The following is a 144,179-nucleotide window of genomic DNA, read 5'->3' on the forward strand; positions in this document are numbered from 1 at the left end:
GCCTAATGCTGGGAACAGTTGACGGCAGAAGGAGACGGCAGGAGATGAGGTGGCTGGATGGAGTCACTGAAGCAGTCGGTGTGAGCTTAGGTGGACTCCGGGGGATGGTGGAGGACAGGAAGGCCTGGTGGAATGTTGTCCATGGGGTCGCAATGGGTCGGACACGACTTCGCGACTAACAACAACATAGGAACCGGAGGCAGAGAAACTGGGATAAGGTCCGTTCTTCTTTTCTTTTCTCCAGCCACACCTTCCTCTACACAGAAGAATGTTCTGTGTGTGCTGCTGTTTCATAAGATAGTTTTTAAATCTTGCAGATGCACCTCACTGTTACTGCTGCAACACCATATGAGTTGTGTAACATCTTTGCTACATTGGAGGCCTCTGTCAGCAGAATGGGGGGGGGGCATATTGCAAGTCTCCCCCCTCCTGTTACTCTCTTCCCCCCAAATCTCCCCCAGGGGCCAAGGAACGTGGCTTCTGTTATGACGTCACTGCCTGTGTATTGGTAGACAAGAGGCATGAATTCAACATAGGACCACTGATGGTGCTACTGTGTTTCCTTGAAAATAAGATGAGGTCTTATATTAATTTTTGCTCCAAAAGACGCATTAGGGCTTATTTTCAGTGGTGTCTTTTTTTTTTTTTCTTACAAAAGCCATAAGATTCTTGCCCTGAGAGTCCTCCACGATTCCTTTCTTATACTCAACAGAATAGCTCTTTCTTTTTGCACCCATCTTGCATTTTGCATCCATGCATTAAGTATACCTGTTACAACACACAACGTATCGATGTTATTTGTGCATTGTGTCTGTACTCTGATTGGTCATTTGGCAGTAAGTCTCACACTCATCTGTTCACATAGGCATTTACCTCTCGCCTAAAGGCTCCCGCTTCAGTATTTACAAATACTTAATTATATTGAATATTATCATTTATTTTAAGTATTAATGTCAATTATTTATATTTAATTATATATTAACATTCTTATTTTATAATTCAATATGTCTGTCGTGTGTTGCAATGGACGTACTACCATGTGTCCCTGTCCATCTGGCTGACGATCTTAATTGAGGCTTATTTTCTGGTTAGGTCTTAGTTTTGGGGAAACATGGTAGCTGGGCATACAGATGGGCATAGATAGATACTGATGGGCGTAGAATGGATGCATTCAGCATGGATCCTGTCTTTATTGTTCAGTTCTTACTTTTGCCAGTCACATGGCTCAGTTATCTATGTTGGCGCACAGCTGAGGGATCAATGGTCTAAAGCAAAATAAATATATTGTTGTGCTGTCATTTTTGCTTTTTGTTCCGCATCCTATTCCTCTTGGTTCTTAAGAGGCTAACGTATTTTTCTTTAAAGGTGGTATTCTTATAAACTACTCACTGTGTTACTTTTTAAAAAAAGTTTATTCTCTGATAGTAAAGAGGAGTAAAGAGGATCTATTTCAAATGAGGTGCCAAACAAGGTGCAATGGCTAATGAGGAAGTCTGAGGAGGGTCTTCTTAGTGGTGGCACCCAATTTATAGAATGTCTTCTTCAGACAGGCTCATTTGACATTTGGTCTTTTCAGTGGTGGCCAGGATGAATAAGTATTGATTAAAAAAGAAAAAAAGATGGGAAGGAAGGAAGGAAGCTTAGATTTTAAATAGATTTTTGTATCTTTTAAAGAAGTATAAATACCAAGTTTCTCAAACATTAATATTAAAACCAACAATTTGGAATAACAGCACATTAGCCCTAGAGTTAATTTCTAATTCAAGTTAATTATACTGCAATATACATCAAGTTATGAGGTTTTCTATACAAATGAAGAAGCATTTTCTTCATTTCTCAAAGGTGAGTGTTTATACTATACTTACCAAAAATTATCCATTTCATGTTCACCTGATGAAAATAAAACACTCTAGTCTTCCCAGTAACCAGCACACCCTACACTGACTTGCCAGTCCTGGGTATTTCTTTTGTGTGTGTGTTTGGTACTTAGTTTTTGTGAGGGTGGCTGAGGGACGGGCCATGGCAAAACAATACAAGAAAAGAGCGAGACTGGAAAGGAGAAGAGGGAAAAATGTCCATTGTGCAAGTTCCAGTACTCCCATGCTGAACCTCACAGACTCCATGCCTGTATACCTGGCATAGAGAACCTCAGGCCTGGGGGCACATCTGGTCTCTTGGGGTCCCAGTCTAGCTCTTCACTGTTCAGAGATCCAGGATCTTTCCCCCAGTCAGTGAGTATTTGGTTGCTTCTCAGCTTTCGTGCAGTTTTCCCCATGCAAAAGGGCTGAAATGTCTCCCTTGTTGTTGTTAGTCGCAAAGTCATGTCCGACCCATCGCGACCCCATGAACAACATTCTTCCAGGCCCTCCTGCCCTCCACCATCCCCTGGAGTCCACTCAAACTCACGCCAACTGCTCCAGTGACTCCATCCAGCCACCTCATCCTCTGCCGTCCCCTTCTTCTTTTGCCATCTATTGTTCCCAGCATTAGGCTCATCTCCAGGGAATCCTTCCTTCTCATTAGGTGGCCAAAGTATTTGAGTTTCATCTTCAGGATCTGGCCTTCTAAAGAGCAATCAGGGTTGATCTCCTCTAGGACTGACTGGTTTGATCGCCTTGCGGTCCAAGGGACTCACAGGAGTCTCCTCCAGCACCATAGTTCAAAGGCCACAATCCTTTTGCACTCAGCCTTCCTTATGGTCCAACTTTCACAGCCATACATTGCAACTGGGAAAACCATCGCCTTGACTATACGCACTTTTGTTGGCAGGGTGATGTCTCTGCTTTTTAGTATGCTATCTAGATTTGCCATAGCTTTCCTCTCCAGGAACAAGTGACTTTTAATTTCTTGGCTGCAGTCCCCGTCTGCGGTGATCTTGGAGCCCAGGAAAATACTGTCAGTAAGAGCTGAAAACTACAATAAATTGCCTTTTATTCACTTTTTGTCTCACCCATTTTGCCTTTGGCCCCATCTGTTTTGCCTTTGGCCTTGTCCACTACTGGAATGCAGTCCCTAAAAGATTCTCTGAAGCTGGATTTGGCCCTTGGGCTGAAAGAGGATCCCGAGCCTTGCCATATGGGAACATTTAAAAGACATCTGCTCCATAGAGACAAATGGAAAGTCTGCAAATTGTACAGTTCCACCAAGAGAGGCATAGATTGACTGTAAAAATGAATCAGTGTAAATGATCAGTTATTAATAGGAATGGCTTAATGGTCAGTTTAGCATCACTGCTTAGGAAATACAGAAACAAGTATCAATAGAAAAAATGAGTTAAATAGCATATTACGATGCAAATATTAATCACTGTAGTAACCATAATTTAAAAGTCATTCTACCCTGGAATGTTTGGTGATGGATTAAAAAAATCCCTGAACTTTTTAGTCTCAAAAATATAGTGACTTTTGGGGATTTGTCAGGATGTGAGAAATTGTTAGTGCAATTGTAAAGTTGGCTATCTTGATTCTATTCTTTGTTGCTGAGTTTCTGCTGCATTAGATATTATGATTTTATGTGATTTATTTTCTTTTTTGACCATTTTACCTTTACTGGAAGCTGCCTAGATAGTTTTTGGAATTGGATGACATATCCATGTTGAAAAGAATAAATATGTGTATATAAAGTTGAGAAAGTACCCACCATTAGAAAATTGGGGTCCTTTTCTTTAAATATCACTTGGTTCACACAAAATAATTCATTTTAAATGCAAACTCAGCTAACAGTGCAATTCTATGCATGTTTACTTGGAAGCAATCCCACTGAGTTCAAACTGACTTACTCCCGAGTAAGTATGCACTGGATTACAGTTGAAAACACTTAACCAGGTCTCTGTTATTATATCCTGTGACTACATTTAAATACATTGCTATGCGTATGTAAATTCCAGTAGGGAATTGCTCCCCTAATTCTTTTTAAAGGAGCCTGCACTTTTTTAAATTGAATTTGTTTGGAACCCACCCATTTGCATCATACTCTCAGGGCAGTCATTATAATAAAAGTACCATAAATAATACAATAGAAATATCATAATAAATAAACAGGATAAAATCACATATACATAGTCAAATAAACATAAAACATAAGTTGATTTATTAAAAGCTGTGCTAATTCATATAAATAATTTAAATGGCGCCATAGGTCGCCAGAGGAGAAAAGTCTTTATCAGGCACCTAAAGCTCAGCAAGCTAGGCACCTGACGAATCTCTGATGGTACAGTATTCCATAATTGGGGTGCCACCACAAAAAGGCCCTCCTCATCAACCTCCTTAGGGAGAGGAACTTGTAAGAGAGCCTTCATTGATATTCTCAGGCAACTGGCAGGAATGTATCAAGTAAGGTGCTCCCCCAGTTAATGTCCCAAGCATTTAGGGCATTACATGTCATAGTCAAGACCTTGAATCCACCCACACTTTAGAAAATAAAACCCCACCATTCTCTGGAGTTGCTTTCCCCTCTTTTCAGTGGTTCACATACTTTTTAAACTCAGGAGTTCTTGTTTCAACAAAGTTAGTTCTGCCGAGCTGCTGCTATAAAGTTCTGAAGGAAAAATCTGAAAATATTAAAAACAGCAACTAGGTGTGGAAGCCAAGGACTTCCAGTGAGGCCTTTCCAGCATCATTGCTCTGTCCTATTCACATTCTCACAGATTTTAACAGGTGGTTCAGATGTTATTGTCTTCAGCTTGTAAACATGCAAGACTTGGCATCAGTCTGAGAAAGGCCAGGAACTGTGGACAAACTCAGCTTGTCCCGGGGTGCCCTTCTTAAGCGCATTATATTGAAAGGCTACAAAGAAACACCTGCTATGAAAATGGAGGGATCAGTATTTCTTGGGGAGCCGGGAGCCAACCAAGGGACATTAGGAGAGCATTATATTGCCAGTATTTTTGCAGACTTGTTCTCTGTACTGTTTCTACTGGCCCAGAGACAAGCCATTATTTTGCAGCCACCACGGGATGGAACAGCAACAGCAAAAACCAGAGCCAGAGAATTGGCTGTGCATTGCAGTTTTCCTTCCCTCTGTGTGCGCCTCTTCTTTTTGTCGCAGCCCATGTCTCCAGAATAGGACTGTGCATCACTGCCTCCTTCTATCAACATTGTTGGTATTGACTACAGATATTTTTGTTTGGAAAACACACCTCAAAACTTGGCAGTCATGGATAGTCTAATCTTTGTACCAAAGATGATGGCAAAATGAATGCTTGTTACTGTTTCTGACTGTCTTATTGTAACTGTGGAAGTAACTTTCCACAAGAGAGGAAGACTGATTTTAGGTTGAAGCCTAATGAAAGTAAAATTAGCTCAGAGACAGATGATACATGCTTATTTATTTGTTTAAGACATTAAAAAATGTATGATAGAACCATTGGGTTGGATAAAGATATGCAGTCAGAGGAAACTCTGGCTGTGGTCCTGTTTGGAAAACGGTTGCACTAGAGTTAGCAGAAGACTTTGCACCACATGGACTAGCTGCAGGCCAACATCTTGAGATATTGCACAACATCTTGTGTTGATGCAGGGTTCCACAGCCTTCTGGGCTTCTGAGCAGATTGGGAATTTTGCGGGAGCATCATGAATCCTTTCACAAAAGGTTGCTATGGGGACTTGCTCATTCATAAAATGGATGCCACAGTGAGCATGGCTGGTCCCAAAACTTTCAATTCTGTGAAGGCAAACAGATGAGACTAAGAGAAAAGTAAGTGGCCCCAAGAAACTAAGTATGAGACAGCAGTGGGATTGGAGCTGCAAAATACAAAACCAATCTTTTGAGCAGAAATACAGATGGCATCAGAGGGCAGCTCTTTGCATTGCAGCCTGCTGCTCAGCTGCATCCCAGTTGGTTGGTTTTTTCCAAGTATATACCATCTTAAGAAAAACAAATCAGGAGGGGCTGGGAAGCTGGTGGGTGACAACCAGGGTGCCTGCAACCACTTTGATGCCCATGGGCACTAGGTTGGAGACCCCCAGGCTCACTGTAGCATGCATCAGATTTTAGTTCTCCTTTCTCATGCAAGGATCTTGTGCAAAAGTCAGCAAAATTCTGTTTTGCTCACAGAAGACATCTTTCTTGCCAGATGAGGACACAGCTTGGACAGTTGTGCATGTTTATTGAGGAAGACACTAGAGATCAAGCTTTTGGATTTATAAGAACAATTTGCTGTTTCTTAAATTGTGGAGGTTGCCAGACCTCTCCAGAGTACTTGAAGCTCCAGCAGTGTTTAATTGCTGATAATTAAATTTATTTGGGGGACAGGAATACTGTAAAGGTCATCAGCTAAATAGACTCCATTCTTTAATTGCTTGGGATAACTTCCTTACTAGTATTCTTATTAACTAGAAACTCTGTTCCAACTGCGTGTGTGAAGTTCAGAGCTGATACAGCTCCTTAAGATTATTTTTCTGAGTGTTGGATTTTCTACTTCCCTAGAAAGGCCACACACCCATACAAACAATAATTAATCCATGTGACAATTCCTTTGGATCCTCTACTATATCGTGTCAGGAATTAAAATTCCAAGTTTTCCCAGTGAGGTGATAGCAGCTTACTGTGATCAGGTTGTGTGTTTGACATGATTCCAAAGCAGCCTAGATTGCAATGCTGAGCACATAACATGGGGCATTGTGCATTGATCTGAAAACGGGTAATTTCAGGAAGAAAATAGCACAGGAACAACTATAATCGCCTGACTTCAGAGGAAGGGAACCCAGAGAATGCCACTTCCTGGCTTGTCACCACAAGTTAGAAAAATGCTTTGGGCAAAGGCTACATCCAGTTTTCTCACCTTTTAAAATGGTGCAGTAGTTTCAAGATATCAGGCTGTCCCATCCTGTACCCTAATATTCAAAATAATATTTTCCAACTCTCCAAATGTTAGCTTTAGGGTTTTTGTTTTTGCTGTAATGATGGGGAGACCAAATTGAGGCTAAGCCTTTATTAAAACCATCAAAGTCATCACCATTTTGTTAAAATAGACTCAGATGGAAAACCTTCTCAATGAGGCTTCTCATTAAAAAATATTTTTAACGTTCAGAGAGCATGTGACCAGCTCTAGGCCTTTTGGTAGTCACTTCTTAATCTCTTTCATTCTCTACCTGACCAGTTCCCTTGGAACTCAAAACTAACAACTCCCATGAAGTTGCAAAGTGCCCGTATCTCCTTATAGATCCAACCACGTGTCTGCAGGTATGGAACTCAAGCATGGAATTCTGGGAACACAACAGCCTCCCCATTGTGGTGTCACCCAGATGGGTTGGCATATCCCAACCAGCCAGAGTTGCAAGGAATTATATTAAAAGCAAACAGACCCTGGAACATTCTCAAAGCTGTGACACCCCAGTGTGAAAAATGCCCAAGCAAAATTGATGGATCAGGTGTCCAAACTCCAAAAGATCAAAACAACATAACGAAGAGCTGAGTGGCTCATTGCTCGGATCCAGGATGCACTCTTGAGTAATATACAGAGCAGCTGAGTAAAATATTCAAAAGAAAAGGCATCATTAAGGGTGCCTGGGCAGTGCTTGACCTGTCAGGACTGCCTCTGATGATGATTCAGGATTGGCTATTTTCCCACCACCGCTTTTGACTGAATGATTCAAAGGTACTCTGGTAAGTTGCTCAGCAGGGTGGCAGCTTAGCTATTGGGAAGACATTTTATGGTTGCTTTGATCATAAGGAAAAACCATCTTTTATTAAGAAGGATGTACCAAGGACACGTGGCAGGTTCAGAGCCTCAGCACCATTTCCAGCAGCTTTCAGATTGTGCTTTTCAGAACAAAATGGATTCTTGAGCCAAATTGCCTGGGAAATGCCAATGAAATCCATAGCACACATGTATCCAAGACCTTCTTTCCAGCATTAACCAAACAATAGGCAACACCCTACAGAAGAACAAGGTATGGAAAAGAGAGCAGCTGATGAGGGCAGACCTCTGTCTGAAACCTGGAAATTCATTGCCAGTCAAGGTGGACAATACTGAGCTAAGTACATAGATACTCGGAGCTCAGTGAAGGCTTCTTCTGTTTTTTGGGTTTTTTTTTTTTTCATTTCTAATTTCACCAACAGATCATAGGGGATAGTGAAGTTTAACATATGAAGATGGGTTTGAATTCGTTATCTGTAATGCTTCTGATCCAAAAATGAGGCCAGGCGAATGAAGACCCACTTAAAATATGACTTTATTCTTAGGTACTTCTTATATACAGGCCCTGGGAACTGTCCAAATCCTGTGACTTTAGGGCAAGACTTCAAATTATCAACACCTTCATACTAAGGGATGGTTACTACAGTATAAACACTATCATTATATCTTCCCCTTTAATTATTACATGATAACAAAAATAAAATAAAATGCAATTACTATAATTACCGTATAAACTGCATTATCCATGGAAAAGAAACAATCTATGCTTGCCTAATCTGGTAGGAGAACAGTATAACACAGGCTGGTTTGTTAAGAGTCTTGTTAAAACTGAGCAGGCCTCCCATTCTGCTTCTCAGCATCATTTCCTTTTCAGGAAGTCTCCAAAGAGGGGCAGCTGCTCTGGACAAATTGAAGATAAATTTCCCAAGATAATTCACCATCACCCCAAATTTCCAAACATCTTTCTTTGATTGTGGATATTTATAGCCATTGCTTTCTTCAAGTCTGGTTTTGCACTTCAAGTAGAAATAATGTCTCCCACAAACATAAGTTCTGTCAGACCAAAATTAAATTTCTCCACATTTGGCTTCTAATACCATTCAGGAATTTCCACAGTTATTGATCATGCTCTTCTTTAGTTGAACCCCAGATCATGATCTCATCCATGGAGATGTCCACTGCACTGATGGATTCATAGTGTAAATTAATGGTTGCATGACAGATTTCCAGAGCAGATGCAATACCAGATGGTCGAGGCAAAGATCTATAAGGTCCAAATGAAGTACGGAATGTACACAGTCATGAGCTTTTTCTTTGTTAACCAGTCACACAACTGTGAAAAATCATCTGATTTGCTGAAAGTAAAAAGGTGTACATTTGCAAACTGGGGCATTTTATCCTCTCTACTTTATTGATTTATTTTATGCTTTAAAAATATGTCTTACTTGCCTTTCAGGGTGGGAGCCCTCCCAAGGCAGTGTAACACAATAAACACTTAACAAAAACAGCGAACACAGTCGGTGATTCAAGGTGCTCTCTGTTGATGGCCTTGTTGTGGTGCCTGGGAACTTCTCAGCACATGCACAGCTGACCTTCAGACATTTCCACAAGTACACAAGTGCTCACCCATCCTGCTGGTTTACCTTTTTTATTATTACTTGCAAGGCCAGCACCCTATCTGGCTCAGTTTGTAGCTTATTTGGGAGAGTGAATGCATGAGTGAATTATGGGCCACACCACCTTATCCATTCACCTGGCAAACAACCGAAACCTACAGACAAACCCAGTATTCCTCTCTGAGTGACAAGTATACATGGCATGGTAAGGTCCTCATGCAAATTTTATTTTACCAGATTTATTTTTTCCCCAGGCCATTAGACTCAAGATGGGTGTGGTTTTTATTTTATTGGCATACTAAGGAACAGAAGCAGGTATGTAGCATTTTAGTAACCAACCCCAGCGGTATATCTCCCCAATACTAGGATATTTGTTCCATAATAACCAGTAACTTTTATATTCCTCAGTCCCAGTTTTGTGCTGATCAGCAGAGGAATGAAAGGATAAAAGTCCATTCCTTTTCACCCATTTTTATTTGCATCTACATCAGCCTAAAATTCAGGAGTGGCACTAGCTAGCAAAAAGATCCAGGGCTCAGGCACACAGGGCAAAACGAAAAGAAAGGGTGGGGGGCACAAATGTGAATATGATTATTCACACATGCTCTGGAGCAGCTTTCCCCAACCTGGTGGCCTTCAGAGGTATTTGGACTGCAACTCCCAGGATTCCCAACCAGCAGGGCCATTGACTGGGAATTCTGGGTGTTGCAGTCCAAATGCCTCTGAAGGCCACCAGGTTGGGGATGGCTGCTCTAGTCTCTCTCTCTCTCTCTCTCTCTCTCTCTCTCTCTCTCTCTCTCTCTCTCTCTCTGTGTGTGTGTGTGTGTGTGCATGCGCGTGCACGCGCGCGCACATGTCTTTAAAGGGCTGTGTGTCCTAAGAATGTATGGACGGGGGACAAAAGGTCATTTGATTTCAGAGAAACCTCTGGCAAAATAAGCCAAGTGGGGCAAGAGGAGGTGACACCCATGTGGGCAAAAACAAAACAAAACAAAACCATGAATGCTGGGAGACCAGATGCAACAGAGATCTAATCCTTTGTATGTGTCTCCTTTCCTTGACTGAGCATGGGGGAATAGGACCGATGCCAATGGATAACACTGGGGTGGGACAGATGGTCTCCCAGAGGCTTAGGGCTCCACATGAAAGATTTAGGGCTCTAGCCCTAGTGCCCCCCCCCCTGCTGCCCCCACTCTTAACACTGCCTCCGTTAAACTCCTGGTCTAAAGGACAGTGTGCACCTGAACTTTTTGTGCTCTGACTTGGCAACATTTTGCAAAACTGTTCTGCTTCCCTCGGTCAAAACAGGATTGCACATCCACTGCACTGTTGAGCAGAATTCCACATTTTTTCATAAATGTGTCTCTTTTGCATTCATTCTCTCACAGCTGCTTGGGAAGAAGTATTTTGACTTTTTAAAATGCCTTTTTCACAGTGTGTTCCTTCACATTCAGTGTCTGGGCAATGCCTTCAGTTGAATTCAGCTCTTTTGCCTGGGATTTTACAGTTTCTAAGACCTGGAAAACCTGAAGGACTTTGACAGGAACTGATCTCTCTCCTGCAATAGCCACTCTCTAAGGACATTACCTCTGATGCCAGAGATAATTCTATCCCTGATCAGATGTGCTCCAAGTCACCAAACCCACAATTCTTACTCAGTCATCTGAATTCTGTCACAGGCTAATGCACAGTTGGATCTGCCTTTTGGCTGCGTGTAAAATCCAAACCAAGCAAAACCTATTTCTTTCCCAAGTTTCATCCTTTTTTAGACATGCAGCATTCTTCAAATTTGTCAAGTATTACTTCCTGTTCCATATTTTTTCCTTCAGTTGTCCCAAAGTTATTATCAATGGCTGCAGCCCCCTTGCCCATCCTATAAGAAACAGTTGACCTTACAAGTTTTCTTTTCTGCTCCTGCCAGGCAGAGTTCAAACTTTTGTCTATGCATTTTGCAGTGATCAGCAACATTTCCTGAGAACTGCAGGCTTGATGGGGATTGAAAGATACCGATATTTACAAAGATCCCTTCTGTTTAATAAGCACTTTATACTCAGGTCTGTCACTTTCTTTGGGTATGTGTCCCAAAGCTGCTTCTCTTCTATTTGCAGCTGTACTGCCAAGAAATTGCAGCCACTTAATCCCGTCATTCTCCACTTCCGATGCCGTGTAATGATTCTGGGTCCAAAATATAGGCTATAGGAATGAGAAATAACTTTATTCCTCTTGGGAACTTTTGTACTGTAAGCTATGGACCTCCAGGACTGCCCAGGTTCTGTCACTTTAGGGTAAGTCTTCATATTACCAGCTCCATAATATTAAGGGAGCATCATCACATGTTACCATTATGCTACAGGTATAGCAACTCATGTTAGGCATATATTCTGTACCACATGTTGTAGTATAGCGTTCATGACAACTTCTGTCCAGCTGTGCCACCTTCGGATGCTTTCTAATATCCATCCTTCCTTGCTCCCTCTTATGTGAAGAGCTCCTACCCAGAACATTTGTCTGGTGCAATCGCTACCCTTGTCTCTCCTGCCCCTGCTCATCTTTTCTCACTGCCCCAATTTACTATTAGCTACTTGTGGCGTGGACTTGTCTCATTTCCATAATCGAGGAAAGGGCACAAACCTCAAGCCCCCACCTTCGATGTACAGAAGCCTTCAGACTCAGAGGCTATCATGCACATGTTTTGGTTTGCAACCCCTGCCAGACCCGGGCTGCATGGCTGATGGTTGGACCAAAGAGCTGAAGGGACCCTGGCTGGGAAAGGCTGAGATACTCCCTTGATCTGATTTAGTGGGGCTCATCTTACACTCTCATGTATAGCCTTTTGTGAGATAAGGTGCTCTTCTGAGAATCTTAGAGACTGAAAATAATGGCTCAGGTATGGATACCTGTTTGCCATTCTGTCCCATGAAAACAGGCACAAAGAGCTCATTTAGCTTCTACGCAATCTATCATATCCAAGTGTTCTCTTACGCCTTGATCTATAAGTCCCAATGATTCTCTGGCTGTCTTCCTGCACCTAATGTATTTAAAAATGACTGCTTTTTTAATGCCTTTAACTGGCTGCTATTCACAATCCCTTTTTTTAATTGCCTTCTGTTCTTACATTTAATGTGCCAGAATTTATATTCTCTTTAGGGTTCTTTTAGCTGGAACTGGAGATAGTTTTTAAGATGAGCAGAAAATGGTTTGTGAGGGGCTTCACTTTCCATGGTATATATACACTCATTTCTTTGGTCCCCCTGTTACATCTGATCAAACATATTTTTGAAACAATGCAAAAACCTTCCCAGCCTGTTTGCCAGAGGCAAAGTCAGAGGAGTATCCACTCCATGACAAGCGACCCCTTTGTAAAACTCCCTTCAACTCTACGGGAGAAATAAACACCTATCATCTGTCTGCAGCCGCAAGTTAAAGAGCTCAACATCTCTTAGTCCCATTCTCAGAATATTTAACAGAGACTCTCTCAAGAAGCCTCTCCTTCCACAGAACACCTCTCCCCACAAACTCTCCTCCTTTTCTGAAGCCCTTCTCCAGGTCTCTCAGCAACCAGATGTCATGCAGAGGGGCAGATGAGGGAGTCCCCCCTGACCTTGAGCGCCAGCTGGCAGGATGCATGAGATTGCCTGAGGGCAGCATGGTCCACATGTAAGACCAAAGTTGGAGAACTTGAGGGAGCTCCCAAGTCTCCCACCAGCTCCAGTGATGTCTCAAGCCTTTCATGAGTCTAAGCCCAGAGTGAGTGTGAAAGGGCAGTCTCCTGGCCTGAAGCCCACCACGTTGTAGTAGCTACTGTGAAGAGTGGCTTCTTGGGAGCCCCCAGCTCAAGAACTGCATTCTGTGGCCATTGCCGCTCTGGAGTCCTTTGGCTGAAAGTGTTCTGCTTCAGCTTGGTCCCAGTCTGTCCCTGCACCGAAATGCAGTGGAAAAGGTAATCCAGACCATTCTGCAGCTCTGGGGGCTCCAGGCAGCCATGGATGCCAGGACTGGCCCAAACGCAGAGCTCTAACCAAAGATGGTGATCCAAACTGGGAGGGCACCAAGTCACAATCTTCCTCACGGACTGTACCTCTATCTAAAGTATATTAATTGTTTCTCATTGTTAGCAATTCATGCACATTAGCATATGTCCGTGTTATGCAAACTCTCCCCCTTTTGTGATGCATAAGTGGCCACCCAAGAGCCCTGGGACATGGCAGCAGTGAGCTCTGCTGGGCACCTGCAGCTGCTGGGGATATTGAAAGCTGGTGCAGCTCGAGAGATTCCTGGCATAACCAGGCAGAAGCACCTCAAGGGGCCTTGCCTCCCTCTGCTGCATGCATAAAGCCTGGCTGATCCCCTCCCGGAAGCAGAAATGAAGTCAGGGGCTACTGTAATGTAATCCCCATAAAACCCACAACTCTGGTTGTCCACTCAGGCCATCCCAGTTCAGTAACACAAGAGAGAAGGTGGTTTTATCACAGAATGGGTAGTTCCTTTCCAGAACAGAAGGCCTCCCCAACATTACCTGTGTGACTTCAGCCTGGCCCAGTTGGCATGTCACAAGAGCCCACAACATAGGTTGCCGTGAATGAGGCCGTGGACTAAGCCTGGGTCCTTGTCATCTCTTACCTGACAAGCCAGAGAAAGTACCCCCAGCTTGTTGTAGGGTTGTGCTTCTTGGCTTGTTCTTCTGGCTTTCTGGGGGAGACAGAATGTGAGTTGTTCATTTGTCATATTCACACTTCATTTTTTTCTGTTCTGCTTTATTTTTTTGGGTAAACACTTCAAAAACCCTAGGTGTTTTTAATTAACAAGAAAAGCATGGTAACTGACGTGACCCTATCAAACTCTTTCATGCATGTTGCTCTCTTTGCCTTGATGTGTTTAATGAAAGTTCATTGTAAAAATAATACTGCACTTGTGTCTTCATAAAAATGCATCTCGTAATTTCATCAAAACTCATACAAAAATAGCTGTATCCTTGATATCTCACAGAAGGGGAAAAAAACGTGCTAAAGATTTATGCCTTTCCTTGAACGCACAGATTTATAATGGTGTGTAATGTGTATTCATTTCATCCATATTTAAAGCCACACTGAAGCAGAGTCTTTTATCCATTTCTATAATCCTATGTAACTTGATCATCAAATAGCTGAACCATTGTTTTAGCAAAATAATTATTTTTCCCCATTTAAAGAGCACATTAAGCTTGCAGCTGAAATTACTTATTCAGTCTGTTTTGCTTTAAAATGCATGCAGGTTTTTCACACATCTTTTGTACCCTCCTCACTTCCATCAGTTTTTTAGGATTTTCTTTTTCTTTTTTTTTTTACTTAACAATAATCCTGCAGCCACTCACAGCAAAATACCTTGAGGGAATGAAGAAAGGGGGTGGGTTGGGGAAAGAGAGAATCGGTTAAAGATTGCATTTGGAAGAATTGCTGCAAATAAATCTTTTACATCTTAGCAAAGTGAAATCAGAAATTGAAGCAGCAGTGACAGCAGTAGCATCTAGTCACTTAAGCTGAAGTGAAAAAAATGAATCAAGACCAGCTCAAAGGGCTCCATCAACAGACAGGAGAAATGAAACCCAGGCATCATTTCACAAACATGGTCCGATCGGCACTTAACACATGGTTATTATTTGACTTTGGAACATGGTACATCTTGGCTTCTTGTATCTTTAAAAATGAATAGCTGGCCTTTAATAGGAGTCAAGCGATTATCAGATATAGTAGAAACTATTTCACAGTGGCTCTTTAAATTCTAAAGTATTGTGTGGGTGCTTTAGGAAGCTTGGGCAAAAAGTCAAGGCTTGCTAAAGAACAGTGGTTTTGAAAGTAGCTTTCTCAAAACAGAGGGGAAATTAAAATTGATCATGGGTTCTCAGATGCATTTCCCTGTGATTTCAATGGACTTTTCCTTTTTAATGTGGTATAGTCACCACCAAAGGTGCCTCATCTTACTCCCATATCCCAGCAAGGGTTACCTTGTACATCTCCTGCCAATTACGTGAGCCATGCCAAAAGATGATATCACAGGGGATGCATCACAGTCAGATCCAAGAAGAGGAGGAGGAAAGGCAGAGGAAGAGAGAGAGGAGATAAGCAAGGGGAAGGAGAACCATCTGGGGAGAGGGCTCTCCTTGTGGAAGCCAGGACAGACATCTTATTGAAAGGAGTAGGAATGGTGGCAGTCAGAGACAGCAACTGGAGGCTACGCTGATAGGGGCAGCAGACACCAGAAGGGAGAAAGCTTTCCCACTCCTGAGAGTCAAGAGAATGGGGCAGGTTAGTGGAGCTCCCTTCCTTGAGACCTGCTAACCTTTCTGTTTCAGAAATGGGTGCTTGGGCTTGCTCTTTATTGCTTCAGCTTCTCATTTCACCTGTCAGCACAAGTTGCAGTGCAGATTGCCTTCTGCATTGAATCTCCATTGGTTGTTTTCTAGTTTCAGTGCTGTGAGGACAGAGGTGCAAGAATTGGTCAGGGTCAGTACCAAAGGCAAGGTCAGTAGGTAATGCAAACTCCAAATACAGGGCTTGCTAGGGAAAAGCAACATCATGGACATACAAGGTTGAGAGCTGGTGCACAGACAATGTTCCAGCCCTCCATGCTGAAAACTGGTGGCTTTTAATCCTGAGTCTTCAGATCCCCATCCCAGGCCATTAGAGCCTTCTAAGGAATGGCCTACTCATGCTCATGAGTACACCTTTACTCATGAGGAGTCCTTATTCCTTAGGTGGACACTTGCGTGTCTGGCAGTCAGCTGAATGTGAACCCTTAGGTTCTCCTGTGCTCCTTGAGACTAGGTGGCTCCTTGCTACCTGCCTCTGAGCCTAAGAACTTTTCTACATGAAACTGATCATCTACAATATCTACTTGCAATTTCATCACAAAAACAAGATCTGAGCAGTCGATGAAGAGCATTTCCTTTCCTGATGTTCTGGGGCATGCTCTCCAGGTGGCACTGTGGCATAGCAGAATAGCACAAATACACAAGAGGAAATCACACTTGCTTTCACTTCCATAAATGAATGTCACCTTTTCCCTCCTCCAAAAAACAAACAGAACAAAGCCATTTGTTCGATTGTTGTCTCATGTAGGGAATGACAAGAGCATGTTAAATGTCTCATGTAGAAAAGTCCCAAGATGAGGCTGGTGGTGTATTGACAGGAAAGACTGACAACCATTTCCCATCATACCCTGGGACCTCCTTCATCTGCCTCAGGGTCTCAACAGAGACTACTGCCCTGTGATATTAGGCTCAAGGTGGCTCTTCCAGATCACATCCAAAAAGGAGCACTCTGTAGGGATTGTGACCATCTTGTAAACTTATAAGCACAAATTGAAGAAAACCTTTGGCTTTTGCTTGCAGGCAGTTACGATGTTTGTGTATTTGTGTGGGGCAGCTTTTGACCACTGCCTAGGAATGTTCCCCTTAAAAAAAACAACCTTGATGGCCTATAACTTCTTGCAGCATGTGGGGAGGGGAGGGGATGAATCTAGCCACCATTTTAATTTCCCAGAATGACACAGCATCAAGGGAATTGTGAGAAATTAATATATTGGTTTAACTCAGCCAGCCACAGCTGCTGACTGCTACTACCCAGGGCCCCATGGGAGACCAAAGGCTGCTTTGCCTTTGGCTCCCTCAACTCGAGTTGTTTGGGTAGCCATCTGGTGTGTTTTTGTCACAAAATGTGATCAAAAATGTGAGGAGGGTGCTTTACTCCATATATTCCTGCCCCTTGACTAAGATCAACTGAGGTCTTCCTACCCTGTCCCTCTCCCTAAGGAGGTTAAGGGGGGAGGTTGCAAGAAGGAAGGCCTTTTCTGTGGTGGCACCCTAATTGTGGAACTCTCTACCACTGGAGAGTCTTCAGGGGCCTACCCTATTTTGCTTCAGGCACCTAACAAAAATGTTTCTTTCTCAGTGCACCTATGGCACCACTTAAATCATTTATATTAATTACACTTGTTTTGATATATTAATTTATGTTTTAGTTTATTTGATAATCATATTGTGATTTTATCTTGTTTAATTTTATGATATTTTAATCATTTTATTTATTTATTTATTTATTTATTTATTTATTTATTAAAACATTTCTATGCCGCCCCATTCGCTGAAGCCTCAGGGCAGCTCACAACATCATTTTGCTTACTTTTATTTATCAGAACTTTTATTGTAATGGCCACCCAGAGAGTGTGATGCTAACGGGCAGCTTTTAAACACATCCAAATAAATAAATAAAATTGCCATTTGACAACCAGTGCTTGTCAGGCCTTGCTTATTAAACTGTGTCATCTCACATGTCCCTTTCCTCTTTGAATCCCCAGAAAGTTGTTGTAGAGGATTTACATTTTCATTTATTGAAAGAGATGCATTTACTAGAATACAAGTGCATTTCATGAATTTATCTGTGATTGGTAAATGTGCAAAAGGAAAGCTGGCAAAATAGTCACTCGACAGCCTTTCTCATTATTAATGGAAAGTGTCGGGCAACAAACTGTACCTCACAGGAAGTAGGAAAATATGCTTTCCTTCTCCTTCCCATCATGCCTGCTTTTTGGCAGACATGCCTGTGTTTTTCTTTCTTCTATTAAAATGGAAAGGGTTAGGTACAGCTGTTGGGTGTTTGAAGGCATCTACATCTTCCTGCTGGGAAGAGGAACATCGGTTTCCTGTCAGCTTCTAAATTTCCCACAGCTTCTGTCACATCGCTTGAAAACAGCCCAGGTGACCAAGAGGCCTGGATTCCCCTCAGCCTGAGCAATATGTGTGAGCCACCATATGCTGCCAGGGGTAATGGCTGACACTGAACAGGTGTGCGCCGTCACTGTGGACCATCTGGAGGGCAGAGGTGTCACAAAACAAAGGTACACTTTTTAATTTACAAAACAACTTGTTTTCAGGAGCACCCTGGAGCCCTGTGATTGCGCGTTTGGTTGTTTTTTCCTGGTGCATTTTTCAAAGGCAGCCTGGTTTTTTAGTGGTGTGAACTGATTTGATTCTGCTACCACTTGGAAGGGTGGAAGAAGGAAGGAATGAATCAGTTCCATGCAACATTACTGAAACAGGACCTTGTCAGGGGAGAAAGGTTGAAATCAGACTCCTTGCCTTTTAGAATTTCCCCAAGCGAAGTAGTTACAGGAATATAGGAAGCTGATTTCTGCTGAATCAGAGGAGCCTGCTTACCATATAAATGCCTTGCCCGTAATTTTGTGACCCCACCAGACAATTGAAATCAGGTTAGTTTTTACTTGAGTAACTATCAAGTTGGTAAAAATATCCTCCTCACCCAAGGATGCCTCAGGATTTTATTTGTTTGCATTTTTAAGCAAACTCACCTGATTCACATGGTCTGGATCAGAGCACAGTTATCCTTTGGTATTTATGTTTTTTTCCCCATTACAGATCCTGTCCCAGGAAAGTGCCAAAAGGCATACAAAGAGGTGTATATTAGATAAAATGCACTTATAAAAGTGTGTTTTGGGATAAAATGTATAGGGAAAGAATGCATGTTTTGGCAGAAAACATTAAACTCATGCAAATATCTGTTGTAAATTTTAAAAAATCTGAAAAAAAGCAGTGGAATCAATTTATGAATGAACACATGCAGAGTTGAACACGGGCCAGAACCAGATTGATCCATCCTTTTGCAATGCCTCCAAGTATGGGCTATCCTGGAATACATTGGTTGGAATGGCCGGGAAAGCAGTTTTGCAGTTGTGAATCAGAGCAGTAGGCTATGCTCCAGTTTGCTTTTTTGTGCCCAAGAGGGTCGTGGCAATGTGTAAGTTGCTCAACAACTGCAAGTATTATTGTATTTTTAATATCTTGTTTTTGTATTTTTTATATCTTGTAAGCCATCCTGAGTGCTTGAAGCAATAGGACAGGGTATAAATGTAATAAATAAATAAATAAAATTAGCATTTTTGAGGAACTTGATCATCAAGATCCATGTCAATTTGATTTAAGGCACAGTTTGGGATAGAAACTGTTTAGGCCCCTGTGTAGGATATCACATCAGCAACTTGGTAGATATGATGTCCTACATATGGAGAGACAGTTAATTTTCCTGGAAGCCATGCCTCTTCTGCATCAAACAAGCTATCATTTTGGGCCAAATCTCAAGGTTAAGCAGGGGAGTTGGGGGAGTGCAAGGTGGAATGTCAAGAAAAGTCTCTAGAGGAAGACTGATGTCTACAGAAGCCAAATTTGTAGGCCTACTTGAAGTGATAAACACATTCTATAGCCTGACATATCAAAGGTATGAGTTAACACTTGCATTTTTCCTTTCAGGGGTTCCAACATAGGGTGGCCACTTAAACATAATCTAAAGTATGGTTACAGGAGGGAACAGATTTGTATAACATGTGTTTAAACTAACGTATATGTATAGATGCACATTCAGAAATAGCTACTGTAATTTAGATACATTTTGTCAGGGCTGGTATATGCATGGCAGGAGACAAGACAGAGGCTCCAGGGTCAAGGCAACAGAACCAAGGTAATACAATTTCCAAAGTCCAATAGGAAAGTTCAAAAGCAAGTCCAAGTCATAATCACAAAACAGACCAAGGTCAGGAACCAGAAGTATCAGGGTAAGATAAGGACACAGTCATGGACAACCTAAGGGTCAAGAACCAGGAAAACAAACAGGGCAGGGTGCAGGTACCTTGAAGCAGGATAACCAGGTAGGGTTCAAAAGCAGTGAAGGTGTGGCAAACAAGGCTTGATAGCTAGGTGGTGAGACAAGGCATGGCAAACCAAGGTGAGACAAGATAGCAAGGCACAATTTAGCAAGGCACAGCAGGATACAGTAAGGTAAGACACAGTATGATACAGCAAGGCAGGAACAAGATTCAGCAAAGGTCAGTCAAAATGCAGGCTCTGGAACATACTGCAGCTAGCAGGAAAACTTGCACTGCTGAGAAAATGCATGGCAAGGATCAAGCAAGCAAGATGCAGGAGCTGAACCAGACCTATCAGGAAAAGCTGCATTGCTAAGGTAATAAGGCAGCATGTGACAAGGCAGGACAGGAGCCATATCAGGCAAGGAACAGGAGCTGGACCAGACCGCAGCTTGCAGGAAGTCCTGCATTGCTGAGGTGATACATTGAGGCAGGATATATGTAGAATGGCAGGATCTAGCTCAGGACAGATTAAGGCATTACAGCAAACAGGAAGACCTCTGTTGCTGAGCAAGTGATGGAGGAAAGAGCTTGTTCCTCTACAGCCTTTCCCCCAAAGCTCCCAGCTGGTGCTCCCCAGGGAGCTGAGAGCTCCAGCAGGGTCTGGGACCAATCCTGCAAATATTGTGGTGGGTGGTCTGGTTTAATCCACCAGAAGGAGCCCCTGAGCAGCCTAAATCCTGACACATCTGAACACTAAAGAAGACTGCAACCAGGAGACCGCAATGTCTGTGCTGCTAGGTGTTGTCCTGGAGCTTAGTGTTGAGGGGCAACATCATGTCCCCAGAGTTCCCTCCCTTCTTATGGTTCTTTTCCCTTTATCCCTCCCTCCTTACAGTTCTTTATCTGTCTGTGCACAGAGGAGCCATTCAGATAAGAATGCTGTCCTGTGAAAAGTAGGCTATATTGCCATCTGAGTTCCACATGTGCCTGTAGATGGGAACTTATCTTTAAAGAGAGAAATAAATGAGACACACAAACAAATGGTAACATTGCTATGGCTTCTCATTGAACGAGTCACAGAAACAGTGGCCTCAAATCAGACATGTACAGACACCGGAGGACCAAGTATTGTCCCTAGTGCCGCCTTCTGCAGAGGTGGCACTTAGATCAAAGCATAATTTTACCCAGGTGGATTCAAATGGTCATTAAAATCAAAGTAGCATCGAATGTCCTACGGCAAGTAGTTAAGTTTGCAGTTAAGGATGACTTTTGCAAGAGTGGGTTCATGTGGCATATTGTAATTTGCATCATCCTTCACTACTTCTACTGTGGCTCCCAGCAGATCTGGATAAAGGGTGTTCTATGTCGCAAGATGCGACTGAGACATGCAGCAGCTGGAGAAGGCAGCACTTGGTGTTCTCCTCTTCTGAGATGGCAAACATGATTAGAACAAGTATTATTTTTAGCGAGAAAAGGGAGATTAGGTGGTATGAATGGCCTCAAATGAAAAAGCACATTTCATCAGTGACCTCCTGCTGTGCTTCATACATTTATTATTCTGGTTTTGAAATTTAAATGAACTCACAGCTTTCTTTTCAGAGGTGCCGAGAATCTAAATCTCCAACTGAAGTTGATATCAGCACTGGAGTTTCAACACAGCTGAAAAAAAAGACCTTCTTAAAGTTTCAGAGTAAAAATTGTGGAGAAAAACAAATCTGTACTTTATTCCAAAGTCATTGAATTTATCGAGTATCATCAACCATATATTTTTAAAAAACCCACCCAAGAGTCATCAAGAGCAAAAATGCATGGTTAAAAATGTAACTGCAGAGTTCCTTTGACCATCACTTGCTTGTTCTACCTCTGAATCCTTTGATTTAAGACCTTACTCTTCAACCCAGCCCAGTAATGAGAAAGAAAACTATTCAGTTTGTATTTTAATACAAAGTTTTAATACAAACTTTCTTTATTTGCTCCAATATGTAAATCAAAACTAAATCATCACCTGAAATTCATGTCTCTGTGGCCAACAAGATCTCCAGCTGAAATATTACAAAAACGTCTATATTAGGGGAGAGTGCACATGTTCGAAAGCAAATTATATTAGCAAAATTGTATATTGGGACAGAGTGCATACAAAAATGCATTCGAATTTACATGCAAAGTTTTTTAAAAATGATGCCAAAGCTTGGGTTGAATTGTATCTAAGAAGAGAAAAAATAAAAACTGAGAAAGCAAGTCTGACGGATTTGACCATCCCTAAAAATGAAACTAATTCTAAATGAATTTACATGCATGAATCCCCTCTTACCTCAGACTTTTTTCTTTCTCCCATACTTGTTGTTTTTGCTTCTTCCATCAAATTTTGAATTACAGGTTCTTTGTTCTGTCTGCATTCAATGCCATCAGTATTGATGGTGGAGGTTAAATAAATGCTCACTTGGGCTTTCATGGTAATGGTAGATGTTCTCAGTGTTTCTTTTTCTCCATGAAAATCTGGTGTAGAGGTTATGATGGTGGTGGACAACTTTGTGAAGCCGGAGAGCCATTTTTGCCACTGTTCCCCACACTTCTCAATTGTTGTTGTGGTTGTGTACCATCGAGTCATGGTGACCCTGTGTATGAAAACTCTCCAAAATTCCCTATCCATGACAGCCTTGTTCAGCTCTTGTAAATTCAAAGTGGTGGCTTCCTATGAACTGATCCATCTCATTCTTGGCGTTCTTCTTTTTCTTCTGCCTTCTACTTGCACCTGCATGATTGTCTTCTCCAGGGAGCTTTGCCTTCTCATGATGTGCTCAAAGTACGACATCCTTAGTTTTGTCCATTTTACTTCTAGGGAAAATTCTGGCTTTATTTGATCCACTTGTTTGTCTGTCAGTCCAAGCATTCACAAAGTTCTTGTCCAGCACCATGTTTTGAACACATCAGTTTTTTCCCGCCGGCTTTCTTCACTGTCCATCTTTCACACCCATGAATGGTGATCAGGAATACAACAGTGTGAATGATCTTGGCCTTGGTCTTATTCTTTATTCTCTTTTCTAGTTCCTTTATTGCTGCCCTTCCAAGTCTTAAGTCTTCTTCAAATTTCTTGACTATAGTCTCAATTCGAGTTGATGATTGAGTCAAGGTATGTAAATCTCTACTCATGTCAAAAATGGAAAAATTAGAAAGAACAGAAATGGATTGGCTATGGATTCCAAAAAGCTTCAACATTAATCTTTTTTGCAAGACAACTTTGCCCCCTTTGGAATGCTGTAGCAGTTTGAAATGGTACCTTTTTTGGAAAAAAAATCTTACACTGAATTTGTAAAAAAAATTTCCCTGGATTTGGAGAACAATTGTTCCACACTGGCAATGCTGGGATTGCATACAGTCCACAGGCTTAATTAATTTGATTAAGCAGATTAATTTGACCATACCCTATAATTAAAAAGCATTGGATGCATACTTCTGACACTGTAAAAAGCAAATTAATAAAAATTATTTGATTGATTGATTGATTTCTATCCCACCCAACAACTAAAGCTCTCTGGGCAGTTCATGGATATATGCTTCAGCTCTTAGAAATTAGGGAAATACCTTCCCACCAATTATGAAACATGAGAAACAAGCAAGCATGTGTAGTTATGCTTTCTTTCCTACTTCATTGAGAGTAGAATTGAGAGTCTCTCCCCAGCAGGTAACTGAAGAGGGTTACCTGTTGATAACTCTCTTGAAGGTAAGTCTTAATTATACAGTGGAGCCTACAGGTTTGCTTAAGTTGAAGGGGGGCATCTTCTGGGCAGCCAGATGTTGTTGTATTGAAGTTTCTATTTCCCCCCAGCATTGGCTAGGCTGACTAGGGCAGATAGGAGTTGCAGTCCAGAACATCTGGAGAGCCACAACTTGTCCGCCTCTGGCTTGAGTCAATAATACTGGAGTCCTTGAACAACATCTGCTCAGAGTGACAAATGTCTGCTACTGAGCAACTTTGTCCCAAGATAACCACAATAAATGAGAGAGGGAGAAGGAATCTGGAAAGGGTGAAAAATGGGCAACAATTACATACGGTAGGATAAATCCTAGGAAACTGGAGGACTAAATCGAGGCTTGATTGAAGGGCCACTGGTAGAAAAAAGTGTTATCTATAGGTAGAAGTAAATGCAACATGAATTGTCAGGCTGCCATCCCAAGCAGCAACGGCCCTGTTCTCAGCATTAGTAGAGGGATTATTATGTCAGGAATATTAATCAAAATCAAATGTTGGGAAAGGGTTGAAACCTGGTATATCATTACAGCTTCACCTCCTGAATAACAGACTAAAAGTCTGAAACAATCCTACTTGAGCAACAGTCTCCATTTTGAAAAAAAATGCAGCCATTTTATGACTATGAAAAATTACTGGAATATGGGTTCTGTGCCACTTTGGACTATGAGCTTATTGTCTGCAAGTAGTCCATTTAGGACCACTGCCAATTCGTGTGTTTGTTTGCTAGTTACAATTATACCAAAAATGTGCCACTATCACCCTTCCACAAGAAAGCTACCAGAACAGTGAAATGATCACAACATGGGATCCATACCAAGAGTTGCATGTGTACTACCAGGAGGAAAAACTGAAACAAAGGCAAGCCCAGGCAATGAAATACACAGATCAAGGTAGTGGTGGTTGTCTAATGTTCCCCGATCAATCTTTTTGATTTTCCTGAACTAAATGAGATAGGAATAAATATTGTAAGGTGTGGAACAGTCCTCAGTCCAATGAGGTGCCAGTTCTGCCATTTCTTCTGGCAATGGCTGCCTGTGAAAGTGAATTCAGCTACATGCTTCTACATCCAAAAGACCCGTGATGAGCAATAATAATATACAAAAGATTGGAACAAAAGGGTCATTTCCACAATGAAGGGGTCATTTCATTGATTTAAGGGGCAGAGATCCAGTGGAGGCTCCAACTAGAAGAAGGAGACACCTTTTTTCGTGATCCCCCCTACTCTTTTCAGTCCCAACACGAGTTCAGAGTCAGCTATTGTTCTCCCGGTCTTCTGACAAAGGTCACCTCTCCCCTCTTCCTTCTCAAGAGAGTCCTGTGAACGGAGTTGCCCTCATAGGAACTGCAGATGCAAGTAAAAGTACCAAACTGAACACAGAATAGTCACCTTCCTTTCAAAACCAGCCTTTTTTCAGCTTCACGCCAGCTCACAGAAATCAGCCCAAGTAAGGCAGTAATGTTGAGGACATAATTCTTTTAGCTGTCCTCCTACCTTCTCCCTGGAGCATGAATTGCCAACAATTGCAATGACAGGGACGTTGTTTAAATGACATAGCCAATGAGCTATTTGGGCAATTGGTCCAGCAATTCTTCTCCCAGGGAAACAGAATTTAATTGCTAAAAGGTGGAGTTTGGCATTATAGCACAGAACTTAATAAGCATGGTCTTCTGTGTTACTCCAATTTGAAATGAATTAATTGTTAGCATGTTATACATATTAATTACTGCAATGAAACTGCACTGAGTACATTTCTTCCTTGTTCTTTCTTCCCACTTCCTTCTCCTTTATAATAAGCATCACTTTGAATCCTTGATGCAATTCATAGGTGTGCCTTCATAGTCTCATTGAATGCTCTTTCCTGTTTTTCCTCATGGTTTACTGTTTTTGTAGGTTGCTTTCTATACTTTGGGAAATACATCTTCAGAAGTCGGCCTCTAACTCTATGGCATAATGGTCAAATTTATGTATAGAAATTACGCAAATGAAGCATGGCTTTTCAGTGTCCAAGTTGGGAATAATTGGGCTTAGTGTCCAATGTCAGTAGTGATGGAATTTGCAGCTCTGCACAGAAAAAAAAGGGGATGGAAGGCAACCTTATTAGGAATGTTCTCTGCCAGTTTTGTCAACCAGGCCACAAAAGTAGGCCCAAAACAAAAGCGATACAAAGTCATACAAGTTCATTTTGTGCTAAATTGCTCAGCATTTCAGAATCTACTTCCTTCCACATAGGTGTCTGAAAATACATTATTATTACATTACATTTATATCCTGTCTTTTTTTTCTCTTCAGAGGAAGCCAGATAGTGTACATACCCTTCTTCCTCTATATTTTATCCTTACAACCCTGTGAGGAGGTTAGGCCCAAAGTCAGTAACAGGCACGATGTCACCCAGTAGGTCTCATGGCTGAGTGGGGACTAGAACCCAAATCTTGTGAGTCCGAATCCAACCCTCTAACCATTATGACACACTGTCCTTGTATTATATGTATTAGTTTTGTGGGAAGAGGAAGAACAGGGCAGGGGTGGAAGAGGATAAGGGTAATCTTGATGAAAGATAATCTCAAGAACTAAACTAAACGCCTGGGTTAAGGGTAGTAAAGGCCAAAATACTACAGGTCTACTTCTGTATAGCCTGAAGTGCCTGATCCTGCCTGATCTTGGAAGCTACGCAGGGTCAAGCCTGGCTGAAATCTGGATGGGTGACTTAAATGTTATGAACTACGCAGAAAGCTTCAAATACAAACAGTATAGAGATATAATGTAATAATAATGATGATAATACTTAAAAATCATAATAATACTTTAAAAATGCAGCTGGTTTTTTTTTTTTTTTTACTCTTGAGTAGGTTCTGGAGATGAGCCAATCCCTATCTTGAAAATCCCCAATGCCCGGTCTCCATGACGGCCCCTGTGCCTATTCTAAAAACTCGAAAGGCCGAGCCTTTGTGATGGTTGCATCACAGGGATGGCTTTGGGGTGATGGTTTGCCAGTGCCTTTTCCTCAGGGCTGACATTCTGTGCTTGTGACATTGGCCCAGGCAGGCTGGTCAGAGATGAAACGCCATGGTGATGCAGTGGTGTAGCTGTGCCCTGCTGTGGTGCAGAGGGAGGCATGCCCACTTTGCTGGCAGGGAGGAGAAGGCAACCCACCCATTGCCCCATCCACGTTAAACCTGCTTGAGTTTCAGCTTTGCCTCAGCGGCTGGCCATGTGAATGACAGGGGAGGGAGGAGGGCTGATCCAGAAGTCACACATTCAGGAGGAAGGCCACGTGGGCACATGGGCTGAACGGCACACTAATGCCTGGAAAAAGTCACATCTGAGGCCATGTGTCTCTGAGGTCTGTGCTAAGATCAGAGTCTTCCTGAAACATTCATCCAGCCTGCCTGAACAGTTTGATATCTATCTCTACAAAGCAGTGGCTGAAGAGCCTGCCTTTGATGTTTTCATACTGTGTTTAGAATGTGTGGTCAAACAGGGTCTGCACCCCACGCCAACAGCATGGGAAATTCTGCAGTAAGGGCCTCCGCTGTGTTTTCTTCCAAAGTCGGAGTCCTTAAAGGAGCTGAGGAGGACCAAAGCATGGCCAGGAATCGGTCACAATTTTATGGAAAGGAGCATTGCTTCAATAGTCCTCTCCATATAGCAGCAGCAGCAGCTCACACCTAATGGTGCAACATTGGCTGGATTTATGGAGGGACCAAACAGTTGCGAATAACGTGACACAAGATGGACCGCTGGTGTAACTATATATATTCAACTACAAATGGTAGTAATGGTGACTAATGTGGATTAGAAGAGAGTTTTCTGAGGAATGGTCTAATTTTCCTGTCATATTGATTTGTACAGATGCATAGGATGGGATGAACCTGCCATGCACTGTCTCTGTTCTCCATATTGCAAGAACTGTATTTTATAAAATGACAAAGCAAAACAAACAAAACTACAACACAAAAAGAAAGGAGAGATTGCCTCTCTGCTCCCAGGCTTTTAAAGAGGAAATGTTCTACATTCTTCCACTTTGGATAACCTTTTATCATTTCAAGCTGGCTGGGCAATCTGGAAATCCTTATATCCTAATTCTTTTGAGATCCTCTATAATAGATATTTCCAGGCCTGGAAGAGGGATGAGATTAGCAAATGTGTCATGGGCTCTAGATTATTTCCACACACACACACACACACACCCTGCTTGCATCATGTATAAACTGATTAGGTGATCTCTGTACAGCCATATACCTGGGGAAAGGGTATCATTGCTTAGAACAGAAAATTGCACCAGTCATTTTTTCCTGTTCTTAAAGCCAAATATTAATAGCTTTTTCAGCACTTCGTATAAGAGTCAAGGCCAGAAATTTCCTGGGTTTCAGCCCCCATGTATCCATTACGCTGAATTACGTGTAACAACAACAACAACTCTAATAGTTTATAGTAGAATCGCAACTTCCAGATCTATCAGAGGACTCCTGGTATGCCCACTGAAATTTCCATGGGAATTGATCTGCTGCTTCTGGTGGTGTTTCCATTGGAGATAGTCCTCAACTCAGGGCATTCCAGGTTAGGGAGGCCCCTGTTCTTCTAACAGGTCCCTAGATAGGGTGCCTTATCTATGCCAGTCTGGAAATGGTATAGCTATCCCCTGCTTTGGTTTCAATGGGGGACTGGAACACAAATGAAGATCAGAGCTAACAACCTACCCCCCCCCCCCCCCCCCCATCCTTGCTGGTGAGAGCTGACAAAGCTTTGCAAGAGGCAGACAATTTGCCATTCCGCTCTCTCACTTAGGATTGCTCTGCCTGACTGTTCATGAAATGAACGTGACTGACATGAAATACTTCATGTATTTAATCTCAGCAATCCTTACAGCAACCTTTAAGGTAGGCCAGTGTTGCTTTAATGGATAATAATAGTTTGTATTTGCATAGTGCTTTTTCAGTGTTCTAGACTGCTTCCTATGCATGATCTCAAAACTAAGATCTGGTTCAAGATCGTGGTCTCAAAACCAGTGCATTATGTGAAGTGGAAATAGGTTTGCACAGAAAAACAAGATGTCAAATGCTTGGCTAAGGACTCCTAGATACTATTTAGGACAGGGGAGGAATTAAATGGGCAGCTCCCATTTTCATGGCGGCAACTCATTGAGAGTTACACCTTGTTCAATCCATCACGATCCTTCTGACCATCCTAAAAGGCAGGTTAGGTATTCAGAACCCTAAGGACCAACCTTCCCCAACTCAGAACCCTTCTCATGTTTAGGACCCCCAATGCAATGACCCCTGATCATTGTCCGTTCTGGTTCAGGCTGATGGGAAGTGTTGTCCAGGACTTCTGGAGGGTATCGGGGTGGGGCACGGTGCTGCAGAAGGACCGCACGAGACCGTTACTCCTCCACTGTCCATCGCCACCTTGGGTGAGACTGCAAAGCAAAACAAAAGCCTCCCACAAGAGTTCAGAGGCAGAAAGCTTTGATTGGAGTTTCAGGTGATCAAACCAATATGCTGAAGGTACAGGGGTCATTTACTGTTGCAAGTGCACAATCAGGATGGAACCAAGTAATGTTTGCTTGTCTTATGAAATGTTGAGCATTTGGCAAGACACACTGGGGATTTGTTCCGTTTTAGCAAACCTGGCAGAACCTTGCTGTGACCTAAATAAGAATACCTTGCTCTCTATATAAAGCCTACATCAGGATGTTTCCTGATTTATTCATGAAAGGTTTGCTTTACAAAGGCATCTGGAGCCTTTATAATCTCCAAACACATGATACATATAGCTTGCCTCCTCTGTTGGCATTTGCACAAATTGCTTTGAAATATGGTTATAATATATGAAAGCACGCTGCAGCTAATTTAAATACATGATGCCGGCATAAATTGGTTAAAAGCGTAAATGAGATGAGCATACACAGTTCCCCCACCCACCTCTGCTACCGCAGAGAGAAGGTTACTTTCTGGAGTGAATAATTGATGGAGGGGGTTTGCAAACTTAACCTGTTAAGTGGATAAAATCTACCTGTAATAAGTAGGGAAATATGCAAGGGTGATGTAAACTGGCATAGCTCTCTTGGGCCTAATGGGGCTTTCACCTTCACAACTCTTCGCTTTATAATATTTCATTAGCTCATTCAGGTGTGGAGCTCTACCACTGCTTTAATTTGATTGTATTGTCCTCCACTTATTGAGTTCTTTAACCCCTACCCTGGAAGAAAAGGAGTTTAAATTCCTCCTTAATGATTAATTCATACATCCTTCATATAATGTCCGTAATGATGCATTTTCTCTAATATTCTTGCCATTTCTTGCTGCAGTTTTTTTTTAACTGCAGAGCAGATGGGAACTAGTTGCTTGCAAGAGAAGCTTTGTTTTGGAGGTTTGGAAGAAATTGGTTTAATTTACAATAGAATGAAAAGTGACATTTGTAAAGATGGTAAGAGTGAAATGCCAGGATCCATTATACTGATAATTCTACAAATGCACCAGCATTCTCCATTGGTAAGTTAATGCTCAGAACCCATCAACATTAACCTGCTAAACCTATTGCAGCTTAATGGCAAATTTCCAGATTTCTACTCTGCCAAACATCTTCTTGTGATAAATGAGGAGGAGCAGAGAACATACTTCTCTGAAGTAAATTTCTTTCATTTTGGCTAACGGTACAACACAAAAGTTCTCTTTATATATGGTTCCCACCCAGCCATTTGGCACTCATGTCGGATGGGAGTCTCCACATGGTCCCCATCAGCATTATGATGCCAATAAAGGTGTCCCCAAGGTGGTGCCTGTGGGCATCCAATTTTGTTTTGATTCCCATTTTTAAAATGCATACATAATCTGTATGAAATCCCTACATCCATACAGCCAGCCAGTATGGTCCAGTGCTTAAAAGTGTGGAACTGGGGCTCAGACAATCTTACTTCGAGTCCCCACTCAACCATGCAGCCAACCAGGTGACTTTGGACCAGTCACGGACTCTCAGCCCAACCCACCTCATAGAGTTGTTGTTGTGAGGATAAGATTGAAAGCAGGAGGAGAATTATGTAATCTGCCTTGAGTTCGTTGAAAGGAAAAAAGGCAGGACATTACTATAATAAATGAATGAACAAATAAACCTACTAGCAAAGATACACAGGTTTCAATAAAAGCAGACAAAAAATCATCATACGGTGGCACCTCTCTGCTCACCCATTCATATACTGAAAGCATCACTATTGGTCCCCAATCTCTTACATCATGGGAGTGTTTTTCCTCCCAATGTTGTAATAACCATCTTTTAGCTGCAAGGAGAGCACAAGAATACATTTCCCTTTCCATTTGTTAATTTCCATGAAGCAGGGAAATGATTTAAAATAGTGTGCATTTATTTATTTATTAGTTTTTTTAATCCTGCCCCATTAACCATAATGTTTCCTGGGTGGGTTACAAAGTTAAAACCTATACAGTTAAAATAGCAGTTAAAATTACAATACAAACTAACAATGCAGCAGACAACCATGCCATTATAAATCTTATAATTTATCCAAGAATAATATTAAAGGCACAACAGCAAATTATAACCAATTATAAAGTGTTAAAACCACTAAAATCATTCTAACAATTAAAATATTGGGAAAATTAAAAGGGCTCCAGAAAGAATACAAAGATGAACCTCTCTGGGGAGCTGGTTCCAAAGTTGGGTCACTGCCAAAAAGGTCCTTCTCTTTGCAGCCACCCTCCTTATTTCCTGAGGAGGAGGCTCCTTAAGAAGGGCCTCTGACGATGTTCTAAGGGGCTGGGTAGGCACATGCAGGAATATTCAACTTTGGATATAGTTGAATATTCAAAATGAATATTAGAGGTTGTTCTTGCACAAAGTTTATCTGTGTAATAACCTCCTCTCAAAAAGAAGCAACTACTGGATATTGCCAATACATATGTCCCAAACAAGCACTGGTTGTACTGTGTGCCCAGCAATCAGCTGAATTAATCAACCCTTTATTGAGGAGATCTTGTGGTGTCCAGAAACAAACCTGTTTGCTAAACTGAACACAGCCTGAAATCTAAGGATGCAAGAGGCAGATGGCAACCAAAGTGGCAATTCAGTGATTAGGGGCTTTGTGAAGATGCCCACAGCAGTTTCTCAAAATTTTCCTTGTGCCGAGTGCCCAAAGAGTTTGGGGGGCTCTGGTGTAAGCACTGCCCTTGAGTTAAAGTAGGCAGGAAGTCAACTCTGGCAGCACAGCAGCCTGTGCCTGGAGGATTAGTGGTACAGACTGAAGGGGCAAGTTCAGAGTTTATGAATCAGGTGGAATATTTTGTAGCCCCATCTCTGCTGAATTGGTTGCTACAGTCCCACAACCTGGCCATCTGCTGTGGTGAAATAAAAAATACAGTGGTACCTTGGCTCACAAACTTAATCCGTTCCAGGACTCTGGTCGTGACCCAAATTGGTCATGAACCAAGTTAAATTTCCCCATAAGTTCAATGTAAATAAGGTTAATCCGTTCTGTATTTTTAAGTCACAAAATTGTGAAGCAAAGTAACAACAAAGATCACAGCCATCTCCCCCCCCCCCACACCCGAGCACAAGCGTGGTCATCTTCCCGCCCCCACCCCCAGCACAACTGAGATTGCGCCTGTCATCCCTGCAGGTGCCCGTCAACCTGGCACACGCCCATCATCCCGGTGCGCTGGGGGCTGGGGGAGGAGAGACGGGTGTGATTGCGGGCGCACCGGGGGAGGAATGCTGTGGTGGGGGAGGGAGAGATGGGTGCGATGTCTGCCTCTCCCCCCCCCCCAGCACAACACAGCCATCTCCCCACTCAGGGGTGGGGTAGGGAGATGGCTGCGATCATGCTGGTTGCAGGGGGTGGGGGGAGATGGCTGTGGTCACAGTTTCATTCGTGCAGGGAAGGCGTGCCTGATCAGAGGTGCGCTCCTGCAGGAAAGACAGGCTGAATCTTGGCCATCTCCCCCATGGCTCTGCTTTGCTACTCCTGTCTTTCCTGCAGGAGCGCGCCTGTGATCACGCACGCCTTCCCTGCACAAACAGAACTGCAATCGTGGCCATCTCCCCACTTGGTGGGGGGGGGGGAGATGGCTGCAATCTTGGTCATCACCCAAAGCGGTGTCCGCGACCCACGTCAAATTTTTTCAGAAATTTTTGTTCATGACCCAATTTGTTCATGAACCAAGGCATTCATGAGCCAAGGTACCACTGTAGTCTCTCTGGCAATAGCATCCTCAGTCTTGGTTGGTCATAACAGATCCATGTGCCTCAACTTGTGTACATGATTTAACATTTAGAGCTGCGGTCCTAAGGAAAATTCTACTGCTAATCACTCTTCCTGGGTTATAGATGTTGATAAATTATGTACTAGTTTTGGGCATTATAGCCTAAGAAGTCAAACTATGTTGCCAGACAAGACTGATTCATTTGTATTTCTCACAGTCATCCAAAGAAAGACAATGACATTTCTCTCTGGAAACTCAAATATCTATTCTTAAGGAGTCTGTATTTCTGTTTGTAAAGGCTTCCCTATGGTTAGATTCTATGATCCATGAAGGGTTGCATCTTGGAAATTAAATGTTCTTTCTCTTGTAAAAATGGCAGAATTCTTTATTTATTATTTATAAATTTTGTATACCACTGAATATTTTAAAAAAGTCCAAGCAGAATTCCTACAAATTACATGCAGCTATCTATCTATCTATCTATCTATCAAAGAAAGAAAGAAAGAAAGAAAGAAAGAGGAGGAAGAGGAGAAATAGACACATAAATATATTAGCAAAACAGCCACCAAAAATGCAATATAAAGTGCAAAGCAAACCAGAAAAAATAAACACACACATATGCACATTAACAGGCACTTACCAAAATGCATTATGAAGTGGAATATCCGTATTGCAGTGGTTTCTTCTTTTCTCATTTGTTTCCAGAAGAAGGGGAGCCAGACAATTAAGCTCCCAGGATTTCTATTTTCATAGCACTGAGAAGTAACTATGGTATAGCCATAATAACTTCCCAAGTTAGTCCAGTCTCTTGGGTGGGGGGAATGAGCCTTTCACATTTACTTGTTAACATAGTTTTGATTTCCAGAAATGAATTGCAACCCTTTTTAGAGTTCAGTGGACTATCTGGTTCCAAAAGGATAATTTCTGGATCCTTAGGTTTTGCAGCTTTTCATAACATAGCCCTTGCGTCTTCTGTTCATAGATGTCCACATAATATATGGTAATGGCTAACATTTTGAAGAATACACTGTATTGAAGCTGTACATTCTTGCCAGGATAGTATATTACTATTAATTTGGAATTCATGGAAATTCTTGCCTGAATCCTTACTTTCTTTCCATAAATGTAACAGAGTTCATGGAACAGGGTCTTCCAGCTTTACCCTTCTTTCTGCATTCATTTAAGGAAATTACAAAAAAAATGCATACATTGGTGACAGTGATATAAATAAATATGTTATATTAACGGAAAATGCATGAAAATATGAAAATGGAATATGTGTTAGGAGGAACACCCATGCAAATGTATACAAATTTCCATGTTAAATATTTTTAAAAAAATACATAGCAAAGTGAGGTGGATATAAGGTGGAATGAATTTCAGATTGGAAACATACATTATTTGCCTTCCATAATCTTTCTCCTGTTGTTTGCTGCTATTTTGAAATACTGAAACCTTTATAAAACCTTAAATATATAAATATTTATATAATTCTGGACATCTGGCCTTCTTGACAATTAGCCATGCTGGCAGGAGCTGGTGAAAACTGAGAGTCCAAAACATCTCGTGGGCACCATGTTGGGGAAGGCAGTTCTACTCAGAATTTTTTTTTTTGCCATAGGCATGAGAGGGCAACACGATGGGCAGATTTTAGATTATGATTCTAGGCTAGGCTTAAAGTCCTCTTTAGTCACAAACTGATCCAGTGTATTTCTTCTAGCAGCAGATCAGCTTTTCAGTCTTGCTCAGGAAACACGTGAACTATGCAAGAAAGACTTGTATGTTTGTTTTTCACACTGGCATTTTAAGGGCCAAACAAGATGTGACAGCAGTAAATCCAGGCATACAAGTTTAGACTTGCCCCATTCACATTGCCAATGTGGATGGCCTATTTTTGAAATAGCAGAACAGCAACAAGCAGGAGAGCAGCACAACTCTCCCAAGTGCTCCCCCCACCACACACACACACACATTTCGAGCCTGGGGAGGACACTGCCAGAAGGACAGATTGCAGAAACGAGAGCTGGGTGGCAGAGGCTTGGCAGTCTTCACTGCAGGCCTCTTTGCTGTTCTCAGAGACACCCCACCCTCTCTTTGGACGCTTAAACACACAGAGATCCCTGCCGTCACGTCTGGTTTGGCCTTAAATGGGCCCCGTTTCAGGGTGATTGAAAGCCCTCCTGATGAGCACACAGTGACCTAAGGATCCCATCGCAACGCTCCACAGTCGCAACCATTACAGCTTGGGAGGTGCGCCGTAATGTCTTCCTACATTCCATCCGCCTTTTATGGATGGCAGGGAGGTGACTCGCCTCTCCGCTTAGCATTCCAGTTAACGCTGATTGATGGCGATAGCGTGTTTTTTCTTGCCTTTCAAAGAACCTGGCTTTCCAGTCGTCGGGGAGCTGGCGCTGAACTCGCTCTTCTGCTCACGCCTGAGAACCTGGAGCCAGATGTGAAAGGGCAGGGGAATCATAGAGGAATCGAGGAGGCCGTGTCATGACAGTGCCTCGGAATTTCTAAGGGGGGTGGATTAGGGCCTCTCTTGATGCTCTCACACCACCAGTTACTCTTGGCAAAACCTGGCAGTCGCTCTGCAGTTGCTTCGTTTCCATCTGGGGACAGCTCCACTGGGAAAGGCTGGTGGGAAAGGAAAAAAGAGCCGGATGGAAAAAAGGTTCTCCCACACTTAACACCAGGTCTTCGGAGTCAAGGTCAACTGCCCCCTCGCAATCTCCAAAGGAAACCCAGATGAGCGGGCTGCAGCTTGCTGTTGTGCCTCAGAGCCCCATCATGCATGACACAGGAATAGGTGTGGATCTAGAAGAGGTTGTGTGAATGCAACCAACAGGTTTTCAGGCAACCCAGAGGGCTGCCGCTGATCTCAAGGTCACTTCATCGTGTGAGTGTTGTTTACTGCATGTGTATATGGGGGAAGCAACATTTCTGAAGCAGTGTTGCTGAAAGCACAGAAAACTGCAAGTATGAGTATCATGTGAACATATTAAATGGGGTCAGGTGTATGTATTCAGCCCTGCCTCCGCCCATCAATATGACTGGGGTTGAACAATCAGTATGAAGAATTCTTTCCAGAGCCACACATATCTCTTTCTGATAGGCAAGATTTTTTGTCTTTACATTTCTTCAGCATGCTTTCAGAACTTTTAAATGATATTCCTGCTGTTGGACCTAGTTGATCAACTAATTAATTATATTTTTATGCTGCTCTCTGAAGTTTATAAGCTGAAGCTCTCTGGGCAGTTCACAACAATTAAAACCCTAAAACAGAATATGAGATATACTGTAAAATGTAAACATTTAAAACTACTGTATGAAATAGAAGTAAAAACCAAAATAAAACCTAGATGCAAAGCAAATATTGAAGTAAGCAAGAATGCATAAATAGTAACTCTGTTAACATTGATATGGGTAAAGGTGACTATAAATAGTCATAACTTTTGATATTCTTGGACATCTTTTTGTTGCTTTTCAAATGAACATTTCCATAAGCTTTCGATAGAAGCCATTTTGGGAGAGGAAAATTCTTAAACTCCTCACATTTGAATTTTTCCCTTCTTCCCCACCTATCCCATGCATTTATAATCTTTTAAATTTATTGTTGAATATTTCCAACTACAGATGCTCTTATACTGGCATTATAGAGAGGAGAAAATGCATGTAAATTATGGCCAGCTAACACATTGCCATTCTGTATGAAGATGTATTGAGGATGCCAGAACTCAGAAGGAAAATTCTGTTTTGAAACAGAAGATCTCAGAACTATTGCCCTTGAGAAAGACATTACAGTATTCTGTCAAAACGTATCAGCCAGTTTCTTTCTTTCTTTCTTTCTTTTTGTGGCAATAAATACTTCTCATGGGGGAAGAGAAATGATCAACCCAAATAATGCCTTAGCATTAGGCTTTTCACCCAGTTCACTTTACCATAGAATCATATTACTTTAAACAGATTACTGAATTAATCTGTATCCGTTTCCGTATGTATAGTTCTGCAGAGATGCTCTTGTCTGCCCTTGTTTCAGCCTTTCCTAATACTGGGCTTCCAGGTATTGTTGTTAGACTCTAACTCCCACCCTCCCCAAACACAGGCCACCTGCTGTCTTACAAATGACACTCTGGTGGGAGGAGCAAAGGCTGGACAAGGCTGGATTATGTGATATGCACATCGATGCCACCAAGTTCTATTTGTTCTATTTCCTGCATATGCCTACCAATTTGTTAAGATCTGGTTTGGAGTGCAAGGGATGGCGGATAGAAGAAGGGCCTTCTTGGTGGTTGCACCCTATCTCTGGAACCAGGTCCCCAGAGAAGCTTGCCTGGTGCCTTCTTTAGAATCATTTTGGCACTAGGCAAAAACAGCTCTGTTTTCTAGATGTTTTAATAATTAATTAAATAGCTTTAAATAACAATAATTTTAAATGTCATTGATTGTTCAAATGAAATAACTCTTCTGATGAGTTAACCACTGACTGCACTGATTGAGGTTAAACTTTATCAAATACTAAGTGGAAGTTTTATTACAAAGCTTGTAATGGTTTTAAAATATATCTTATCAATATTTATTGTATAATTTTGTATAACAGTGTTGATGGCTGTATACTTCCCAGAGCATCCCGGCTGGGGCTATTGGATTTGGATGTATAAATAAATACAAATAAAATAAATCTCAGAAGAGGCATTAAGAACATCTTCAGGTACAATGCTGCAGCCCCTGCACACGATGCATCTAAGCCTCCGAACTCAGGAGCTTGTAGCCCTGCATTGGCTGGAGCAAGGCACAGTGGTGGCAATCTCAGCCATGCTTCGCCCTGTGCATTTCGTCTAGCCAGCCAGTTTTGGTCATCAGGAGCCCCCAAGACTGTGCCCCGAAGGGCATCAGAAGAGCCCTGCTGGTTCCACATTGGACCGAAGGCCTCTTGAGATCAGCCCTGTGTTTCTGCAGTGGCCAGATGCCTGCAAGAAGCACACAAGCAGTGCCTGAGAGCAACAGGGCCGTCTTGGTCAACCTCCGCCATCGCTGCTTCTGACACTGTAGGTGATCTATTCCCAGTTGACTAGGATGATGTTGCCAAAAAGGGGAAGCCACGCACCAGGAAAAGAGTACCAGATTTGCATTCTATCTGCACAGAGGTAGAAACGCACCTCTGTGTGTAATAAATAATCTAAATAGAAAAGCCATACCCTTCCACATAGTGGAGAAGATTTGCCCTGGTGAAGTGCACGCCTGTTCTAACTGCTGTCCTGGTGCAGACATGGACAACTTGGAGGCCTTTCCATGGGTTCATAATTTTGAATCTGACTTGGACTTGACACCTCTGCAAAAAGAGGACACCTCTGAATAAAGAACTATAGTCTCCAGTGCTCCAAAATAGCAGACTTTTCTTTGTAAGGTAGGATACCCAGTCACCTTACATGTGAGTAAGAGTCACTGAAAATCTTATTGTAACTTCTGGGTGGGAGAGACGAGTACAGATCTCCCAGATCTCTTCTAAGGTGGCAACCTGGCTCTACAGTAAACTCAAAGCCTTTTATACAAAATAATATAAAACTGTTAAACTCTGCTGTTGCTGCTACAAGCATCTCTGTTGATAAACCAATTAAATGTCACAATCCTACTTAAAAGGATGGATTTTTCCCACTTTTCTGACAGTATCTCTCTGTCATTGAAATTTCAGCCGCAAAACAGAAAGCATAATTTTAAAAAATCTTTAAAAAGGTAAATGTTGCTCAGGTTTGGATATGTGCAAAATTCCATTTCAAATACAGCCGTCTCCCCTGGATCGCTCACATACTGTTCTGATAACTCGAGTATCTCCTTCTTATCTCATATTTTCAGATGATGCATCGCACAAACAGCAGATAACGTTAAAAAATTGAACACACCTGTTTCTGGGTCATGTTCATATAAAATGCAGGAAGAGGTTCATGTCCGACATCTGCTTATTTGAATGAGTTGTACATTAGATGGCCGTGTGTCCTATTTTACAGAGGACATTCCTGCATTTGCAAAGCTGTCACAACATAGTCCTCTATTTAAAGTTCCAAGTGGGAGGGCAGGTCCAGTCCAAGTCCAGTTTAAAGACAAAGGACCATAGGCACGGAGAGCAGCAGAGGCTGGTGTTTACCACCCACATTTAACCGTGGACAAGTGCAAAAGTCCCAGTTCTCCCCATGAGACCTTGAGATGGCATGCATTTCTTTAAATGGGAATCAGGATTTCTAAATGTGCAGCTATAGATACAAACGACAATTAGATGTGAATTGGCATCCTCCTTTTTGTAGATGCATTTCTTTTTAGGCAGGGTGGGAGTGGCCACCTGAGATATTCATTTTGGGGTTGAGAGGCTGTTAATGAAATGCAGCCTAGGACATATGATCTGCTGGTCTTGCCAGCCCTGAACGATCTTCAGTGGAGCCTCCATTTTCCAAGCCTCAGCTGAAACTGGAAGCTCCAACTGCTGTAACTTGATCTCCCCAGGACTCAAGTGAGTTCATTGTGGAAGCAGAATTCCAGGCCTGAAAAACAGTTGAGGTATAGCAGGTGTTGTGCTGACATCCCGTTAGTGCAATCTGATCACCAGTTTGGTTGCTTTTTTCCTCTGCCTATTTGATAGGGTGGGTTTGGGAAGATGGGACTGATGGTGCAATTTTAACTTGAGTTCTGACAGAAATCAGGTGTCTTCATTTTACAACAAGAAGCATTAACCTCTCTCAGAAGTGTCTCACTGCTGGGAGCTATTGCTCTCGAGCGTCTTCCCATAGATGATGGGCTGCTTTTTCTCTCCATTTGATTCTTCTTGTGTGCATTTTCCAAGCTTGTACATAAAAGACATAAACTGAGTTACAGAAGAAGCTTGCGAAGGAGGCTGGGCTGGCGGGGGGTGGGAGTGGGGGGGGGTCATCAGGAGAGGAAGAAAGACACACACACAAAGAACGGGATTGAGACAGAAGACAATTATCTGGATTCAGGAGTTGGCAGGAATTCTGTCCCCGAAGAAGAAAGGGTACGAGTCAATAGCGGGTTCTGGCAAATGTTCTACTTCGGCTAGACCCACTAAAATGAATGGGACTCAAGTTAGGCTAACACTGAATATGAGCCCTTGGTGACAGCCCAGAGTTATTACTGGTAGAATAGTAAAAGGTTAATAAGAGGATAAGATATTGAATAGCCTGTAAGTTTGTTTTGGATCTCCACCATTGCTGCAGCTTCGTGTTGACACATGAAGTAATGCTTATTTTGTTTAGTTACTTATGAAAATAGGAGAGATAAAATGCAAAATTCAGGAATGTGGTGACAGATTGAACGGGAAGGGAAGGGAAGGGAAGGGAGGTGAATGGTGTTGGCAATTTGATAGGCAATTGGTCTATTATTGATGACAAGAAGGCCCTGGGAGAACTGTAGCATGTCTCTACCTCCAGTGTGCTCTATTTCATGGTTTAAGGTAGCCAGTCATACCCTCCACCAGAAGATTCAATTTTGTTTTCCCTCACTTTTCTCTTTTCCAACACACACCCAGCAGCAATAAAGCATGCCCAGTCCTCAATGGACCATTGTAGGAGATGGTTTCCCCCATAGGTTTGGAGCATTTAACTATATTCGGTGTTCCCCTGAGCATGCTGATTCCTCCCTCTAGTTTCTCAGTGACCTTATTTCGATTACAATATTTTCAGCACTCAGTGTGGTATTGGAGAGAGCGACAGAGAACAAGACCGCTACACGCAGAGAGAGTAAACCAGGTGAGGGGGACAAAATGAAGGATGCTGCTCTCTTTGTGCATCTTTCAAAAGGAACAGGCTGGTCCCAGATGGCCCATGCTCTGATCCAGTAAGACTCTTAAGTTACCATTGGGTTTGGGTCACCTTGCATTGCTATTCAGTTGATGTGGTGACCCCACTCTATGGTTGTTAGTGCCCTAGCTTACAGAGAGCAGTTGCCTGTCTGAGGTTGGCTTCTGCTTGAAAAGCCGTTCCTGCTGAGTCAGGTGTAATGTCAAAGGACTCTAAGGGAGGGAGCAGGCCACAGTTAGCACCTGGAGAGCAGATATCCACACTCACCTGAGCCCAGTCTTCCCTTCTACTCTCAGATCTATTGTATTTCTTTCTGACTATAGTTCTTTGGTCTACCCTTCCACATATGCAAATACTATGCAAATTGGCACCTTCTTTTATGGCGCATTTCCTCTTTTGTTCTGTTCTGTTTGTTTTTGGCTGCTTAAGTGCCTCTCCAGCTCATGGATTGCACCACAAATGCTACCCTGTTGGGTACTGCCTGCAAGTTCAGACCTGGCAAATGAGTGCAGCCCAGTGACTTCCTTCAGCAAAACATCCTGCCATCCACCACTGATCAAAGTGGAGCAAAATAAGCTGAAAAGGTTAATGTAATAAAGGGCAAATCGGGTACCAGAGGGAGTGGATGGAGGAACCCTGCCCCCGAGTTGGGCTTCCTGCAGATCCTCTCCTCAACCAGTGCCGAAAAGGGAAGGATGTGGCATCTCATGGCAGACACAACATCCAAAGAGAGAATTTTAAATGAAAAGCAAGGGGACCTGGGAAAGTTGGGAGCGGCAGCACACAGGCCTGCTTGGAAAAGAAATGTCCTTCTCTTGAGCTGAGGAATGCGAGCAGGAAGAAGCAAATAGTCTTTTGGAGTGTATGCAGCTGCATTCGAGCCTGAAGACATTGAATGCTCTGCCAGCAGTTATTCAGCCTGCCCCTTACAATAGAGGAGAAACACTTGCTTTGACACGGCATTTGATAACTGCTTTGTAGCCTGAGTGGAGATCCTTTCATTTACTGGGAAAAGGGAAGGCAGCTGTGACTGTCTTCAACGAAACTTGCTGTTCTGTATGCGATGGCATTCATTTGCCTTCCAAAAAACAAAACAAAAAATGGAAATGCAGGTGGCTTTTGGTTATTAATCAGCCAGGCTTAATCCAGTTCAGAATATCTGAAGCCGTTTCCTACAAGTGAATCTGAGGCATTCACTGGGATACGCCGTGCATCTTGGTGGACTTTGCTTGATATTATTTACATTTAAGCGAGTTCTTTGGAAATGGGAGTGTCCCCATCTGATCTGTAGCTCTTGTCCTTCAAGCAAGAAATCCTGGTGTTGAGCTTTAGAAGCAAAAAAGCAGCAAAAGATTGGGGTGGGGCACTACAACAATATGTTCTAATTCGGGGGGCAATCAGCTATTACTCCAGGTAGCAAATTATGCACATTGAGGGGATAATTCCTTCTAAATTGCCTTTTCAAATGGGTTGGCTCAGCGCCTTCATTTGAATGGCTTTCAATAACCTCAACCCTGTTTTTGTTCCTGGTGAGGAGCTGACCTTCTCCCAGCATCCTTCTTGCACTACATATGAAAAATGTCCGCCTTTTTTCATTACAGCAGGCTCCCCCAGCCTGGCACCCTCCAGATGTGCTGGGTTGGAACTCCCATCATTGCTAGGTAGTGATGGGTGTTCTAGTCCAACCTCTCCGGAGAGTGCCATGTTGGGAGAAACTGTGCTAGGATCGATGTTTTGTTTCAAATGGGCTTGCTGAAACTCATCTTTTTGGTTCTCCGTTTTTATTAACACATTTTTGAGCCTGCTTGAGATTCTGTTTGAGGCAGAAAAAAAATCTATATTTCTTGCCGGCATATCATTTCAACATCTGTTACTGAGTGGACTGCAAGAGTAGGGGTATTGACACTCAATGAGCTTGACTAAAGACTGTGTAATTTGGTTTCCCCCCTCCTTTAGTTGTGCATAGGGAGAAAACTGATCTTTTCCTTTAACATTCTGGAAGAAGTATCATTACTTTCTCTTCTAGAATGATTAATCCTGAATGAATGCTGCATTTTTGTTCCACCTTTGCAATCAATAAAGTGGATTAGAATGGCTGCTCCAAACCACAGGCACCTTTCAAGGTCACTTATGATACAAAGCCATGCTCACTTACCAGGCAGTCAGCCCCCATTATCTTGAGTACTACATATTTGGGAGTGTTTACTTACTCAAGGTATTTATAACCCAATTTTTTGGGTCAACCTTTTACAAAGCTATGGAGCCAAAAAAGGAGCATTAGTACATAGTGAATCATGCAACTGCTGTGGATTAAAATTCTTCAGCTTTCTTAAGGACAGACTGTCCCAAAAGTTGGAATTTTAAGGTTCTATTACAGGCCTGTGCTGAAGGAGCTGAGTCAATGTCATCGGCAAGATATTCCATTACTGTGGGCCCACCACCAAGAAGGTCCTGAAGTCACCAAACTAGCCAATTTTATTTTTCATCATATCTATGATGACCTTAGGCATGGGTGGGCATATATCAGCAGGGGCTTATTTCTCCACCCATTCAGTTCAAATCCATGTCTGCATTAAGCTGAGAATCTTTTTTACATTATTATCCTCTAAAATGCCCGCCCACCCATATATGCCCGCTCGCCCCTTGAGATCTGCGGGAGAGGCCCTTCTCTGGGAACCCTCCGTGAAAGAAATTAGGAGGGTAGGTACTCGGAGGAGGGCTTTCTCTGCGGTGGTGCCCAATCTATGGAATGCCCTCCCCAGAGAGGTCCGCCTGGCGCTGTCGTTATTTGTTTTTCCGCGCCAGGCGAAGACCTTTTTATTCAAATGTTATTTTAATTGTTAATAATATTTATTCATTTTATTCTTTGGCCAGGGCGACTTAATTTATATTGTTAATTTATATTGTTTTATTGAATTCTATTTATTTATGGTTGTGAGCCGCCCCGAGGCTTCGGCGAATGGGGTGGCATAGAAGTCCCCTAAATAAATAAATAAATAAATAAATAAAATATGTATTTAATTCTGTGTGCTTTTCCCCAAAAAATACGTTACTTTGCTACTTTTAAATGGCAAGGTTGCAGGATGGAACTGCAATATTTAGAGAAGCATGAAAACTGGCAGCTAGCTGGATTTGGAACCACACTTAGTCCAAGAGGTGCAAATCAGGTTGTTGCTGGAATCTGCAAAAAGCTAATTCTGCCAGCTTCCTTGCCTGTTATGCTGAATGGACAGAGGCTTCACACTGAGGCACGAGGAGTCTCCATGCACAAAGTGGGCAGAAGCGGGGCTGCCGCCAAGGATGGGCTCCTGCTCAGGACCCACATCCCAGCAAGGACCCGTAGATGAGATGTTCTTCCCCTGCACCGTCACAAGCTGCTTCCTCACTGGCCTCTTACTCTGTCCCAAACCACGGAGAAAGAAGAGTGGTGGGTGCCACATCCTGCTTGCCCCCTGCCTGTCATGGAACAGCTGGCAAGAGGAGAGGAGCCGGAGCAACTGGAGACGGTGGCCATGAGATGGATGACTTACTAAAGGAGGGGGGCCAAGGGTGTGTTGCCTGAGGAGCCCCCCTGGAGGGAGATGCACTGCAGCTCCATGCCCTCTCCCAGTGCTTGGCACGTCCCAGTCCTCTGTCCATCTGTACTCGGCCCACCATGACAGGCGTGTTTGCTGAGGGATGAATAGATGAAGGGCACTCTCCTTCCCCGGTCCACGGGGCCAGCATGTTATGGCTGGCTGGAAACCTGCTGCTGCTCACAGGCAAGCTCAACATCCTAGCTATGGCCTTCCCTGCAATGTGAGAGGTGCTCTTTCTGGGGAGTGAAGATCTGAAGTAATGATCCAGTGTGTCATGCATGCAATTCATACTTCAGTGTGAACAGGCTTATACTAAACCCTGGGTCCCTTTGTAATCGCGTGTATGTGTCTAAACTATCCATTATAACCCCCCTTGTCTGATGTTTGCAGTTAAAGGAGGTGCCTAAACAAATGTTGTTGAACAAAATCTTTGACTTTCTTTGTGTGGCAGTGAAAGGGAAAGTTCATGTGGGGAGAAGCTAAGTGTAGGCGCTTTAGGGCAGACACGCGAGACACACCGAAAGAGACAGGACTGTAAAACCACTTGATAAGAGAACTAGTTGTGGTTGAAGTTGCCTGCCAGCCAGAAAGAATCCAATCATAGCTTTCCCAAACCTTTTGTCTTCTCAACACCTTTGGCACCACTATTCTCTTCTCATCATCACAAGTTGGAAATCAAGTTTTGCAGAGTAAGTCACAGTTTTGAGAGATTTCTCAGTCTGGTCTGTCACCCAAGGGAACTGTAGACCTAGATTGCAGTACATTGCTATTTAAACAAGCAAAGCTTTGCAAGTGAGACATAGATTACCAGTATTAGGTCTCTCTGCAGAGATGCTGACATGCAGTTCAAACTGGCTTCCCTACAGAATTTGTTAGTGCAGATTTGGCCTCCTACAAAAGTCAAATGACTGTTGGATTCAGAACAGGGGTAGGCAACTGTGCTAGGTCCATCTGCCATTTTCAGTCCTAGGACCAATCCACATTCTGTCTTCGGAGTGCTGCGCAGTTATGGGGTACCACCAAAAATTTGGGAGAAAAGAACCTATGGCATTTGTGGCTAAAACTGAGGAGCAAACCAATTCATCGTGTAAACAGAACCCCGCAAGAAGCTAAATTTAGTTTTGTCGCAGGCTGCAATTAACCCTTGCAAGCAGGCCAGATTTGATCCTCGCAGCACTAGAGGTGCAGTGGGAGAAGCTGTGGGAGCATCTGAGTACCACATTGCTCACCCCCAGGTTATTAAATATTAAACATTGTGATATGTATTTATATTTAGGTTTGTATAGTAAACTTAAACACGTACAATTCCAAGCATCCTGTTTCAGATGCATGTAAGTCTTCAGTCTCGATGGCTTGCATGCATCCAAGGCACCAAGTCAGGCAGGGCAGTGGTGACTTGCAGCTCACATTTCATCATGATGGCGTCTTTTGGGCATCTAGGTAAAGTGCCAGGGAGGGAGGGAGAGAGAAGGGTGCTGGGGTGCCAACAGAAAATGGCATATGCTGTCGAGTCTGCTTTCTCCCCTCCCTGTCCCTGTCCTACCCCTTTCCCCCATCTCCATAGCCCAGCAGCATCCTCTGTTTTTCTCTGTCTGCCATCCGTATGGGAAGGCAAAAGCTGGGGTTCCAAATAATCCCACCTGTCTCAACAATGTCAGGATTGCCCCTTTAATACAATATATAACATGTATTTTAGAAACTACAAAGGGGGTTTTAGCCTTTATAAACTGCCCAGAGAACATTGGCTACTTGAACATCATTGAAATGTAATCAAGAAGTGAATGAAACCACATGGACGGGGTTTCAAGCCTTCGCAACAGGTGGACATGAAATGGAGTGCAGCTATTCCAGTGAGAACCGCTCATTTTGCATAGATCTCCAAATCAAGGCAAATGTATTCTATATGCCAAATGCTCTATACAGCACCATCAAAGAGTATAACTGGTGACATAATCTGCAAAGGAGAAGTGTATTTTCAGTGTTTAAACAGAATAATTACTTCCTTGCACATTATTGCCCATTCATTGAGAAAATAATCCATCATCCCACTATCTAAATAAACCATCAAAACAGTAATGTCTGGCACATACCATTTTAATATGATATTTTGTTGTGATAGGCAATAGTTTTATACATTTCATTTCTATGATGATAAATAGTCATCATGAACAAATAATGATTTTTGTAAGAAGTGATGTTTAAGAGGGCCAAGATTATATTACTAGAATACAGGGCAGTTGCTTTAGGAAGTGGCTATTCCATTCCTTGCAACATTACCATTCGGAAACAGAATCTATAATAAAAAGGACTTGTCCACCATCAGAGGAAGGAGGCTTGTTTAACTGCCGTAGGCTTAAATACTGTGTTTGCTATGTTCCTAATAGCAATTTGTTATCTTTATTTAGTGTTTCTATAATCGAGCAATTTAAGTAGACACAAAATAGCTTTATACTATTTCATAATTATTAGCATGTTGCATTTGGTTACAATGTGCAAAAGTAATTGAGGAAATTAATTTCAGGGGGGAAAAGTTTAGAAAATCTGCATGCACAAAATCATTGTTATTAGACACATGTGCATGACTTGGCTTTCTACCCTCATGCTCCACAACAACTAAACAATAGATAACTAAGGATTAATGATTGGAAAAGCAGCTGTAAGTGCAATATGTTTCCTCAATAATGTTCAAGCTTACAAAAGAGAAACAAATGGTACCAACATGGAAAAGCATTATTATATTGGGTGTAGTATGTTATTTGAAATGAGATCTTCACAGATCAATTCATAACAATGAAATAGAAGGGAAGGCATAGGGCTGTACAATAAAGATGAACATTGATTCAGAGTACAATCAGACTGAATTGAATCCAGCAAGAGTTAGCCACACTTAAATAAAAAGTGCAACTTGACTGTGCCTCATAGGACTCCAAATGTCCCTTTGACTTCAATGGGAGTGAACCACGACTAAATTTCTCTGGCCAAAGAATTTTAAAGCACCCCTGGAAAATCACGGGGCTCTTCCTAATATTACAACTGTTGTCAGCTAGACCATTTATTTGCTTTTTTGTTTGTTAGTCACATTTCCAGTTCGTCTTTATATAGACATGAACGTGTGCCTCGGGCTGTTAAATGTCTAAACACTGTTTAAAAGTGTTGTCATGATTTCTCAAGGATTCTGTGGCAAACCCCTCAGGAAGGGCACTGGGAATTACCACCAAGACCAGCTGTCCCAATGAGTGTCCTCCCCATACTAGTTTTTGGGGTCCCATCATGGCCACTGCTTAGAGAAGCTAGAAACCAGGAAAGGTCAGTACTGAGTGCAAAAGCCAAGGACACACAGGGTTCTGCAGAGAGCAAGACAGTCGGGTCTGGGAGCTGGAGAAACAGACTTTACTCCAACTCTCTGTGTGGAAGTGGAGGTGTTAAAGCCCAAATCCTGACCGGGGCACAACCGCAGGCCTCAGGGGCGCTCGAGGAGAGCTCTTACACATGAGGAAAGAAGTTATTCGTGAGTAATCATTTACTTACCAGGTGGCCTGGGACCTAGACAGGCACTTCTTTGCCTGGAAGTTTATTTATTTATTTAAAACATTTTTATGCCACCCCCATAGCAACAAAGCCTTGGGGCGGCTCACAAGGTGAGCCGCTGGCCAAGCCAGCACTGTTAGGCACCTATGTTCCCTCCAAGGAAGTGTTCCCTTTCCAGTGGTTTCTGGACCTTGAGGGAATAACCTGAATGCAGTTTCTTCTGAGGACCCAGCTTCCTCCTCATCTGCTTCTTCTCTGCTCAGGTGTTCAGCTCAGAGAGCACTGGAGCATCCTCTGAAGAGGATTCCTCCAGAGGGAGCATGACATCATGGGAGGGATCATCATGAAGCCAGAGGTAGAGGCTCTATGGAGAAATAGGGGAGAGCGCAATGTCGAGTCTTAAGTTTGCAAGATGCAGGGAACACGTTATTATGGGCTTTGTGAGCCCTGACCTCGGCTTACTCCTTTTCACTTGACAATATTAGGCAGGTGATCCTGCTGTGTAAAGCCAATTCCGGAGCAATTTTATGACACAGCCAAATGTCCTTGAATATATATTCCTGAAAGCATCCTGGTAGCACCAATATGTTGCCTGCAAGCCTGCTGAAAACCTGGAGAGAATGAGAATAAAATGAACACTACCAAGGAAAACTTTTGAAAACCTCCAATGGCATGCTGATAGCATCCCTGGAGAGAGCACATCATCGGCAACAGTGCAGGCATCACACATGCTGATACTATTAATAAAAGGGAATGGCTCAGATCACAGGAATTAATTAGTTTGAAACTCCGACTGCCAGGAAGGGAGCAAGCACAGAGTAACATCCTGAAGTGTGTTGGTATTAATGATTCTCCGGCTGGTGCGCCGTCGACGGAATCTTGTCTGTTTCAACAAAACTCTGGAAGCAGCTTTTAAACTTCAGGGGCACCCCCATCAAACAGCAAGCGGTCTCACAGTAGTACTCTCACGCGGAAGCTACTAAATCCTGCAAATAAGAACTTGATGGCAGCATCTCCTGCTGCTGGATGGAAAAACCTACCTGCTGGAATTGGCCGCCACCACTCAGTGATTTTCTTCGTGAAACTGGCAGAGAGCTTGCGGCAGATCGGAAGCCCGTGTTTAGAAAGTGCTCCAAGGATGGGGCATCTTGTTCTGGGAAGGAGGCAGTGAGAGGCTTTTCCGAGCACCGGAAGTGGGCCTCTCTCTCAGAAGGATGTTACGTAGCAGGACTTCCAGGGCCACACAAGACAAGTTGGCTAGTGGACCGGGGTGTAGAGGGTGGTCCTATAAATACTGAGACTGCAAAAGAAGTCTTGCAACTCCTTGGATTCCCCATGTGGCAATCGCGAATCCCATGGATTAGTCACCTCAGACTTAAGTCGTATTGATTTCAGAGGAGATGACTTTGGTCCTAATTTAGTCTTGCAGCAGGCCGTGTGGAGACGAATACAAGGAAGTGCTTGGCTGAGCTGTAGAATTCAGAACTGTGCGATGTCACGATAGCAACCAAAGTTGGAAGGCTTTAAAAGGGGCTTAGACATATTCATAGAGGGAAGAGGCTATCAGTGGCTACTAGTTGAGATGAGTTTGCATTCCTTCCAGTATCAAAGGCAGGGAGCCTCTGTGGGCTAGTTGCTGGGGAGCCAGAGTGGGGTATGCCTTCTGCATCCATGCCCCATGCAGGGCTTCCTGGTAGTTTGGCCTGGTGTGGCATCGTTATTTGAGTGTTGGACTGGGGCAATCTGGGGTTTTGTCCTAGTTGGCCATGAAACTCACTGGGTGACTTTGGGCCAGTCACAGACTCTCAGTCCAACCTACCTCACAGGGTTGTTGTGAGGATAAAAGGGAAAGGAGGAGAATTACATAAGGCACCTGAGTGGCTTGCAATACCAAAAAAAGGTAGGATTTGACTAACTAATTAATTACAGTTACTTTGGCCACTGAAGACAAGATGGGTCTTCGGTCTGCCTGGCTCTTCTGCTGTTTTCATGAGTGCATTTACCTGAAAGGAAAAAACCCCCATTGTATTACCCATCAGTCAATGTGCACGCTTGCACTTAAAGTATGAACAGCTCTTCAACTGGCTTCAAAGGTTTTGGGTGCTATTCTTTACATTAAAATGCCCCTGGAATTGACCTTAGTGCACTTGGACTAGGTATTCCTTTTGGAGAATGACCTCCCCGCAACGTCTTCTCAGAAACATGGCCACAAGAGTTAAGCCCATGGGAACATGGTTTAAGCCTGACAGCAGTGCCAGCGTGTTAGACCAGGATGGGCAGGAGAGAGCACTCCAAATGTTTTTGACTTCAACTCCCAGAAGCCCCTGCCAGAAGAGCAGGTGGTCCTGGCGCCACCACAAGATGGCTGTGCAGCAGAGGAAAGAATTGTCTTGCAGCCATTGGCCAGGGCCACTTCCTTAGACATCCCTGAGTCACACGTACCGTATAGTCCAGAGACATTTATGGGGGAAGAGGATGGAAGCTACACCATCGGAGGCCTGCACTTTGCTGTTCCAAGCCATCCCAGCTGCCAGTGAGCAGCAGTGTTATTTAATGAACAAATTGTGGGAGGTGCTGGGTTCCTCGGCGGGCACAGCGAAGGTGTGAGGGTGCAACGGTGCCACACTGCAGGTGGACCAGTGATGTCGTCAACATGGGAATGACACGCCAACGGAAGGCGATCCTCTTGCAAAACTCTGAACGAAAGACAAGGCTGCTGATGATTCCACCTCCCATGACCGCCAGTGCAGCTTTCTCATTCAGAACAGCTAACGAGAGGCAAAAGAGCAGGTGTTGGTTTTAACAGAAACAAGCACAGCAGGGATGATGCTTCAGGAGGATCCCGCCTTGACACTGTGCACCAGAGCATGGCAAGTGTGCAGCTTGAACTCTTGCTGTGATCGCCTTCCTGCCAAATCCGCAGCTACATGCAGATGGAAATGCACCAACATACTCTGAGGTCCCAGACTATGTAAACTTGCATGGGCTGGATTTGTGTTGGATGCCCATTTCACCCCTTCCCCATAAAAACTTCAATGTGTGGACACGCCTTCTGTTAAATCCTTTCACATCCGCTTACTTGTTTTTGTTTCACAGCAAAAAAGTAGCATACGGGTCACCTCTTCCAAAAAGTGTGGTCTCACTACCCTGCATTTGATCTTCCTCTGAGGCCCCCTGAAGTAACCAAGTCCCCATGTCCATTAACTCGCAATTTACTGCAGTGCTATGTGATACGCACCAGAGCTGGTTCATCTCCTTGAGCCTCAGAGGGGGTCTGCATTTTAGCATCTTGCCAGTTTTATCTCTGCCATCTGAAACTCATTTCCAGGATAGACAGAAATTCCTTATAATTACTGCCCTGGGGCGGGCCTATGAGAGAGGGGGAGAGAGAGAGACAGAGAGAGAGAGACAGCATGTGTTACTTTAAGAACTTCTGACTTTGTAGAAGAAAGGGGACTGGTGCAATGTGTTTTTCTTGGAGAAGTCACCAGCCTGTTATAAAAGAAGTAAATGAAGGATTGAACCCTATATGCAGATACCTGGGGGAAAGCCTCATGGAACTCAGCAGGGCATACTTCCCAGTGGATGTGCATAGGAGTACTCTGTAAGGGCATCAATGATCTGACCATGTGCTTCCCTGGGTAAATATTGATAATTTGAGGAGGGGAAAACCAAAATTGCAGGGTTCTTTTAAATGAGAATGTCTCAGCCAGTCCATGACGGATTTTTGCATGAAACCAAAGAAAGGGTATGCAGTAGCTTTATTTATTTTTCCTATGAGCAATTTCTGAGTCCATTTAGGGACTAACCAATCATCCCCTTGCCCCACACATTTTCACAAGGACCGAGTCATTGGAGTAGTGCTCAGGTACAGTTTTACAGCAGGGGTGGGAATGTTGTGGCCCTCCAGGTGCTTTGGACTACAACTCCTATTATTCCTTGCCATTGACAGAACTGGCTAGGACTGATGGGAGCTATGGGCCAACACATCTGGAGAGTCACAAGCTGCACAATCCCATTCTAAGGAATTGAGCAGGACATGGAAGTTTGTCTTGAGATCAAAAAACTGTGCCATGCAGTTTGGCTCTGCAGGACACCCCTAGGAGACCCATGCATTGTAACAAGCCTGGAAATTTATTTATATATTTATTCATTTAAACAACTTATATGCCGCCCCATCGCATGAACCTCGGGGCGGCTTACAATCATTAAAATCCCATATAAAATACAAAAAATTCATCAAATAAATACAATACAATACAATACAATACAATACAATACAATACAATACAATAAAATAAAATAAAATAGTGGATCCAGCCTGGTCAATTTAAACCAACAAATAAACCATTAACAGTTAAAATAGCATTTAAATAAAAAGGTCTCGGCCAGGCGCTGAAAAACAAATAAGGACGGCGCCAGGCAGACCTCTCTGGGGAGCGCATTCCATAGGTGGGGCGCCACCGCAGAGAAAGCCCTCCTCCGGGTACTCACCCTCCTAATATCCTTCATGGAGGGTTCCTGGAGAAGGGCCTCTCCCGCAGATCTCAGGGGGTGGGAGGGCATATATGGATGCAGGCGCTTCTTTAGGTAACCAGGGCCTAAGCCGTTCAGGGCTTTGTAGGTGATAACCAGCACCTTGAATTGGGCCCGGACTTCAATGGGAAGCCAGTGGAGCTGACGGAGGACTGGGGTTATATGAGAACAACGCCCAGTCCCCGTCAGCAGCCTGGCAGCTCTATTTTGCACCAATTGAAGTATCTGGACCGTCTTCAAGGGCAGCCCCACGTAGAGCGCGTTACAGAAGTCTAATCGGGAAGTGACCAATGCATGTGTCACTGTTGCCAGGCAGTCATTCTCCAGGTAGGGACGCAGCTGATGGATCAGCCAAAGCTGAAGGAAGGCGCTCCTCATCACCGCTGTCACTTGAGCTTCCAACGCTAGCTCTGGGTCGAGGAGCACTCCCAGGCTGCGGACCCTGCACACATTAATCACTGCTAATCATACCTGTATGTACTGTTTCCTAATTGTATTTATGGACCATTTGTATTTATTTATTCTATTGATTGATTGATTGATTGATTAAAATATTTCTAAAGTATCCTTCCATCTTGTAAGCATTGTGTAAGATTGTACCTTCATACAGTTTATACAAGAAATGGGTAAACTGCACATTAAAAACATAAGAAAAGCCATGCTAGATCAGACTCCATCTAGTCCAGATTTCTGTTCACACAATGGCAAAACAGCTGCCTGCAACCATGAATGCAACAGTACCCTCCCACCCATATTCCCCAGCAACTCATATACTTAGGCAATCTCACTTTGATAGTGGAGGTAGCATAGATCAATCAGGACTAGTAGCCACGGATAGCCTATTGACCATCTTGAGTTCACAATATTCACATATCATGAAATGCCATGGAGAATTTTTACCACAGTTGATTTGTTGTGTTGTGGGAATCCAGTCATGGCATTTCAGAACAGTACTTTTGGTTTCCCCAAAGCATGGAAAGATGTGGTGATTTGCTGTAAGGTTTCCATGCTTCATCGCTGCTTCTCATGATGTCCAGACCTGGAAGCTCTATTTCAACATTGGTAGTGAGGAAACATCATAGAGTCCTATGGAAAGAGCAGCAATGGAAGGGGATACTCTAGCCATCCAATTTCTACTATCCACAGTACCTTAGCAACACACGTCAATGCTGCTTTTTTCCAGTTGTCTGAATGATGTGCCCATCACCTTGTTTACTTTGTCGAAGAGGGAGAAAGTGAGTGAATGCACAAATAAGAAGGCAGGAATCACTGCTAAAAAGTTTAGATGATGATGATGATATAACTTTAAAACTCTTTAGTTTTAAAGAGTGGCTAGGAAGTGCTACAGAAATGCAAGTACACTCAGGAGGGGCAAAGGGAAGAACCCTCCTCAAAACCTCAATGCAACAATCAGGAAGAGGCAGCTGAGGTCCATAGGGAACAATGGAGTGCTAAAGGGAATTTTGTTCATGGGGGCTGCTGGGACATGTGACAGGTGCAGTATGATGGAGAAGGTAGCATGGTAAGTGCATTGCTGTGGAAACCATGTAACTATGGTGATTGTGTTTATGGATCCATATATTTACACTTAAATAGTCTGTCCTGGAATTAATGTACGTCTCTCTTTGTATTGCTCCCCCCCCCCCCCGCTTTTTATTCCCTTGACCATTCTTCCTGCTGCCCTGTCATTGTGCTGCATTTCTTAGGGCACATCAGCACTACAGACTTAAATGGATACCATTTCATTAAAGAGACAAACCCTGAGACCATTTCATTAGAGAGGCTGCCATCCAAGGATGGGCCAGTTCTTTCCAAGCGACTTCTCTCTTGTCACCTTTGCCCTGCCCATTTTCCCTCCCATTTTCCCTCCTTCAGACTTCTCCCTCTGGTGTTCTGGTATACCCCCATTCCTTCTCTCCATTTTCAGCCCTTATTTCTACAGAACTTCCCTTGGCCCATCCCATTTTTAGGCTCTTAACTCCTCATTTTCTCATCCCAGCTCTGTCATAATTGGGCATCTGCCAGGAAACCCCAGCAAGGAGAGAGCTTCATGGAAGGGCCTCTTTTCTCCAACACTGCAATTTCCTTCTCCTCCAGCCTCTGCCTGTGGACCAGAAATGGAGGTGGTGAGAAGAAGGTGGGTCAGCAAATGCCCCAGCCTTTTTCTCCCTGCTTGTCAAGTAAGTAAGTGGTAGCAGTGGTGAGAAAGAGGACAGTGGCAATGGCAGAGACCAGGTGGACTCCCTGGGAGAGAGTCATGCTTCTTCCAAGAGCCATTAATAACCTGGAGGTAACTCAGCTTCTTCCCCTCTAGATCTAGTCCACCACATCACTGATTTCCCATCACTCCTTCCCCTTGTTCCTAATATACATATTGATTGCACTTTCTATCAACAGCACCATTTTTTCCTCCATGTGAGTTTCAATTTCATACTAGTTTCCATTTGCAGCGTAGGCATGCTGAGATTTGTGAATCAATCAATGACTCCACAGACAGCTAGGCAGTCTGAGGAGAATTTCACAAGCAGAAGTTGGAGGACTGTTTGCCAGATTGCACCTAGTTTCACATGTGTACATTTCCACTGGTTTGCTGGACTTTCCCCCATGGATTCTTTAGTAAGGCTGAAGCTTTGGATGAAGCTTTCTTTCACACAGTCCATAGGAAAAGAGGAAAGGAGGCTTCCATATTGTCTTGAGAAAGGATGAACATAAAGGGCAGGCTAGTCCTCATGCCTGAACTTGCTCCACAATTCCTGTATGGTAGAGTTGATATTCTAGCGCTCCGAAGTTTCTAGATTTTAGATCCCCCAATTCAGGGCACTAGTGCACATTTATAAAGGGATGCTTTGTACACCTGTTCCTTTGTGTAATCAAGGAAGGATGCAATATAGTGTAGCAGGTTAGCTAGATCTTTGTGTTTGGCATTTCTTCTCTTCTAATCTTGATTAAAATCAAAGATGACAGTGCTACTCCTTCAGGGGAAAAAATGATAAATTATTATTTCTTGGTCTTCAAAACATGACTCTTCCATGGTTGTTCTTCTATTAGTCAATTCAGTGATTTTAATTAAAAATGGAATGGTTTGAACATAAGGCATAATTAAATAGATGCCTGTTATAGCTTCTGCATTGGTATGGCTCATTTCACTATCTCCGCACATGCTACTGCTGAAACCAGAACATCACATAACAAATCTACTCCTCTGCATTTACTGATTGCTAGGGACTATTTTTCAAAGCCTTTCCTTTCTAGCTGCCAGAGCTATCTCCATTACAGAAGAGTTCCAGTAATGGAAAAGTGAACAGATGGAAAGGCAACTTGGAGCCATACCCTAACCATGTTTACTCAAAAGTAATTCCCATTGATTAGAATGGAATTTAGTTTTCAGTCTGTTTAGGATTCCGGTCTAGCAGAGCATGTTTACTCATAAGTATTTCTCACTGTGTCCATGAGGGCTTGCTCCTCAGTGTGTTTATGACTGCAGCTTCACAACTCTATTGGATGCAAGTCTATTCTGATGCAAGCCCCACTTACCATGGGACTTACTTCTAGAAAGGTGCATAGGTTTTAACCCAACTTTCAGTCCAGGAGGAGGATCACAATGGGCAATTCAGTCCATGTTGAGGATATAATCCAGCCAAAGCTAAATACATAAGATCCTACTTGTTTTACTCAGGTACTTTAGTTAAGGATGCTGTTAACGATAGCCTTCTGTAGTTGTTCCCCAGCAACCGGTATTTCGAAGCACACCGTCTCTAGTTTTGGAGATTATATGTAGCCACTATGACTACATTGATAGCCCTCTTCTGCACTACTTTATCTGATCTTTGGATGCTGTCAAAGGTGGTGATGATCACTGCATCTTGTGGTAGAGAATTCTATACTTCAACTAGGTGCTCTGTCCTGGCTCTCCCGTCATTCCATGCCACAGAGATGGAGGGAAATGATCTCGTACTTTCTTTGGACAAAGGCTTGGCAAAGTCGAGAAGTCTGCCTGTTGCTTGCAAGACTTCTCTTTGGTTTAACTCTCTGGATCCTCTGCAGCAGCTGCAGCACACCAAAACACCAAATTTTGCTTGCAAACAAGCTAGATATGGCTGTTTGGGTGCACCATAACTGCTAGAGATACACTTTTTAAAAAAATAAAATAAAATAAAATTGGAGGAATGGAATACAGCAGGGTGGAAGGGGGCAGCAGCCTCCAGATCTGGCCTGTGAGCTAGGTGTTCCCTTCCATACCATATTTATAGATCTCTATCATGTCTACCCCTTATTCACCCTTTTTCTAAGCTGAAAAGCTCCAAGAAAAAAGGAGCTTACAACTTTGTAAAGAAGTTGCCCCAGGCTCTGTCCATTTCGGTTGCCTTTTGCTGTACCTTTGCTAGCTCTACAATCTCCTATTTGAGACGTGGTGAGTAGAACTGCACCCGATATCCAGGTGTGCTTGCATCCTAGGTTTGCCTAAGGGTACCACGATATTGCCAGTTTTATTTTCGGCTCTTTTCCTTATGATCCCCAACATGGAATTTGACTTTTCCACAGCTGGGCAAACCGAGTCAATGCATCCTTTGAGCTACCCACCACAACCCCAAGATTCCTTTCTTGCTCAGTCATTGCCAGCTCAAATCCCACCAGTGCATTCGTAAAGTTAGGATTTCCTCTTCCACATGCACCACTGTGTGTTTACTTCCCCTGAACTACATTTGCCATTTCCGTGCCCATTCATGCTCTCAGAGTTCCCTGCAATCAGTTTATGGCGATATCCACAAACTTGAAGAACTTTAACTTTTTAAAGAACTCAGTGATCTAAGTGCTGCTGCTTCATTGCTGGAATCTCTGTGTGTGCTGTGAATTGGGTTCTTCCTTCCTCTCTGTTTTTTAAATGAGGTATTCTACTGTTGCTCTTTCTGTGACCTTTTGAGGGATTTGATCATGTCCCTGTTAGGTGGATACCGCCATTATCATGTCATTTGTAATAATGGGGACACCTGCTCTGTTTCAGAAAGTTTCAGCCATTTTTTTTAATGTCAAAACACCGCACTCCTTGATTTGATTCCAAAAAGTTTGGTGCTGGCATTTCAATCTCCTTTAGAGTGTGTTAAAGCAGCACAAGCCCGACGATCCGTTGTCTAATCTTATTGGCCAATATCTGTCTCTGTCACCTCACAGAAGAAACAGTTTTATTTCCAGATACCTTAGACTGCACATTTGCTACTCTGGGTACAGCTCATTTGTTTATCTCTCCGGATTTAAATTGATCTTAGGGATATGTGCAAGCTTATTTTTCCTTTCCATTTAGCTGCAAAAAATAAGAGAAAAAATGTCATCACGGGGGAGCACATGTGATTTTACTACATTGCAGCTCCAAACTGCTGAGACCAGCCAACAATAGTACAATGTGGGGAAGAGGACCATTCTCAGTCCCTCCATGTCCAGCAGAAGGCATCCCGATGCTCCTTGGGTCTATTAGCATAACATCCAGGTATCTTGCACCCCCAGCGAGGATCTTACAAGTTGATCCTCTATATCAGTGGAGGGGAATGTCGCTCATGGGTGTTCCAGTGCTGAGAAAGTTCCCCATCCTAGCTTTCTCCCCCTGGGCCATGGCCCCCACCTAAGCCGCAACCCCAGGAGTCTACCGGAGGCTTGGGAAGGGGGTGAGAACCTCTCTTGCAATGATTGGAGGGAACAGGGGGATTCCCACCCTTCCCTGCCCTCTGCAAAAGCCCCCTGGAAGGAGACTAATCACAGTGAAGAAGGTGAGCGGTGCAATGCAGGAAGGGTTTTGCAAGAGCCACACCTTCCACCTCGAGGAGGATGGGGCAGGAGGTGTTGGGGGTGGCTCACCCGTGCCATGCCTTCCCTCACCCGGCTGGCGCATTGTGTCAAGAAACAAAGACACTGCGGTGCGGCCATGCACACCATGGTGTCATCTGGCCCACAGAGGTTTCGGGAGAGCATCCACCTCCCCATCCCAGCTCTCTTCCCTACCTTGTACTATAAAAAGGTTTTCAGGATTTCCTATAATGTGCTCATTGACCTTTTAGAAACACCTGTGCTTCTTTCCCCTACCATTCCCTCCTTTTCTTCTACTACGAAAAGTAGTAGCAAGCAATCTTACCCTCCCTGCCTTTTAATGGTAAGATTGCTTGCTGCTCCTGATAAAGAACACCTGGACTTGCGACCCACCACCAGCCCTGCCACACAGATTAGTACCCCTTCTTGCTCGTTCTGTCCTAAAATGGCAGAAAAACGAGGAGGTTTGCTCACCCATGCTGGACTGTCAGACACAGTCAGTGGCTCCCTCAACTTGACGGATCCATTGTTGCTCAGACCTCTCCTACTAGTAAGAGTAGCACCATTTCTCTTGCTTGGGCAGCAATCAGAGCGGTTCTATGAAATCAGATTCTGTCGACAGACAAAGGCAGCCTGAGAACTATGACCTCTTTCTCCATAAGCTAGACCTGGAGTTCTTCCACCCAAGGCATTTATTGGGTGCTTGTGAATTGTACAGTATACCCTGGTTTTGTTTTTTCAGCCAGGCATGGAACAGTGATCTTTGAAAGAATCTTTCTGACATGATCACAGCACTGCTTGTTGAGATTTAGCCTAATGGTGACACTCCCCCTCTTCAAGGGTGAGGTGGCTTATTCAGATGTTCCACTCAGGATGCTGATGGATCTGGATGGTTTCCAGAGAGTCCTTTGGGGTTTTCTGGCTGACCTGGCTGGGGATTCTGTTGAATCCGTGCTTGAGTTCTGGAATACGGGGATGACCCAGGGAGCTGACATGATCACTCCTGCATGTCTCCTCCTTAGCAGGGCCGGTGTGCCTCCACAGTATGTCATGGAGCAGAGAATGATGACACAATATACCAGATGGCTTGAGTGAAGACCTCCTGGGGGTGCAATTAAGCAAGTGCCCATACTCAGGATAGTTTAGGGTGGCAAAGTAAAGGTGGCAAAGAAGCAACACACAACTCACAGCCTTTATCCAATCTCTTATTTGTTGCCTAGTGCAGGTCTTTAAGGTCATCCAGGTCTTATTGCATGTTGGCCTCAAGGAGATCTTAAACCTATATCAGTATATATTTGTGAGGCACTTCCAGGATAGAATCTCTTGCATTCACTGGGATTTAGACTCAAGTTTTGCAACTGCTGAATGTAAGGTTTCCAGAGCACAGATGGGATGAGTTTGAGTTGTTACAGCTTGAGGATGTTGACATGGTTGCCTGGACACATCCGTGCAAACTCACCTGTACTGGTTCCTTGCCTCTATTGACTTATAAAAGCTATCAGAAAGGGAGCAACTAGCTGGTCTGGGAAGGTGATTGATTCCTCTTTCCAGGGTGGTGTGGTTCCATGCTGCCTCAAAGAGGCAGAATTTGGCTACTCCTGAAGAATCCCTGTGTGGACTCAGAAGGCCCAAATAACTTTGGCCCGGTGGTGAATATTTCCTTCCTGGGCAAAGTCCTTGAGTAGGTGGTGTCAAAGGCACTCTTAGATTAGACTGGTTATTTCAGTCCAACGTCAGGCCAGGTTTGGTATAAAACTACTTTGGTTGCCCTGCACAATGACCTGGAAAGAGATGGGGGACTGTGACCCTGTTGATACTCCCAGATCTCTCAGTTTTCCAGACTAGGGATGTGTGAGGAATCCATCTGGATGCGGGAATCCTGTTTCCCTGGGCTCAGCTCCCCAGACTTAGATGGGTTTGCATCAGCCTGGAGTCTAAGTCCCTGGTGTGCACAGTCAGCATCCACAGGACACCCGCCAGGAATCAAGCCCCAAGCTGAACATGCAACACCACCTTTGGCCCAATATGCTTTCAAGCGTCATACAAGGTGCTGGTTCTAATCTATAAAGCCCTACATGGCTTCAGACCACAATACCTGTTGGAAACATATTCCAACCACCTGGACACTATTCCCAACACCCGAGGCCTTCCCCCAAAAGCCACATCCTCCAAAAGGGAGCCTCAGTCTGCAGCAACGAGGAAGCAAGCCCTTTCCATACCAGCTGCGGGTAGATGGGGAAAGTGCAGGCAGATCTCCAATTGGCCCTTCCAAACTTACTATCACTGACCTCAAGTGGGGGAATCTCCAGGATCCTTCAACAATGCCATGGGGCCATTGGATTTCTCCCTTCAAGAATGATGGTCTGCAACCATCAGTAATATGGAAATGTGCTTTGGCTTCCTTCGCAGGACTTCTATATATTCAAAGGTCATAGATCAGTTGAGGAACAGCACTTTTATTACTGCCTAAAGTATTACTCCTACTCTACAGAGGTCCAGGTACAGGCAACAATAAGAGGATCCTCAGTAATTCATGTTTGGCCTTTCTCTCGGTGCTCAGCTGTGGTCTTTGTCATCCTGCATGTCAAATGGGTGAGCAGCGACCGGATAATCCATGGATATCATCAGCGTGAACATCAAAATGATGCTTAAACCATGGACTTGCATGATGGTCCATGGCATATCTCTTGACATGAGGACTGGACTGTTCCTATCTCTCCTAAGCCTGCTCAGTGCTCTTCATTCTAAAGGGATGTTTAAAGGAGGATTTGATACCATTTAATGGAATTACACTGAGGGATGGATTTGGCCCAGTGAACTGTGTGGATAATGATAATCAACCCATCCTGGCTCCAATTGGAGGCATTTTGCTTTGTGGGCTGGCAAAACTATCCTTCTTTTTGGCTAAAGTGACTTGCATATGAGATCAACGGTCCTGCTGGTATTTTGGAAGTGCTGAAATTAACTCTCCTGACACTTGTCCTACAGGGGTCTGATCTCCCACAGACACAATTCTAAAAAGTCATTTTAGCTGTAACAGGGTTTTGCTTATTAAAACATCTGTGGGCATTTGCCAGTTGCAGCTTTGCAGGTAGCCAGTGTTCACCTCTATTCTGTACATTGTCAGCAAGACCTGAGTTATGAAAGATTGATCTGGGATCGGGATTACATGAGCATGGACATCATTGAAATCACAGGATGGAGCACACTAGGTGAAGCTGCAGACATGGTGTGCAGAACCCTTGTTATGTTCAACAGGTACACATGACAGAAAGGTAGAAAAATTGGTTGCTTTCACAGGGGATATTTATTCTTTGTTCAGACACATTTTGATGCACATTTCTGCATGCAGTGAACCAGTCTTCCCCAACCCGGGGACCTCCAAAGGGGATGGACTACAGACTACATCATCCTCAGCCTTTATGGTTCTGCTCACTGCAGGTGATGGGGAGTTATCACCCAACTCGTCTGAAGGGCACTAGGTTGGAGAAAACTGTTGAACAAAACTCACTTCTGTCCCCTCACTGCAGCTTCCTGCCTCCCACCAGCACAGAGTATCTGATGTATTCAGTCATTATCCTATCATTATCATCATTATTGTTATAAAATAAATTTCAGAAGAAGAAGAAGCTGCCACCACCCTCACATTAATAAGATAACAAAGGTATTAGTATCTTACCTTCAAAATTATTATCCTGAACAGTATTAAACAAAGACAGTATCTCGGTAAATCACTCAACCCGAGGCTGGATCCAGGATCCATGGACTGAATGGTCTATGCACAGAAGCTGCTTCTGACCAAATTGGGGGATTCTCCCCTCTCACAGCTCACCCCTTTCAGCTGGTTCCCTTACCCTCTGCCCAGCATTTTCAGGAGGTTGGCATGGGAAGGATGAGCCAGGAAAGTCCACCTCCGCTTGCCTAGTTGCATGTACCAAAATCTGTACCCAGCCCATGATTTCTAAATCATGAACAAAATAACTTGGTTAGCAAAGTGATATGCTGTACTCCTCAGCCACTCTGACACAATTGGAATTTGTGGAGTCTTTGAATAAAACTGCCATACAAGTGTGTGCGGCTCTAAAAATCTGTTTTGCTCTGTGTCTCCTTTTGAATAATCCAACTAAAGGTTTTTGTTTAAGATGAGAGAGATTTGTTATTTCCAGAATCTCTATATGTGGACATAACCAAAAAAGCTGCATTGAGCCAATTGTGTTCCCAACCCCTATTAGTACATTTAGAATAAATAATATTCAGTTTATGTAGGATGAGATGACAAGAGAAAAATCTGCCCCTTTTTCATGCACTGAAATAGCTTGCAATCTCCCAAGGTGTAGATGACACATTATGTAACGGACTGTAAAAATTCTGCTTGCTCTAGCCATTTCCTTCTCTAAGGTCTAACACGCCACTGTAGAACCCGCTCTGTCACTTTAGCAAAGGTTGTCAGAGCTTTCTGAGCCCAAGCTCTGAATTCTATTTTGGGGTTCTCAGCAGGCCACATTCCAGTTTTGGTTACAGCTGGAGGCAAAAGAGGTAGAAGGCCAAAAATACCAGCAAAAAGGAGCTTTAAGCTCTTGCTGCTAGTTGCTAAGCCTTAGGAGAGGCATTTTAATCTTTGAGAACTGCACAAAATTGTGCAAAATTCATGAGATTATTAAAATATCAATGGTTGGAAGAAAGGAATAGGGAAGTGGTGTGCCCAAAGAGGAATCCCAAAGGGATGGATGGGGACTTTGGGTGGGCCAAATTTAGCCACACTGTCCCTCCATTTGCAGTGTTCACACTTGAAGGAGTCAGAAGCGTCTGCCACTTTATCTTTTCTGGCGGCTCATGGTGGGCCATGATCTGGCTAGAATTTGAAGGGGTCAAAGGCCCCGTACCTCATTCCTGTCAGTTGTCCATCTTGACAGAAGGTGTTTGAAGGTTCAGCAGCAGCCAGGATATCAGGATTTTCTCCATTTTCTCTTTCCTGGACATGGTATAGAGACTGAGCTGAGGAGTTTTCCTGGTGATGGCTACTATGATACTCCTTAGACCTTCCTGAAGCTGTAGAGGTGCTGGTGACAGCTATCAGCCATTCCCTGGATCAGAGACTGGTTTGCACAAGGGAACACAGTGGCTTGGATGACCATTCCATGTTCTTTAAAAAAGATAAGTTGAGCTCATTGCAAGAAAAGAAAAGCATATGTGCTAGAAGCATACAAATAGCAGCAGCAGGGCAACAAAAGTCCCAAGGGACAAGAGAAAGCCAAGGTGCAAACTTCGTTAGCCCCTTGAATCGGCCCAGGTAAGTGGATTATGGGCTGTAGTAATCACTGCCCCAGAGAACAAACCAGGGGCCCTTTGCTGAACGAAGTGAAGCAAAACAGCCAAGACGGAGGGATCGGCATGAAGAAAGGGAAGATGATGGATCAGAGTGCAGCCCTTGAAAGGACAAAAGATGCAGGCAGAGCCTAGCATTTCCCATGCCATTGCTGTGGATGCTCACCTGAATCATACCTGGTGTGCGCTGCACGCATAGGAAGCCCAGTCTACGCAGAGCAGCAAGGCACTGTGACCAGGCCTGAGAGCAGAGGTCCGGAAGCTCTCTCAGCCTGAGGGCTGAATCCCATTTTGGAGAAACTCTGGGGATCTTATTCCAGTGATAGGTGGGGCAAATCCATCTATCTGACTTTTTATCTCCCCAGCTCTCCCACTAGCCATAAGTTTTAAAAAAAAGTTTTTAAAGATGTATTTTAGCTGAAAATACTTCCTGCCAGTAACAAAGGCTTAGCGGGGGCACTTCAACCTCTCCAAATGCAGCTTTAGAAAAAGCTGCACAAAAGCTGGAAATCAATCAAAGGGAAGGTGGGGGGTGGGGTATGAAAATCTGGGAGGTCCAGAGGCACCCCGACTCTGATATCTGTACCTGTGCTGCGAAGAGCAGAGACTTCATTTGAGAACTCGGTTGTCTAAAGATGAGAGTGGGTGGTCGGATGCACGAGGCATCCGAGGGGAGGAAAAGGTTAAGCGGCCAAGCTCACAGGTGCAACAGGGATCAGGAACTGCATCCGTGTGTCCAAAAGGATGCCAGAGTGGTTAAAGAACAGTGTCAAGGGAGCTTTCTTTAGAAAATGGAAGTCTTGTCCAAATAAAGAGAACATAAAGAAGCACAAACCTGGGTATAATAAATGAAAAAGGCTGAAGGTAAGACAGGCAACATCAAAAGGCGTTTCAGGATCATATTGCTAAAACCAACAATAAACATGTACAAAGTAGGGAACACGCTGTGGTGTAACTGAGTCAGGGCTTGCAGGGCTGATGCACAGGACTGTGGATGATTGTCCTCTGCCCCTGCCCTCAGGCAGCCCTGTTCCCTCTGTATTTAACTGAAGCCCCCACAGTGGCTGCAATGATATATTGTCCTCTGTAATCTCAAAAAGTATTTTGAGTCAGTTTGATCTGGAATGGACAGTTAAGACCCATTAGTTTTACAAAAGACCTGCTTCTGGTGAAGATGGAAATTGCAACTGGTTTGGTAATATAGATTATATGCACTGGGGATGTCAGAGAAATCCAGGGGCGATTCAAATGAGTTCAGTTTTTTACGAATCTGACCCATGGATTCCTTAGTAGACTGGTTTATCTGGAGTTGCATGGCTTTTGCAGATTTGCAGACTTTTTGTTTTTACTTTTCAGAATCATGTGCAAATCTACTTATAGAAAAATGTTTTTATAATGAGCCTGATCAAAACTGTGCATCTTCCTCCTAGGCTAAAGCATGAAAAGTATGCATTTGGAGAAGTTCTTGCATTGTGGAAGAATTTGTACATTTCGGAAGTGTAAATTTGCACAACTTCAAGTGCAAATGTGAGTTCAGGAAACAATCTGATTCTGTCAATGAGTGGACAAAAGCATGAAAGGAACCTGACAATCTAAGAAATGTGGATGGAAAAGATTTAACAACACGGCTGTCAACAAAAGAATGTGAGGAGGATACGGAGACTGCAGAAGAGCTGATGAATTCTCATGTCTACCCTCAATGACAGGAAGAAATAGAAAACAATAGATACGTGCACAGATTCCCTCCACCCACCCCGCCAAGAAGAGCATCTGAATCAAACCCAGATGACAGGAGAAGTTGTTCTAGGGCTTCTTGCAAAATAATTAATTACCAACTAGTTCTGCTGTGGTCCTGCTTCCATGTACCCAATGGCTTGAAACTTTGCAATTCTATGCACATCTACACAGAGGTAAACCCCATGGAGTTCAGCAAGATTTACTCCCAGGTAAGTGCTTGTAGAACTGCAGCCTAATGAATTCAATTGTGTGTGTGTGTGTGTGTGTGTGTGTAGGGGAGGGGTGTTAATACACATTTGTCCCAAAAATCAGTTGCCATCCTGGAGGATGGAAGTAGCTACCATGAAAATTGATTGGCTGTTGATGCCACTGATTTGGTGAGAGTCACTAAGTTAGAAGTAGCTAAAGGGGGGTAAGATATTCATGGAGGACTGGTCTTCCAGTTGCTTGGTGTCTCAATTGAACTTTGAATTATGAGTTAGCAGGGTGTTATTGGCTCTATGTCTTTCTCAGAGGGATTTGATTGGCTATTATGGGCCAATCAGGATGCTGGATTAGACAGACTGTTGAATAACCTCATATGCTTATGAGAAGTATCAGCCCTTTGATTGTTGGACTTTGGGCATTTGCTGGAGAGAATATGTTTTGCCTTTGGAAGCCTTTGTATTTCAGACTGTAGTAGCTATGAGTATGATGTGTGAACTCAGTAGTAGGGATGGAGGGGGATTTTGTTTTCTCCAAAAGTTTATATGAACTAATGCAATTCACATCTCCTGAATTTATAGGAAAACTAGAATACCCTTGTGTATTGAAATGGACACTTCTCAGAATGTTGTGATGCAGTTCGCAAGTCCACAACAATAAAAACGGGCATTAAGAAAAGGTGCACACAACAATCCATCATTTAAGGAACGTTACACACAAAAGCACATTAAAACTGCTTGCAAAAAGTATGCATGCTAAGAAGAGTGGGTACAGAATTGGCAGATTTTGAGAGATGCACTCTGACGTGCCTGCAGATACTTCCATGGACTTGTTCTGCCAAATTCACAAGCTGATTCAGATATGGGTGGAAACCAATTATCGTCAGGAAAATGAGAAACTAAGGAAAATCAAAACTGATAGATTAACCTAACCCTAGTGAGGCGTCCCTGTTTCAAATCTAATCCTAAAACATACAAGAAAGCCTTATGACACAAATCAAGGCCACTTTAGAAAGAAAGAAGGCCTACCACAATTTTCCATCTAATTTTGCGTAAGATTGCACTGTCAGGCAACCAGCTCTCTCTCAGTTTCATTCCTCACCCCAGCCCCATACCAGTGTTGGGGACTTGCGCATTAGCAGCGCAACTCGGACTTGATTCAGGAGCAAGGAGTGAGTGACTCAACTTGGCTTGAGATTTCTGCTGCTTTTATCACTCCTTCCCACTTCCATCCAACTTGTGGCAGGATATTCTGAGGCCATCTGGGCAGAAGGCACCTGTGATGAGCTGGAGGGCAGACACAATAGAGGAGGTGAGAGGGAGGGAGTTTCAAGGGGGTGGGGGCAGGATAGGGAGGAGGGGTTGCAATAGAGGGAAGGCAAGGCAAGGCAAGGCTTCGGCTCTTATTTTTAGCACAAGGGAGAGAGAGGGACAAGGGGACGGGGGGAGACTTGAGAAGAGACTTGAGAAGAGACTTGAGACTTGACTCAAAAATGTCCTGCAATGACTTAAGACCCAACTTGGACTTGAAAGTAAAGACTTGAGACTTGAGTAGAGGTTTGGAGTAAAGGTCTGAAACCCATCACTGCCCCATTCTGAGATATTGCAATGCATGTGAGGTTACAGCAGCCTTCCCCAGCCTAGTACCTTCCAGGCATCTTGGACTGTGATTCTCATCTTTCCCAGCTGTGCTAAGCTATGTTAGCAGACTGGTTTTGCAAGTGCTCTGTATGGTGATGACAGCAATGAACAACTTCACACTATTTGAGGAACAATTAACAGAAGGGACATGCAAAATGGCCTTACTAAATGATCCTCTGCTTTCTGTAGGGTTAAAAGAGAGAGAGCAGCAAAACTAGTGGCTTCTGAGAACTCCATCCAAACCAAATGTTAAGTAACTGTGCACTAATTCACCTGTGGCAATCAGAGGGGAATAAAAGTAAACTTTGGCAGGCTCAGGGGTCCAAATGTCCATGCTCAAATGGGACATCATACAAGGTGTTCTTTCTGAATGCGAGTCCCTGCATATCAGTCCCTGGAAAGCGCCTGTGCATCCAGTTTTCAGCAAGTTTTGTGTTGCTTTCAAGAGGCAAACAGGGGCTCCATCACTCTCCGGGAAGAAGGCATTACTCTTTTGTACAGGCACAACAGGACGCAGCGCTCTGGACACCGGCACAAGCAAGGCGGGGACTTTGGCATCCCCACGCCTGCAAGACATGGCGACAAATGTATTCTCTTCATTTTTCCAACAGCTCCAGGGCAACGGGCCCAGTGCTAACAAAGCAGCACATGCTAGGGCCAAAATGCTTTCACATTAACCAGGTTGGCATCAAGGCTGCCAGCTCCTCGCTCAGCTGAAAAAAGAGAAGGCCCTTTGCTACCTCTCTCTAAGTTTTACCAGCTCTTTTCCACCTGTTATCTCCATGAGGTCATTCTTGCTGTTTTCAAACAGCTTTAGAGAAATGTGCGGAAGATTTCCCATCCACCCCCAGCGTAGTGGGGGGTGAGGAGTTTAAGCTTAATTTTTTAAAAAGAAACTGTGAAAATGTGTGTTCTGAACATCACAAACCCAGCAGTAAGTCTTCCCATCCACAGATAAACATGCCTTTTAAGCACTGAAAGGCACACACACATGCGTTCCCCTTGATATAAACAGCCCAGCAACCTGGTGCACATTCTTCATGGTTAGCAGGTTCTGTGAGCCAGATGGACGCATGCCATGTGCTTTAATGCTTCATGCCTCTCCTCTTCTGTGCATACCACAAACATTTGGTATCATCAGCAGAACCCTGTGAAAGGGTGAGGAGAAACCCCGAGGCTCTTCTTTTGCATGGATGCTCAGTCAAACACCGCATGCTGTTGCATCTTCCTTCCCATAAGAGATGGACAGCATGCAGGCATGGGAGGCTTGTAGGTAGGAACCCGTAAGTGTTGTCTCCCTTGAGGTGCAAGAATTCAAATGCATTGGGAAGAATACAGCACAGGCATTTCTTGCCATGTTCATTGTTTGTCATGATATTATTCTTGCCTACTCTACGGAAGGATTTCTGGTTCGTTCTTTAAAACTAAACATAGCTGCTGCCAGGGGCCCAACCTGGATCAGGGCCATGGGAATGGTTAAACCTACTCCTTTTAGCTCATGACCTAGCTCCAGATTGGGGCCCTGACAATAGCCACTTGATTTTTTTTTCTTTTTTTCTTTTTAATGAGTTGGAAACGCTCTCCTGTGTTTCAGTTGCGATGCCTAGTTTGACTCACAGGAATTTTTGCCAGAGAATCCACATGCGCCGCCCCCCCCCCCCGCATTATCTCTCTATTATGGTATTTGGTCAGATATTCTTTGAAGGTGTTGTGCATTTTAAGTGCTGCACAAACACTTTTGTTGCCATCTGCGCAGACGTTCTCTGTATTCTGCATGAATCTAATGTGCTCACCAGAGAAAATAATGACATTGCTCTTGGGCAGCCTGCAATTTTACATAAAGCGTTTTTAACCACTTACTTGCACATTCAGGAGCCAGCCATTTTCATAACATCAACAACAACAACAACAAAGTCACTGTATTGTTTGCAGTTAGAATATTTAAGCACAACTGACAAGGTAAGAAAAGCAAAGACAGAGAGGGAGAGATTTTGGTGGGGACATAAAGGAGGCTCTGAGCATTTCTCTTAAAGAAGAGGCAGACACACATCTCATCAAATAATATGATTGATTTCCCAGGGATTAATAATGAAAAAGATGCACTTATTTAAAAAGGGTGGCTAGAACTATCCTCTGCCATGTAGATTAGGGGCTGCTCAAATTGTATGCTGGGAATCTTGGAAATTTCTGTAGTGTTCCTTAACTGGTCTTTGCGGATATTAAATATATGTGAATTCCAAGCGTATCTTGGAGAGTTGGCAGGGCTTGTCCCTATCCTATACATTCAGTGTACTATTACAGGAGATCCTACATGCATAAAAATGGTGTGTGCAAAGACTCAGGAACCCTGCTTTTTGCAAGGTGTTATGTATGCATTCATACATTAAAAACATAGTATGCCAGAGACAGGCCACACTGGGGTCCTGCTGGTGTGCTCCTGGTTCTTCTCTCACAGTCATTCAGTGTATACACTGAGCATCTGCAAAGGGATAAGGAGAAGTCCAATGAATGTAGAGGAGCTGCTCTGAAATGCAGCTTGTCCTCTGCTGTCAGTCTTTCTCTGCAACCACTAGGAAGTGTTTGGTATATTCGAGATCAACCTCCCATTTAAACTAACTCAAGTGGTAAGAATTATTAGGTCCAGCCAGTCTCCTACATGAACATGTCCCATAATCCTTTGCTGTGCACTGATATTCCATGACAGACAATGCATGTCTCTGCTGGTTGCTATGAAAAGTGTACCCTAAAGTTTGAAAACCATTTGTAGTGATTTAAAGTGACATGAGTGTGGTCCTTTAAATGTCAAAAGAGCAAAAAGAGGGGTAAAGGTGGGGGATGAGTGAGTGAGGGGATTAGTTGGTGACTGAGTGAGTGGGTGGAGCTTGGAAGTGTGTGAGGAGAGAGGAAGAGATACTTTCAGTCAGTCAATGAGGGTCTGCCAGCAGTAACAGTCCGTGGTGGTCAGTCTGTGGACTGCACAGTCTGAAGAGGCAGCCTCCTCACTGGAGGCCCACATAGTGATGCAGAAGGTATTCCAGATTCATAAGGACAAAGGGAAGAACATCGGATGCTTGGAGGGCATATTAGTGACCAGAGAGTCAGGACCTACTATTGCCAAGTATAAGGATGTGCGAGATAGAAGCTGACAGGTTTCTGGGGTGCAGAAGGGAAAGACTGAACTGAGATAAATTTTAAAAAGAACGGACTGATCAAAGTACATTCAAGAGAGAAAGGAGGATTTGTGAGGAGTGTTTGAGAAGGGAAAGAGTGAGATCCTCAGTCAGAACTTCCTATTATATATAGCTTTATTCATTAGGGAAATATATTACTGAACATCATGCAACCAAAATGCTTACTGCACAAATAAAGTTTTATTTTGTTTATTGTTAACTCAGAGTGATAGGCTGTTTGCTTATAGGGGTATCCAGTGCTTTTTTTGTAAAAAAAAAAAAAAAAAAAAGGTGCCGGAACTCAAGTTGCTGGCAGTAAGCGCGCGACCGCACACACAGCGGACTATCTCACTATCAGATAGCAGACACAAAAGCAGCCTGCAGGCACTATGTTAATGATGTTTGCTGCTGATCTGCTACGATTCAAAATCACTTCGTAAAATACATTGGAAAAAAAGGTGCCGGAACGCCGTTCCGGTGCATTCGATGGCAAAAAAAGCCCTGGATGTATCATCCTCAGGACCACATAGTCCAACGAAGCAACATTATAGCTTGGGCACAATTCCAATAAAATTGAAATTAAATTCCTGGTGGCAGCATTACGTACCAGAGAAAGAGAGGGAAATATTAAGAGGGTTAAAGACACACCATGTCAAAACTAAAAAAGGAGAGTACTCGTGATACCATTCCTCTGTACTTTTCCCCCAAGTGTCCCTACAACAGGAGTGTAGAACCTCAGGAGGCCAAACTCTGACGCACTCGAGATCCCAATATGGTCCTGTATGGTTCCTCAGCCCTACTCCCTTCTCTCATGACCACTGCCCATTTGGTTGTTTCTTGGCTTTTGTACAGTTTCCCCCATTCCAAATGGTTGGAATGCCTCTCCTAAGTCTTCATTACTGGTGATAAGAGCTTTAATCTATGTTGTTGTTGCTGCTGTTGCTGTTGCTATTTGCTGTCATCTCTGATCCTATGAATGGCACTCCTATGGAGGAAAGCCCTCCCAAATGGTCTGTCCAGGACAGCTCCATTCAGCTCTCCCAAGTTCAAGGATGCGGCTTCCTTTATAGAGTCATTACATTTCACATGTGGTCTTCCCTCTCATCTTCTGTCTTTGAATTTCCCTAGCATGATTGTCTTCTTCAGTGAGCCTTGTCTTCTCATGATGTGTCCAAAGTATGGCAGCCTCAGTTTTGCTTCTAGAGAAAGCTCTGGCTTGACTTGATGTAAGGCCCACTTGTTTGTCTTTCTGTTGGTCAAGAGTATTTGCAAAGCTCTCCCCCAGCTCCATGTTTTGAATGTATCAGTTTTCTTCCTGTCAGGTTTCTTCACTGTCCAGCTTTCAAATCCATAATCAGGAATGCAATGCTATGGATGATCCTGGCCTTGGTCTCCAGTGAAACATCCTTACTGGATGATCTGGTATTTGGTGGCCGCCCCATTTGCCTTCGCCCCCTATCACCTGAATGCAGCCCAATAACATTTCCAGAACAGAATTTGACCATTCGGCGAAAAAGAGGTGCTAGGGCCATGACCTACAAGCACAGCACCAAGCTTACCACATCCTCTTCTGGAGGGAGTTCTGTAACTTTCACATTCCTGCTTGGCCATTTCTTCAGTTCAGTCAAATAAAGGCAATGCCCAGTTTTAGCCACCAACCTCCCATGAGCCTCTAAAATGATATAAATAGATGGGTGTGTGTGAGACAGAAGGCTTGTTGCATGGGTGTTCAATTATTATTCCACTCTTTGGGTTTGGCTCTTGGAATAGAATCCTGTACTTGAAGGAAAACAGAAGAGAGGACGGACGGCAAAGGATGCATGGGAATGCACTCACTTCATAGACCATGAAAAGTGTCCCTACCTTATCTGGCTTCTTGACAGTAGACAGTTCTTTGCTACTGCTGTTTTAATGTTTGTATGCTGTCTTTTTTTACTTGTGAGGTATTGTCAATGTGAGCATTTAATAGAGATTTCTCTGAACATGTTTTCACTTCTGCTTTGGTTTTATGGGCGGGTGTTGTCTGTGTTATGCTGTGAGCCGCTCTGTGTTGGTGGAAGAGCCATGTGTTCGTGGATTCAGAATATAAACTGTGCGCATTGTTTTAAAGAAACTGTTTTTGTAAGGGCGCTTCTCATACCAAAGGAGAATGAGCAGCCTGAACAGAACCCTGAAAGTTTCAGAAACAACATTCGAGCAATTGCAAGGAAATCTGCAAACATGAAGCGTGCCTTGAGGGAGCTCTCCACCGTTTTAGGATTTGATGACCTTTAAAGCAGCCTCCTTCACTGTGGCAGCCTCCAAATGGTTTGGATGGCAACTCTCACCATCCCTAGCCATTGGCTATGCTTGCTCAGGCTGATGGGAGTTGTAGCCAAAACATCTGAAAGGCATTACATTGGGGAAGTCTGCTATAAAATACCTATCTTGCCATCTTCCTATGTACCTATAGATAGAAGACTATTGATATGGATGTTTGTATTTAAAATTACATAAATTTAACACAACAATGATAGTTATGTTGGTACAGGACTGGTTTTGTTTCTTACCCCTGACTGTGATTCTAATGCAATCACATTCCACCCATCACTCAGATTCGTACTATTGTGAACTGCCCAGAGAACTGAAATGAATAAATGAAGTATTTGAAAGGAAATGCTGTCATCTGAGCATGTCATACTTTCATGACAGAAAGCCTTAAAGCCTCAAGGAGTGCTCACTGAAAAAGATTAAGAACTGCATTTTTGCTCACTTATTTCAGGTTCATTCTTCGTGTTTTTCATATAACTGTTGAGTTTATTTGGAGATGGAAGGGCTGAATTTGCCCAGTTTATGGGCCTGCACACACCTGGAAGAAAACCACCGTATGCCCATTTCAGTGGTCATTCACCAAAGGCCTCATTCTGGTGTTTCTTGCTTGTTTGTTTTGTTTTTACATATTTTCACTTGTATTTGTGCCAGTGGTGGAGCCTAAAGGTAAATGTATCTCTTCAGACTGCAGCTAGCAAGATCACATTCTTTAATGCTGTTAACCATGAAAATTTCCTGGAAGGAGAAAACTAACACCTAGCACATCGCAGACAGAAGCTTCAGCCAAGCTGTTTTCCTGCTCTACTCATTTTCTACTTGCAGGGAATTATTTTTCTGTGTGTGTGGGGTGTGTGTGTGTGATGGGAACATTCAGAACTGCTTTGCAATTTAACTGATGCACTCCAGTTTTGCCACTTCCATGTATCAATCCATGGCAAACAAACACTAGGGTCTAAACAGTCCAAATCCACAGAACAGGTTAATGTCTTGTTAGAGAGTCAGGCTGGAAGAATAACTCTTCTAATAGGAGAAAATATTTACTGCAAGTTCTGAACAGAGCCTTCCTTGTTATTTGAAGCCTCTTCTGGTGCAACCTGTCTCTCATTTCACTTCTTGTTCTGTGCTACACCAGCGCAATGGAACACTTGGATGGAATCCTGGGAAGTGGATCTGATTTCCAAAAGCTCATTTTTGAGCCAAAGCTGCTTCCATCGAAAGAAGCTCTGCAGAGGCCTGTGAGTGCAAAGCAACACAAAGGGCAGCTTCACTCTGCAAGCGCCCTGTGCCAGAGGAAGGGAAGGCCAGGCAGTCCTTCCTCCTTGGGAGATGTTTCTGGAATAAGAACATATTCTTTCATTCCCCTTAAATTGTAATAGCAAAGAGCTCCTCCTCCAGTTCAGTTTGGAGCTGTCTGGCAAAGATGTCTTCTTTTAGTTCCACCTCAGGGGGTTAAAAATAAAAAAGCAGAAAATCCAGCCCATCTAAGAGATTTCGCCATGGCTGTGCTACCTTCATACAATTACTGCCAATAGAGCACTTGTTCTCCCTGGGATTTCCTTCCCTTCTGCATTTGCATTTTTCACTTCTTAACCACAAAACATCTTCCAAAAATAGTGTATGGAAATGCATGTGGAAGCTTCCCACCCAAATTGCCTTTTATAAGGTGCATGTCTTGTTGATTGCATTCAGGATAAATAAAACATATGTATTTGTATTATAAACTGGAAATACTATATCAGTGCACATTAACCTTTGCATAAGTTTCATCAAAGTTTCACTTCTGTGGAGGAAATACTGCATTTTACCAAACTACCACATTTTCTTCTTGGAAAAAGTCCCTCAGTGCCTTCACTGATCATTGAACTACAATAACCAAGCATGGTCTCTTTATTGCAAAGATGTGTTTACTAGATGACATTAATAGCAACTGGCAAGATAACTCTCTTTTATTCATGCCTGCAAATCTGTGAACTTTTTTAAAAAACTGATTCTTTAAATGCCATCAGTAGTGCAAGGCTGGACCTTTGGCCAAAGTTCAGGGCTTTGCAGCCCAGCCCCCTTCAATACTTGCTAAAGAATGTCAGGTGATGGAGTAGTGGCAAAGAAGCCCCAAGCCAGCACCGTAGGCATGCACAAGATTAGGGGTGCTCATTTTACAAATGTTACTTTAAAAATATATTATCCTTTTCTAGATGTGGCCTTTTAATCTATACCTCTTGTGCCTCTGATTCTTTGCAGGATTAAAACTGCATCTCTACACACCTGAACTTTCCATTCCTGGCTGTCAGTACATTCCATTGCAGCACCGTAACATTAGCACTGGATACTGACATTATTCTTCTGTCCACCCAGGTTTCCTTGGTTAAAAAAAAAAAGGTCCTCCATATAATACCTGCCTTGGCCACCTGAATCCCCCCACTTTATACTACTTATAGTCTTATCTGGAAAAGGAGAGGTGGGGTGCAAGCTTATTTTTACAGAGGACAAATTACATTGCCTTTTGGTTTTCTGCCTGATTGCTTGGAGACTTCTCAAGGTGGTACTAAGGTATACTGAAACCAAGCAGACCGATGCAATTACACTGGTGCGTGGTGGCGGTTTTGGTACACAGTTCCAAAAATATTGCATATTCCCTACTTGAGCAAAGTAAAGCAGAGCCAAAAGAAAACAAAAGGTTGTTGGAAAGATTGGGGGAGACACTGGGGAGGGCCAACATCATCTAAAGCACTCATAAACAAGTACAAGTGATGGACGGTGAGTGCACAATAAAAGCTTTATCTAGAAAAGGTAAAAACTGAGCTTACTCCTAAGTCAGTGCGTTAGCATCAAGGAAACAGAAGCAAACCCCATTTTATTCCTGTAGTCATGATGGCACCACAAGCGAAACTACATGTGCTAGAGTACTTAAACATCACAGCTGGCAAACTCTCTTTTGCTTATTCCGTCCTCGAGCATATCAGAAATGTAAACGTACTCGCAAAGCATGGAATGACAACGTATGGGGGAGTAGCGGACATTGCTTCACAAATGAGGTAACACTCATGGCGCTCCAAAGGGCATGGCCCAGGGTGTAAAATTACCTTACTGCATCACTCAAGGCTGTTCCTTTCACTCTGTGTAACTCCAATGTAGGAACACCCTCACAGCAACATTTTTGTAAAAACGGTGAACACAGGAAAATGCTACCTTTTCCTCTGCCCCCCAGTCACTGCTCACCATTTTATAACCTTTTTATTCAGCTTCGCTGCTTTTAGATTTAATAATTCTTTCGAGGCTATGCTGGAGGGTACAACCAGTCAGATTGTTTTGAAGAGCCAGAGTGTGTAGTGGTTAGAGTACTGCTCTGAAACTCAGGAGCTCAGGGGTCTAGTTTCCACTCACTCCACTCCATAAAGCTTTGGGCCCATCACAGACTCTGAGCCTAACCTACCTCACAGGGTTGTTGTGAAGATAAAATAGAAGAGAACTGTGTGAGCTGCCTTGGGATCTTTGCAAGTGGATGTAATGTAAAAATATTGCTAACAATAATGGATGGGGGAAGAGCTTAACTGTTTCTCTGCTGCAAAGAGATCGGCTCCTACCTGAAAGATGCTGCCGGGAAATGGCAATTGTAGGAATAGGGCCGGCCCTACCATTAGGCAAGATGAGGCAATTGCCTTAGGTGGCAAATGCTCAGGGGCTGTACAAAGCTGTTCTAGATCCCCTAATCTAGCCTGCTATTTCAGCTGGGGGGGGGGGCATGCGACCTCTTTCCCTGTGTTGAAGTAAGAGTCAGCTGCCAGTCCAGCTGCTTCTGTATGTGGAAAAGGTATGCAGCAGCACCATCTTGTCCTTTTCGAGGCTCCCAAAGGCCTCTGCAAGTCTTACAGGTGAGAATTGTGTAGAGTTAACAGTGCAGGCCTGGATCAAAACCTTTTTTTTTCTGTCTGAGGTGGACAAGATGGCCCCCGCCCACCCACATGCATGGACTGTAACTGACCGGACTGGCAGTTGAATCTTCCTTCAGTCCTGGTGTTGGGGCCACACACACAAGGGCAGCAACTGAGCTTTGGGGCTCCAGGTAGCTGCACCACACCCACTCCTCTGTTCTCCAGCATCCTGCAGCACTATGCTGTTTCCCAGCTTCCAATGCCTGGGGTAACTGTCTCATTCTGCCTAATAGTAGGGCTGGCCCTATAAATGTGGGAACTCAAACCCATTTTCCTTTCCCATTTCTGCAGCAGGTGCTTTAATTGCATTCCAGACTGCCATTGGTACCAGTCAGATGGGCGAATCCTGCCTGATCCTGGCCTATTTTTCTTCTGCAATTTTCCCAACAGGATGAGAACTGTATCCAAAGCAAGGGAATGGAGGCAGTAGTTTTCTTCAGCTTTCTAGGGGCTGGCTTACACACATGCAGCATCATCATCATTGTCATGAATAAAGTGACTAAAATTGGCTCAGCAAATTGTCTAAAATTGTCGCATCACTTGATCATTCATTCAACAACACAATGACTCACAGCTGAATGAGTGAACTGTCCGCATTGAAAAGCATTGTGTGTGCTGAGCTGACACTGAGTGATATGAAAGTTATGGCTCATTCACACATGTGTCATCGCTCGGGTGCTGAGCAATGAACATCTGGGCCAGCCTGAAGTCACATCAGAATGGTACTTTCCGAGCCTGAGTGGCTGGCTCCCTTTCACTCGGGAAGGCCAGCGTTTGAACTTGCACCACCTCCCTTCCCTCTCGGGATGGACTGACATTTCCTTCCTCCCATCACCAAGACCACCATGACCACGAGGGAGTAATCTTCATCCAGCCGCTGGTTGAGAGCCACATGGAGGTGACTCACTGAACTGCAGGCTAGTATGAGTTAGGCCCGCATTATAGAGCAGGATTGCTGTGGAAGTCTTTGAAGGAAGGAAGAAGCAGCAGCCGTAATGGGGGGGGGGGGGTGCATGCAAGCAAGCAGGGCAGTCTCAGGAACCCTCCACTGGCAAACTGGGAGGGAACACGAAAGCCAGTTAGGGAACAGGAAGCTGCCTGCGCGGCTGCAATGTTTGTTTTAAAAACCTGTGATTTTGGAATGGGGCTTGGCTTTCTGGGGTGTCAGTGGGGAGAGAAAGCTGCCTAAGGAACTTCCTGTTCACAACCAAACCAACCCGGGTGAGCAAAGGAGGGCCTTGTTGAAAGCTTTAATGAGCTGGGGGCTTTATCGCTCCCCCTCCCCCTGTTGCTCAATGGTGTCATAGAAAGACTGCTGGAAGACTCAGTCTTTAGGGAAGACTCAGTGAATTAACAATGATTTCCCCAAGAACTGGCCGCAGAAGCTGGGTAAATAAGCTATGGATAGGATGCCTGGAGAAAAGCTGGCTGCCACGGAAGAGCAAGTCACTTTAAAACTCTAGATGGTAATCCTAGGTTGTTTTCTCAGGAATTGTCCTCCCCACAGTTTAGAGGCCAAGAACAGCCAGGTTGCTAAAATTCAGGGCTGTAATCAAGGGTAGGTATGGTTGGGCACCTGCTGGGTCCCCTCACCCAGGCAAGGACGCCCTGCAGGTGTCCTCCTCTTCTTGCTCCTCTTCCTCCTCATCACTGCAGCCTGCCTCTCACCCTGGCCCAGGCAAAGGCGGGGGTGGTGTGGAGGAGCAGGAGGCGCCATTCTGACTTGTTCCACCTGCCAAGCAAGCAGGTGGAAGCAATGGTGAAAGCAGGGTGAGGAGCAACGGCAGCTGGTGACAGGGTGGAAGGGATGACAGACTAACTGCACCATCTGGCCCAAGGGCTCTCCAAAACCTTGAGCTGGTCCTAGGTTACAACCTGGCCTTGTACAACAGTTTCTATGAAGAGACATAGCAAACCGTGGGACGCTCATTATGCTCGTAGAATTGTTTTTGATGTTCCTGATGTCATGCTTTTCTGCGTGCTCAGCTGAAGTGAAGACACTGATACTGTGCTGATTTGGTATGCGAGTGGTATGACAAGTTTCCTGGCCAAAACTGGTTCTCTTGGTGGAGTCTTAAACGTGGGACTGGGGCTCAGGAAATCTGAGTTCTAGTCCCCGCTCAGCCATGGAGCCAACTGGGTGACTTTGGTCCAGTCACAGACTCTCAGCTCAACCTACCTCTATAGGTTGTTGTTGGGGAGGTAAGGCTGAGAGCAAGAGAATTATGTAAGCCACTTTGAGTTCTTTTTTTTTAAAGTGGGGTATAAATCTAATTAATAAGTGAAAATAAGATTTATGAACCCAGCCCTGGAGTAATTAAAGAGATACATTTCCATTGCCCCACTATTTTAATATATTTGGGATAAAAGCATGATGAAATACCACCTCCGAGAGGAGTGGGGGACATTTCTGTAAATATACCTTTTAGAGATTTCCCCCAAGCTTCCGGGTATTCCTGATAATCCATTAGAAATGAGACTCTCTTCATTCTTCATTCTAAATGATCTGAGCAACATGATTTTCCTTCCATTGGAATGATGGTGTGAACTTTCAAAGAACCACATTGGTTCTGCAGAGTCATACATTTTAATATTTTAATGAAACAGCTCTCTGATTTCCTGAGCTCAGCATAGAGGAAAATGAATCCTGACTCCTGCATGATAAAAACTACTGCCTGGTCACTGAGAAAAGCAGAGAAGGCAACTAAGACTTATGTCCGTGCTTCTCCTCTGCTTACCACGTTAACATTACAGTGTAATTTTCTGTTGCTAAAGTGTGGATATGACTGGGTTGTACATTACCAGATCACACTTGGTCCAGTTTGGCAAACAATCGGCCTCAATGACCACACTGATTACCATTACTGGGGTATTAGACCTGCAATTTTATGCATGCTTACCTGTAAGTACCACTGACAACTTCTTCTGCATAAACAGACCACACATGAATTTGGAGTCAGTCCATAAGGCGACTGGTTTGCTCTAAATTTGTCCTCTAAAAAGAGCAACACTGGCCAACGTGAATACTCACATTGTCATGCAGAATCAGAACTAGGTGTGCACCTCTGAGCATGTTTAGGTTCCTTACCTGCGACCTACACTCACTTGCCTGGAAATAAGCGTCACTGAATAAATAGGGCTACTTACAGGTAGAGGGTTGCAGTGTGAGAAATGTTGGCCTCAGTTCAACTCCAGATATATAAACTAGGGGGGTGACATCTGGATTGAGGGGTACAACCAACCAGTTTAATACAACCAATCTGATGTATGTTATCAGGCTTTTATGCACACCTGCATCAGTTGTGCACATAGAAGCCAGCTTATGCCCGTGGATCTCCCCTATGGTGCAACCTAAACCTGCTTAGCTATGTCGGCTGGGGAATGCTGGGAGTTATAGGACTTATTTCTCTCTAAATATGCACAAGGTTAAACCGTAAGTGGATTGTGGCTAAATATAATAATTGGAGGGAAGAGATGCGGGAAAAGGAGGTATTGAGAGAAGAAGGAATCTGTACTGTCATTAGAGGATCCCCAGGGCTGAACACCTTCTCATATCTGGTGGCTTCAGTAAACTTCCAAGGGACAGAATGATGCATTTATTTACTTATTCTTTTTTTAAGAGCGAAAGGAAACCTTTTTAAAGGGGGCTATAACCTTCTTGCATCTGTAAGTTCTCTTAATGAAAGCTGTCTGTTACAACTGCACATTACAGGGTGCAAGGTGGAAGAACACCATGTGCTTGAAAACAGAGGCACAAAATATATATCCACCAAAGTTTTTTGTCAACTGAAGACAAGTCATTTTCACCTCAAGGGATACAATGGTGTATTCCCCTCCTTCAACCATAATACTTTTTAAAAATCCCATCATACAAGGTGTCATTTCCCCCCTCAAGCATAATGACAGGATGCCTAATTTTTTTTTCATCATTGGATTTAGGTGGAATATGTCTTCCTTAAAGAGTATCACGAGGGCCAGGAGAACAATGGGAATGTTTCTGTCATTGGAGAGTGCGGTTTTACCCTGCTCTTCCATGTCATTTGACAGAAAGGCTGTGATGATGCTTATTTCTGTTGTTTTTGAGAAACAATGTAGTGGACTGGCGGGGGCATTATTTGTTAGTGGTGCATGTAAGAAATGTAGGAAAATGTAGGAAGAAATGTGTGGGAGGGGGTTTGTGAGGAGAGCTTGTTCTTATCTGTGGTTCTCAGGAATTTTTGCAGAGATTATCAGGGTAAGGCTATTGCTTCAGTACTGACAAATTTTTCATCCCCTCCAACCTAAGCACCTTCCTCTAGGACAAGCTGTTGAAAGTCAAAAAGGCATAGTCAAGGTATGGACAAGGTTTTAACCTGTGTTGCTTCCTTTGCTCCTATTTTGCTCTGCATTCATAGACTGAAAGTCAATAGATGGTGCTACTTTGGTCTCTCTTAGGTGTTATACGCTGTGCATAAGAAATCCTCAAGAAACACAGAATACCAAGTAACAGATTTTTCTTTTTTAAGAGACAGAGAAAGGGAGAGGGAGAGATTCCACAAGGGAGGCTCATCTGGCTGTGGTAGTTTGTGACTGAATGAGAGAAAAGTGCCCTAGAAGCTATTCATTAGGAATTCACTGGAAGCTCTCAAACAAGCCTGGCAGAAGCTGAAATTGAAGTGGTCTCTGACCTAATTTTCTTCTGCATGAAACATCTGCATCAAGGCACTCTTTGATGTATTCCACTTGGCTCTGTCTACAGCATCGCATCACATGGCTTCAGCTTTAAAAGACATTTCCAGCCTGTAGAAGGTAATGTGATGTTACTGTTACCCAAACTAATCACTCGATGCGCTCCTGAAATAGAAACAATAGAGGTTCAGCCGTGTTATGTCTCTGCTTTGCTGCTGCTGCTACCACTGCCTTGCCTCACCGTTTCAAATCCAGATCTCTGATATTCATCTCATGTAATTCATCAGTGCAACAAGGTAGGGGGACGGCAGTCACGCTGAGAAAAATATGTCAGAAGAGACAATGCTTTGGCATGTGCACCTTGTACATTCCCCCCACCCTGCTCAAATCCATATCATCATTCAGTTTAATATGTTAAATATAAAGCAGACCAATGTTGAGAGATTATCATAAAACTACAAAAGGAGGTGCATATGGGTTGGATTGTGCTGCTTGTTGTCTGCTGATTGACACCCAAAAGAAGCTGCAAGAAAAATAATAACAACAGCATTTGGGTGCCTGTGCATGTATTCAAAACAGGATTGCTGAAAGCAGCATCTCCTTGCATACGTTTAAAATCCTTTATCCACATGGAGCATCCTTGAAAAAGCAGCCAAATAAATAACTCAAAAGCTTGTGCTGATGCTTTCTGAACCAGGATGGTTTCTGGCCACCATCAGAAACGGTTTGCTCACTGGTGGGATGATATCTCCACCCACTCCCCACCAATCTTGCTTTTGTAAAATGAATACTCTTGGTGGCTTCCCTAGCACGGATTCCTGTTTGAGAGACAAAAAACAATGAGTGGATCCCAAAGAGGCATCTTGCCACCATTTCCAGGTTTCCCCTGAAATGTGCACCTGCTGGGGAAAACTGGGTGCATTGGCATTGCTAGTCACTTAAAAGATTGGAGGACTAGAGCCATAGGATACAAATCTGCATAAAATCTGTTCATGCCAATTTATATCTATATATGCAAATTTAGGAATGTCTCGTTTTCAATTTCACGAGAGGCAACCTCAGTCAATTAATTTCACATCTAAATCGTCTCAAATAAAATGAATTCTTCAGCTAATTTACTTGCTGACCCAGATCATCCTAAATCAATGCAGAAAGTTCTTTTCTAACTATAACTGCCTTGTGGACAAAGTTTTTCCTCTTTGTTTGTTTGTTTATTGCAAGGGAGCTATTACAACATGGAAAGGGGATGCTTACTTTTCTCTCCACAGCTGTAGTCCCCCTTGAAAATTGTAATTAAGCCATGCACAGGGCTCCATTTCCCAGGGCTCTAGGGAACAGATTGGGGCATGGCGAACAGAATGTAGCAGGCCTGGTTGGGTGCATTCTCAGTTCATACAGAATGATGGTCAGGCCCCAATCAGCCTAACTTAGCCACCCTCCCCTGCACAAACAGCATGCCTTGGAACCTGCCCTAGAATGCTCCACACATAAAACAAGCAAGCATTGCACAGATACACTCATGCATCAAGTGTTCTCAGAAGGTGTTGGGAAGACTGAAAACCACAGCTTCTGAAGACAAATACCTTGACCTTCTGCCTGAGACTGTGCAGAAATATTTTCAGCATCTGTCCAAAAATTCTTTCGCAACATATCTTATTTATTTATTGCATTTGTATGCTACCCCATAGCCCGTGGGCTCTCTAGGAGGTTCACAAGAAACAAGGACAACATAGCATAAATATAATAAATCGATCAATACCAGCTAAAAACCACATAAAATCCAACTAATATGAACAGTGAAAACACTTTCCGGTCATTTCCATTAATTTTACTCACTGCAATGCAAAGAAAGGCAAAACGTCTCTGAACTGAAAACTGGCAGCATGCACTGGGCCTCATGTAGCCCTCAAAGTCTTTTTAGAACATAAGAAATGCCATGCTGGATCAGACTAAAGGTCCATTTAGTCCAGCACTGCTCACACAGCGGCAAACCAGTTGCCTGGGAGAAACCACAAGCAGAATATGAGTACAACAGATTCCCCAGCATGTGGTATGCAAAGGCATACTGCTGTTGATACTAGCCACTGATAAACCTTTTCCTCCCTGAATTTGTCCAGTCCCCTTTAAAGCTGCCCAAATTAGTGACCTTCTCCACTTGTGCCAGTGGATTCCATGGTTTAACTATGCGCTGAGTACCTTATTTTGTCTGTCCTGAATCTCCCACCAACAGCTACAGGTACTAGTAATGTGGGAGATGGAAAAAAGTTTCCCTCTCCACTTTCTCCACACCATGCATGATTTTAAACACCTCTCCCTTTACTTGCCTTTTTTTTTTAAGCAAAACAATCTCAGCTGTTGTTCAGCTCAGATTCTTAGCTTCCTGATGTTCCAGGAGCATACAGCCTTAAACTGGTTTAAGAGTAATTCCCCCTCAGTAATTCCCCCACTGTGAATTGTAGATGGGTGATTTCCAACACAGAAACCTCAGTTTCCTTACAAACCAACAATTCTCAGGATTCTTGGCATGACAGTTAACCTGCTACAGAATCAATATTAATGCAGCATGGATAGGATATGCCCTAAGGATGCCACCCTAAAAGCACTGACTTGGTTAGTATTGAGCTTCGAATGGCTTTAAAAATTCTAGGTCATGGGGAAAATAAGAAATAAATAATAAATATTTTTGTCAGTGTTTCCAATGCTAAACTAATTAGAATGAAAGCAAAGCCCACTGTTTCAATGAAAGCAAAGCCCACAGTGGAAATTCGAACTGTGGGGTAAGTATGTCACTGACTTTCAGGTCTTGGTCCATCTGTCTGCTCTACATCTTTGTGTGGAAAAGCTAAAATGAATCCCGCACACTTATTCTCTTATACAACTGTTGATATGCTGCAAATACAGAGGGGATACTTTGGAAATTCTGTTTCATTTAAGCCTGATTGAATTCTGCAGTGCCTGATCTGACAAGCATTGGCAGGTTACAGCAGATCTTTTTTTTTTTTTTTTTTTGCCAAGGAGGTGGTCCTCAAGCAATTGGTCTTGAACATATGCAATTTGCATAGGTCTTTTGCAGGAGCACATCTTGACAGGAGATACTTCCCAGGATGTTGGAGGAAGGCCAGGCTATGAAGGAAGAGTACAGGCAGGTAGCAAAGACTTGCAGGATGGTATCAGGAAAGCTAATGCTGAGAATGGAGAGAAGCTAGTGAGGCGTGCTAAGTACAAAAAAAAAAGTCTTCAAATACGTCCACCGTAAAAGACAGAGGAAAGAAATGGTGGTTCAACTACTTAATGTGGATGACAAAATGATAACAGATGGCAGGCAGAAGTTCTCAATTCTACTTTGACTCAGTCTTCCCCCAGAAGAGGATCTATGACCTCCCTAATGAAGGGGAAGTACCAGCTGAAGGAGCAGGATGGCAGCTTGAGATTGATAGGAAAATGGTCAAGGATCACCTAATTGGTTTGAATGAGTTCAAATTTTCAGGAGCTGATAAACTTTATCCTAGAGTAATAAAGGACGTAGCAGAAAACCTCTCAGAACCACTGTCTATTATTTTTGAGAAATCATGGAGGACAGGAGAAGTGCCAGTTAATTGGAGAAGAACAAATATCCCCATCTTCAAGAATAATGAAAAAAAGAAAGAATGAACAAACAGACCTTCAAGAAGGGAAACAAGGAAGTAAAAAAAAGGAAAGAAAAAAGGAAGAACCACTCAATCTGGCATCAGTTCTTGGGGAAATTCTTGAGCAGATTATAAAGCAGTCAGTTTGCAAGCACCTTGAAAACAGTACAGCAATTACTAGAAGCCAACATGGATTTGTCCAGAACAAATCCTGCCAGACTAATCCGATTTCATTTTTTGATCAGACAGCCTCCCTGGTGGACTGTAGGAATGCTATGGACATAATATATCTTGACTTCAGCAAAACTTTTGAGAAAGTGTGCCATGGTATCCTGATTGATAGCTAAAAGTGGGCTAGGTCAAACAACTAGCAGATGGATCCACAGTTGACTACAGAATTGGACCCAAAGAGGGTGCTCATCTCAAACTGGAGTGAGGTAATGAGCGGAGCACTCCACAGCTCTTCAACGTTTTTATTAATGATTTGGATGAGGAATTACAAGGAATGATGATCATATCTGCAGATGACACAAAATTCAGTGGGATAGCTAATACTCCGGAGGCAGAAACAAAATCCAAAGTGATCTAAATAGGTTGAAAACAACAGAAGAAAATTTAATAGGAACAAATGCCAAATCCTGCACCTATGAAAAAGAAACCAAATGCATAGTTGCAAAATGGGGGATACCTGGCTCAACAATAACACAAGTGAGGAGGATCTTGGAATTGTAGATCACAAGCTGATTATGAGTCAACAGTGTGATGTGGCTTCAAAGAAGGAAAATGCTATTTTGGACTGCATTAATACATGTATTACTTCCAAATCAAGTGAAGTACTAGTTCCCCTCTACTCAGCACTGTTTAGGCCTCATCTGCAGTACTGTGTCCAGTTCTGGGCACCACAGTTTAAGAAAGATGCAGACAAGCTGGGAAGGGTTCAGAGGAGGACCACAAGGATTATCCAGGAACTAGACACACAGCCCTATGAGAAGAGATTGGAAGAGCTGGGCATGTTTAACCTCAAGAAGAGAAGACTGAGTGGCACTGTTCAAGTATTTGAATGCATTTGAAAGGTTGTCACACAAAGGAAGGGCAGAATGTCTGCTTGATCATTCCAAAGTGCAGGACACAAAATAACAGGCTCAAATTACAGGAATCCAGGATCCAGCTGAATATCAGGAAGAACGTCCTGACTGTTAAAGCAGTATGACAATGAAACTACTTCCCAACTACCTTGAGAAGTTGTGGGCTCTCCCGCACTGGAGGCATTCAAGCAACTGAGAGAGATGGTTTCATTTGGAATCCTGCATTAAATGGGGAGTTGGACACAGTGGCCTTCTTGGCCTCTTCCAGCTTTACTATTTTCTGATTCCATGATTCTTACCCATAAGCCCCATAGGGTTAGTTCACATCAGTGGAACATCATCTTTCATGCACATAGCCCTCTATTTGCCAGCCAAAATATTCAGATCCAGATCATGCTGAAAATACTGCTGGAAGAAACCTCAGAACACACACTCAATGACAGTAGTTTTACACTATGTATGATTTTTCAGCATCTCAGTAAAAGCTGAGAAAGATAACAAAAAAGAACATCTGCATAACCCTGGATATCATTCAAGAATTCCAGAATCTTAGGCCACAATATGTTAGACTTCTGCCAAGAAGTTAATAAAGCAGCAGCTTTGCACCAAATATGCCTTTCAAGTGAGTCCTGGTGAATATTAGCTTGTTCTCACAGAAGAAATTAATTTGATGTGTCTAGCTAATGTTCTGCTGGACAGAATTCAGTTTGAGCTTCCTACAAATGTGATTGGCAGCAAGGTTTTCATCATTTTATAACCTTTTAGGCTCTCTGCTTGATCAACTTTATAGGCAGAAGTTCAATGGGCATAACTTCTCAGGTATGGCAATGCGGAGTTACAAAAAGCTGCTTTTTTGTTTTCTGTTGATAGCACATTTGTGTAAAGGCACAGAGTCTTGGTGTGGGGCATTATGGAAGTGGGTGTGGGGAGAAATGCCAGACCTTGCCTTTAACAGAAGTGAGGTAGATTCAAAGGGTTTCATGTGTAAAGACTTCAAGATCCTCAGCCTGGAAGAACACCTTTCACATTAGCAAAGAAGGGGAAATTTCAACAGCTGCTGCATCTCCAACCAATGCATTTATTTATTTACAAATTATGCATTATGGGGCGGGGGTGGAATCTCACAAAACAGCTTACAGTTTCCATAAAAATAATAATAATAATAATAATAATAATAATTATTATTATTATTATTATTATTAGTATTATAACATTTCTATGCCGCCCCTTGCCGAAACCTCGGGGCGGCTTACAACACAATAAAATACATTGAAATACAATAGAACATAATAAATTACCATTAAATACAAAAATACAAAAAATACACTGAGTTACAAATATAAAATTAAAATTATCAGTATAAATTAAGTAAATAAAAATATAGGAGGAGAAAGAGAAGGAAGAAGAAGTTGCCCTGGCCAGATCATATGTTTTAACAACAAAAGTAGGAAAAACCAATAAAAACAGCACAACTTAGAACTAGCAAGTCAGCATAATAGTGGAAGCTAGGGTTAGCCAATGAAGCTGCATGGTTGGAGATTGAGGGAAATAATAAACACTTCTTCATATGTTTTATTCTTCAATTCCACAAGATGTGGTAGCAATCACCAACTTAAACAGCTTTAAAAGGAGGCTAGATATATGCAAGAAAGGGTTAACCCTACTCATGAGCTTCCCACAGGCATCCGGTGGACCACTTTGTGAACCACATGCTGCACTAGATAAGCTTTCTTATGTTGTTAGGTTTAAACACATACACTGAACATAAAAATCCTTCCAGAATAAAAGTGTGTTCAAAGCATACTTAAATGCATGCTTTAAGAATCAGTGCAGTAAATTGTTAAGAGCATGGAACTGGGATGTAGGAGATCTGGGTTCTAGTCCCCACTCAACCATGGAGCCCACTGGGTTACGTTGGGCCAACTCTCAGCCGAATCTACTTCACACAGCTGTTGTTGTGAGGATAAGATTGAGAGGAGGAAGAGGATCATGCAAACATATAATAAATAAACTCAGGGAGAAAGCTTAATGGATTTTCCTATGAGAAGCAGGGACTTCCACAGTCTGGGTGCTAATGCATAAGAGGTCCTATGCTCACCAAACAGGCCTTCTTAAAGAGGTGAGTGGAAAGCAGAGGTTAAGATGAGGACCTTGAAACCTTAGTGGGCTGAAGTACTCTGAATAGCAGGGCATTATTTCAGACCTCAGCAGTGGGGAATCAAATTTTTGGAGATGGGAGCAAGGAAGATTCCAGACCTTTCAAGTATTTAGGTACTTGAAAAGCCAACTTATCAAGCCATTACTTTAGTTTGCTCAGTAGTTTCTGTACTGACTTGCAGTGGTTTTCCAGCATTCAGGAAAGGATGTTTTCCCTCTCCAAACCCTACAGGGAGATGCTAGGGATGAACCTTAGGCATTCTGTATGCAAGAGATTTGGCGTGGTTTTAAGAGATATAGCTGAGAGCCAGTGTGATGTCCTAATTGCAGTTCAGGCTAGAACTGGTAGCCACTGGGTTCAGATCTTCATTTAGCAATGCTGCTTGTTGTGTGATCTCAGGCTAGTCAGTATTTCTCAGCCTATCAGAACTTATAGGGTTGCAGGAAGGATAAAGTTCCCAGAATTTTGAGATAAACCTATCCATTACATCCATCTTCTATCAGTCACACTGGTTGCCAACTTAGATCTAGCTTTAGTTCAGAGGCCAGATTTTGACCTTTACAACCAAGAACCTGGGGCAAGAATATATGAAATGTTTTGTTCCTTTTCCGAACTGCCATGTCTGGTGTTCTTTCTGCTTTTAGAAGCATGGTAAGTGAATTTCCATGATAGGGCCATTTCAGCTGGTATACCCAAGTTTAGGAAATATACCTTTATATTTCATCTTACCTACAATGAACTTTCCTTCTGCATTTTACCCTCACAATAATTCTATCAGAGGAGGTTAGGTTGAGAGTTAGTGGGTAGGTGCCTATGACACAGTAACCCTCAATGTTGTGTGGGTTTCCACAGCTCTACAATGTGCCCATCAGCTGATCAGGCACTCATGGGTCTATGCCCAGTTCCTTCCTTTCAATCCTCTTGCAGGTATCCCAGGAAACACTGCAGGAGGACCATGTCTTTTACCTCCTGCTTGCCATTGTGGCAAGCCCAACAAGGGTCACTGCTGTCCCAAAGGAACAAGGAGCAGGGTTCGCTTCACAGGAGCCTGGTTATAATCACTGTAGTGCTCTGCCATCCTAGAAAAGAAATCAACTCCCTAAGTAGGTCCAACCAGCCCCATTGGCACTTGCTTTCAGATAGGAAGCTTTAATTCCACAGAGGATAGAAGATTAGTACCCATGTTGATTTTATGTGCCTTCTGCCTTTTAGCTGTTTTAGCTATGTTAAAGTAAAGTAAAGGTTTCCCCTTGACGTTAAGTCCAGTCGTACCTGACACTAGGGGGCGGTGCTCATCTCCGTTTCCTAGCCGAGGGAGCCAGCGTTTGTCTGCAGACAGTCTCCGTGGTCATGTGGCCGGCATGACTAAACACCGAAGTGCACAGAACGCTGTTACCTTCCCACCAAAGTGGTACCTTTTTATCTACTTGCATTTGCATGTTTTCGAACTGCAAGGTGGACGGGAGCTGGGACAAAGCACAGGAGCTCACCCTGTTGTGCAAATTTGAACCAGTGACCTTTTGATCAACCAGCCCAGCAGCACAGCAGTTTAAACCACTGCGCCACCTGCATCCCTTTTAGCTATGTTATTAAGATGTTAAATTATTAGTTTATTGTTATCATGATTTGGGAGTGGCTACGTTGTAATATTCTAAACTGCCTTTCATCATTTTAGAGAAAGGCAAAACATGTATTTTAAAAATAAATTAATTAAAGCAGGCTTTGTACACAGACCTGATCTGCTTGGCAAACAGCTGAGTATAAACAGTGTTCCTGAGGAAGAAACAATCACATGTGCTGCAAAATATAATTGAAATAGTTTTTAATTGTGTTTATTATAGGGTATTTAAATGCATTTTTCACACTTGTATGTTAACTGCTTAGGGATGTTTTATATTAAGTGATATTGTTATTTATATTAATATGCCTCTTTCTCCCTCAGTGATACCTCTGAAGAAGGGGAAAGAGCCAGCTAGTGAGGTTCTGTGCCATTCCTTAAGGTAAAGGAAACATCTGGCAATCTTTTCATGTGAAGGATGGCTGCAGAGGCAAATGCAGTCTCAGTAGCACAGAAACCTTGGAATGCTTTCTGAACCATTACATCCCCAACATGAATGTCCGCGAGTGTGATATGAGTATCTGGAAAAACCCAGCAAATGGAGCCAGTACTTCTATTTTGGCAGCGCTCCACTGGCTTACCATCAGCCAAGGGCCTGGCCCTTTGTGCCCAGACGGTGCAAAAGGTGGAACCAAAATCATGCCCATTTGACTGCTGGAGTGCATGCCACTGTTTGCCTGCCTTGAGGAAGATAATTTGTCAGGCACCAGCTGCTCTTTCCTCATGGGCACACTTGTTATTATGTTCCAGCGCGTGTGAAGAATGTTTAACGGCAGCGGAGTGGAGAAGAAAAAATTACGACTGCATTTGCACAAATAATCGGCAGCCTTTCCTCGCAGACACTCACAGACGCAGGAACCTGATACGGCCACGGTCGCTGGAGCAGCGCAATGGTTGGGCCGCCCATTCTGGAAACATTAGCAAAAGAGGAGGCTGGTCGGTGGGAGTTGGTTGGTGTCAGGGCCAGTTCTGAAATGCACAATGGGAAATATGCTCCTGCATTCCTTTTCTGCTGCTCCTGTGTCCTCAGAAAAGAGGTACGTGGGAGAATTTCAATGGGTAGGTTTCTAGAGCGACACCATGTCTAATTACAGACAAGGTGGAATGAAAAGCTGTAGGCCCCTCTGCCTCGCTCTCTCCCTCTCCCCCCAGTTCAGGAGGAGCGGTGGGGGGAGAGATGTGGTGTCCTGCGAATAAGAAATGAACAGACTGACCTTTTCAGAGCTGCTGAAAGAGAAAACCAGATGTATTCCTCAAGAGTCACTATGACTGAAGGGTGATAAAGACTTTCATTGTGCACTTGAATAAAAGGAAAGCTAACCAGAAAACAGCAGCTGATAATAGTCAGGCCAGGCGGTGCTATTGTGCAACGCACAAACGTTCCGCCTTGGCCTAGACCACCACGGCTGGCCTGCGCAGCACAGGCTAGATTGTAAAGAAAGCAGCTCCCCTTCCCCCTCACCCCTGCCCTCTCCTAGAGAGGTTTTCAAGAAAATACGAGCAATTATGCAAGCATAGTTCTGTGCCTTTGCACAATTTTGAAGGGGTTTGCAGGGCTGGCCTTCCATTTGTTTCTCGCCTGTGGAATCTGAAATGCTCCTATACATCTGAAAGATGAGCACTAGCAGGCCCCAAGCCGAGCTGCAGTAAGTCTTTCTTTCTTTCGGTTTCTTTCTTTCTTTCACCATGTTAATCCACTTGGGAGTCCTAGTCTGTTGCCCTGTATTTTGCTTATGTACTGCCCAAGTGAGTTACAATATTTAGGGTAACAGGAAAGAAAAGTGATCCATGTGCAAAGGGGAAAATGCATAGAGTTGGGCGAGTGGGAACTCCAGAAGTTCAGCAGTGTAAAATAAAGATATCCTTGAAAGGAGGGAGGTGGGTGAGTGAGTGGTGTACAGACTAGACCACCCAACTCTTCACAAAGGAGCACCGATCAATGCTAAATTATGGGGCAGCAGCTTAATAGGGACAGAAGATGATGAGCAGAGTGCAGCTATGGTAGGTTTATGGGACAAAATGTCCACAGCCTTCAATGGTTATGAGGCAGGTTTTTCATGCCACAGAAGGTTCAGTTCAATGAGGGATTCTTTCTTTTGCTTCTGTGGACTCCATTAGGTCTTGGCTCATTTCCACTCAGGTCACTTCCTTCAGATGGCCCCAGGTGCAGTGAGACAGCAGTTGCAGGCTGTGCATATGGAAGGTGACGCCAACCCAGGATATTAAATACTTACGTGTTTAACATGCATGCTTTTAAAATGAAAGTCGCATCCACTGGTAGTGGGGACTGATCATTATTCAGATTGCAGCAGGCATGGTGGGGGAACTTCACCCTTTCTTCCACTGCTGTGGTCTTGAGGGAAATCTGTCTTCTAAATGTGCTATTCCAAACACATAATGCCAATTCTGGCCCACTTGCATTGGCTGCCTATATGTTTCTGAGCCTCATTCGAGGTGCTGATTTTCACTTAGGAAACCCTAGACGGCTTGCGACTGCAATACTTGAGGGAAGACTTCTAGCTGCAATCTACCTTGATGCTACAATCAAGATCAGGGCCTTCCTCCAAATGACACCTCCTAGGGAGGCTTAGCTGGTGGCAGTAAGGGAGAGGGGCTTTCCTAGTGGTGCCCCCGCAGTTATGGAATAAGCCCCCCACTGAGGCCTGCCTGGCACTAACTTCATCCCTATCGTTTTGGTGTTAGGTGAAGAATGTCAGCTATGACAGGGCATTTAATCAACCCTAAATATTGGGGCATTATGTCATCTGTCGAAGAGTTCTTATATCTTAATTTATGTTTTTTGCTAGTTGTTGTAGTCATTAAATTCATTTTTAAATGTGGTTTTTAATTTTGTAAAATACTGGTTGAGGTTTTATTGTTGCTTGTGTTTCTGTAGTGTATTCATATTGTATCTATGTACTGGTCTAAACTGCCCAGGAAGCTTCAGCTAGTGGCAGTGTAGAAATACTACTAATACTACTACTAATAATAATAATAATTGCTGCATCTGGGAGGAAATACCCTCTTTGGAGTCAAAGCCCCTGCAGCAATCCCTAGAATTATTAGTTGTCTCCCCCTGCCCTCCCAAGATGCTCCTTGTGTTTATAAAAGTTTGCTTATTAAATATATTTCATTTCTCTGTGTGTTGATTTTAACATTGACTTACTGCCTTATCTCCTTAAAAGACATTGGGGGAAAAGATATATTTTGGTCTAGCTCTGAGGTCATCATTCAGGATGGTGGAGGGTGCAAAGAAACACCCATCTCTCATTATGTTGGCTACCGTATCCACACGCTGCCAAAATGAACTGTTCTTTTGGGGGGCAGGGAAGGGAATACTTCCACTTTGCAGTTGGACAGTATGCCTGATGGCCTATTTCCCCCTACCACCACACTTCAGTGGTTGAATGGACTTTGAAAAGAGATTGCAAAGAAGCAACACTCAGTACTCAGACTTGTATTTAATATAGGCTGGTAGGAGACATGGAGAATTGAATGGAATTGAATAAATTTCTTTGACTGGAATATGGACTGTGGACTTCTTCAAAGGATTGGTGGGGGCGTAATTGAAAGGAAAACACTTGATAGGAGTTTGGGAGTATGTGGGTTGTCAGGATCCTTAAGTGGATTAGAGGAGGGAAAAGGACTAGGAACCAGGATTCCTAGGTAGTTGAGAGTTTTGCAACTGAGGTTTCTGGAAGAAGTAGTATTTTTTTCTGATCAGGCAGGTGTCAGGCCTCTGCACGGTTCTTGGGAAGGAGCTGGATTTGAATGAGTGGTGTGTGAGTTTTGGTGAGTTGTATGTAGTCATGACTTTGGGCCAAGAAGGTTGTGCACCTCTGTTCTGGAAAGTACTGTTTCAAATACTGCATCACCATTTTAGACTTCCATCTATTGGAGCTGGTTATTTTTAGAATTGGCAAGATAAGTGTCTTTCCATCCATCCCCAGCAGAAGTCTATTCTGGCTTTGTGTTCATAGCAACATGGAAATCTTGGCATATCTTTAAGGCATGTAATCAAATTATGGAAATAAGGAATATGGTGGCCATGAGGTCATTTGCTTATACACCTTGTTACACATTTTAGAAACAGTTTGCAGAATCGTGCTGAAAGTTTTCCTGGCTTTTAATACTTTAGGCTCCATGTAAGGAATCACATTTTTATTGCTCCACTCCACATGTGCACTTGTGCACACACACTTACACACACACACACACACTTAACACATACTCTTGCCTTCACAAAATACTTAATCCTAAAATAAAATACCAAATACATACTAAATACTAAATATGCTAAATCCTAAAATAGCATATTAAAATTTGTCTCTCTTTCTGTCTTTATGTATAAAATAATATTGTCTCCCATGCTATTTAACATCTACATGAAATAGTTGAGTGCAGTCATCCAGAGTTTTGGAGATTGCAATATCAGTATGCTGATGACATGCAATTCTGCTCTCCTGTTCATTTTCAGCAGGTGAGGCTGTAATGTACTACATTAGTGGGGCAATGGACTTGATGGAGGTGAGAAACTGAAACTCAGTCCAGAAAAGATCCAAGATGCTGTTACTGGATGGGTCTTCTGACAAGAATGGAGTTACATTCTCCCTAAAGGGCAAATTTGTAGCTCAGGAGCTTGCCTGGCGCCATCTTTGTAACACGAGGCTCATGTAGCCTCAAAGTCATGGAATGCCTTCTGCCAAGTTCAGTTGGTGATCCAGCTACACCCCTATTTTGACAGGGATAATCTGGTTTCAGCTGTCTGTCCTCTTGTAACCTCCAGCCTAGATTACTTGCAATGCACTGCACATGGGATTGCTCTTCACAATGGTTCCAGAGATGCTGCTTTTGCAAAACACAATGGCCATATTAATAGCAGGGCCCAAAAGAATTCAATATACAGCACTGATTTTATCTTACTTGTACTGACGACCTGTATATTTCCAATCCATGGTGCTGGTTTTGACATATAAAGCCTTTCACAGCTCGGGGCTACAATGCTACAATGCTTTTTCCAGCACGACCAACTTGTACACTGTGCTCATCATTTAAGAAACTCCTCAGAAGTTCAGAAGCAGCAACAAGGGAAAGGGCCTTCTTGGTAGTGGCCCCCAATTATGCAATGATCTCTCTGATGGGGTCTGCTTGGCATTAACATCCTTTTCATGTTTTTATTTTTTTACCTTTTTCTGCAATATATACAATTAATGTAACAACAATAATCATAATTAAATATTACTGATTAACATAATTAAACAATAGATTAATATCAGTACTGCCTCCACCAGGACCAACAACTCTAGTTACTTAATGTAAGATCATTTATTTATTCAGGTGCACCACTTCCTTTCCAGAACTACTTTGACTCTTGTGGTGGTTCACACCCCTTTCCTTTTATTAAAACATATTCAATAAAAGATCTCCAAATACTTTCAAATTAGTTTTCACTTATCAAGCCTTTTTCCCAAACTTTATCAAAACTTAACATTAATAGCTATGTTCCAGACTTCTTTATACCAGTCAACTATATTATAATCTTTTATTTTCCGATTTGTTGCTATTCTTAATCTTACTGCTGTTAATAAATCTATCCTCAATTCTTTAGTATTTTGTCCCATCTGTTCTCTAAATAATAACAATGATGCTAATGCAGGATCAACTTCAATATTTAAATACTTAAATATTTTAACTAAGTTTTAATAGTCATGCTCAGTCACATTTTATTATGCTTGTTATAGTATTGTATTTGTTGTGTTTATTAATTGTTAGGTTTTATTTATGTTGTAAGCCGTCCTGGGACATTTGTTAAGGATGGGGTAAAAATATTGTAAATAAACAAATAAATTCAATATTTTACCAATTTCTTTAAAGAGCCTTTCCCAAAACTCATTTATATATTGACACTTCCATCACACCTGGAAATATGTACCCACTTCCTGGTTGCATCGTCAACAAAAGTTGGAATATTCATTATTCATGTAATCCAATTTAACCGGAGTTAAGTACCATTTCCAAAACAGTTTATAAAATTTCTCTTTAAATCTTATTGACATAAATTTTAACATTCTCTTGTCCCACATGTTACTCCATTCTTCAGCGCTAATATTTCTTTTAAATCTATTTCCCGGGACTCTTTAAGAGGATCATATTGCTCCTCCTCTAGTAATATATCTTTATCCTTTTCAGGGCTAGGTTAAAACCTTTTCCCCTCCTGCATTTTGCAGCATTAATCAGGTTTTGATTTTCTTGTTAATTTTTAAAATTATTTTGGCTCGTGCTCTCTCTCTCTCTCTCTCTCTCTCTCTCTCTCTCTCTCTCTCTCTCCATTATATGTTTACATGTTTTTATAATGCATTTTTAAGGTTTTGATTTTTGTAACATTTTTTTTCATTTGGGAAATGAAATGAAATGCCATATCAAGGACAATGGATATTTCCATACCCATTGGAGGGGAGGTTCAAAGAGCAGAGGCAATGACAATGCGGGAGGGGGGCGGGATGGAGGGAGATGTGGCAACTGGGCTGGGTAGGATGCGGAATAGCCGTGGGGACGGTATGTGACAGTGTGGGACACACAAAAGTAAGCAGGTTGGTGGGAGGTGTGACACCCCACAGAGGCCGTAGTATGGGATGTGAAGTGGAACATGAGTGGGTATGGGATGGTGGAAGAACTTGGCTAGCATTAGTTACTATTGGCTATGCTGGCTAGAGCTGAGGGGAACCATAGCTCTAAACAGAAGGGCCTTCCCCTGCCCTAGAGTGATCTCAATTAGTGCGATCAGTTCATTAATTTTCAATAAACGAAGTGAAAAGGGTATGCTGGATTAGTTTTTTGTCCCAATGCATGAGTATTTGACCTGAAAAATTTGAGGGGGGACACTAAAGCACACTTAATGTGATTTAAATTTTTGTATTATGTAGAAAATTGTATTGGAATGAGAGACGGTAATGTGTGGAATGGGAGGCAATAGAAAGTATTTCCCTTACATTGCTTGAATTAAAACACAAAGGTACTGAATTTTTTTGACACACTAATTAATTTTAGCATCCCCCAAAATATGCGAGATATACTGAGAAGCACATACGTATTTCAAAAGAGTTCAACTCTCTTTAAAAGTTGTTCCTGCACCTCTAGTTTCATTGTCACTACTTATTAGTTTCACTTTGACACATATATGCAATTCAGTGTCATTTATGTATCTCTCATATTCTTGTTAATCATCTAAAAAAAATTGCAACTTCGAAACTGCTAATCATGCCTAGTATTGTAATTGCAATTGACATATATTCATTTTTATTAATGAACTTACGAACTGCATTTCTTTTTACAGAAAAGTAACACACTGGAAAAAAAATCTTTCCAACATACCTTGTGGATTTCATGTACTCAAAACAAGTGAAGAAAGCACCCTTTAAAATTACTATTAGCAGTAGTTTTGGTTTATTTTGTTTGTATTCTCACCTTTCCACCAAAAATGACACTCAAGTCAGCTAACACAGACAATTACATTCAAACTGTAGACCACTACAGTAAAATAGAGTAAAATAAGTTACAGTTACAGAAAAAATATTATTAAGAACAGGACCCTGTGTGCTCAGTGGATCCACTTATAGGCTGAAGACCTTAACTAAGGTGGAAGGAGGGAGTTCCATGGCCTGGGAGAAGCCATCAAGAAAGCACTTTCTTGGGTTGCCATCAAACACACCTCTGAAGTTGGTAATTTTGAAAGAAGAACTGGGCAGGTGCTTCCCAGAAAAGGTGGTCTTTCCTAGTAGTAATGTTGTAGTAGTCCTTAGGAGATGGATGTTAGAAAATGGTCCTCTCAAGACTATTGTAATTGATGTTGAGGGATCTTGACTCACATTGTATCATTATTTTCTTGAGTAGCATTTTTTAAAATTTAAGACATGAAGTGCTGCCAATCAAACATAAGATGAAAATTGCCATCAGAAGAAGAAGCTGGCAGAAGAAGCAATATTTTATTTGTAAGTGCACACAGAAATGATCAATAATTTCATTAGAAAGAGGCAGAAGGCTAGCAAGTCAGGCCTTGAAAAAATGGGTTTTGTTTTGCTTTGTTTTGTTTTGTTGGTTCAATCCTATACATGTTTAGTCAGAAAAAAGTTCCACAGTGCTGGGAGCTGTAGGATTATTTTTTCTATCTAAACTTGCTAGGATCATACCTTTAACTTCTTTTCTGTTACATCCAAGTGCAAAAATAGAAGGAGCGAGTAGCAGTGAGAACAGATTTAAAAAATAATGTTTTAAGCTGCTGTGCTACTGGAAAATTCAGCAAAACAGAAAATGAAGTTTTGGCTATAAAGAGTACGTGTCATTTGTTGTCACCAATTGACATACAAAATATTGCACACCAGATGTTTGTTCCTTTAGCATGTTTGTATTAACCTTTTTCCCAAGGAGGGAAATCGCATACGTGAAATTAATCTCATTTTATTCTCATGATAACTTGAGGAGGGTCAAACTACATACTCTGCTTAATACATAATATCTGATGATTTTGTCTTGGCAGGTGATTCTGTTTCCCTTAATCCTCCCGCATGTTCTACCTCCTCTCCTGTGTCTGGAGTGCTGTTTAACTGGTCAGACATGCAGCTACTGCTTTGTTCTCTGTTAGTGCTGAGAATGCCTCCATTATGCAAGTGGTCCTGTATGGTTCTTTCTTCCAGTATGGTTCTTTCTTCCTCCACCCCATGGCACCCTACCTCTGCTTTGCCAGAGGCCACTCACTTAGCTTCAGAACAGAAGAGAATTGAACTGGACTCCCCCAAACCAAGCTCATCGTTCTCTCCACTACAGCCACCACAGTGCCAAAAGCACACAATCCTCTGCCTTTTCTGCACTTCTTAGAAATGGGAGAAATGTGCTCAGAAGCCTTTGGTTATGCCATGTGGCCATGCTATATAGGAGGCACCCTACACCCCTTAAGTTGCTTAGGAAAGGACTTTGCCTTACTTAGCCTAAGTCTGACAACCTTAAGGCTTTCCTCTCTTGTAAGGACAGGTAGCCTTCAGTCTTTCAGGATCTACTCTGTTTCTGACTAGAACTCATGAGATCGTACCAGTGGGAGCCTGGTGCAAAAAACACACAATTGAAATCAAAGAATTCTAAGCCCAGGAATTTGCACTAAATGCACCAGAACTAAATGGAGCTTAAGAACCCTCTGCACAAAATTTCACTCCTGGCTTCCCTTTCTTCATTTCAGCAGTATCATTTAGGATAGGGAGGGAGTCATTGTATTGCTGCTGCTGTAAAAGAGTTGGAAGGTGTTAGAACCCCTGACCAATCCACTGCAGATCACCCAGGGATCTACCAGTAGATCCAGATCTAGCTTCTACCCACCCCTGTGCTGTTGTAAATAACACTGAATCTCTCACTGTTTCCTTCCTCAGATGGAAACACTACAGTTGTCAAACCACCTTTCACCATATTTCATTTCTATTTCCTTCCTGTTTACAGCTCCTTGAAAAGACTGACATTGAAATATTTTATTTGCCTCTTATTCTTTCCTCCATCTCTCATGTGTGTTAGCTGCTGTTTTTTTCATGAGTATGATCAGGATGGTATTCTGAGTCTTTTTTTTTTTTTAAGGACTGCAAAGGATGATTGAAGCATATGTCGTCTTCTTTTAAAAAATAAAAATTGCATGGCTTTTGCGTTTTCTAAATATGGCCCTGAATCAAATATCACCTTCAATAACCTGATTGGCAGGCAGAAAGAGAAGAAAGCATTGCACACACAGTGCATTTTGATCATTCATAATTCCTTAAATGTGCAAAGCCATCTCCTAGATTTAGGAATGTAATTCATGCCTCTAACGTTATTGAAGATGCATGTATGCACTTAAAATAAATCATTTTTGCTAGCTTCAGGCTCACTGTCTTGTTTTGCCTCTGCCTCATTTTGCATTTTTTAAGGGTTTTGTTCTTTGTGCAACACACTTGTGCTGCTTTGGGATCCGAACATGAAGCTGCATGATTAAATAAACAAAGCAAAAAGTCCTAGCTGTTCCCTCTGCCATCAGCAGAAATGCCAATTTACAGGCACACCTCCTCTCTTGTGTGTGCAGAGGAGGGCTTTACATCTGGTGTCCCATAACCAAAGCCCTGACCTTCCCTGGTACATGAACCCAAAAAGTGTGCCACAGGGACCTACATTTTATTGCCGTACTCTTGGGACTGTTTCATAAGTGCATGTTTATCTTTTCAATAACTGGAATATTCAGTGATGACCAACATGTGTGAATGAGTCATCATACCTGTGAGCAAAAGGAGTGCCTGGAGAGGCAGGGGAATGGAACATGTGCTTTTTTTCAAGCTGCTACTCCAGGTAGTTTATTTACAGGATGCAAAATGCCCATCGTATTTCAACAACAACAACAACAATACCATCTTTGAGAGCATAAGGACTTACCCGGTAAGAAATTTTCTGAAGAGTATTTCTGCAAGGATCAATGGATACTGCAGTGCAAGGCCCTGGAATAATACCTGCAAGTAGCTTGGAATACCTGTAGCATCTTCCAGAAGATATTGCCCAAGGCACAGAGTACACACACTTCAGAATGGAACAGTAGAATTTTTACATAGTAGTGGGTTGTATCCACCACAGTAGATAATTTCTGAATACTGTCCTCATGGAAACCAGAATGAAGCACCACTTTCTCCCTCTATATTATAGTCAACTGATGAGTAGGTATGTGTGAAGCAGGGCTTAGATGATGGGAGGGCAACCTCTGGCCAAGAGGCCTAATTGGACCTGTGGAGGGTTAAGCACGCTCTGTGGACCCTGCTCCCTTTTCTCATGATCCTCCCCTTCGAATGATGCAGCATAATTGAAACCCCCATCTTACCTTCAATCTCAAAGATTGGAGGGAAACGGATTTCCTTGCATCACTTCCCATGTAGCTCATGCCTTGATCACAAACACATGTGACACAGAACGGAACAGCCCAACTTGGCCAGGTCCTGCAGAAGTCAGCTCCTGCAAGCCCCAGCTGAATCTCTTTCTCCACACACAGACACACACACACACAGACTCCACAAAGAGCTGCGGAGAGGTGAGGTGGCTGACATCACAGGAGGGAGGGGCTTCACGGGCAAGGCCCTTTCCATTGATATCATCCAGCCTGCTGACTTGATCATGGGCCAGCAGGATAATCCAGCCCTCGGACCAAAAGCGGTTGCCCTCCCTGTCTCAAACCAACTTAAATGTGCAGGCTCTATAAAAGCCCACTTGTTCCAGTGCTGCACAGGTAGCCTGCCACATAAAAGTTCCTTTCCCAGATCTCAGACCATATAACCTGGTTGCATAGTGGAACATGCAGTGACATGATGCTTGTAGACCCATGCTTTGCCATGGCTTGCTGTACATGCAGGGAGACCTCAGAACAGGAATGCATGCTATGTTCCCCTTAAGGAAGCCACAGAACATCCATGTCCTCTTCATAACAAACAGAAAACTTAACCATGCAGATTGGGTCATTGCACAATAAACCTGGGGCCAGCAGGGGTACAGGGACTTGTAACAAGATGGTGATTCACATGATGAGTAATTCTATATTTTACAGTACTATATTTTATTGTACTGGAATGGCTTCCCCACAGGATCATAGCCATCTCCATGTGTGGCTCTTTCCTAGAAAGTAGTCTCAGATTTGGTAAGATACACGGTACAGGTCTCCATAGCTTGTATCCAACCTGGTCAGTAACAAGGTATGGTAGTCCAGTAGGGAATCGTTAAGCTCCTGGTTTTGTAACCTGCCTGGTTCTGCTGATGGGTGGGTAATGGGGGAGCCAAGGATCTGGTAGGCTTCAGGATATAGCTGGCAAACTGCATTCTCTCAGAGTGGATCACAGGTTGCAGAAGTTGACATGGGCTGGGAAACATTGGAGGGAGAGAGAGAGAGAGAGCAAGCACAAGCAGGGGAAAGGGAAAAAGTGGAAAGCTTGGGGTCAGCCTGGGCCTGTTGGCTATCACAGCATGCATTTTCTTGGCATCTAAGTCGTGTTCCACCACTGTGCATCTTGAGTTCTGCTGCTGTGCATCTTGTCTCCTTTTGTAATTTGTAAACCAGGGGGATAGCTTGTGATCCTATAGATGTTGTTGACCTACAATGAGCCAGCATAATCAGTGGTGAGTAACAATTGTAGATTAGAACATTTGGAGGGCCACACATTCACGCACACCCCTCCCCCGGGGTAAGGTTTCCCCTCTTCTATGGACTTTCTGGACCTTGTCAGATTACAAGCTTGCATGCTGTCTCATAGAGGAGGCAGTGTTGTATTTTTGATCTGCCAGTCTTGAAAAGCCATCTGCACCAAGCTGCTGTAATAAAGCACAGGAGCTCCAATTGCAGGATTGGGCTTCCGACGGAGTGCTCTGAGATGCAAAGGTCCACAGCCTCACTTGCAGCAGCATAAAATGGAAATGTTCTAACCACTCCATGTCTGAAAGCCTTGCCAAAACAATTTAGTGTTTCAAAAGCTGAGTGGTCAGATGAGGATGAGGTCTCACTACAAGCTTCTGGGAGCTGAGAAAATTTATGAAGCAGAAAGTATGGGATAAGGAAAAGATTGGTCTGATGATAGTTTACTGGCCTGCAATTCTTTTTAAGAGAGGCTGATGGTGGTGGACTGCTCTGGCAGAAGTAGGTCCAGACTCACTTGAGGCAGTAGCATGAAATTGGCTGCAGTAAAATTATGCATTAAATGTGCATTATGCTTAATAATACTATGCCACACTTCTTGTGTTTACTCGGCGCCCACTCAGGCTGATCCAATTTTCTAAAGTTCTCCAATTGGGTCCCTATCTGGTTTCTACCCAGAAGGTCACATTTCATTTGCTGTTACTGAATGTCTCCATTATTTTGCTAAGGCATTTCTGCTTTACAGTCGTGACAACTATGTCTTTGTGTAAATGCTCCTGCCTGTTCATCCTCTTGTAAGGTCGCCATTCCCAAAAGGGGGGGGCACAGCCTCATAGGTGGTGCATTTGACACATCAACTCCCAACAGCCATGGTAGTTGGCAACTCAAATGTGAAAAGCAAGTAGCAGAAGGGAGATCTATTTCAGAACGCACATCAGAGGTAATTTTATGTTGCTTCACTGAAGGTGTTTAAATGACCTTTGGGAAATAATGGGTTTCAGTTTAGAAACTGGGAGAGTAAGTGGAGAGGTAGGAATATGTGTTTAGTACAGTATGTGGTCAGAACTATACCAAACTGGGAACTGGATTGTTTTAATCAGAGGCGATGATTGGTGTTTTCAGGCTAGAAAGGCACACATTATTTCCCATCATTTCTGCAGCACTGAGTTTCATGTGGGTATAATATAGGCACAGGATCACATTTATGATCTCTCTCTCTCTCTCTCTCTCTCTCTCTCTCTCTCTCTCTCTCTCTCTCTCTCTCTCACACACACACACACACACACACACACACACACACACACACACACTGCACCTATTCATCTCATGGAAAAATACCAGGTTGCTTGTCCTGTGTTTCTTTTGCACAGAGTTCTAAAAATATTTGAAAGAAATCTGCATGTTTGATGCAGATGTGCCAGTAGTAGGATCATTTAGAACTCCACAGCACACTGTCTGAATGGAACTGAACAAGCTACCACTGTTGAAGGAAAATGCAGTGCAGCATCCCAAGAACGGGCCTGCACATTGCGTTTCAGGTAAACAGAAAGAGACAATGGGGTGGCAGTGCTCAGACCAGTAACTAAGGTAGGCTGATGGATATATGGCCAGGGTGCAGCTCTCTGGGGCACATTAGCAGACTGAACAGAACCAGGCCAGGCAACAGGTAAGTGTCTGAGCTCAATGGATGTGTCATGTTTAGGGCTTTGACAAGGGGGCTGCACTGAACTGCAGCTCAGTAGTAGCATACATGATTTGCATGTGAAAAGCCCAAGTTCAGTATTTGATTGAAATCATCTGGAAGCAGGAGGTGTGAAAGGCCTGAGACCCTGGAATGCTCATGGAAAGCCAAAGATGATTCTTGGCTAGTGGGGGGGGGGGGGAGTGATTAGCCTGGTATGAAGCAGCTTCTTACGCCCCTACTCAAGGAGGCTTGAGGCAGGGACTTCTTAATGGAGGTGCTGTGGCTTTGGAATACCCTTCTAGAGGAGATATAGTTGTTTCCCAAGCTTTTGCTATTTAGGCTCCTGTTGAAAATTCATTTATCGATGCATGCATTTGTGCAAGTGCTTTCTTTCTTTCCCATTCTATTTTTGTTGATAGTTTTATTATATCAGATTATGTATGTGTGATTTTAGATTTACAGTTTTACCAGATTTTTTTTGTAGGGTATTAGGTTTAGAAATGTGGTGATCCACTCTGATGTCTTTGTGATGAATGGTATGTCCAATAAATATTAGCTAAGAATAATAATATTTTGGCCATGCACTCATGTCACTTTGTCCAGCTTATGCCAAGCTCCATATCTAGAACACATTAAAGTCTCAATTATTTCCATTTCATCCATGTAGGACTGAGTCTGTTAACAACACTAGATTGTCAAGCAAAGGGTAATATTAGAAATCAGTAATAAGTGTGGAAATACCTAGTTCCAAGTCTGGCTGAGAAAACTACACCAGCCTTCTCCAACCTGGCACCCCCCCCAATTGTGTGGCCTTTTGCCAAGGATGCTTGTCTCACACCCATGTAGTTATCTTTCCAGAAGCAGGAGAAAACATTCCTTCTTCCCAAGTTTTTAAGGTAATTTAGATTCTAGGTTTCACATTTAGATTGAAACATTTAAAGGCCCTCTTTTATATATTTCATGTATTCTTTTAGCATTACCAATGAAGAAATTGAAATGGTGAAAGATTTAACATACCTGAATTCAGTCATCAGTTCCAAGGGAGACGGCAGCCAAGGAATCCGAAGACGACTGAGACTGGGAAGGGCAGCACTGAAGGAACTAGAAAAGATAATGACATGTAAGGAAGTTTCACCAGAGATCAAGGCCAATATCATCCGCATTACTGTGGGTCACTATGTATGGGTATGAAAAATGGCCAGTGACAAAAGCTGATAGGAAGAAAATTGATGCATTCAAAACATGGTGCTGGAGGAGAGCTTTCCAAACACACTGGATGGACAGAAAGATAAATGAGTGGGTCCTAGATCAAATCAAGCTAGAATTTCCCTAGAAGAAAAAAAGTATAGTTGAGGGTGTCATACCTTGGGCATGTAATGAGAAGACAAACTCACTGAAGAAGATGATCATGTTAGGGAAAGTCAAAGGTAGAAGAAGACCAACTACGAGGTGGATTGAGAGCCACAGCCAGGAATTTACAAGAACTGAGCTGTCATGAATAGAACATTTTGGAGAGCTTTCATTCATAGGATCATCATAAGTGAGAGACTGACTGCACATAACAACAGCAACAACAATAACCATGTATTTTTAAACTACCTGCACCAGTTGTTGATACTATTGCTTGTGGTGCTTTTATGCTTCTAGTATTAAGGAATCCATCTAGAAGACTTTTATTATTGAGTAGACTAAACGTTTGTTTGTTTGTTTGTTTATAAGGACAGTTCCTACCTTCTCCAGCTTAAAAGACTATATGGTAGGAGGAATGAAAACATCATCTGCCTGCAACCCTGAAAATTCTGGGCCAAATGGACCAATGAATTGGCCCAGTATATGGCAGCTTCATATGACATATTACTTTTGGAAACACTTGTAATGGAGATGACAGCAAACAAACAAGCAGAATATACATAGGTTTTACATCCAGGAAATATGGAAAGCCACTAAGGTTGGAGGGGTTTGGGCCCAGTTTACCCTTCCATCTCCTCCCTTAATCTATAATAATAAAAGAAGTTGTGTATGTCTCTGTGACTCCTTCATGGATCACTGCCTTGTCATGGCGAAGGGGCTTGCTTAGCTCAGTGAAGCTATGAGCTATGCTGTGCAGGGCCACCCAAGTCGGACAGGTCATAGCAGAGAGCTCTGACAAAACGTGATCCACTGGAGAAGGAAATGGCAACCCACACCAGTATCTTTGCCATGAAAGCCCCATGGACAGTACCAAAAGGCAAAACGATATGACGCCAGAAGATGAGCCCCTCAGGTCAGAAGGTGTCCAATGTGCTACTGGGGAAGAGCAGAGGGCTAGTACTAGTAGCGCCAGAAAGAATGAAGCAACTGGGTGAAAGCCGAAAGGACACTCAGTTGCAGATGTATCTGGTGGTGAAAGGAGAGTCCGATGCTGCAAAGATCTGTACTCCATAGGAACCTGGAACGTAAGATCCATGTATCAAGGCAAGCTGGATATGGTCAAACGAGATGACAAGACTGAACATTGACATCTTAGGAATCAGTGAACTAAAATGGACAGGAATGGGTGAATTTAATTCAGATGACCAGGTATACTACTGCAAGCAAGAATCCCTCAGAAGAAATGGAGTAGCCTTCAGAGTCAATAAAAGAGTAGGAAAAGCAGTACTGGGATACAATCTCCAGAATGACAGAATGATCTCAGTTCGAATCCAAAGCAAACCATTCAACATCACAGTAGTCCAAGTCTATGCCCCAACCACTGGCGCTGAAGAGGCTGAAGTTGACCGGTTCTATGAAGGCCTATAACACCTTCTAGAATTAACACCCCAAAATGATGTCCTTATCATCATGGGGGATTGGAATGCTAAAGTAGGAAGCCAAAAGATAACTGGAATAACAGGCAAGTTTGGCCTTGGAGTACAAAATGAAGCAAGGCACAGGCTGGTAGGATTTTGTCAAGAGACTACGATGGTCATAGCAAACACTCTTTTCCAACAACCCAAGAGATGACTCTACACATGGACATCACCAGACGGTCAACACAGAAATCAGATTGACTATGTGCTCTGCAGCCAGAGATGGAGAAGCTCTATGAAGTCAGTAAAAACTAGACCAGGAGCTGACTGTGGCTCAGATCATGAGCTTCTTGTTGCAAAATTTAGGCTTAAATTGAAGAAAAGCACTAGGCCACTCAGGTATGACCTAAATCATATCCCTGATAAATATACAGTAGAGTTGACAAATAGATTTAAGGAATTAGATCTGATAGACAGAGTGCCCGTAGAATTCTGGACGGAGGTTCGCAACATCGTACAAGAGGTAGCAACTAAAACCATCCCAAAGAAAAAGAAATGCAAGAAAGCAAAATGGCTGTCTGAGGAGACTTTACAAATAGCTGAGGAAAGAAGAGAAGCAAAAGGCAAGGAAGAAAGAGAAAGATACACCCAATTGAATGCAGAATTCCAGAGAATAGCTAGAGGAGATAAGAATGCCTTCTTATATGAACAGTGCAAAGAAATAGAAGAAAACAATGGAATAGGGAGGACCAGAGAACTCTTCAAGAAAATTGGAGATATGAAGGGAACCTTTCATGCAAAGATGGGCATGATAAAGGATCAAAATGGCAGGGAACTAACAGAGGCAGAAGAGATTAAGAAGAGGTGGCAAGATTACACAGAAGAACTATACAAGAAAGAGCTTAACGTCCCTGATAACCACGATGGGGTGGTCACTGACCTTGAGCCAGACATCCTGGAATGTGAAGTCAAATGGGCCTTAGGAAGTCTGAGCAACAACAAAGCTAGTGGAGGCGATAGTATTCCAGCTGAGCTATTCAAAATCTTAAAAGACAATGCAGTAAAAGTGCTACACTCAATATGCCAGCAAACTTGGAAAACTCAACAGTCGCCACAGGATTGGAAAAGGTCAGTTTACATTCCAATCCTGTGGCCACTTGCATCCTGTGGCAAGTTCTTAAAGAGATGGGAGTACCAGACCATCTTATTTCTCTCTTGAGAAACCTATATGCGGGTCAAGAAGCAGCAGTGAGAACTGGACACGGAACCACTGATTGGTTCAAAATTGAGAAAGGAGTTCGGCAAGGCTGCATACTGTCACCCTGTCTAACTTATATGCAGAGCACATCATGAGAAAGGCGGGCCTAGATGAATCACCAGTTGGATTTAAGATTGCTGGGAGAAATAACAACTTCAGATATGCAGATGATACCACTCTCATGGCAGAAAGTGAAGAGGAACTAAAGAGCCTCTTGATGCGGGTGAAGGAGGAGAGTGCAAAAGTTGGCTTGGAACTCAACATTAAGAAAACTAAGATTATGGCATCTGGTCTTCTTACTTCCTGGCAAATAGATGGGGAAGAAATGGAGGTAGTGACAGATTTTATTTTCCTGGGCTCCAAGTTCACAGCAGACGGGGACTGCAGCCAAGAAATTAAAAGACGCTTGCTCCTGGGGAGGAAAGCTATGGCAAATCTAGACAGCATACTAAAAAGCAGAGACATCACCCTGCCAACAAAAGTGCGTATAGTCAAGGCTATGGTTTTCCCGGTTGCAATGTATGGCTGTGAAAGTTGGACCATAAGGAAGGCTGCGCATCGAATTGTGGTGCTGGAGGAGACTCCTGTGAGTCCCTTGGACCACAAGGCAATCAAACCGGTCAGTCCTAGAGGAGAACAACCCTGACTGCTCTTTAGAAGGCCAGATACTGAAGATGAAACTCAAATACTTTGGCTACCTAATGAGAAGGAAGGACTACCTGGAGAAGAGTCTAATGCTGGGATCAATAGATGGCAAAAGACGAAGGGGACGGCAGAGAATGAGGTTGCTAGATGGAGTCACTGAAGCAGTTGGTGTGAGCTTAAGTGGACTCCGGGGGATGGTGGAGGACAGGAGGGCCTGGAAGAATGTTGTCCATGGGGTCGCAATGGGTCGGATATGACTTCGCGACTAACAACGTCTCTGTGAAACCTAGTCACCTGAAACTTAACACATGTAATGTGGAGATGGTACGGGTTCTTTGGTTTTAAAGTGCTTTAATTAATTTTCATTAATTTAAACATCTCTGATATAGTAACAACTTCAGCCACTAGGGGGCACACCTCCATAACTCACACACAGCCTTTCAGTGGATATAATCTGACACCAGATGGGAATAATCCAAGGGCCACAATTATATGGGTGCCCTTTTCCTCCTTCCTCCCTCAGGGCAACTGAGTGAACAGGCCTCTTTCCTCAGGGGAATATAAGGGCGGCCCATGGCAAGAATCATGTGTTGGTGTGCCAGTGGACACAACTTCACTCTGACAGGGCCGGCATAATGAGTCAAACTCTGATACTTGTGCAACTTTGCTGAAAGTCTTCATTGTATAAAATTAGGAGGCAATCCAAACAAGGTGAAACTAGCTCTATTTGGCATTGTTGTTACATTATACATACATACATTGTTGTTGTTGTTGTTACATTGCATTTATATCCTGCCTTTCTTCCTCCTGAAAGGTGGCCTACAAATCCTCCTCCTTGCCATTTTATTCTCACAGCAGCCCTGTCACTCAGTGAGCTTCATGGCAAGTGGGGATTAGAACCTAGATCAGATCTCCCAACTCCAGTCCAGCATTTGACATATTTTAAGGTATATGTATGCGAAATGGAGAGGTCCTAGTGCTAACCATAGAAAGGCTTTCTGCAGCTATCCCCTTTTTTCCTTAATGCATTTCACACACTGTGAAAAAGACTGAAGCAGTGGAAGGGAAAACATGGAATATTATGAATGGGAGATGCTATCATGTGAGCTTCCCATAAAACTCTGTGGATGGGCCTGGAAGCATCCCAGCTTTTCTGTTTGTGAACATTTTAAGTGTACGATCTATGTAGTTGCTGCAATTGTATTATTTTGCAGGGTGGACCAAAAGTAGGTGTACAGTACTGATGGAGGACCTCACACAGTGGATGAATTGAAGGAGTTCAGCTTTCAAGCAATAATCAACATTGGTGTTAACTGGAATTTGTGTCACAGTGTCAGGGACAGGTTCCAGAAATGCTGCAACATTGATGGAGGACATTTCGAGCACCTGAGAGACTAAACATGACCCAATCAGTACTGTATGCCTACTTTTAGCCCACCCTATATGTATTTTATGCTTGGTTTTTATGATTCTATTGCACACATCCAGAGAGCCCTACAGGGTTATGGGAGTAGTTTATAAATCTAAAAATAATGGATAAATAAATAAACTGAGTTCCAAAAATAACGCAGCATTGGGATTTTGACAACTCTGTATCATTTGAATCTTCTGTCAAGGCTATAATATTATTTCCCCCTTTAATATTATGAGTTGAAGTTCTTTGTGGCATCCTTCAATCTGAAAAAGCTGTCTTTACTTTCATTTTAAATTGTGCTGGCACAAGTAAATTAAATTAGGAGTTTATTCATTTTAAACTTAGCCTCACAAGAACTGTTGCTGTTTTGCAATTAAAACTGGAAATCATAGATAGATAGATAGATAGATAGATAGATAGATAGATAGATAGATAGATAGATGCACGTACACTTTAGATGTTCTGATGCTAGGCACAATAAACATGGGGGCACATTTGTCTCACCCCCTTCCTGTTGACATGCTTGTCTACACAGGCAACATGACTTTGTGAATGGAGAGCCTCCTCTATCCACCAAGACTCTTCACATGATCTGGAATGCAATGATCATGTAATGATGGAGGGTCTGCATGGCAGCGCACAAGAAAGACAGAAAAATGTTGACGTTAACCAGCATCATGTCAAGCCAAGTCCTTCAGCAAAAAGACAAGACTTAAGCCGTGCAAGGTGTCCTTTATACATTTATACTAATACTAACCTTCCTTCAAAGGGCTGAGGGTGCTGTATGCAGGATTATCCCATTTTATATTCACAACCAGGGTAGGCTCATGGCTAATATAATATTACAGCAGCATGGATAATTGAGGCCAGGCTATCTCTGTCAAGACATGCCAGTCTCTGCTACTGGAAGGGTCTTTGGGCCAGGTGGGTCAGTTGGCCATTTAAGGATGGATCTAAAACTATCCCTATACTGCCAACCTGGCCTTTCAGGGGGACCAAAGCAGCATGAAAACAAACTCTTAAGGCTATGCCAACTGCACATCAACAATACGTCAGCCTTGTCTGAGTTCAAATTCAGTTTATTGGACCTAATAATTGAGTCCATTACTGATCCCAGGTACCACTTTAGTATCTCCACAGCTATATCAGAATTTAATAAAAAGGAGAGAAAGAAATAAGTACCCGTCATCACAGCATCCTAGTTGCAAATTTGTTTGATTGGTATGTAGAGTTTTCCTTGCCTTGCACTGTTACTCTTTGTGACTTTAAAAGCCTGTACCAGTTTACAAGAGAGCTTCAGTTGACTGGATCAGCCCCCTTTTTGGTGATGCTTATTTGCTCAATAATGTTTTACAGGCATAAGCCATACATATTTCAAAGTGAACAGTTGGTGACTGATGGCTGCATGCCAAAAGTTTGTTGGGTTTGAAGGAGTTAAGGAAGTAATTAATGAAGAGTTTGAGTTATCTGCCAGCTAACTTAAGGATGAGGTGATAATTAATTCAGATTCCAGCATGGGCGCCTTTTTTCCATCCATAAACACATCTAATTTCTACAAATGTTGCATATACTGTACTTTATAATCTGTTCGCTTATCATATACCATACACAATATAGTCATATCCTGAGGGGGGCAACTCCAAGATAATTTAAGTTACAACTCATTAAAGACTAAGGCAGCGCTAGACATTAAGAGTGACACAGAACTGGCGCCGCTGCTTTGTTTTAATCGTCTTCATTTTATTCAATTTTTATGTTTTTAATTCAAAAGCTGTCTTGGGGGCCCTTTTGGGGGGGTCTGGCAATCAGGGTAGACAGGTTTTAAAGGAAAAAAATCCTATCTGTACCCCAAATCATCTTCACAACATCCAGTTGAATACAAGATGGAACATGACACCAGGCCTCGGTTGCCAGCCAGTGGTGCAGCTGGGGCTTGACCTTAGGGCTGAGGTACACAGACCAGTAGCCCAGGAAACCTCCAAGGGACCACCTGGATAATGTCAGGTGATGGGGGCATACCATCAACACCTGGGCTCACTGAAGCATCCTTTCTTTAAGTGTGTGTGTGCGTGTGTGCGCACGCGCATTATAATCATGAGGAAGAGTAGTGGCTCACTGACCATAAACCTGGTTACACTGACACAAATTTTATTCTTTCTTAGAAATTTCATCATCATCATCATCTAAATGCTCGTATTATCACTGGTATTAATAATAATGAGAATTATAACTATAAACTGGCAGTCTAAAGATGGCAGTGGGGGTCTGTATGGCCACTAGGTCCCAGATCTTTAGCTGCACTACTGTGGTCAGCAAAGTGACGCAGGATGGAGCAATGTGCGGGGTAAGCATGCCAGGCTGCATGTGGTACTGAAGGAGAGGGGAGGGGAGCAGAGGGGAAAAAGCACAGTGGAGGCGTATTTATGGAAACATCGTGCTCCACCCTGAATTGCAAGTGGTCCTTCTTTACTCAGCTGGTCACTAAGACTGTTGGAAAAATTCCATAGCGTGCAGAGTGGCTTCTGTGGAATGAACACTGCTCCAGGGTAGAGGATGCCTTCTCTATGCTGCAGGTCCCAGGTTCTGTTCCAGGCATCCATCCAGGTAAGACTAAGAAAGATGGTCATCAGGAACCCTGAACAGGAGCTGTCAGTCTAGAAAGCAAACTGCCAGAGGGACCAATGGCCTGGCTCAGTAGAAGGAAGGCAGCTTGCTATATTCCCATCCCCAGCAGACAGCAAGAAGTGGCCGTCTTGGCAATAAGGGAAGTTAGGAAGGTAGCAAGCAGCCAATTTAGAGCTGGTCTGCTAACAGGAATGGTTGGTTCTCTGTGTTATTTTATTATACGGAGTGTAAAATGTTTTCCTGCAGCTCCTTCAAAAAATACCTTCTGTTGTTCTTAGGGAGAGGCTTTGACTACGACCACAAATGGGGCATAGTAAATAGCTCTAGGTTTTGTGCACTTAGGACACATGTGTTTTTCCTTTGCTCCCTCCCTCCCTCCACTGCGACCTGCTTAGAGAATGGAAGTTCAGTTTCATTTGTAAGTTGCCCTAATTATTTGTTAGAAACTCAACGTAGAAAAGCTGAAAATAAACCAGTCTGTACATAAGTAGCTAACCAAGAAGGTTCATAAAAGCAGGACTGTGTAAACCCTGTGCTAATATAAGTGCATATCTGCAGTGTGATAATGTTGTACATAATTAATTCTGGCATTTTCCCAGGTTTGCATATCTTTTCTTCTTCTGATTGACATCGAGAGGGTGAAAGGATGCAGAGAGCAGTGTAGTGCCACCTCACTAGCCAGTGGGAAAGCTTTTGCTTGCCTTTAGTGCTGCTACGGCATGGTTCTTCTTCAAGTAGTCGGAAGTAGGCCTGGTTATTTAGCTTCATTTATTTAGATTATTTAGATCTCACTTTTCAAGCAACATTCCAGTCCAGTTTACAATAAAGCCAGGCAAACATAAAATAACAATGATAGTGGATAGTATAAAAACAAGTTTTTTAAAAGCCCAAATCCTAAAGATCCGGAGCATTATTTTTGAAACCAGCAGAATCAATAATAAATTACTTTCTGGGATAAAAATGTCTTCACATTTCATCCAGAAAGCCATGGAAACAGAATTCCCTGATTTTCATCAATGGAGCCCTTATTAATGAAGAGCCGGAGAGCAGAACTTAAGGCCTAAATGGCTTCAAATGGGCACAACCTGGTTCCAGACCAGTGACAGGGAATTAACAGGGAACTTCTTGCTATCTTTCATCCCCCAGTGCAGTCATCCACCAGTGCAGTCTCAGTCCCAGTGCAAGGTCAAAAGACAGGCAGGAAAAGATCTAAGTAATCTAAGTTTCATTCCAAACAACCTGAAGTTAAGATGCCGTCACATGCTGCAAGATCATGTCCAAAAACAGCACATTGCTTTCCCCATAAAAAGTGTGCATTGTACACTCCCATGGGAAAGATCCTAACTATGTTTACTGAGAAGCAAGTTCCATTCAGCAAAGGTGTGCATTTGATACAGGCTTTTTGATTAGTGATTCGCTGTTCTTCAGAGTAATCCTATTTCCACATTCATTTTTTTACATTGCATTTTTCAGCACAACGGGCACTTCAATGAAAACAGTGTTTTTGTTTTTCGTTTCAATTTGTGCGCTTTTTTAAAGCTGCGGGACAAGGAAGAGCATAGTGGGTCATGTCATAAGACTGCAAACAGGAAATACAGGGCAGACATCAGGGAAAAGCAGGGAATTCACCATGGCACAAAATACTCTTCCTGCCAAGGATATCAATAAATGTTCATCAGTCTACAGGCCATAAGCTAGAGCTACAGCAGTGTTATAAGTCAGAACAATCACCCAAGCCAGGCCTTAAAGTGTGTGTGGCGGGGACAACACAGAAAACATTGAAAAATGATGCTTCAGCAGTGACATCATCTCTATAACAGAATGAATAATGCCAACTTTAGGGAACATGGCTCTTATGGAAGCAACCTCACTTAACTACCCCTCTGGCTTCAGTTATTTTTCCAGGCATTGCAAATTCACTTTAAAAAATGACTTTACAACCATAGGGGCTAGACTCTTGTTCTTTTTAAATGAAAGCTGAGCTTCTCTGAGAGCTAATTTCTGGGGTGTTTCCTGTTCTTTGTTGTTGAACTTTCATGGGAATTGCAATAGAACTACACCTCTGGCAATAGATCAATGGTTTCTGAGACTCATATTACAAGGTGATCAATGAGCCAAGTACTCTGTGTGCATGCATGTTTGTGCATGCGCATTTGTGCATGCGTGTTTGTGCACACACAGAGAGCAGACTGCACACACTCTATATGAGTGGGTCTCTCAGCTGTAACACACTGTATTGAAGGCACGCAGCTAAGAGACGAATGTAAACATTAAGGCTTTAACTACTTCCCCCCGCAAAGTTTAAGTCCAGTAATTCTCTTTTTGTATAAGGCACTTAATCATCCTTACACTTCCCTTCCCCATTTGTAAAATATGACTAACACTTGTCTTACCTTACAGGGTTGTTATGAAGCTCAGCTCCATTGTGCTGAGATTCAAATAGTCTATAATGATGAATCACATGAATCTCTAAGATAAAGTGGAAAGAAATTTTTCAGTGGGCTTTGAATGACAAAAAAGATACTGTTGATAGCTTTTCTTTTCTGATTGGGTTTGCTAAACCTTAGGCAAGAAAGTGGGAAGTTACAAAGAGTTTTGCTTTGTTCTTTATTAAACCATTCACTCTATTACTAATATTACTATTTTTCCCACATGGAATGATTTATCAAGGGTGAATGAAAAGACCTCAGAAAGGGACAATAATACAGAATGGCTTTGCAGAGACTCCTTGGGTAACTTTGCTACTGGCAACAAGAACTACATGATGATAATGAACTGGTTCCTTTTCATTCCTCTGTATTGCTGCTGCTGTTTTAGAAACTTGATAAATTATGTAAATTTTTGTGCTTGTTGCCTCATGTAGCTGACTTAATTTTGTTCTGGTTTGAATTTTTGTACTTTGTTTTATATTATATTTTAATGTCTCTCATGTTAATGTATCTTGTATTTTAGTTGGTATAAACAACCCTGAGAGCCTTTTATGGCTGAGTGGCGGTATAGAAATTTAACATCATAATAATGATCAACTACGATTTTGATATTACTTGTTGGAAGTGCTCTAGAGCAGGTTGTAACATCCCACTTCCCCATCTAAACAGAGCCCCCCAGTCATATTAGTCAGCCCAACAGGAGCACAAGAATATTGCTTTTGCTGGGGTTGGGAGGAAAGAACTGGGGTGTGGACTGCTGAGTACCTGGCAGGCCATATTGGGCTGTGTTCAGTTTGGCTGGGCATAGACCAAACACAGGCTTGTGACCAGCCATGCAGGTCAACAGTTGCCAATAGTAGTTTAGCCTACACTACACCAAAAGCCCAGTGCAGAGCTCAGCGGATTTTGAAGCTCAAACCCACTTCTTTTTTGCTTTGTTCAGACAGTTAGCAAGCCATTATCTTTTAACTGCTTTTTAGATCCTAAGAAAAAGCCAGGCGACACAGAAGGTTGTGACAAGAGTAAGACTGACCAAACCCCTGCAAAATTCAGTGAATCCACACCTGGAAGCATCCTTAAGAAGTGCGTTAGCCCCCAGCTTTTCACCATGTCCTTTCTTTTCCCCATTTAATCCAAATAAGCTGAGTGTGCAATTCATACTTTCCCATGAACCCACAACAGCGTTGACTGGACATTCACTGCTTGCAATCCACCAGGCTGAGCACAGCTTCATAGCATGTATGCTGGGCATTAGCACCGAGGAGACCCAGGCAGGTAGCAGGAACACTGGTTGCTGTGCTTGGTTTGGTGGATCGCAAATGTCTTGGACACAGAATTTATTCTTGTCCTTCCCAGACAATAAACAAAGGAACCAATTATATGTGTAGGAAGCACCTGCTTAAACTTGACTTTAGGCTTCCTCTTGCTGATTGTCACTGTGGCTAAATGTGGAAATAACATGTTTCTCTGCCCTCAAATGCCGTTTCCTTTCGGGCTTTCACTGCTTAAAGGAAGATAGCTTTACCTTTCCCTGACAAATCTGCTATGAGGACCATTCCTTGCTTGACTCTGGTGGCCTTTGACTAGGTCTCTGGCAAAATGTCATCCTAGCGACATAAAAATAATCATCCTGTCACTTCTGAGGAGCATAGCACCTCGTACTTGGCTTGGAATTGCATTCCATACGGCCAGATCTCTCAAAATCAAGCAACCTAGAGGTGTACAACTCCCATTATCCTTGGCAAAGTCACAATGTAATAATTGGTGCCAAATGTTTTATATTAGTAGATACGGTGAGGAAGAGAGGGGAAGTGAGGCTCCTATTTTAATGACAGCTGTGCACAAGCTGTAGGGCTTAGTGTTGGCTCTCTAATTGGGTTGCTCCTATCTTCAGCTTCACAACACTGGAGCCTGATGAACCTGCAGTGGTGATGCAAGACTTGGGCCAGGGGAATTAACATGATCCTCGCTCTTCTATTCCCTGTAGGCTTGAAGAGGTTAGTCAGTCACAATAATCCTTAGTCAGATACTCTGACACAAAGTGCTTCTGGGTGAAACATTTATTCACACCTTTTTATTCTCTCCCCACTCGCACAATTTCATCACCTCTCCCAGGTTTTTGCACCACTTATTCTAAATGATCATGATAATTATTTCAACTGGAGGAAGAGGTTGAGGAAGAAAAGAGAGAAGGACAACACAATGCCTTTTGTTTGTGAGGGATGGGAGCCTTCCATCTGGAAGCAACCTGACACCAACTAGAATGTGAGCCGTACCCATCTGTTAGGCAAGGCTCAAATTGTTTTGCCTGGCAGGGAATGTTCTAAGAAAGCTGGATTGGAAAAGCTTCTTTAGATATGGCTGAAACCAGCACACTCGGTGTCATTAAGGATGCTTGTATATATTACTTGAAGCCTGAGTACAGGGTCATAAAAGAGTGTGCTCTTTTATGGCCTGATGCCACAGCCCAGTGCACTTCAGATGTTTTGGACAATAACTCTCTTAATGCCTGCCATAATGGTGGGCACTGAGAGCCAAAGCATGTGGAAAGCACCAATTTGCTTAGCCCTACTTTACAAACTTGGTTGTGAGCCGCCCCGAGGCTTCGGTGAATGGGGCGGCATAGAAGTTCCCCTAATAAATAAACAAACAAACTTACCACATCAGAGGAAACCAGTGGGCTGCCTGGAGAGTCTGAGAGGATGTCTTAGGTCAGGAAGTCTTGAATCCTACAGCATGGTGGCACAAAAATACAGATTCTTTCGGCTCTAGCCCTGACAGATCTCAATAGAAGGCAGCTGATGCCATAGTGGATTTCTTGCTACTTGGGAAAAATTGGAAGAGCACAGAATTATTTTAAGAAGTCTTGCTGTACAGTTGAGACACCAACCTTCATCTATTACACAAACAGATACTTATTGAGTCACATAACTTCCATTCCATGTCAGGGTAGCTAATAATGTAGACAGTGTAGAAATACAACATTTGTGGTTTTTAAAACAACAGTCACAGGATGTAAGAACAACAAGAAGACTGCAGCAGCAGCAATCCAATCAAGAATGAAACAGTGATGTTGCTTAAAGTTTCAGAAATGATTGGTTTCTAGCCTCAGAAACAACCCAGAGAAAGGATATCGATGTGGATACCAGACAGGCCTACCCTGAAAGGACATTCCAAAGGCTGGGAGGTACCACTGAAAAGGCTGTCTGGATGCCACCCACTGTTGCTCAGAAGGCAGGTCACCTGGGGGGAGGCCCCAAGCAGTGGTCTCAGTGGGTGGGTGGGAACATGTAGTCCAGTAGATTCCCTGAGCTCCTTTTGGATATATGGGAAGATACAACAATTTGGGCATTGGCCCTGGGCATCCTCACACACTGAGTATTTGCAGAGGAAACATCAGCCTACAGTCTCCTGCTGTCCTCATTTCCTTAGACAGGGGTCCTCAACTTTTTCAATAGAGGGCCAGCTGAAAGGCTGCAGTGACTGACGAGGGCCAGGGAGGCAGGGGTGCCTGGGGGCGCAGGCCGGTGAGGTGCTGTCGGGTGCACACAACGGTGGCAGCTCGCTCGCTCGCTCGGAGATCTCCCAGCGAGTCCACAACCATCTCCGAGTGAGCAAGCCACTGCCTCCCCGCCCACGCAGCAAGTGGGCAGTGGGCAGTGGTGCGGGCCGGATAAATGGGCATGGCGGGCCAGATCCATCCCACAGGCCGTAGTTTGAGGACCTATGCCTTAGAATGTCTTTGAGAATCATGTGTGACCCATGTTATTTGACTTACCTGTTTAAACTCTTAATGGTGTTCTGGTTTTCTGGTATTTTAATGTATTTATTTTGTACTGAATTTATTTTTATTTTATGGATTGTTGAAAATTGTTTTATTTTATGGATTGTTGCCCAGAAAACTTCAGGTACAGGCAGCACAGAAATGAAATAAATAATAATAATTCAATGCGGGGGAAAGATGTGAACAACTAGAGGTCCTTACTTGGCTGTGACAAAATCCTGACTGCTTATAAGAAATTTTGCTATTAAAAAATAAACTGAAATGTAGGAGCAGAGCATAATGTTAGGAAAGAAGAAAGTTGCTCTAGGGTGCTGCCCACTGGTGTCATTTGCCTGCCCCTGTTCTAGACGGATGGCTCCAGGCATCACCAGTTAAAGGATATTGTGCGGTTGGTCCAGCTTTTCCTTCTTTGTAGCAAAAAGGATGGAAGTAGCAGTAGGAAAACATGGGAAGGTACTAGTGGAGGGTGATGTTATTCTGAATCTTGACCCTCATAAGATTCTAAGGATAAGGGAGGGTGATTGCACAATAAAAGCCTTGTCTGAAATCACCTTTAATTTTAATCCATCATGATGTTGCTTAAAGCAGATCTTTTTCAGTGTACTTTCTGGTGCATCTGAGCAGATGCATAAAAACAGGTGAGGGGATATCAATCTCCTGGTGGGCCACAATCCAGACCTTCTAGTCAGTTTTGTGGGTGGCAGGTTCTGCAGATCTGCCACTGGAAAACCTGGCAGTAGATGAATACCTTCAAAAGCTACAAAAGCAAGCTTTAGAAAGACTGTGCCTCATGTGCCAACCTCATATATATACTTATGTTACCTTGGATGTAACTAAAACAGCATTGACTGCAGGGCCGGACAACAAAATTAAAGTGGGAGGCCCAGATGACTCCCAACTATCCTCGTGATGTCCATCCAGCACTTCATGTTTCCGTAGCATGTAGGACTCCTCCCACTGGAGAAGGTCTGCATGCAACAAGGCCACCCTGATGGGTGGGCCAGGTAGATCATCAATGTGGTGTATCCACTGGGGGTGTGGTGCATGCCTTGTATCATCTTCCACCAAGGAAAGGATATGGGTAGACCAAACTGAGTTTCCTGGCACCTTCCTTTCATGGAACCGACAAGGTATGAACTCTTGTCTGGTGCTTGCAGGAGCACTTGCAAACTGTGGGTGAGTGCAGAAGCACCACTCCCTATAGCAGTGCTTTTTTGGTCATAGAACGCACTGGAATGGAGTTCCGGCACCTTTTTTCGACAGATTTTCCAAGTTTTAAAAGTAACTTTTGAAAATTTGATGTTTGGTCCACGTGGATTTGACTCGGCCTGTCGAGTGTAGCAGGTTGGCGGCAAAATCATTAAAACGATGCATGTGGGCTGCTTGTGTGTCAAATCCGGTGCATGCGTACTTTGTCCGCGCTGGTTGTGATGGTGCTGCTCGGCTTGTGATTGGTCGTGTGGTCACACACTGCGTTGTGTTGCGTTACACAACTGACGTGTGTGGGTGTGTGTACAGTGATTGACTACGTGCAAAAGGTAAATAATTTCATGAGTTCTGGCACCTTTTTTCTTACAAAAAAAGCACTGTCCTGTAGGAATATCCTTATCTTCTCTTATAAATAAGTGGATTCTTCTTCATCCTCCTCCCAAAGACTCCCTGGCAGCCTTTGAGCAGGGAGAAGGGCACGGCTTGGACCATGGAGGAAGCCCAAACCTCCACAGCAAAGAGGCAACCACTAGATTAGGCCCTCAGCCGAGGCTACCCTCTCATGATCTGTTGAGCAATTTGCTAAATGAGTAATTCAGCTAACTGCTCTGGCTGAACAAAATATTTCCAGCATCTGACAAGAATTTAATTGAAAATGTTGGATGAGGTAGAGATGAAAAGTTGCAGAAGTTTTGCAGGGTTTTTGTTTGTTTGTATAAAACACCCTTCTTCTAGAAATATACTCTAGAGTCACACAGGTGGTGGTGATATGGAAGTGAAGAGAAACATATGTTCTTCTTTTCTTTTGAAGATGCACATGCAATTATAAGCACTGAGGAGAGAGAAAGAATTTAGGGCATGTGATGGGGAGGGGTGGCACTGAAACACTCCAAGAAAATCACATAGTTAAAAAGACAAAGGTAAGAGGAGATTGTGTGGGTAAGCCGCAAGGGAGAAAGTTGGTCAAGGAGCCACTCTTTGGCTGGAGAAACCAGCCCAGCTGCCGCAGCCACATTAAATAGTGGATGAGAGAGATAACCTCTACTGAAAGAACCTCGGAGGGAGGAGAGAGGGGAGAAAACAAGGAGCGCCTCAGCACCAGCTGGCAGCGAGGGTGGGGGGAGAGAAGAAAGAGGGAAGGCAGGAAAACATAGCCATACAATTAAACAGCTCCACTGGGAGCTTTGTCTTCTTGCGCTCAGCCTCCTCCTCCTCCTCTTCATCTTTTCAAGCCTAAACAAAAGCACAAAGAGCTGCAGAGGGGAAAGAATCCTGACAAGTCTGAAGTAGCCACGGATGCCCACAAACTTGCCATTGCCGGGCTGTGTCAACCATTTCTAAGTGGCATTTCAGGTACTTGACAGCCAGGGCTGGCCCAAGATACTCTGCTGCATGAGGCAGGGAACAAGATAGCTCCCACTCCCATTCCACGTACAAAAGCCGACTGATCTGGCGGTGGAATCTCTTTTCAGTACTGATGATGGGGTGGTGTCCTATGTGGCACCAGCAGTGGCAGGCTAGTGTCCAGGGTGTAGGGCAGACTACGTGCCATCTAGCTCTCTCTTCTCAGCATCTGCTCCCTGAATCAGCCGCTTCTCTTTGCCTAATGGTAGGGCCGGCCCTGCTGACCTCTCTTTCTGCAGTCCCAGGCTGACAGTGAACATTTGAAACCCTGCCTGTTGAATCAGCATCATGGCTGATTGTCTGTGTTTGGCTTGTTGGGTCTTGCATTTTTCAGGCATTGACCTTTATTGCTAAGCTCCTAATTTTACAACTGTCTTCTGTTGGTCCAATAGCTTGGAGAAGGCACTGAAGGCAATGGAAGTTGATCTGTCAAGGCAGGGTCTTTCTTTTCCTTTCTTGTTCTTCCACTGGCCTCCCCCATTCCTACCATACGTGGAGTTTGCAAGCAGATATTATTCAAAATGTCTCGGGGTTCTCTGTGTTTATACCCTTCATAACTGGTGAGTGTGAGGGATTCAAGCCTGCATGAGTGTTATGTATTTTTAATTGTATTACATTTATACTTTGTCTTTCCAACAGGGCACTCAAGAAGGTGGCATACATAGTGCCCCATTATCATTCTGTGGGGTTCTCATTGGCACCAGGTCACTCAGTGAGCATCACGACTGGGTAGCAATTTGAACTTGGGTCTCCCCATCCCTAGTCATTCAGCTTCAGGGCTAAATTCAGAGAAATTCTCAGGGACCTCATTCCAGAGGCTAAAGGCGACAGGGTGGGGACAAAGGCAAAGGGCTGTGGTTCGGTACCACTAATGCCAGCATATTGTCACTTAAAGCTCTTACTGGCCAGTTTTTAGAATGGGAAGGAGAGTGCTCCAAGGTCTAGAAAGCACAGGTCAGTTGATGCTTGAGGAAAACGGGCAAACATTGGGAACCAGGCAGCCTGGACTTTGCCTGCAGCCCTGAATTGCAATACCTAGACCAGGGGGCAGGGGGACTGCAGTGCTCTGGATGCTGTTGTACTACAACTCCCAGAATCCAGTGCCAGCTCTATCATTTGGAGGGTGCTACTTCAGGTGAGGCAGAGCAGGGGTGCGGTGCTATGCATTGTGGTCTTCAGGTGCAGTATAAGATGTGTGTTACGGTTTTCAATGTGAACCACCCAGAGTGCTTCAGTTCTTGGGCACTATAGAAGCACAACAACAAACAAACACTATAGAAGCACAATAAACAAACCAGTGTTGATGGCAGGCTCAATGAGCACAGTAACTGACTTGTCTTATGTGGGGCTGCCATTTTATATTTTCCCTTAGCCAATGAATGTTTTGGGTCAGCCTTGCAAGATGGAATCAGACACCCTCCAGAAGGCAACAGGTTCCCTACCTTTGCTCAAATACCACACTTGTTTAATGGAGTTCAGCTCGCTTACTACACCTACTTCGTGCACAAACATTCCTAACAGAGAATTATAATCCGGAAAGGATGTCACAGTGATACATAAATATCCACTAAACCTTCTTATTCTAATACCTTTGTTTATTTTCCGGCAGCCATGTCTGGCATCACAAGAGGGGCTTTGTAAATCACCTGGTTTTGCTAGGTCACAATACATGAGTGGTGGGCTTTTTTCTTTGGCTTAGTGAGTCACAACATGTAAAGGCCTACTCTAGATTTCATGATTATGAGCCTGTCAAAGAGGGTTCTGTTACCTCCATTTTATTTGGGCAAGCTTCGCTTCATTTAGAATAGTACTAACATTAAACGATTGTGCTGAAATACAGAAAGCATGAAGCTACTGACCTACTTCTGCACTTTTTTTTCTTTTTTGCAAATTACAATACACATGGTGCAATTTGTGGTAATTTGATCCTATTTCTTTAAAATTCATTGCCCTCCCCTATGTTCAAAGCATTTGACCTTTTATTTCAGGAGGCTGCTAGTTCCCTACCTCAGGTATGGGATGATGATTTTTATACTGAAGTTATTAATCAGTCTGTGGAAAGTCTCTAGTGATTTGGATTAAAACTACCAATTACAGCTGCACTAGCTGTACTGTGCTTAGATATATTGTGAATATGCTGAGATACTACTGTAGAATAAGTAAATCCAAGGCCATATGGATCCACCAAATGATCTGTGTGATTTTTTTTTTAGAAAGCACAACAATAAATGGTCACATACCAAGAAACATAACTACCACAACAGTAGGAGTACTTCATGTACTATAAGCAACACAGTGAGAACTTCACTGAGCTCACAAGCTGTGCAGTGTTCATATATTCAGGACCAATATATCCAGTCACTTCTTTCTCTTAATAGAAGAGGGTCTTAGTCACACGTATACTGCTGTTCAAACTGTTTGTTATTTTTTTGAGCTAGGATGGTCAGAGTGTTGGACTGGGACTTGGGGGATCCAGCGCAGGTGCTCAGCCATAAGGCTCATTGCATGACTGGGGCCATTCCCTGACTCCATGTAATCAACCAAGTGTTGTTGTTGTGATGATAAAAATGAGATGGAGGAGAAACCAGCATGTGTTCTTTGTAAGAGGCAAAAAGGGTGGGATATAAATGCACTAATATAATTAATTAAAAGAAGAAGTTTGGATGAAACGAAGTCATGATGCCTGTGATGAACAGGGCCTATGTTGAATGGGACAACAGCAAAGGGGGGGGAGGGCTAATGCACCCCCCTTCATATGTGTATTGTATCCAGTGTCAGAATAGGGCTAATGTGTATGTGCATCAGTTCTTGTGAAATGACATGTTTAAAATGAATAAACTCATAACTTAATTTACTTGCTCCTGTACAATTTGAAATGAAAGCAAAGGCAGCTTTTTCAGATTGAAGCCTGCCAAAAAAGAACTTCAATTCGTAATATTGAAGGGGAAAATAATATTAGAGCCTTCACAGAAGATCCAAGTGATAGAAAGTTGTCAAAATCCCAGTGCTGCATTATTTGTAGAACTCAGAGTAGTTCACAAATGGAAAATCTGGGGTACTTCCAGGCAAGTCTTTTAGGGTGCCATTGTCCTGCCTCATACACAGAATTTTATAGGAAGCCCACAGGATGGCATTTCCCTTTCAGAGTATTCCATGTTTTCCCTTCTTCTGTCTTTTTTGCACTGTGGAAAATGCATAAAGGAAAAACTGGGATACCTTCAGAATGCCTATCACTAGGACCTCTCCATCTCAAAACAGCCCTTATCAAGAGCATATGCTACACACGCATTTCAAAATACCTCTAATGCTGGCCTGGGAGTTGGGAGATGTGGGTTCTTGTCTCCACTTAGCCATGAAGCTTACTGGGTGATTTGGAGCCAGTCTTGGGCTCTCAGTCTAGCCTACTTCACAAGGCTATTGTGGTGAAGATAAAATGCAGAAAAGAAGAATCTTGTAAGCTGCCTTTAGCTCTTTGCAAGAGGAATAAAGGTGGAGTATAAATGTAATGTGATCATAAATCATCTGATATTAAAGCAGTCTTCAAGAAGGAGTCCATACATTTAGTACAACTATTGTATCTACATCCATTCAGGTGGGACCCTGGCATCAAGGAAGGTCAGACTAGAATCAAACACATGCTGGCTGGGGAATGCTGGGAGTTGGAGTCCAGCGCATCCATTTATGAAAAGCAGTCCTAGACAATCCAGAAGATTCTTTCCGCCCGCCCACCCGCACCGGCTGCTCCTGCTTCTTCCTGTGCCTTGTGGAACTCTGGAGTATGCACAGCCCTAGACAGTACAGTCCAAGGGTGTCTCCCCAAGACACACCTGCCATTTGAGGTGTCAGAGTCTAAGGACAGCAGGATCTTACCACATCAGTTTGTCATGTGTCCACCAGGCCACATCCCAAGCTCAGAACCATCCTGTGGCTTGAGGGTTAAATCCCAGAGCAGCAGATAGGCTTGCTGTGGGAATTTACACCACTGCCAACCCATGCCAAATTCTGTAGCCCAAGGATTTTCATGGCTAAATGGCAGAAGGCCCAGACCAGAGGGGCCGGGGGCCAAACCCTGACAGCTGGCATGTATAACCCAGACTATGCTGCTGATTTATCTTCATTGCCAAGCCTCCTGGGCTTTAGTCTGAAGCAAATCCATATCAAGAAACTCTCTGGCCTCTCTCAGAATTAATCACATCCAAATCCACCTTTAAATAATGACAGGGTGGCAGCTCCAGCTGATAAAAGCCAAGGAAATCCACCTCCAGGCTGACAGTCGCTCTCCAACATAACATGCGAGAAATCCCCCCTCCATTCTCTTCCCCCTCACAGCACTAAAAAGGAAGCATCAGCCTTTTGAATGTCCCTACCACGACTGTCATATTCTTTTGCAATTAAAAAAATCAGGAAAGAAAAAAAGATCTGCTTGCTTAATACTTACTGGGGATCCTGCATTTGTCTCTAAGCTCTCTCAGCAAGTGAAGTTACTGCTGACAGATGGTGCGGAGAATATGGGCTGTTCTGGATTTCTTCCAAACATTGTGTCTAGCCCTAGTGTGTCTGAAGGAGGAGATTTTTTTGGTTTTGTTTTTGAAAGCAAGTCCATTTTTGTTGATTTCCCTTTTAAGGATTACCTTTATAAATTTCATTTAAACCACTGACAGCAGAGTTCATTCTGGTTTGCATTTTTGCAACCCTTGGCATTTCTTAAATTCCCAGACAGGAAATAGTCAGAAGTATTGCAATGGAGCACTGGCCTACTTCCCTGAATTTGGGTCCTTTCCTTCATATGGAATAGACTCATACAAAACTATATACAAAAAGGTTCCAGACGTATTACACCAGCAGCAAAGGAAGGATGATTAAATGTCCGAATGAGTGGATGACCTCAGTGCTGCAAGAGCAGCCAGGATAGTCACCAGGGTGACAAACTAAGGGCACCTGTCTTTGGTGCAACCTGGGCAGGGTCACAAAATCAGCGCCCAAGATCACATTACTGGAGTGAGGTTTAATTATATCATAATTTCTGGAAGAAATTGAAGAGTTTTGCATGTTTTCAAAGTCCTATAGCAGAAGCTAGAAACAGCTTAGTTAGAGGCTTATTAAGGGCAGCAGGGCAGGCAGAATGACACTGACAGTTACGATTGCCCCGATGCATTTATTTTAAATGAAAGAGCCCATTCTGCTGGAGGAGAAAAGGAAAGTCATAAGCATGTGGCTGTTTTAGCAACACTACTCTTAAAGGTCCACAGTTTCTAATTTCCTCTCATCACATGTGTGGAATGCAGAGGGGTAGAATTAGAAACTTGCCAATGAATAGTTTCACCACTGAAAACAACTGATAATCAGTTACTGCTTGTGTTTTTCTTCTGTAAGCATTTATTCCTTCTGAATTCCTTTACAGTTTATCTAGTGATTGAGCAGAATGCTGCACCTTTGCCATCAAAATCATATATGCTTTCATGAGAAGTCCTGGCATTTACTGACATATTGGGCAGGGGGTGGGGTTAAGGGATACAAAAAAATAATACATTGAGCATAAAGTGTCACCTCTCATTTTCCAGATAGTCCTTGGGCTGAAGAGGACACTGGCAACCGTAAATATTATGTGGGCCACATTTTCATACTGCATCAATATTAACTGGACACTGAAGAAGAAAGTATGAAACTAGAAAATTAATATATTGCAGGAGGACAATCATTATCATATTTCTATTTACCAGCTTTTTATTCCTAGTTTTTATCAAGGGCAAGAAGTGAAATTGGCATCTTATTTCTTCTTATGTGTTGGTATATATCTATTGAACAGCCTAACTGTCTGAATGTGGATGGCTACTGAAACTGAATACTGAAAAAGGAAACCAACCTTAAAAAAACAAAAACAAAAAAACCTTCTATGACATAGTGAAGTGCACTGTCACTCTCTGGGAACAGCAACTGATATTGCATATTCTACTGAGCTCTGTGCAAGAGTAGCTTGATTCTGCACTAAGGAAAAAAAAACATTCTGCAACCTGTATAAATTATACTAATTTCACATGGGTGCTTATTGCACCTGCATTACCTGTGTTAATGAAATATCATCCACGATGTAGTGGTCATCAGTATTTCTTACAGCAGTGAATTCTCTGGGTTAATTACACATGGTGGGAAGGAGTCAGTCCTACTGGGTGGCCAAGAGACAGAAAGAGTGTAGATATAATTCCATATATCCCTGCTGAGAACCTAAAATGTTCTCCATATATCCCTTCCCTGTGGGGCTCCCTCAAATGAGGTGAGGGCTTCCTCAAATGATGAAGAAAGGGCCTTTCCAGTGGAGGCTCCCACTATTCAGTGACCTCCACAGAGAGGCTTCCTTGGCATTTGCACTGTGATCTTTTCAGCACCAGTGAAGCTCCTTTTATTTTCCCAGGATCTTTTATTTATTTATTTATTTATTTATTTATTAGCTCTTTGTTTTTCAAAATGTGTGCTTTTAGATCTTTGCCCTGCTGTTGGCTTTTATCTTGATTACTACCCTGGTATTATTCTGTTCTGAACCTAAGATTTTATATTATGTTTAACTATGTTATTATACTCCTTCATGGATCACTGCCTTGTCGTGGAGAAGGGGCTTGCGTAGCTCAATGAAGCTATGAGCTTTGCCATGCAGAGTCACCCAAGACGGACAGGTCATAGCAGAGAGCTCTGACAAAATGTGATCCACTGGAGAAGGAAATGGCAACCCACTCCAGTATCTTTGCCATGAAAACCCCATGGACAGTACCAAAAGGCAAAAAGATATGATGCCGGAAGATGAGCCCCTCAGGTCAGAAGGTGTCCAATGTGCTACTGGGGAAGAGCAGAGGGCTAGTACTAGTAGTGCCAGAAAGAATGAAGCCACTGGATCAAAGCCGAAAGGACACTCAGTTGCTGATGTATCTGGTGGTGAAAGGAAAGTCCAATGCTGCAAAGATCTATACTCCGTAGGAACCTGGAATGTAAGATCCATGAATCCAGGCAAGCTGGATGTGGTCAAACAAGAGATGACAAGACTGAACATTGACATCTTAGGAATCAGTGAACTAAAATGGACAGGAATGGGTGAATTTAATTCAGATGACCATCAGGTATACTACTGCGGGCAAGAATCCCTCAGAAGAAATGGAGTAACCTTCATAGTCAATAAAAGAGTAGGAAAAGCAGTACTGGGATACAATCTCCAAAATGACAGAATGATCTCAGTTTGAATCCAGGAAAACCATTCAACATCACAATAGTTCAAGTCTATGCCCCAACCACTGGTGCTGAAGAGGCTGAAGTTGACCGGTTCTATGAAGGCCTACAACACCTTCTAGGATTAACACCCTAAATGATGTCCTTATCATCATGGGGGATAGGAATGCTAAAGTAGGAAGCCAAAAGATAACTGGAATAACAGGCGAGTTTGGCCTTGGAGTACAAAATGAAGCAGGGCACAGGCTGGTAGAATTTTGTCAAGAGACTACGATGGTCATAGCAAACACTCTTTTCCAACAACCCAAGAGATGACTCTACACATGGACATAACCAGAGGTCAACACAGGAATCAGATTGACTGGTTGGGAAATTGAGTTTTGAGATAGACCAATGCAGTGTCCAATGGATTAGAGTATGGTTGATAGACCAAAAGTAGAGGGTAACTATTGCTGGAGAATGGTGAGTGGAATCCCCCAGGGCTCTGTCCTGGGATCAATCCTGTTCAATCTTTTCATCAGTGACCTGGAACAGGGGGTGACCAGTCTGCTGATCAGATTCACAGACAATACTAAAATGAGGGCGGTGGCCACAACTAAGGAGCAGGAACTCCAGATCCGGAAGGATATGGACAGACTATGGAAATGGACAGGGGACAACAGGATGGTGTTCAATGTAGATAAGTGCAAGGTCTTGCACTTGTGGCATAGGAATGGGTGTCATAAGTACAGGTTAGGGGACAAGTGGCTAGAAATTTGGATGCCTGTAAGTACTTCCTGACAGTTAGGACCTCAAGGATATGGAATGGGCTTCCAATCAGTGAGGGTGTTCAAGGATAGGCTGGACATGCATATGGTAGGCATGTCATAAGTGGAGCCAGCTGGAGCCAGGGGTCAGACTAGATGGCCCAGGAGGTCCATTCTGACTTGCTGTGTTTCAATGTTTCTGTGTTAGGCATCCTTGCAGGATAATAAATTTAATGAAACATAGTATGGCTTACATCTGAGTATATATATATAAATGATTGGGCTACATGTGTGCAATTCTAAGCTCCACTGGGCTTATTTATGGGTGAGTATGCAGTGGACTCAGATTGACTATGTGTTGGAAAACTCAACAGTGGCCACAGGATTGGAAAAGGTCAGTTTACATTCCGATCCCAAAGAAGGGCAATGCCAAAGAATGTTCAAACTACCACACCATTGCACTCATTTCACATGCTAGCAAAGTTATGCTCAAAATCCTACAAGCTAGGCTGCAGCAGTATGTGGACCAAGAACTACCAGAAGTACAGGCAGGATTTCGAAGAGGGAGAGGAACTATAGATCAAATTGCCAACATACGCTGGATCATGGAGAAAGCTAGGGAGTTCCAGAAAAACATCTGCTTCATTGACTATGCTAAAGCCTTTGATTGTGTGGATCACAACAAATTGTGGCAACTTCTTAAAGAGATGGGAGTACCTGACCATCTTATTTGTCTCTTGAGAAACCTATATAAGGGTCAAGAAGCAACAGTGAGAAGTGGACACGGAACCACTGATTGGTTCAAAATTGAGAAAGGAGTTCGGCAACGCTGTATACTGTCTCCCTGTCTATTTAACTTATATGCAGAGCACATCATGAGAAAGGCGGAGCTAGATGAATTACCAATTGGAATTAAGATTGCTGGGAGAAATATCAACAACCTCAGATATGCAGATGATACCACTCTCATGGCAGAAAGTGAAGAGGAACTAAAGAGCCTCTTGATGCGGGTGAAGGAGGAGAGTGCAAAAGTTGGCTTGGAACTCAACATTAAGAAAACTAAGATCATGGCATCCGGTCCTCTCACTTCCTGGCAAATAGATGGGGAAGAAATGGAGGTAGTGACAGATTTTATTTTCCTGGGCTCCAAGATCACTGCAGACTGTGACTGCAGCCAAGAAATTAAAAGACGCTTGCTCCTGGGGAGGAAAGCGATGGCAAATCTAGACGGCATACTAAAAAGCAGAGACATCACCCTACCAACAAAAGTGTGTATAGTCAAGGCTATGGTTTTTCCAGTTGCAATGTATGGCTGTGAAAGCTGGACCATAAGGAAGGCTGAGCGCAAAAGGATTGAGGCCTTTGAATTGTGGTGCTGGAGGAGACTCCTGCGAGTCCCTTGGACCGCAAGGCAATCAAACCGGTCAGTCCTAGAGGAGATCAACCCTGACTGCTCTTTAGAAGGCCAGATACTGAAGATGAATCTCAAATACTTTGGCCACCTAATGAGAAGGAAGGACTCCCTGGAGAAGAGTCTAATGCGGGGAACAATAGATGGCAAAAGAAGAAGCGGACGGCAGAAGATGAGGTGGCTGGATGGAGTCACTGAGGCAGTTGGTGTGAGCTTAGGTGGACTCTGGGAGATGGTAGGGGACAGGAAGGCCTGGAGGAATGCTGTCCATGGGGTCGCGATGGGTCAGACACGACTTCACGACTAACAACAACAACGTTATTATATTGTATAGTTTTAAGCTGTGACTTGTAAACTGCTTGACAAGCTTTGGCTGACAGATGATACAGAAATGTAATCAATCAATCAAATAATAAATTCATAATTTTATGACATTTGATCATCTCTCCCTTGCCCCTGCCTCCGAGTTGCAATTTTAGGATGCTCTCACCATTTCTGCCCACCTCTCCTCAGCCACACTCACTGATTTTGTACCTACCGGAACATTTTCTGGATTCTTGCTGCCACACTCATTGCTGAGTCAATAGATTAGGATAAGAGTGACTGATCCAGACATGGTGTCCCGTCATTCTGGATGTTTGCCAGGTAGCTTAGTGTGATGTCCAAAGACAGAATGGCTTTTCTGTAATGGAGTGCTTGTTGAGAACGAGCCACTCTGATAACCCATGGGTTAAACTAGGATGTTCAGATGGTTTGTTCTCAGAGTGGTTTGTTGTAGTGTCTGAACCCAGCAGAGTGATTTTATTGTAGGCTGATGGGATTGATTTGAGAACCTCCTGGCAAGAGGAAATCCCTGCCACTCCTTCTAATCTCCCTAGAGCTGCTGCCAAACTTCCTAATTTCTTCTCCCAACCCCCTTTGTCTCAAGAGGAATTTTATTTTTAATAGAAATCTTAAAGAAAACAAACCGGAGAAAATTCCAAAATTCATCTGCAGGGGTCATCCTCTCCCCGCCCCCAATCATGCGCAAACGCAGAGAATGAAATATCCACTGCTGGGAATTACCCCTTTCCTCATGGATCTCTAGCTCAGGGATGTCTGGTCCTCTGGGAATTGCTGGGCATTCCATTATCCTCAGTCAGCACAGGCAATGGCTTCCCACTCTTGCTCGTCCTTGACAACCTTTCAAGACACTCATGAAGTTTCCCCCTGTTTTACTGCTCCACCATGAAACTGGTGTATTTCTACCAATCCATCTGACTTGACTGCTTTGAAATATGTGTATGTTTAGCAATCCTTCTTAATGCTCCATAGCCCTCATGGACATCCATCAGTGGATACCAGTGGATGGAAATTACGATGAGGGTGGGGATGCTGATCATGGTGGATTCCTGTAAAAGAAAAGATGCCTTAGAGGTAGGTAATGTTATTTCAGTAGAATGTGAAGCAGTTTGTTTGTTTGTTTGAAATGTGTTTGCTAGCAAGTAAAGCCCCAAAGTGGAAGATAAATTTGCCAAGGACATTGATAAAAGGGGTACAGGTCTATGCTGGTTTTAATAGCAAACAGGCAGTCCTGCAACCTTGCATAAGAAACTTGTGGGGTTTTTTTTTAATAGAGAACATTCATACATAAGGGTTTCCCACATTCATAAGGGCTTCAGTACAGGAGTACAGCCCTACAGGAGTTTCCCTCATGAATCAGCAACCTCAGTGGACCAATTGCAAAAAGAAGCCAAAGAAGGGAATGAGGATTTCTGCTGCAAAGCCTCTGGATATGTACCAGCATCAGCTGGTGGGACTGAGAGTTACAGAAGGAGAAACAAGTAAAAAAAAAAGAAGGGTGTGTTTGTTTGTTTGTTTGTTTTGGTTTTGCATCAAGACAAAAGCCAGGAACTTTGATATCAACTTTTATACCCCAAAGTCCTTTGCCAGTGTGTTATACAATACCATACATGACATTACCATACTGCAATCTTACGAACTGGCCATCCTAAGGTGGGCTAGTTTCATTTGAGCTTCTTTCTCTAAATTTAAGTTCCTCCTTCTTACAAAGGTCATAACTGCCAACTTAGCTAATTCCAGAGAAACTCAAAAAGTCCCCAGCTTCTCCTGAAACATCCTGTCTCTGCACCTTGTGGGTGGCAACATGTTTTGAAAAAGGTATATTAACCACAGCCTGTTCTTGTAAACTTCTCTCTTTTCTACAGTCAAAAGATTACTTGTGCTATCTAAACAAACCCTTTCCAAAATTGATTCTGGCTCATTCTAGACCACAAAACCAGTCTTCTACTAGGCCTCCTATTCTTTGGTTCTTTTAGATGTTCAGTCTTAAAGTTATGTTGTGCTAGCTATACTCCTCTTCTAATTTAAGAACCCAAACAATAAACCTTATGGCAGGTTCATTGAGCTGTTCACTGAAATATAAGTCCATTTATAATGCTTCTTATACTCTGCAAACTGCATCATATGTCAGGAGCGATGGACAATACACCAACACACCATGGCTTATTCCCAAGTTGGTTTAGCATGATGTACAAACTTGCCCACTAATTCTGACTAAATTCTGAGTCTCTATACAAAGTGGAGAGAGAGGGGGAATTGATTATATACATCAATTAGTTGAATAGCCACAGAGCAATAAGCGACTTTTTAACTAGCTATAAAAATGTACTGCCTTGGCCGGACACCTCCTCCTCCTCCTGTGTATGTGATGTCTTCAAACCATGAACTGTGCAACTATGAATAGCAATAATCAAAGCTAGTAATCCTTTTATGACTCCTAATTAAGCGGCTCTTTGCCATATAACAGGCTAATATTATTAGTGTTATTTGTGTCATGGTAATGTTCAGCAGCCTCTTGTTATGATTAGGGTCTCCTTGGACAAAAGTTGTTGGATGAAACCTTCTCTGCAGAATGTAAAAATCAACCTAACAAGGCAGTTCCGGCAGGAGTGCTGTAATGATAATCACACTTGTGAGGCTGGACCACCACATTATGTCTGTAGCAATATTGCTGATGGGGATCAAGGGCAAAAGAAAAAACATTTGGGCTGCTAGCCTTATCCTGAGTGTATGAACAGGAAAATAAAAATGAAGCAATGACCATGCTACCTGTTCTAAACTTTAAGAAACCTGATGATCGAGAACAATTTCCACATGTTTGCCTAAGAATAAATTTAAATATGTAACTTTACAATAAAATAAACCAATAATACCAGTAACTAAAAAGCAAAGAAACAGGAGAGAAACAGCAACGATTCATTTTTAGTTACAGGTAGACAGGGGAAATGTCATGTGTTTCTTGGAAGGTCCAGCAATTTCCAGACACATTCCCCATCCCTGATCTGTGAGGAAAGGGGGTCATAGCTGGGTGACTCAAGGTAGAATTACTCCTATATTGGGCCCTGTTAGAAGCAGCATCCATGTGCCATGTTCTCTCTTTCCTTCTCAATAACACATAGCTACATTTTGAGCCAATGCTGTGATGTCATGGCATTCTGTGTTTTCCTGCCACTGCTATATACAATTTCCTCATGTTGGTACAGAAATGTCTGGTGTCTCGTAATGGGAGGCAAGGGCAATTATACATTCTGGAGGAAGAATATGGGGATACTGCTTGACTGACAGTGACTACTCTCCCTTTCTCCCCTCCTTCCATTTATAAACCATCCAAGAGCCAAACTCTCTGGGCTCTCCCTCTACCACACAAGCAGCAGCCCTTCAGTAGAACATAAAGAAAGGAGTCTTGGCCCTTTTTTGCCCCCTACTGAGTAATTTAGCAGCAGCAATGAGAAAGAGTATCTGGGACTGTGTGTGCATGGTATGTTGATAACCTCAGTTAGGTGCACATTCTCTGTGACCTCCAGGCCTGTTGTTCAGAGCATGCGCCAAGCAGATGCTGGAAGAGCAAGGAAGGTAGGTTTGGCAATTTTAATCTCCCTGGGTATGAGGCATGGTGGAGCCTGCAGGGGGTGGGGGGTGATTGCTTCGGCTCATTCTTAAATTTTTACTGTATCAGTTTTGTATTCTTCCTTTAGAGGCTGCTGGGGCAAATTTTATTGTATTTTTTTCACTAGTCCCCCTGAGGTTGGTGGAAAAACTTTTATTTTACTTTGTTACCTTTGTCTTTGATGCTGTTTGGGCAATTGGGTTTCATTTTTTAAACTCTTTCTATGTGGCCATGGGACATACCTGTGCCTTATTGTCACCTTGTCACCTGTTTGATAAATGGCAGGAAGCATATGATAAACATATGGAGCTATGTAATAATTACTAAACATTCTTAATGCTAGAGGCATAAGCAAGTTTGAATAATACATCCCATCTCCCAGTATGACAAAAGGTATATTATATCTGTACAGCATGAGTGTGTCGGTTTATATCTTACATTCTGATCAAATTAGCCCTTAGGGTGCTTAAAATAATGATGAAGTGGGTTAATGCATTAAAAAACCAGATCAATAATTATAATGAAAACCAATATAAGACAACCACCAGTCAACAAGAGAAGTTCAGTTGGTGCCTGAAGACCTTCCTAGAAAGCAAGTTGCTTTCCATACTTCTGTATAAAATCTTAGCCTTGCAGTGTCTCTAGGGAGAACTTTCCAGAGCATAGGTGCCACAATGGAAAAGACCCTATTTCTTGGCTATATTCTTATGAAGTTACTGCACTTTAGTACACGCAAAAGCCCTGTTCAGACAAACAATGCTTACATGTTGAATGAATGTGTGAGCAAGGAGTGGGGGCCACACTGACCATACCTACCTCCAATAGCCTAACCCTCTGACACCTGTGTGCTCATCAGGGACACCTGCAGAAAGGAAGCCTCCGCATCTACAGCTGAACATGCAAGGATTACTTTATTGAGGTGATGAAACCATGGATGTGTGGGTGGGGCAAGAGAGGACTCAAGGCATATAAATATTCTAAATAAATAAATAAATAAATAAGACATAAAAGAAGGACTAGTTGGCACTGCTTCGCTTGAGTATTGGTTCAATACATCAATGTTGTTACTGAGTAGAACTTATGAACTCTCATCTTCATTGGGTAACATAAAGAAACGGGGAGCGGAACCCTTTAAAGAAGAGTACGAGAATCTACTTCTAAAAATTTTGTTAATATGGTAATTGACATACTAGAACTTTCCTGGCCAGAGAAACCAGGTGATGGTCAATCTGAGTGCTTTTCTATATCAAGTGTTAATCTTCCGGGACCATCATCTGAAGAGCAGTTCCTGCTTTTCATCATCTGAAGAGCAGTTTCATCATCTGAAGAGCAGTTCCTGCTTTTTGACTATGTAACCTCTAGGTGGCATTGTGCTATAGCCAAATAGTGCAATTATTGAGGTGGGAAAAAAGTCGTCTTTCACTTTCAGAAATAATTGTACTTTGCTGCTCAAAAAACAAACAAACAAAAAACCAGCCAAAAACAAAAACCCCAAAACTTGTCAAAAGTGTTTAAATACAAACGTGAAATTAAATACAGAAGTGTTTAAATACAAAAGAACCTGTAAACAACTGTTAAGTTGGGGATGGCAAACACATGATGCAGGACTTGTATGGAAAAGCCTTGAATTGACCCTTTCTTGGAAGTTACTCCATGATTAATATCTGCTAGTTGTCACATCTGTTTCTTCCTCTGCCTTTCCCTGTGCTGTTTAAGCTCCCATTCATTGCTGGTAGGAAGGCCTTTCATATGTTACATCTTCTGATATTTACTTTTTCTCCATTAATGCAAAAATTAATTAATTAATTAAACTGATTGACAGTAATTTGAACACCTATTGTTTGACAGTCCTTCTGACATCAGGGATATCATATACCTTGATTTTAAGTTCTGGGCTTTATCATGACTTTTGGTTGCCTCTGATACAACTTTTGCTCAGTATTCCTATATCCCTCTTAAATCTGGAAAAAATGGTTATAAGATAACAAAAATAATAAATCAGTGACAGTGAATGCCATTTAATTACAAAGAGCAGATTGATTAATAAAACAGCAAATTCACACAGCTTGGTTATAAATGACCAGCAGTATCATACCCTAATGGGGTGTTATAAAAAAGTTTTCATCCATGAGCTGAAAAAATGTCTTCTTATGAAAATGCACATAGTACATTGGCAAGCTTATCAAGCAATGAATATATCACTTGATACAACTGATAGTACTCGTTTTCAAAAATGTGATCCTTTATATTCTATGACATGAATGGGGAATCTCCAGCCCACAGATGTGGCACATGGGACCTCTCCAAATGGCCCATGGCCTCCCCCACCCCACCCCACCCCACCCTACACTGCCCCAACAATTACGCTTGAAAAAAAAGCTTTCCATGGAAGGCTTTCCCCATTGAAGCCAACAGAATTGTACTCCAGGGGAATGAATGGGGGAAATCATCGTTTGGGAGGGAAAAATTAAGTGTTCCCTCCCTTTCCTGCAACGCTCACAAAAATCTCCCCAGTGCTGCCTTTAGGGGGCAATTCTTCTGCAATTAGGCTTGCCGCCAGTGAAAGGCTTTTCCTAAGCCTAGTTGCTCTGGAGGGGGGCAGGGGGAGATGGATTGCAGCTGTGAGTTTAATCATCCCCTTTCCAGCTGTGCCCCCATCACTGCAGTAAGGCTTTTTGAGAGATCCTTATGTAGGTATGAGAGAGAGTGTGTGTGTTTTCTGGAAGGTTTGACTGGGACCTTGAGCAGACTGGTCTGGCCTGCAGGCCTGCAGTTCAACGGCCGTCTTTTAAAGTACTGTCTGATGTTTCTGGTTAGCTGGGCTTTGGGAGTAGAATCAAGGCTGTAGCATTTCCTTTAATGCTGAGTATAATTGCTGGTTGTGTGTATGTCACAGCAACCCCATAAAGGGAAACTGGTAAATACAAATATAATTTAAGGGTGTTTTCAAATTAGGTTTTTATTGCACCATTACTTGCCTCATTCACATAATTTTATGGGGGTCTTCCACTCATCTCTCTCCTGGGTCTTCCATTTTTTTCTCTTACCACAGAAAATCTGTGACAAAAGGAAAGGCACACGGCTTTTGGATTGTTAACCCTAGGAGCCCTCTGTTTGAAAGCATCTTAAATCTAAGCCTAGGCCGGGATGTTGGATGAGAGCTGATTCCCAGGCTAGTTAATAGAGTAGCTTTTTAAAAGCATATAATTCAAAGATACACAGAAAGACTCCCAACCAGCCAGTAATGTTATTATCATGAAAACTTAATTATTTGCATTTTTGAATAATCTTTACACACCCTCCCTTTCCATAAGTGCTGAGTAACAACATGTCTTTGAACTACTGTGCATCTCATGATGTATACATTTGCCAGTCTTCTGTTCCAAGTCTTTGACTTCACACTTAGATCAACAATATTTTATAGAGAAGCCAGCAAAAACAAATATATTCTAGCCTTGTCATTTGCTGCCAATAGAACAGTATCTTCCACAGATTGTCAGCTATGTCCCTTGTGTGTCTGTGGGTGTCTGTATTGCTTGAAGTAGCAGACAACATGGGAAGGCAAAAAGGGGTCGTATTATTCATTACCCACTTGCAGAGTGTGGCTACAGAATGCTCACTGCCAGGAAAATTGGCCTTCATTCCAATCTTGCCTTGATCTTTTTCTGAAATAGACAGGACCTGCATGAGTTACCAAGAGCTCTTATGATGGATTTAAAGGCAATACTAGGGGTACATTTACATGTGCATCTGTGCTGGATTGCTATATGTCTGCACATTAGCAGCTGAACTTGTGAACAGACCTCACTTAAAAACATTGCTGTTAAGAGGTGAAGTGTAAGTCCTGCCAGTGGTGTTAGGTTGTTTCTGATGGTCTATTCACACATGCAGACCATCACTCAATATGTTCACCATGCATTAATGATAGACAGGCATAGTAAATCGGGCCTGGAATTTTTGTGAGAAAGGACCTTGTGGGGCTAGTTTTTCACATTGAAAGATATCCCTCTTTCTGGAATTGTGTTTACTGGATGCTTAACACATGTGATGCAACCAGCAAATCAGGTACAAGTCCGGGTTCCTCACATGAGGAAGAAAGCCTGGATATAAATGCAATGTTAGGATATAAATGCATTGGTGGACATTGATTTATAAGTTGCTTCAAATTGATTTAAAAGTAGCTCCAATTGGTGGACATTCCTACTTTCTATCATGTTCTTAACTAGATTCTTGCTTTTTAAAAAGCCAGGAGGGAATTATTTAACTGAACTGCTGCTGCTGTACTAGATATCTAAAGTAAGTTGAACCAGAGATTCCTGGAATACTACAGCACCTGCATGCATAACTAAATTCTTAACAAAAGCATTTTGTGTGGTAGAATATTTAGAATTACATCTAATAAAGAGATGTTGGTCGCTAAACATGCCCAGCAGTTAGGGGAGCATGTTCCACAGATTTAATATGAAAATACATGACCTGCATAATATATTGGTGCAGATGGTACTACATCAGTCTGCAGGTGCAGATAATAACCAATGCCAGCACTTAGGAGGCTTGGGCAGCTGCCAAGGTCCATGAATAGTAGCAGAGGCCCCAAGGCAAGGCACGGTCTGGATTTCCCACAAATGATCTTCTCTTCCTACACTTGGGAGACCAACAGAGAGGCTGATCCTGCATGTACATAGGGCCAAGTGCTCTTGAAGGAAGGATGGCATTCTTGCCGGAAAGGTGGTGGTGATGCAGCACTTCGGTCTTCTTGGCTGAGAGGAGTGGACAATCTCTTCTGCAGAGCCTGGGGCATGGGGTTCAAAAGATTTTTAACATCCCATCATGTAAAAAGCTTTCAAAACAAATGCATCAGGGAGCAAAACAGGTTTGAACATTCTCCCTGGCGTGCTTGTTTTATGTGGGAGGCTGCATGTGACATTTGATCTTATACAAAACCAATGCAACAGCAGAGGCTGCTGAGCTATATGGCTTCACCAATACCAAGAAACACCCCAGTTATTTTCAGGGAAATTGCACCATAACAGTGATGGATATACCATGATGTATGTTTTAGTACTCATTTCTCTAGAGCACAGATTTGAGCCCAGCTTAATGTTTTCTATACCTAAACAATGGGAGATGCAAGAAGAAAGGAGATGATTCTGCGAATCACAGCAAATTTATTTGTGAAAGAACAGCTTTCCTTTTTCTCAAAATACAAGTAGGAATTTCTTGCTTTTGCAAGCATGATTTGCATGTCCTCAAGTGACACAGATGGATGAGTTCAAAAGCCCTACTTTGCGGTTTTGGATTTCTTGTCACCATTGCCTAAATCTTCTTTTGCCAGGTCCAGCAAGCAACATAAATATGGCATAGAATGTACCAAATGAAGCTGTGGAAGAGGCACTGGCACTGTAAATAAAAAAATTCTACAATGATCGGAAATAATAAATGCATCATAATTATTTAGTGACATGGTTTTGCCAGCACTGAGTTGCAAAAAATCTAGAGAGATAAGGTATGGATGCTACAGTGCCTGGAAGAATAAGGAAGCAGACTAAAGAACTGAGATCTCAGTCAGAGAATACTGAAAGACACCAACAAGCCTCTGTGGCCAGGTGGCAACTGCATTTTAGACTTCAGCTGCTACTAGATTCAGCCACCATGGCCAATGTTCAAGGATGATGAGAGACGTAGTTCAAAACCTCTGGAGAGCACCAGGTTGGAGAGGCCATGGTCTGGTATTGGTTCAACTGTGCAGAGCACTGTACAGATTGGTAAAACTGTTCTTTACCGCGGATTAAAATTTGGCTGCATCCTTCTCATACTCCAGCATTAAAAATTAAATGATAAGCGTGGGTTCTCCATGTTGGAGCAACATGAGTAGAGCTGAAGAGTCAAGCAAGAAGTCGGAAAGAGTAGCTCAGCAGTGTAGGATAAGTACAGAACACAGGAACAACTGCTATAGATTTGATGTGCATTGCATCATCACCTCTTCTTGGAGTTCTGTGTTTTCCCTCTGCTTCTTTGGTCTTCAATCATATAAAACTGGTTAAAAGGGCAGGGAGGAAAAATAATGGCACAGTTCCTTCTAATGGTTGACACTAGTACCCTTCCACCTGGAAGCACCCTCAGCTATTTTCACTAAGCATCCCCCAGTGCTTCTGTTCCATTAAAAGATTTTTTAATAATGGGAGATATGCAAAATTGGAATAACTAGACATTGTTTTTAAAAAAATACTTTAGTCTATCCAAATATTTCAAAACTATGCAATTTTAAAATATTAGAGGAAACATCTACAAATGTATGTAAAACAGGCAAAATTGAATTTTAAAATTGGCCCTTGTCATATTTTGTCTGTGGAACAAGTAGGTATTCACCATCCATTTTGTGGCTATTGTTCAGTATAGACAGGATTTCAATCTAAGTCCTGCAAAGTTATAATGGGAAAGTCATGATGGATTCTATGAGAATAGTTTCCTACAATGAATTTGTAAAGAGTTTCTGTTTTCCACTTCTGGTAATTTGAGCAGAGATGTAAAACATGGAAACTTTCTTCAAGGAGGTAAATGGCTGTGTGAGAGAATGTCAGAAAACAGTTCAAAATGGTGCAAAGCTTTTGTAGCAAAAAAAGACTGAGTTTCTTTCCTCGCTGATCCTGTTGATGAGTGAGTTGTTCTGGTGCTATGAATTCTTTTTGAAGCCTCGGTATAGACCTGAAGCAGTGCTCATTCTTGACGGCCATTTTCATAGGCTTCAGCGAGCTGTTCATGAGAGGCTCATGAAGCAATCCATGAGTAACTCTTAAGATCTAGCATTGTGCGATGACACATGACATGGTATGATGCAAATGAATACATTTAGTATTAACCTACCCTGTTGTAAATAATACCAACAAACTTGAAATCTTTGCTAATGGGAATTATTAATGAAACACTCTCTCTGTAGTCTGATTAACACTGTGTGAGGAAACCCAAATCATGCATAATGTAAAAAATAAAATAAAATAAAATTCAGCTGCTAACAGCAACACCACAAGAGATAATTTGAACATGAGGAGCTAATCTTTGAAGCAGCCCTTGATGAGATTCCACTTGACACAAACATTTTTGAGACTGCGCTAGGTTTCTTTTCTCTCTCATGTTATCTGCTGGGTATAGATGATGACTCCATCTAAAGAGGGAGGGGTTAGTGCTTCATACAAACCCCCAATCCTGAAGTGAAAAAACAAAAAACAAAATTACAGTAAAATGCACTATCTCAGAAGAAAAAGAGGTAGAACTTCCATACCCTTTGAAGACTCCGTGTTTCTTTTTGACAGATGAAAGAAGACTGGAATGAGGTGAAAATAATTCCCTTTCATTTCTTTATTTTTCTTTGTGTGTGTGTGTGTATGTGTGTGTGTGTGTGTGTGTGTGTATGAAGGAGGGGTTGAAATTTGGCTTTGAAGGCTAATTTTTACATAAGCAGAGCCATGTCATCTGCAGACATTTGAAAGGGACTAATTTAATTTTGTGCCAAATGAAAGTGCTTCCGTTGTTTACTTTTTAGGTACAATGAGGTCAGGTATTTGTGCAAGAGGAGGGGGGTGACTCTTGCTTCTCCTCACAGCTCCCAAGAGACAAAAACCTGGCTGAAGTCCAGGGTTGTGTCCCATCACACAATAGCAGCAGGAATTTCATTTCAGCTTCTGTGGCAGACGCTGCTGGGCTGTAAGCAGAGAGAATAGCACCCCATAAGGCTTAGTGTGTGGATGCTAGAGATTATTACCTAGCAACCATACATTAAGCCACCACTGAACCTTAATGGATGCTTCGGCATGTGTTCTCTGGCTGGCAGATGTAGCAATGTGAGCGTTACTGGGCTGACTAGAGCGGGGGAAAAGAGATTGGTGTTTTCTGTGGTTTAGTGTGATGACTAGCATGACCCATGAGGCAGACAGAGAGAGCGGGCTTGGAGTTTGGAGGCCTTGATTATGATCCCTGCACACCGACAAGGCCTTGGCCTTGTTGCTTTCTCATAACCCTTGTGCCCCATTTGCAAAGTGAGAAGTACGGCTACTATTTATTACTAATTTAGCACCACTAGGGTGGTGGTGGTTGTACAAAGCATAAAAGAACATGGCTCAATTCTTGCCCAAAGACCAGCAAAGCTAGATGTTCTTAAACCCAATGGTTTAAATAGGTTGAAATATGCCAGGCCAAGTGTGGGATTGGGTATTGAACGGCCCTGTGATGTAGAGTAGAATTGCAAAGGTTGTGGGCCACTGGTGGCCTCCAAGGGGAAAAGGGGGAAAAGAGGTCTACTAATGGACTTTGTGGGTCCTGCCATAAAGGTTGTGCTTGAAGGCTTTCTAGGATGCTCTAAGAACTGTGGTTCTACAGCAGGAACCATACAGCCTGTTTTTAGGCCATAATTTCTTCTGCCCGCCATTTTTACCCCTGAGAAAGTGTCAGGTAATAAAATGTAGGATATCAGCAAGATCAGAGGAGGGAGAAGGACCAGAAGGTGGGATTCCTCGGAAGTTTGAAACTGCAGTTTCTGGAAGGAGTTGGTTTCATCTGTTCGAAACAGGTGTGAGGCCTCTGAAATGCCCCTGAGCAGGAGTTGAGTGTGTGTGAATGGTGTGTGTAAGTCGTGCATCAAACCACATGTGTGTATGTCCTTGCATACTTATACACACATGTGCAGCCATTCCATTTCATCAGACATCTGGTGCAAATGTTGTGCATTCCTGATGTATAGGATCAGCCATGTTTTTTTGAAAGCATTTCTTTATTTGGCTGTGTTTTAAAAGCACAAAGCAAGTACTGAGTGTTTGTGTGATGTGTTTGAACCTTATCTGCTAACTTAGTCTAAAGTTATATCAACATGTTTTCCATAGTTATTTTTTAAATCTTCTATAAAATATCAATACCTGCCCTGAGCTTGTGAAGAATGTGTATTTTGGAGTAGGGCGGCACTAATTTAATTTGATTGCGATAAAGGGTGGATAGGATACTTGTGAACAAGGCATCCCTGCTCCTGCAGTTATAAGCTAGAGAGCCAGTGTGGTGCAGTGGTTAAGAGCATGGTACTGGGACTCAGGTGATCGGGTTTCTAGTCCCTGGTCTGCCAAGGAACCAACTAGGTTTCTTGGAGCCAGTCATGGACTGTTATCGCAATCTACCTTACAAGGTTGTTGTTCTGGGGATAAGATCGAGAGCAGGAGGATAAGAATGATATAAGCCACTTTGAGTTCTTTAAAAAAAAGAAAAGGTAGGATATGAATCTAATTAATAAATGATAAATTAGCTGGTAGATGCTGCATCTAGCACTGTGGCTTTGTCAAGGTACACTTCAGCCCTGTCATGACATATAGTTTGACAAATTTGTAACAGTATAGAAATTGGAAACTGATTATTATGCTTTGAAAACTTCTGCTTTCTCTTTTTCAGCTGTGTGCTTAACTACAGGTAGTCCACACAGTCTTTTATTCCCTTTGCAAACAGATAATATAATGAGACGTTTGCTCCATAATATGAACCCTTTCCACTCTCATGCTCTGTTCACATGATTAGCCTCTCCATAGCATGCCTCCTTTTGCACTGAAAATAAAAATGCACCATTTTTTTAAAACTCAAGCATCAGGTCCATAGCCAGACTAAATATACGGAAAGCATCAAAAGTAGGGGGGCAAGTTATCTGGTCTTCAGGCCATTTTAAGATGAAGTTGTAAAATGTTTTATTTAATCCTTATTTTTGCAGCTATAGAGCAATTCAGATATATTCAGAACTTTTCAGTAAGCAGTTTCAACAGTTATGATTCTTGCCACCACTGAACAATAGAAGGTAAAAAAATCAAGAATAAGCTGCAACAGGAGTCTTCTTATTTTATAATCACAGAGTTGCAAGAAGCCATTTGGACCATCAAGTTCAACCC

General features: G+C 42.8%; 1 long non-coding RNA gene across 1 annotated transcript; it reads left to right on the top strand.

The window, feature by feature from the left end:
* The first annotated feature begins 128,385 nt into the window (after positions 1-128,385).
* On the top strand, positions 128,386-131,210 carry LOC123030224. The gene is made up of 3 exons (XR_006416063.1): positions 128,386-128,526; positions 130,974-130,979; positions 131,200-131,210. It is a non-coding gene; the product is annotated as an uncharacterized LOC123030224 (long non-coding RNA).
* The last annotated feature ends 12,969 nt before the right edge of the window (positions 131,211-144,179 follow it).

The sequence above is a fragment of the Varanus komodoensis genome, unplaced genomic scaffold, assembly GCF_004798865.1.
Source record: "Varanus komodoensis strain SLA01 unplaced genomic scaffold, ASM479886v1 scaffold43, whole genome shotgun sequence".
Lineage (NCBI taxonomy): Eukaryota > Metazoa > Chordata > Lepidosauria > Squamata > Varanidae > Varanus > Varanus komodoensis.